This window comes from Taudactylus pleione, unplaced genomic scaffold, assembly GCF_031769625.1.
Source record: "Taudactylus pleione unplaced genomic scaffold, aTauple2 ptg000155l, whole genome shotgun sequence".
Taxonomy (NCBI): Eukaryota; Metazoa; Chordata; class Amphibia; order Anura; family Myobatrachidae; genus Taudactylus; species Taudactylus pleione.
Window position 1 is genome coordinate 8,188,406 of NW_028284557.1, and position 144,179 is coordinate 8,332,584.

At 45.5% G+C, this 144,179-nt stretch overlaps 2 protein-coding genes across 4 annotated transcripts; both read left to right on the top strand.

Moving 5' to 3' along the window:
- The first annotated feature begins 3,009 nt into the window (after window positions 1–3,009).
- WIPF2 (WAS/WASL interacting protein family member 2) lies at window positions 3,010–51,105 on the top strand. Of its 3 annotated transcripts, none has more exons than XM_088474644.1 (9): window positions 3,010–3,029; window positions 10,805–10,838; window positions 15,603–15,736; window positions 16,546–16,678; window positions 17,964–18,089; window positions 29,344–29,961; window positions 35,772–35,987; window positions 48,828–48,929; window positions 49,010–51,105. In XM_088474644.1, the coding sequence occupies exons 3-9, from the start codon at window positions 15,680–15,682 to the stop codon at window positions 49,048–49,050; spliced, it is 1,293 nt and encodes a 430-aa protein (XP_088330770.1). In that variant the 5' UTR covers window positions 3,010–3,029; window positions 10,805–10,838; window positions 15,603–15,679; the 3' UTR covers window positions 49,051–51,105. The 3 variants fall into 3 exon arrangements, with proteins under 3 accessions (XP_088330770.1, XP_088330768.1, XP_088330769.1); XM_088474642.1 differs by lacking the exon at window positions 3,010–3,029 and adding an exon at window positions 3,616–3,715; XM_088474643.1 differs by lacking the exon at window positions 3,010–3,029 and adding an exon at window positions 3,739–4,111.
- Window positions 51,106–101,723: 50,618 nt separating this feature from the next.
- Window positions 101,724–116,498, top strand: CDC6 (cell division cycle 6). Its single transcript, XM_088474737.1, has 12 exons — window positions 101,724–101,972; window positions 105,726–105,899; window positions 105,978–106,241; window positions 109,155–109,354; window positions 109,550–109,719; window positions 110,569–110,675; window positions 110,801–110,940; window positions 113,609–113,709; window positions 114,304–114,368; window positions 115,220–115,422; window positions 115,531–115,671; window positions 116,052–116,498. The coding sequence occupies exons 2-12, from the start codon at window positions 105,728–105,730 to the stop codon at window positions 116,136–116,138; spliced, it is 1,650 nt and encodes a 549-aa protein (XP_088330863.1). The 5' UTR covers window positions 101,724–101,972; window positions 105,726–105,727; the 3' UTR covers window positions 116,139–116,498.
- Window positions 116,499–144,179: the final 27,681 nt, after the last annotated feature.

Genomic DNA, 144,179 nt, shown 5'->3' on the forward strand with positions numbered 1-144,179 from the left:
ACGGGGCGAGCGGTCGATGTTGAGTGACAGCTCGCCCCGTTTGCTGGGCGGGCCGGGGACGTGCCCGGCCAAACGGAGGCGTTCCAGACGGAACGCTTGCCGTTTGGGGGCAGCCCCACTGAAATCATTGCTGATGTCAGTGGGGAACTTCCTGCTCGAATAGAGCAGGAAGCTCCCTGGGGTTTACGAGTGTACAGACCCTACCCTAGGGTCTGGTCGTAAGTCCCGATGATCTTGACCATCACCTATGTCGGTCGTTAGAGCTGTGGGTGTTAATCCACAGCTTAACGATTGACAAGGAGGCGGCCGTTCAGGATGCAAGCGGCCGACCTGATTCAGAGCGACCGCTTGCATCTAACGACCGCCTCTGAATGAGGCCCTGTGTGTGTGTGAGAGAGGATCACACTGAGAGAGGAACAGTGGTGTGTGTGTGAGAGAGAGGCACAGTGTGTGTGTGTGTGTGTGTGAGAAAGGCACAATTATGTCTGAGAGAGGAACAGTGGTGTGTGTGAGAGAGAGAGACACAGTCCGTGGCGTAGCCAGGGAAGATCCAGACGGAGCGATCACTATCCCTGCTGAAACTCTTTAAAACAACGCTGATTTCTTATGCTGATGGAAGCTGGGTACAGTCAGGTGCCATTAAGAGCAGGTATCGAGATGCCTTTCGCGTGGTTTTGGTCCTATGGAGGGTTGTTGCTTCTGCTTGGAGCGTCAGTGTTAGAGCATCTAGATAATATAGATAATCTCTTGTGATTTTATTGAAATGTGAGCAGTTTTTAATCTCTCCCTTAATAAATTTATTGGTAAACAGTATTGCACGACACGAGTCCTGCTCTTTTGGTTACAGGATTCGTGGTAATGGTGAAGTCTGTGAGCAGTGGAGGATTACATCCAGTACAACATACATGAGATAAGCTGACATGTTATTGACTTGATGTGTGCATTTACAGTATGTAACCTAGACATCTGCGCAGTAGAAATCCCTTCTTTTTTTGTTGTACATATTAGCAGAAACTAGCAGGTGTCCGCTCCATTTTGAAGCAGATGTTAAACTGGGATCTCATGTAAAAATCAATGCTGGGGATTGAGTTACTTTAATTTTGTAAAGACTTTTCTTCTGCCATGAACAATGGGCCTGATTCATCATGGATCGCTATAGCGATTACGCATGCAGATGGCCGCTTGTTGCGTACTGCGCATACATATGCATCGCAGTGCGCAAAGTCTCCACTGCGATCCTGCTGCGATTGCAGAGACTACTCAGACCCATCGCAGAGTGAGTGACAGGAAGTGAGCGTTTGGGGGTGTTGAAGGGGAAGGGGGGAGGCCAAACGCAGGCGTGTCAGTACATTTGAACACCGTTGCATGGGCGTGCATAAATTAGCCACTGTGACAGCATATGCAGCTTGTGTACTCACTGCGTGCGATGAGGTTAGCAACTTCTGAGTAGATCAGACATGTTGTAATTGTGCGTGAGGGGCCGATGTTACTCGATGTTCCCGATGTATATGCAGGATTGCAAAGTATTACGGATGTGCGAAAGTGGCAGTGTGTGTGAGGCACAGTGTGCATCAGTTTGTGATAGAGGCACAGTGTCTGTCAGTGTATGTTAGAGGCACAGTGTGTTTCAGGGACTGTGAGAGGCACAGAGGGTACAGATTATCATTAGACTAAAGTGGGCACAGGTTATTATTTCACTAAAGGGGGCATAGATTATTATTAGACTAAAGGGGCAATAATTATATTTATTAAACTAATCATGGCACATATTATTTTACTAATGCTGCCACTGATTATTATTAGACTAAATTGGGCACAGTGTTAAGCTGGGCATCCACTATACAATTTTCTGTCAGATATCTGTCCAATCTGGCTGGTTGGAATGAAAACCTGGTAATGTATGGGAGCAAACTACGGTTGATGACCACACCCCTTCAGCAGAGGATCCGGTCAAAATACAGTTGGGATGCCGACGCTAAAGGTGCCTACACACTAGACGATATTATGCACGATTTGGCCGATTCTGATTCATTGGAATGACAGATCGTGCATAATATGTGCAAATCGTGAGTGTCCACTCATAATAATGATGCCGATGTGCGTACCTGCGGGTCGTCCGTCATATCTTCAGGTCTTACATACAGTAGGTAAGATCTGGCAATCTCGTACACGATCCATGGCATATCGTTCAGTGTTTATGCCTGAGCAATATTTTGTCCCGATCCTACGATGCCGACATCACTTTTTGACACAGATAAGTACTGGTGTTAGGGGGAGGGTTAGGGTCATAGGCGTGCGCAGGTGCCGGCACAGGGGATGCAGCTTCGGCACTTCCCCCTGCACCGGGTCATGGACAACCCCGTCCACACCTCCCAACGGGACATAGTCTACTCACCTGGACGGCCAGGTAAAAAGTGTATGTCCCGAGGGAGGGGGGACGGGGTAGTCCATGACCCGGCAGAGGGGGAAGTGCCGAAGCAGCACCCCCTGTGCCAGCACCTGCGCACGCCTATGGTTAGGCACTAGGGGGAGGGCTAGACACAAAGGGGGAGGGTTAGGTTTAGGGTGCAGGGAGAGGGAGGTTAGATTTAGGCACTGGGGAGGGAGGGTTAGGGAGAGGCTTAGGATACTGACCGACACGTATTACCTACCCTCCAACATGACCCATTCCATCAGGTACAAAATGCTCTGCTGCTAGACCTCCCACCATATTTATGATTGCAGACACCTGTGTTGAACTAGTTAACTAATGAGACAGGTGTTTCAATACAGGTGTTTGCAATAATAAATTATGTGGTAAGTCGATGAGCAAAGCATTTTGTACCGGGTGGAACGGGTCATGTTGGTGGGTCAGGTATCGGAATCCTAAGCTGTGGCGGAATTCTGACCGTCGGGATTCTGAGCGCCGGCATCCGTTACTCATACCCATCAGCAGTCCCCTGACGCTGCATTTCCCTGGTGGGCCCTTTATGCCCCAGTCCAACACTGCAGCCATCTTTACTGATTGGCACATCTGTCTCTATTTGCAGGTATTTGGAGGTATTCACTTGCAACACACAGCTGAAGTACCTAACTCCGGTAATATAATGCTGTATTTTTGGCTCCATTTTGTGGTCACACCAGTTTTCATGCACCCCGCGTGCCACAGGAATTTGGTATAATGTTCTGCCACTGGGTAATCATGTATTTTATATATTTCTTCCTGGAAACTACCCTATATTTCAATACTGAAAAACTGCACTATACATTTATCGTAGTATTAGGTACACTCTGAGGGGTAAATTTACTAAAGTGAGAGTTGAGATGTTGCCCATAGCAACCAATCAGATTCTAGCTATTATCTTCTAGAAGGTGATAGATAAATGTTAAGTAGATCTGATTGGTTGCTATGGGCAACATCTCCACTTCTAAAAACCCTCAGTTTAGTAAATCTACCCCAGAGTCTCTTGTCACCTGTATGGCTTCTTCTTCTTGTCAAAGTATGAGGTTTGACCTTTTCATCATGGTGGTTACAACATACCATTGCGTTGACCTTCCCAGCATGGCCGCACTTTATCCACCGCAAGTAAACGCTGATGACGCAATGACGTACGGAGTTCTACGCCACGCCCCTTGCAGTGACTCCATTTTGTGCTACTGGACGAGGCTGCTGGTTGTATTTCCGGGTTGTCGGCGACCGGGGAGACCGGAAACCGGCGGGAGCTACGGAGAAAGGGTGAGGAGGCAGAGTACGGTTGGGTAGAGGCTCACATCCCGCTATAGCCAGGCTTCCCTAGTGAGACACAGCAAAGCGCTGCCGCACACTTTCCTGGCAGTCTGCCCCGATGTATATACGGTGTGTGACATGCCTCCGTCTCCTAGCAGTGTCCCATAAGTAGATCAGGATAACCTGCTCTTCAGTTGCGGTGGAACTACAGGTCCCATCATTACCTGCCACCATAGGCTTGCTGGTTCTTGTAGTTGTTTGATGGAGCTATCTTGGGAGACGCCCCCATTTGAATTTGACAGAATGTAGCATTATGCAGCGAGCAGTGATTTGCACTCTTGTAGTGAATACTTTTGTGTCTTAGAACAGTTCCCACTGTCTAGCAGTTTTCTGAAATTAACATGGGTAAGTGGCATTTTCTGCTGTTTGTTCTTTTGTACAGTTCTGTGTTACAAAACTTAAAATGTACTTTGTATTTTTATTTGAGTAATTTGTTTAGAACGGATTCTGGGAAAGTTCCCATATTTCCTGTCTGCGCTGCCTCACCTAGCTTTCTGGTAAGGTGTGATAGGGGAGCAAGGGGCCTGGGGGTGTGACTGCAAAGCTCTGCTGCATACCTCCCTGGGAGGCAAGATACAAAACCTTTAAAAATGTAAATTAATTAGAAAGAAGGGGACATAACAGAAGAATTACTGGGGCTAAAGCCTAATGCTACCAAGAGGACAGTCTCATCAGTTTAGTAGGTAACACAATTACACGATCAATGTTTTTGACATCTGGAGAGTGTTAACATGTTCTACAACTTAGGCCCGTATTCAATTAGAAGCGAAAAGCTGAGATCCGCAAAAAAAGTATCGCTGATTGCGACTTATCGCCAGGTGAAAACTTCTCTCCGTATTCAATTCCATCTGCTTTTCGCACATCCCAAAAAAGTGCTTTGACTTTTGGGGTGAAAAAGCACCAAGTGGGGGGGACAAGTTCGCAAACTAGCGAAATAAGGTTCTGGAGTGCACTAAGAAGGTCGTGTGTTTGGGGTTTCAGGTGCTTTTATGATAGTGGAAATTCGCAATTATTAAAATTGCACTTTAGAGACATTAAAATATGCTTTCACCAATTTTCAGGTTCCCCAAATTTGACAGGACTACTTATTTTCTCCAAAAAATACTGCTTTATGCTATTCTTCACCACTTGTGTAAAGACGCGATTCTTCACCACTTGTGCAAAGACGCGAATAAGTGACAATCGTGCTTACTTAAGTACCCCAAACAGTAGTATTAGGGCTAATCGGGCACTACTACATTGATCCCCAATGTTTCTGCATGTTTTTGGGGGGTTCAGGCTGATTTCCCCGATTCTGACACTGCTTTTCACCTGTTCTGACATCGTGTGTCACCGTTTTCGCATTTTTTGGAATTGAGTAGGGCGAACCGCGGGTACGCGCACAATGTTTCGCAGGCTAAAATATGAGATGTAGGCGAAAAGGCAGGCAGGCGAAACTTTATCACATGCGAGAAACGAATTGAATACTTCCCTTAGTGCAAAAGGTAAGTACATAGTTGTCAATATGTAAATATGTCTCCTAGAAAGCATAGTTATTGAGAATATTGTTTTTTTTTTTTTATCAATTACTGCAAAATGTTTCTTAGCAAATTGGTGGTTTATGTAGTTTTGGTGTTCCATATCAATAGTTCAGATACGGAGGCTTTTTTTGTGTGTATGTATCTATGTATACACATTTGTTTCATTACTCTTTTTGGTTGATTCAAAATATTTAGATCCATTGAATTTTATGTGGCTCGACAACAATAATGTCCACTTTCCCTAAAAAACCCCCCAGTAATATATGACTAATATTGCAGATGTCAGTCGCTAAAAAGGAATTAGCATAAAAAAAAGTTATTGATATTACAGATAAATAGTGCATAAAGACATATGCTATATAAATAAGTAATGCCACACATCCACTACCAGACCCAGGGAAGACAGTACGATTACAACATCGTAATCGTACCTTCGTTCCCCATCCCCTGCAGTGCCTACACTGATCGATAAGTCGTTCAGTGTAGGCACCCTCCATCATCCCCGATAATTGATGTCGGAAATGACCAGCGGGAGTGCGCATCGCTGGTCGTTACCAACATTTGCATGCCCGATTTGTGCCCAATTAACGAGCGATTTAATGATGCCGTTATCGTTCAATTGCTCTGTTTAATCGGGTAGTGGATACCCGCCTTAAGCTTCCAATATTAGATAACTCTATCAATATATATGTAGTGTCAGCTCTTGATGCACAAATAAGGGCATATATAACAATAATTTCATGAATGTATGTGTATATTTCAATAATAATTTCTTGAATGTGTGTGTATATTCTCTCCCTCTCCATCAAGTCCCCAGTTGTTTGTTTTTTTTATTTTGTAATCAAATTATGTAAATAATAGCATTTTAAACCTGATTCAATATAGTGGTTTTTGTTTTTTTTTTGCAAAAATGTTAAATGCCAGTTTTGGAGACATTTTTGAAACAACGTTGTTATAGTTTAAAACAAACACAAATACACACACCCTTGGGACTTGCCCGATCACTCTGGCCAGCAATACTGGGGGCGGAGTCATGGGTGCAGGTCACTGATATACAGCCATGGTCAAAAGTTTTGAGACTGACACAAGTATTGGTTTTCACAAAGTTTGCTGCTTCAGTGTTTGTCTGGGGAGTTTCCTGGCCATGGACCGAAAATTTCGATGTTTTGTTCCCCGAGCCACTTAGTTATCACTTTTGGCTTATGGCAAGTTGCTCCATCATGCTGGAAAAGGCATTGTTTGTCACCAAACTGTTCTTGGATGGTTGGGAGAAGTTGCTTTTGGTACCATTCTTTATTTTGGGTCCATGGCCAGGAAACTCCCCAGACCTTAATCCCATTGAGAACTTGTGGTCAATCCTCAAGAGGCGGGTGGACAAACAAAAACCCACAAATTCTGACAAACTCCAAGCATTGATTCGGCAAAAATGGGCGGCCATCAGTCAGTATGTGGCCCAGAAGTTGATTGACAGCATGCCAGAGCGAATTGCAGAGGTCTTGAAAAAGAAGGGTCAACACTGCAAATATTGACTCTTTGCATAAACTTAATGTAATTGTTAATAAAAGCCTTTGACACTTATGAAATGCTTGTAATTTTACTTCAGTATACCATAATAACATCTGACAAAAAGGTCTAAAAACACTGAAGCAGCAAACTTTGTGAAAACCAATACTTGTGTCGTTCTCAAAATATTTGGCCATGGCTGTAAGCATCTGCTGAAAGATTATGTTCTGGCAGCTGCCCAGTGGGCATTTGACTGGTCACATCAGATGTCAGGGAAAGCCCAACCTGGCGTGGTGGCAACTGATGCGACAACGCCAGACAAGCGGTTAATAAAACCCAAATAGAATTTCTGAGTACAATTGTTATATAGTGGAACTGGCTTTAAATCTGAAACAGAGACCACTACCCACGATAGGTGCAGCCTCGGGGCTAGTCGTGGGAAGTAAATGAATATATCTCTCGGGCACTTAGCCTGGGAGCTAAATTCCAGCAAATTTATTGAATTGCCCCCTTAATCTGTCTTTATCCTGTAGAACAAGCTTATTTTTATGAGAAGCAGAACTCCTACCCTATACATTAATGCAGGGCTTGACAAATGTTTCCAAAATCTAGGAGCCAGGATGAAAGTGTAGGAGCCAGACCCCCCCTTCCCCCGGGGCAGCATTACTGAGCACCTACGCCCCAGGCAATCAACCCCCATGGCCACACCACTAACTGGGTACCCCAGGTAAACCCCCCCCAGTAGTGGACCCCTATGTAGTGCCCCCAATAGTAGTCTCCCCTATGCAGTGTCGCCAGCAGTAGTCCCCACTATGCATTGTGCCCTACCATGCATGTAGCGGCCCCCCCTATACAGTGCCCTAGTAGCGCCACCCCCACCCCCCTTTATAGAGGGCCCCAGTAGCGGCCACCCCCCATACAGTGCCCCCAGTAGTGGTCCCCATATACAGTGCCCTCAGTAGTGGTCCCCCTATGTAATGTCCCATATATAGTACCACCAGAAGTGGTCCCCCCCTATGCATTGCCAGTGGTAGTCCACCCAGTAGTAGCCCCCCTATACTGTGCCCCCATCTGTAGTACCCCCTATGCAGTGGCCCCAGTAGTAGTCCCCACTATGCATTGCCCCTAGTAGCGCCCCATCCCCCGTACAGTGCCCAAGTAGCGACCCCCCTGTGCAGTCTCTCTAGTAGCAGTCACACCCCTATTGATTCCTAATAGTCGCTATTTAGTGCTGCAAGTCGCTTAAGAAAGAATTGCTTTCCAGTCCAATTGTGTGGTTCCAAAGCACAAAAAGTTACTTATGTAAACAGGGATAGCTTTAACAATTAGAATAAAAAAAAACCAATGAAAATAGTACGGCCGATACATACGCTTTGCGCTACTGGTCCCAGTATGGAGTGTTTCAATCCTGAACCCTGCGGTCACCGTCACCCAAAGAAATGGAGAAATGACTGCATACTGCACCCAGCTCATAATCCTATATTCGGTACAGATTACAGAAACAACAAAGGCACGTAATAACAGATTCTCATTGATTCTTGCTTCAGGTCACTCTGGTCATTGGTTAGTTCATATGGTGTCATTAGGGGTATGTCTCAGTTCTTCAACAGCTTCTTTGTGTAATTTTCCCGCCGAAGAACCAGTTAAACTGGCTACAGACACTTCATACAAAATGGTAACATGCTAACCAATAACTCCCTATGATCCATAAGTAGCGGACGCATGATGCGATCTCCTTGCCGATAGAACCGGAGATCTGCAAATGAACAGGGATTTAATATCATACCAAACATGACATGTCTACTATGTTCTAAACCTTAGATCTTATTTAAGTACATATTACATCATAATTATTAGTCAATAATATCCTTAATAACACTGGTTAGTAACTATTGTGAATGGGAACCATCTTACAAATGCGTCCGCATATGTGTGTTGAAATAACCACTATTTACAAATGAGCGTCCATGTGTGAGTATTGTGCGTACGCATCTGAGCGTCTGTGTATAGAAATATATATACATTTATGTGTGTGCATCAGTGTAGGTGTGTGTTGTGCATACGCTGTTTAGCGCATCAGATTGTGCGACGTAAAGTAGCGTCGTGGAAATGCATAGTCAGACCATTGACGACCAGATCGTCAGACAATAATTGTGTGTGATCATAACCAATTATTTGGCTTTGACACCCCCCTAGGCAGTGCCCCCTGTAGCGGTCACCCCTCCTATGCAGTGCCCCTAGCACACACAAAAAAAAAAAAAAACACACAACTTACCTGAATCCCTGCTCCTGACGCGACCGCCGCTGTCCGCTCAGAGTCACGGTCCGTTCTTCTCCTGCACTATGGGAGAGACGTCATGAAGTCTCTCCCATCACCTGCTGCGGGGGGAGCCGGAAGGCAGAGCTCATGAGTGAGTTCCAGCTGGCTCACTCTGTGGACGCAGCAGCCAATGAGAGTCTGTTTGACTCTTTGGCCGCTATAACACACACACAGCCGCCTCAGGTGGCTGTATGTTTGTAAACTGTATAATGTGGACCGCGCTCGCGGTCTGTACTACACTAGTGGCGGGTGCAGCAGCGGCAGGGGGTTGCTGCAAATCTGGTTGCTAGGCAGCCAAATCTGGTCGCCATGGCGACCGGGTCCTCTGGTTTTGTCGAGCCCTGCATTAATGTCATGAAATGCTATACATGTAGGGAGTAAAAAATAAATAAAATGGCTCATGGAGGACATAATGGACTGTTTTCTTGGCATTGCATTTCTAGAAAGCTTGTCATGTCTTTACGGCTAAGTACTGGAAAAACTAAGACCTAGGGGCCTATTCATCATCACTTAATGCACATTTTCACCTGCTATTGTAAGAATTAAGTTATCGGGCCATTCATCACGAAGGTAAAGCAGATATCTCCTGCTTACCTTCCTTGTGCGGAATGGCCTGCTGTGCCCATACACTAGTATGGGGACAGAATTCATCAAGCTCCGAAAATATAATATTTTTGGAGCTTGAGTGCTGGAGCATTCGCCATCTTCAGATGGCAATTACTCCTGATACCCGCTCCTTCTCTATAGGAGGGAGTCCCGGGTCACAAAGAGGGATCCTTTCGGATCCATCCACCCCTGTCCGGCACCTTCCGCCCAACATCGGGGCTCTTGTATGCATGCGTGACCTGTAGGTCGTGCATGCGCACTCCTGTCACTGCTCCGGATGGAGCAGTGAAAAGATTCACTACTCCGAAAAGAACCAGTAAAGCCGCTCGCAGGGACAGTGTATTTCCCATCAGCTGTCACAGAATCACAGAATACGCGTTGTTAGAATGTTAATTATCGGGGTCTGAACGTACCCAGATAATTAACATCAATAGGAGAGAGTAAGGGGTTTATTTACTAAAGTGAGAGTTTTTAGAAATGGAGATGTTTCCCCCGCAATTTTTCCCACACCCCCGGGAAACTGCAGACCGTGGGTGGGGACAACACCCGGAATGTTGTTTTAGCGGCCTAGCGGGAACGCTACATTTAGCAGCTACACTGGGCTCCCAAACATCCGACTTATCGCAATTAATCCACCTCGGGAGGCTGCAAGCAGAAATGTGTCTAACCGCGGCTATGTGCCCCCGAACGGAGCAACAATTGAATTAGTTTAGGCACCCTATAAAACAATTTAATTGCCCCCATACACTCACTAATCTTGAGTACTTGTCAAGATAATTGACTGTGTAAAAACAAGAGTTTCAAAGACATTATACAACTGTAACGTGTTTATATGTTTTCTGTTTAGATATTAATGATTAGCATGCTTGTTGTCAACAAAGAAATATAAATTATATGGGATAATGGTTATTACTCACTTGTATAAATGGAACCAACATCAGAGAAATTATCTGGTTCATACATGTTACCTGGCATTATATAGCTTGTGTATGTTATTGGAATGTGCGTAGATCACTTTCATTACTAGTTGTTTCTTGTCCTTTAAGATTACTTTCACTGTTGTTTCTTACATTTGTTCTCTGCTTTCAGGCCATGTTCCAAATCTGATGGCTGTGTGTTTAAGGTGAGGCCTATTATCCACCCCCTTTTTATAGTTTATCACCCTATTTGAATGTAATCTTTTTCCTTCTTGTATATATTATTTACTAAAAGGGAATGCAAAACATTTAAATCAGGGCTGACCTGTATTTCTAGACTATCTTGTAGAATGTATTCGAACTGCATTTATATTACTACATTGTATGTGTACACAACTTTTTGTATTAATAAGTTGAAAATTCAAATAACATTTTGGAAATAAACCTGTATTTATAAAAATACTGTATTCTGTTAAGCATCTATTGTGCGTAATATATATAAACACTTATATATTATGCGCAATAGACCTGCTTAACAGAAATACAGTATTTTTTATAAAGTCAGTTCTATAATCTCTCCCCTACCCTCCCCTCGCCTCTTCTCTTCTCTCTTGCCCATATTCAACTGCTGGAGTCTTCGCCTCCTTCGTTTGTTTTCCAGCGGAAAAGTATCGCGCGCCTGTCCGCTATTCCCCGTATTCAATTTCAAAGTAGGCGAAATCGGGAACCGGCTAAAAATTGGATCGGCAGAAAAATTCTGGAATTATCGGGAAATAATTCTTGGATGCCCCTAAAGATGTCCAGACATGGAGTATGACTATGGGTACCCCCTTTTTTCCATGCAGAAGAAAGTAAGGTTTTTAAATAGCCATGGCAGGTGCATAAAAGCGGCTTTGAAGAAGGTGATGCAGAAGAGCATTTAGAAGTTTTTTGGGGAAAAATAACTATGGCCATCAAATTTGGGGTACTTGAAAATGGGTGCAAGCATATTTTTAAGTCTCAGAAATTACTTTTTTAAAATTCTGCAAAAATGCACCTGCCGCTAATCACGCAATGAAGAAAACACCTGCCGCATATAAAGAAACCCCTCTGGACTCAATTCCTTTAATTTAGAAGTGTGTTCCATATATTTTTTTTTATAAACCCCAAAGTTTAAATTCATTTTTTGGGGTGTCCCTTTTTTTTTTTTTTTTTAACACAGATAGTTTTAAAGGGGCATTCCCAAGGGTACAGGATATATATATTTTTTTTAAGCCTAAACCCCAATTCTGCACTTTTTTTCACCAGCAAAAGGCTGCCGAAAAATTATCCCCGTTTTCTAACATTGACTTTTCGCAACGGCGAAAAGTCAATGTAATTGAATACGGGGATATTGGAAATAGGCGAAAATGACATCATTGGCGATAAATTATCTCAGATAACAGACTTTTAGCCCCAACGTGTATTGGAAAGAGGCGAAGGGTTGTGGGCGCTACCAAAAGTCACTTTATCACAATATTCAAAACCAATTATACATATTCAACAATGAAAACGCTTATGTGTTGCAGTTTAAAAACAGGGTAGTCACCCAAAGAATAAATCATATACTAAAATCAAGAAAACACCGCAAAGTGTATAAATGATAGAAACAAATAAATAAACCTAAAATCTATTCAAGGAACCGTGTGGATACTCATCCATTAAATGTTTTTTTTATTTATTATTATAAATAAAGAACATAAAAACATACTTGTATCACATACATTGATATTGTTCCATTTTTATATCTATATATTATATACAAACTATATGCCAGGGTAGTAAACCACGTGTATGTTGTAAAATCAAGATTTTAGATATATAGAACAGAGAGCACTCACCAGGCTATTTTGTTTGTAGAAATTGTATTCATTCATAGCAGCATTGATAACATCAGGCGTGTGCTATTTCTCTAGTATACAGAACAGACCCGAAATATACACACAGATCCTATGTAGAAATGTTGGTACTCTCCAGACTAAGGGCCGTATTCAATTTGAGGCGTTAAGTCCGGATTCGCGGTAATTTACTGCCGATGATGTCATTATTACCTGTTTTAGTTTTCCTCCGTATCAATTTGAAAAACTTTCCGCCTAGGCGTTAAGTCAATGCAATGTAATAGGCGGTAAAGTATCGCCTATGAATGGCAGGCATTAAAAAGTGCAGAATTGGGGTTTTGGGCTGCAACATTTCGGGAACCCCCGTGCAGCCTTCAGACAGTCCCCCAAAGGTAATCTGTGTAAAAAAAAAAAAGTAATTAAGGGCACCCCAAAAATTGACTTTGAAAAAGGGGGCGAAAAAAATAAAGTTAGGGTACAAACTTAAAAAATAGCGAACTTTGCTCTGGGGGGGTCCCCAAGTATGCCACAAGTGTTTTTTTGATTGCAGGTGTTTGCGTCAGGTGTGTTTTTTACGATTTTTTTAAGTCACTTTAGCAACTTTAAAATATGCTGAACCCCATTTTCAAGTACCCCAAATTTGATGCCCATAGTTGTTTTGCCCCCCAAAAAACATATAAATGGTCTTCTGCATCACCTTATTCAAAGCTACATTTATGCACCTGCTGCGGCTATTAGAAACCCCGACTTACTTCAGTAGTTAAAAATGGGGGTACCCATAGTGATCCCCCATGTCTACACATCTTTAGGGGGGTTCCTAGAATATTTCCCAAAAATTCCTGTTTTTGTTAACATGTAAAAAAAAAAGTAGTAAAAATTTACAAAAAAAATGACATAAGGTCCCCCCCACCCCCCAAAAGCCAAACCAGCCCCAGGCTTGCCAGCCAGTGGTGGTTTCTAAAAATACGGGGACCAAAATGTGTAGGGTTCCACCGTATTTTAGAAACTAACACCAGGCTGCAGGGACTAGTGCTGGTTTTAAATATAGGGGGCAAAAAAGACGTGGGGTACCCCCTATATTTAAGACCAGCACCAGACCCAACCGACTGGGGTGTAATGCCACAGCCCGGAGACCCAATCACCGGGGCTCCAAGTCCAAAGCATTACACCCCAAGTCGATCAGCGCAAGCTGGTGATCTCGGGGGAGTTGGGGACCCCCCAAAAAAGGGTCCCCCTCTCCTGAGCACCACAGGCTTACGCTGAAGCCTGGGGCTCATCCCCATACCCCTGGAGCGGTGGGTATGGGGGTAATAGGGGACCAAATAGTGTAACACTATTGTACTTTACAGTGGAACTACAGGTGCCAGCATGTCTGCCATTTCGCACTTGTGGAAATACAAGTGCCAGCAGACATGCAGCACCTGTACCCCCACTGTAAAATAAATAGTTAAAAAAAGACAAAACACACACACCGTGACAGTATAACTTTATTACACACACCTACCCATTCACACATACTTTCCTATACCAGATGAATCTGTCCCCTTCTCTAGTAGGATATCCGAAAAACATGGCCCTGCAAACAAAAAAATCATACTCATCTATATCCTGGCGCTGGTCTCCGCAGTAATCCACGTACTTGCAAAAAAAAAAAACCACTACACGACCCACGAACGAGCTATGAGTATGTTTGTTGCCACACATACTCATAGCTCCCGAATGCTAGCTGACGGCACATCCACGGAGCTGGCAGTCCTGAGAGCCAATCAGCGGCCGCGCTGACTGTAGAGTGCCTGCTGATTGGCTCCGGCAACTGATAGTTCCCACGTGGGTGGCCGCTGATTGGCTCCAGCAACTGACAGTTCCCACGTGGGCTGACTCGCCCATGTGGGAACTGTCAGTTGCCGGAGCCAATCAGCAGGCGCTCTACAGTCAGCGCGGCCGCTAATTGGCTCTCGGGACTGCCAGCTCCATGCTTGTCCCCTCAGCTGGCATTCGTGAGCTATCTGTATGTGTGGCAACACACATACAGATAGTGGGTCCGTCTGGTCGGCATTCGTTTTTTTTTTTTTTTTTTTTGCCAAGTTCCTGGGGATGTTGCGGAGACCAGCGCCAGGATATAGATGAGTATGTTTTTGTTTTTTTTTAATCTTGCAGGGCCATTCATTAAGGATTCTACTGGAGAAGAGGACAGACCGGCTGGTATAGGTAAGTATGTGTGAGTGGGTAGGGGTATGATATAAAGTTATACTTGTCACGGTGTGTGTGTTTTGTCTTTCTTTAACTATTTATTTTACAGTGGGGGTACAGGTGCCGTATGTCTGCTGGCACTTGTAGTTCCACAAGTGCCGAACGGCAGGCATGCTGGCACCTGTAGTCCCACTGTAAAGTACAATAGTATTACATTATTTGGCCCCCCCATTACCCCCATACCCACCCCTCCAGGGGTATGAGGATGAGCCCCAGGCTTCAGCGTAAGCCTGTGGTGCTCGGGAGAGGGGGGACCCTTTTTTGGGGGTTCCCCGACTCCCCCGAGATCACCGGCTTGCGCTGACTGACTTGGGTGTAATGCTTTGGACCTGGAGCCCCAGTGATTGGGTCTCCGGGCTGTGGCATTACACCCCGGTCGGTTTTGTCTGGTGCTGGTCTTATATACTGTGATATGTATGTGTTTTATTTTTGGTTTGTATTCCAATTAAATGCACTGTTTTTTTGCTTTACCATATTCGTCTGGAGAGTGCCATTATTTCCGCATAGGATCTGTGTATATATTTTGGGCCTGTTCTGTATACTAGAGCTATAGCCCCTCATGAGCACCCCTGCAGATGCATATATTTGAGATGTCAGTGCAGGGCCTCTGCCTTTGTCTGTATTATGTAACCTTTATATTGGATTAAACACGTTTTTGTGGTGGAGTGCAAGTCCTGGAATCTTCTCCTGAAGGAGGGGGTGAGTGTGCATTATTACTATACATATGGACCCTGCACCAGTCGAATGTGAAAATAGTCTGGTTGTGTGCCTGGTCGGACTGTTAGATTGCTGTCAGATATCTGGTCTATTTCCTTGCATATTGGCTTGTTAAACTGTGGCGTATTTGTTGCTTTCATTCTACAGGACTTGAATGGTTGCCAACCATCACAGGCTCTGGCTTCAGGAGTTCTGAAGGAGTAGCTTTAATCATCATCATAAAGATGCCTCCGCCTCCACCTCCCCCACCCCCACCGGGACCTCCTCCGACCTTCTCCCAGGTACGTTTATACTGCACATTAGGAAAAAGGTTGGTGGAAGCAGTTTCGTCTTATCCAAATTTGCATATGACCAAAACTGTTCTGGCTCCGTAATGGACTTAAGTGGATGTTTCAATACCAGAGTAGTGACTAAGGGGCCAATTCACATACCAGCGAAGGGCGCAAGTTGTCCTTGCGTTGCTGGCCACGCAACTTGCACTCCTTGCAAGCCTGGACTTGCAAGATAAATCCACAAGTGTGAAATATAGCTGCACTTGCGCCGGTGAGTAATTCGCGTGTAATTGAATTGACTACCTAAGACTGACATATCTGCTTTTTGTCCCTGGTGTTGTCACTTTCTCCAAGATGCTGTAATTATGGGATAATGTACTAAAGAAATATCCTCTGGCATAGTTACTCAATTCACATTATGTGCATGCAGTGAGACACAATTTATCAAGGGTTGTAGCTGTACTTAGGCCATGTCTCACTATAGTTCTCTATACAACCCACATCTTGTTACCTGCAAGGTAATGAGTTATGCTAACCTGTTTCATGGTAACTGTATTGTGTCAGATGTACACAATCTGTGCATCCCAGTCTGTTGAGCAAGAAAGTTTCCCAGCATTTCCTACTAGATGAAGGATTTGCAGTGCATGCTAGGACTCTACAGCTTGGTGAGCTGCACGTCGCCAATGCCTGCATGTTATGCTTCACATGGGCAGGGTTCAGAGGCAAGTTGATGTTAGTCTGTTTTTTTCCTTCTTGACGGTCACATGATTGTTCCACACACTGCGTTACTCCATGTACTCCCAATTTTCTATTTACAGGCTAATACTGAGCCTCCTAAAATGAACCGAGATGAGCAGAGGGGACGAGGGGCACTTCTCAATGACATCTGTAAGGGAGCAAAGCTGAAGAAGACTGCAGTGATGAATGACAGGAGTGCCCCTGTGTTGGAAAGTATGTGAACTGTCTGTAGCAATTGAGATCCAGGATATTTTCCTGTAATCTAAAGGGCCCCATACACTGTGCGATATGCACCTTGCGATGCAACATATTGGGCGGTGCCCACACACTGAGCGATATGCTGCCCGACCGCCCAATATGCAGGAACCCCCCCCTCTCCCTGCATAGCGCTGCATGGGATCGTACATCGCATCACCAGATCTCTTGTGCAGCATGGCCGATATCATAGCCACACACGGAACAATATAGCAGCGATATCGTTCCAATCCGTCGGAACGGCTGCTATATCGCACCATGTATGGGGGCCTTAAGAGCCATGTAACAATTTCTGTGTCTGGCCCTATACAATTTACTTGAGAGCAGACGCAAGGGTCAACTTATTAAAATGATTGTGACTGGAACCAAAATGAAAAGCACAAACATGGGTAGTGGCGGCAACATCAGCACAAATATTGGGGGTGCACAAGAGCCCACAAAGCAGGTCTCTCTGTCTGGGCGGATGTGTGTAACAATATCACTACATAATTCTCCCCCTGATGCATTTGAACACTAAATTAGGATAGACTGTTAACATTTTGCTCTTACCATCCTATTTCTTGCAATTGACAACTGTTATGCAGCTATGAACTAAAGTAAACAGATGGGGTTATGGGGTTTACTTATTCTAGGAGCATGTCCACACATGGGTTTTCTCTTGCATTCCAAAGAAAACATTAGATGGTGGTCAGGGAAGTAGTATGGCATATATATCCACTCATCTTGGAAATTTACTAATACTGTCCACATGGACAACAGTGATTTAGAGGTGGCTCAGAGGTTACCAAGTAAATTCTCTTGTTTGCAGTAATTTGTGAAATAAAAATGATATTTTGGCATGATCTGCAATGAGGTTTACTCCAGAAAACTAGAGACTGAAAGTTTTATCAGCGATAAAGGCATAGCCTACTATCTCATGCAGAAGTATATACAAAAGATACAGAAATAAAACTGACTCTTAGTCAAACTTGTGGCAATTTATGCAATGTAATAATTGGTCAATAATACACATTAAGTTTGCAAAGAGCGGTCTTGGTGACCCACCATTAATAGTTAGGAAATAATTGTATACCAAGGCATAATTTTATCTACAAAAATACATTTTGTTTCCTTATACATATTTTGAAGTGAAGAGTTCCCTGTAAAATGGCCATTTGTTTTCATCTCTTATAGCCATGCAAGTTCTTTCTCATCAATTAATACAAAGTGTCTCACTCTGTTGCTTAACTATTGTCTTTTGCAGAGTCAAAAGGTGCAGGAGGTGGCCCTAGTTTTGGTCCCACTGGTGGGTCTTCATTACAGCCCAAGGGAGGCCTCTTCCAGGGCCGTGTACCTAAAGTGCGACCAGTGGGGACTAAGGATAGTCCAGGTTTGTAATTCTTTTAATAAATCTGCAGATCTTTTATTCTTGTCATGTTTACTCTTGTCTCAGGTTGTTGCAAATGAATAGGACAGTATATTGCAGAGGTTCTCAAACTCTGGCCTGATTCAGACCCGGTCGCTATCGGCCGTCCTCTCGTTGCTGCCGATGTTTGCTAATCTGCGCATGCATCGCAGTGCGAGTGCGCGAACTACTCTCCCGGCAAAGACAGCCCAGTAAAAACAGGGGAGTGGAGGTGCGAATGCAGGCGTGCTTCAGTGTTTCAACGCCGTTTCAGAGGCTGGCATAATTAACAGGCAGCGTCATTGTACACGTCACCTTCAGTTTTTTTTACACTGAACTGCTTGCAGTGTTAGCGGTAGCCCAGGGTCTACCACAAGCTCTGCGATCACTTCCGATAGTCCTCGATGTACCAATGTTTTTCAGCACTTCCTGGAGATGACGTGGGCTACTAGGCGGCTCACCATACTCTAATGGGCATCTGCATACACAAAGTGATCCCTCGCTGAGACATGGTGGGCGTGCTTATGCCTTGGCGAGCGTTCGCTTCTCGTGGCGTCACTCTGAAAAATTTGCATACACATCTAGCGAGCGTACGCAGATAGCGACCGGGTCTGAATCAGGCCCTCTGTCCACAGGATCCCAAAGAGGTCACGTTTTCCAGGTCACCCAGCAGGTGCACAGGTGTATTCATTACTCACTGACACATTTTAAAAGAGCCACAGGTGGAGCTAATTATTTCACTAGTGATTCTGTGAGGAGACTTGGAAAAGATACACTGTTTGGGGTCCTGAGGACTGAGTTTGAGAACCTGTGGTATATTTGGATAGTCTTCGGTCATTGAATTGAAACTGCAAAATAGCATTAAGAGAGCACTTTGTCATATAAGTAGTTTTTCTCCAGCATGTAAAAAAAAGGAAATGCTGTTTGTTTGTGTGTATGTGTGTGTATATACAACTTTACCTCCACCTATCGTCAGCTTCTCTGTATTGTTCCTCGAGGCTTTGTACTTGGTCACCTTCTCTTCTCTCTCTACACTTCCTACCTTGGAGAACTCTTCAACTCTTTGGGTCTACAATACTGCCTTCATGCTGATGATATACAAATCTACCTCTCCTTCCCTAACCTCATACACTCCACCCACTCTCTCATCTCTTCCTGTTGTCCCAGCACTTTCTTAAATCCAACATGTCAAAGAGTGTCTTCCTCCAATCCAGGAACCATTTTCCTTCCCACCTGTCTCTTATTGTTACCATGTCCCTAAAGTATGTTGCCTGGAGGTCATCCATGGCTCCTCCCTCTTCTATATCCCAATCCTGCTGCTTCACCTATCACCAAATCATATTCATGTCCTTGTCATCTACCACTTGGACTGTTGCAACCTCCTACACTTTGGTCTTCTCTCTCCAAATTCTTCCCTCTTACATTGCAACTAGTCTTCCTATACCGTTGCTTTGATTCAAGCTCTTCTCTCCATTAACTCCTTCACTGACTCCCCTTCCCCTACAAAATCCAGTTTAAGCTCCTTATCCTAACCTTTAAAGCACTTCATTGAACCCTTCATTACTACATCTCTGGCATCTTCTCATGCCACATTCTCTCCCTCTCCCTCCTTCCTTACTGTCACTTAGGGGTCAATCCATTTAGGTGCAATTTGGGTCCTGTGAGCTGTTCTCACAGCGAACTTGCACTGCGAATTGCAATTGCTGGAAATTTCGGGGTTTTTTTATGTGCGTACCTCCTGAGCAGGTAAAAAGGTAGGGAAAATCTTTATTTTATGGTACAAATGTCGGGACATAGTTCAGAACCTTTTGTAGACTCCTCCTAATGAAGGATAATGGACTTCTAAAAGCATAGTTTGGCCAAGACAGACGTGTCTGTTTTTAAGTGAATTTCTCTAAAACGCTCAATAATGGGTAAATGAGGTGTAACAGGTATGTGGAGGTGTACATGATGTGGGACAGGTATGTGGAGGTGTAAATGTTGTGGGACAGGTATGTGGAGGTGTAAATGATGTGGGACAAGTATGTGGAGGTGTAAATGATGTGGGACAGGTAGGTGGAGGTGTAGATGATGTGGGACAGGTAGGTGGAGGTGTAGATGATGGGAGAGGGGTTTAGAACTTGCAGATGAGAGGTAAAAGTGTGTTTAATCTTTTACAAGTTTGTATAAAAAAAATGAAAAACTACTATACAGACATTTTTCAATACTGTATAAATACTGGAGAGACTCATTTTATGACAATTTGTACCATAAATAAAAAGTGCAAAAGTCACGCATTTGGCAACTTTTAAAAACTTCCAATACTTCCCTTATGCCCCTAACAGCATTCTATACGGTCCTGCTATCTCAGTTGTAACTTTAAGGTCCAGGATGGACCAGGTGCACTTTTTTTATGCACTTCTCCCAGGGCACATTTTGTAGTTAAGTTGCGTTCACACCCTCGCAGCAACAACCACATATTGTCGTTTGTAATTGGATCTTGCTTTTTTCAGGTGCGCACACTTGTGCGATGTATGTATGCATCGTGAAACAAACTTGCTTTTGCAAACTCGCTCCTAATTGAATTGAGCTCTTAGAGGTATATTTACTAAAGTGAGAGTTTTGAGAAATGGAGATGTTGCCCATAGCAACCAATCAGATACTACTTAACATTTAACTTTAACTTTCTAGAAGATAATAGCTAGAATCTGGTTGCTATGGGCAACATCTCCACTTCTAAAAGCTCTCACTTTAGTAAATATACCCCTTAGTGTCACCCGCATTGATTTCTCACATGCTACTCTCCTCCTTTGGGCCTCTCTTCCTCCATCCATTCTAGCCTGCATTGTTTCAAATATTCCCTGCACCTGTTCATCAAAGTCTATCAGCTCTTCTTCTCACATTCTCAGTGATCGCAAATACGCACTATAGCGCGTATTTTACCTGATATTTAGGACCGGGGACTCTCTTTTAGAAAAAGGCCGCATCCCCAGAGAATAAAGGGCACTACTGTGTGACGTAACGTGAATAAGGGACGACGTACAGTAAAAAGCTAAAACAGTCGTCCTCACCCGTGGGCCACAGTGCAGGGAGCGCTTCGGGGCAGACCAGCATCTCCGTGAGCGCTGGGTACACCCCCTACAGTGATGAAAAGTGGGCACATCTTAAGGACACACCCCTTTTCTAAATGACTCCACTTTTTCAGATACGTGCCTTCGGCGCGCTGGTGAAGTAGTCCTTTCTGTAAAGCTCACTGCTAACATAAAGACTAGGGGATTGCAGCAGATATCTGGAATATTTGCTGTGGTCCCCTGTATCTTTGTAGTTCTTAATATTTACATACCATTTCCGAAAACAGTTTTTTCTGGGATATCCCACACACATTATTTGATAATAATGTCTTATTCACTATGGATTTTGTGGACAAACCAGTCATATCACCTGTAGGATCATGGAGGCATTAAACATGCATCTAAGGGGCATGTAGGGAGGTCTGATGCTGTTGAGGGTATCCGATGGGCATTCTAGGGATATGTGGGGATTTGTGGTGGGATGTCGGGTGGTCTGAGGAGCATATGGGGAGCTCTAAAGCATAAACTATGATGGGACCCAGAAATGGTCAGATAAGAACCATTATTTTAAGTGCAGTGTCCCTGGGACCCACATATTTTGTCACTCAACGTGGTCACTGCATTCTTAACTCACTCATTACTTGTTCCCAGTTATCCACCTGACTACCTTAGTCTGTAAACTCTCACGAGCAAGGCCCTCCTCCCTTTTATTCTCTCTCTGCACTATCCTTGCCTCCAGTGTACTCCCACTCAATCCGTCTATGTTCCTTTCTATCTGCCCACCCCAGGGCACTGACAGTGATACTGTTTCCTCTTTCATCCTACCTGGGGAGCACTGCGACTGTGGGATTTTGTTGATTTACTATTTCACTGTTTCATTTAACACCTTGTACGATCAGTTCATACTTTTTTATATTGAATGGTTGTTTCAATGTAATTTTCTTGTTCAGGTTCCATAGGACTCCACAGGGAGACCATAGGGTGTAGGTGGGACTTGGGGGACCGGACACCAACAGCAAAGCTTTTCAATCCCAGGATGTTCCGGTCCTTCCTCCTATACCCTGCCCACAGCCTGAGGGCAACTCCATTTTGTTGTTGTCTGTCAGTAGCTGGATCACCATTTTAACAGTGGGGCAGCTATTAAGCAGCCCAAGCTTATTTTTATACTTTAATTTTATTTTCATTTATTTTACTACCGAGCAGCAGCGCAAGACAGTCCTTTGGACGTCTGGACTGCTGCTCCATCACCCCTCCGCGGCGCTGTTACGCCAGCCTCGGCTAGGTACACCCAGCGGGGCTCTGAGGGGGACCTGTCTAGCAAGGCTCCTCAGACCCCAGACTGTAGCCGGGACTCAAGGGGGCAGGTAAGGCGGATCCCCGCTTGCAGGGACCCGCGTCTAATGTGCAGTCTTGCCTCCGGTTTCAGGAGACAGACTGGAGGCGCTGATGTGGACACCGGATTGCCCGGGACTCCACTAGACCACCAGAGCATGACAAGTACTGGTGCAGGGCACAATTATAGCCAGGGGACCCGGTGGTTTATGTCAGCATAGGGGAGAAGACTCTTTCCCTGCAGCCCCTCCACCAGCTCAGGGCGCCATTCCACTGCGGTTTTGCTGCTTCCTCAGCTGCTGCTCCCTCACCCTCTGAGACTCACTGCAGCCATTTTCTGCATTCAGGTTTCCGGGAACGCTGGGTCCAGTCTCCTTGTATAGCTCTCTCATGGGCCAGGTTTGTACATAGTGTTCCCGCTAGGCTGTTTCAGCCTGCGGGTTCTGTCTCCACCCGCGGGTCACAGTGTCCCGCGGGTGGTCAAAACGGCGGCGCAGTGGTCACCGCCGGTTGTACATATCTGAGGCTTGGGGGCTGCACGGCATGTGTCCGTAAGTGCTGGGCACGCCCACAGGTGTGACGAAAAGGGGGCCAGTCGTCTTTTTGGCCACGCCCCTTTTTTGGACGCGTGCACGCCTTCGGCATGCGCAGAAGTGCCCTATCTCTAAGTCCGGCACCCTGCCTGCTGCCAGACCTAGAGTGAACACTAATACAGCGCTATATCCTACCAGCCACTGCAGTCTGTGTAGTTGATTTTAGTGCCCACTGTAGTTATAGTGTATATTCTGCATTTGTATGTGGCTTGTGCTAGCACTGCTGTCTGTTTTCTTTTTTTTACTATTACTGTCAGCTTATACCTTTCCCTTTATTCTACTATAACCCTGGCATACTAAGGTATAAGGGGGTTCATTGTACCTCACATCTCCCCATATTTGTGAGGGCTATCACATAATATATATCGCTGTTGTGTACCATATTACACATACATAACACATACATCTGGGCTCACTGCACTGTGTCAGATTGTGTTTTACAGTATTCTTGCAGCTATGTCTGGCAGAGGCAAGAATAACAAGCAGCCTGCTGCTCCCACTCTGGTGTCTTGTAACTCCTGCTCAGCAGGCTTGGCTTCAGAGGACCTCATTCAGGATGGTCTTTGTGCATCTTGAGCTTACATTTTAGAATGTAAGCTCTTTCGAGCAGGGCCCTCTACTCTCTTGTGCTTCTCCCTACTGTATTTTAATTTGTCTCTCACTCCCCACTAGGGCAACTAACACTTGGCTGCTTATGTGGGTGTAAAGGTTGCTAATATATAGCTATGTTTATTATCCTTGTCCTGCATTGTAATGTAAGTCGCTGGTTTCTTAATTGTTTATTTACTTTGTAAGGCGCTGCGGAACACTTGTGGCGCCATATAAATAATGATGATGATGATAATAATCTTGTTATACTGCTCTGGGCCCATCAGCCCCAGTGTCCTCTCCTCAGGACCCACCCTGGGCTACTTTTTGACAGGTGCTGGCAAAAATTGCGGACCACCTAGCGGTCCCTGTGGTAGCTCCCCCTATGTGATGGCCACAGCAGGTACTCCCTGCAACTCCTTTGCCTCCCCCATCGGTAGACGTACTTTCGACCTCAGTGCAGAATCTGGCAGATACCTCTACAGCCTTTCAACAAAAGCTGCAAAAGGAGAGACCCTTACCTAGTTAATCTACTAAGTGTGCTGTGTTCTTCCCAGTCCACCCAGCTTATCAGATTCTGAATTATCATCTGGGGAGGCAGAAGACGCAGGATTGTCTCTCTCTGACTCCTCCCCCCCCGCCCCCTCGGGTGACGAGGTACCCCCTCTAAATTGAATATACCTGCCCTTGTGTGAGCTATAAAATCTATTCTTCAAATAGAAGAGAAATAACCCGCTCCTAAGGCAAAAGAGTCAGTATTTAAGCGACAAAAGGTAGTTTTACCAGAGTTTCCTCACTCTGATCAACTATCCGAGTGAGGCATGGAATATGCCCAGTACAAGATTTCAGCTGCCTAAGTGTTTAAGTTCCTTTTACCCTCTTCCTGCTACTGATTGCACTAAATGGGGAGTTCCCCAGCAGTGGATTCCCATGTGAAACGTCTGGTCAAGAATGCTACCTTATCTATCCATACTGCAGCCTTCTTGAAGAATACTACGGATAGAAGGATGGATGCTAAAATCTATATACTCTCTTACAGGAGCTATTACTCATCCTGCTAGGGCTGTAGCATGGGTGGCTAAGGCCATTGAGAGTTGGGCAGAGGCCCTAGAAGAGACATTTCCTCTGATGCTACAAGGGAACAGCTGTCCTACATAACTCACATTAGAGATGCAGCCTCCTATTGAAGCAACTCTGAATACGGCTCTCCTAGTTTCCAAGGCATCTGCCACTTCAGTAGTAACCCGCCATTTTGTTTGGCTCCGCTCATGGAAGGCAGATTCAGACTCTAAAAAGGCATTGGAACCTCTGCCTTATTCTGGGGATATCCTGTTTAGCCCAGAATTAGACAAAATTGTGACTACCTTGGCAGCAACAGATGCCTGGGTAAGAGAAGTGGTCTTCCACGGATATGCCCTATCCTTCCTGAGGCGAACCCCCCCCCCCGTCCCCTGCCATTTTGCCCTCCCTGAGCCCGCCTTAGGACCCTTCGTTACGGTTTGACCGGTGTACCGCCCAAGTCAAACTCCCCTGCCATTCAGTCCTTACTGCTCTCAGGAGTAATATGGAAACCCTCCAATCTATTATCCTGGCTATGGAGCCTGGGGACTTTATGGTGTCTCTGGATATTCATGACTCTTGCCTACCTATAGCACCTTCTCATTAACAATATCTCCGGTTTGCTATACTACAGCAACATTATTCAGGCTCTACCTTTTGGCCTTTCAACGGCTACTCGGGTCATTACCAAGATCATCAGACGCCTGGGTAAGAGAAGTGGTCTCCCACGCATATGCCCTCTCCTTCCTGAAGCGACCCCCCCCCCCCACCTCAAGCGGTTCTTTTGCACAGGACTTCCATCAGACCCACACAAGGCCATGCTGCTCCAGAAGGCCATTCAGCCCTTACTGCTCTTAGGAGTAATAATTCCGGTCCCCTCCTCTCAGCGAGGGAAGGGCTATTATTGTACCGTTTTCTTAGTTTCGAAGCCTTGTCAAGGGATCAGACTGCTCCCATACTTAGACGATCTCTTGCTGTTGGCTGATCAGCTGGAAAAAGTCTTCCTTGACACCTTCTCAATGGTGCATCTGGGAGCTCTCATGTTTAGAGAATCTTCCTAACAGCACTCAAAATCTTGGTATTACAACACTTGGTGTGCAGACTACTACACAGTCACCGAGTGTCAATTCACTCTGCAATGCAGACCCTGGTATCCATAGTGTCCACCTTCGACATGGTGGAGTTCGCTCAGTTTCACTCCAGGCCTCTACAACGTCTGATTCTCTCCCAGGTGGAACGGGCTGCCCCATCTGCTCAGATCCCAGACAATGGGCCTCTCCCCGGAGGTTCGCCTGCACCTAGCCTGGTGGCAACAGACGTCCCACTTAGATAAGGGAAGCCCCTTTTTGATCTCTGACTGGGCACGCCTCACCACGGGTGCAAGCCTCCGCGGGTGGAGCGCATTGACCGGCCAGCACTCCTTCCAAGGTCGATGGACTCCAGCTGAGGCGCTCTTACCAATCAACGTCCTGAAACTCCGAGCCTTCTACAGAGCTCTCTCTGACTCAGGGTATTCTTCAGGGCAGGCCAGCACAGGTACAGTCCGAAAACGCCACGGCCTCAGTCACCAAGGAGGTACTCTTAAGTCGGACAGCAATGGCAGACGTTTGCCGCATTTTCACATGGACCGAACGCCATGTCTGTGGTATTCATCCCGGGAATTCTCAATTGCGAAGCGGATTTCCTCAGCCGTCACGACGTGCATGCAGGAGAGTGGTCTCTACATCCAGAAGTCTTTCAACTCCTGGTGGACAAATGGGGGGATCTGACATTTTGATGGCACTTTAGTAAGAGGCACAATCTAGGCAAGTCCTACAAATTTTTATACTGTAGTGCAGCTATGGGTTGAATTTTGGGGCATGTGTCCTCTGGATTGCTCTGGTTGGGCTGCTTCAGGGCATCGCATTATGAACACATTTTTCCTTTCTTGCACTTTTAGCACCTCTATTGTTTGTTTAATGTATATGTATTATTTTCACATCTTTATTTTTCACCTTAGATAAGAGCAGCTACTGCTGCATATAGTATCGAACACCTTTTTACACTTCACCTTTCCTCATTAGAGTAATGCCCTGGGGTAGCTCAGCTGGGCCTATTATGTTAGGGACCTACCCTCAGAGGTCATCTGGGCACGGTGGGTAGGCCCATAACCATGATTATGCCAAAACCTCTAATTATTGCAAAATATATTATATATAATTAGTAATGTTGGAGTTGTGCACATGTAATTCTTCTCTTTGTGTTTGCAACAATAGTCTCCACAGGTAGCACATATATATATATATATATATATATATATATATATAATATGATGATGGCCTCAAGACACAACAACAAACTTCCAGCGTATGGAGCCAGGACAACGCGTCCTTCGTGGATATTACCTGTGAGGTGGGCCTTCCATTTGGCGGGTTCTTCGGACGTTCAAACAGGAAGGGGGCACAGTCCTGTTGGTAGCTCCGGTTTAGCCCAGACGCCATTGGTACTCCGACCTTCAAAGTCTCTCCATAGATGTTCCTCTTCAACTTCCTCTACAACTAGACCTGTTGTCTCAGGGTCCCTGTCTACATCCGGACCAGGCCCGTCTGTCTTTAACGGCTTGGCTCTTGAGACATCCCTCCTAAGGTCTAAGGGATTTTCTAGCTCTCTGGTCCAGACCATGCTTAGTAAACCAGCCTCTGCCAGAATTTATCACCGCATATGGCATACATATTTTCAGTGGTGTGCTCCTAGAAACTATGACCCTCAAGTTTTTAAGATTTCTAGAATACTTTTCTTTTCTTTAGGCTGGACTGGATCTTGGACTCCGTCTAGCATCTCTGAAAGTGCACGTCTCTGCTCTCTCCATCTGGTTCCAGCACAGAATTGCTCCTCTACCGGATATTTACACCTTCCTGCAAGGTGTTCTACGTATACAAGCCCCCATTGTCCTTCCTGAGGCTTCGTGGGATTTGTCAGTGGTTCTCCACTCACTTCAGGAACCTCCATTTGAACCCCTGGAATCGGTAGATGTCAAGTGGCTCACTGCAAAGACTCTGTTTCTTCTTGATATTGCATCTGCCCGTAGGGTATCGGATTTAGGGGAGCTTATATGTTGCTCCCCCTTTTTGATCTTTCATCAGTACAGGGCTGTTCTTAGAGCGCGCCTGGGCTTCCTTGCCAAGGTGGATTCTCGTTTCCACCTTAATGAGGAAATTGTGGTTCCGGCCTTTCAATCGCCAGACCTCTCGTCAGTTGAGGCTTCATTGGATGTGGACCATACTAGTTCCATCAGGAAATCGGACTCCCTCTTCATCCTATATGGATTCCATAAGATGGGATGGCCAGCTAACAGACAGATTCTGGCTAGATGGCTTTGCATTACTATCTCACAGGCTTACAAGGAGACTTTCCTTCCTGTGCCGGCTTCAGTATCTGCTCATTCTACTTGCTCTGTGGGTCCCTCGTGGGCAGCCCGACGTGGCGCCTCTGCTGAACCACCCTGCAGTGCGGCTATGTGGTCTTATGTCCACATCTTTCTTGGGTTCTATGCCTTTGATACATTTGCACCTCGGGATGCTTCCTTCGGGTGCCGGGTTCTCCTATCAGCTCAGGAGCGTCCCTACCCTTGAACTACTACTTTGGGACATCCCCATTGTCTCGCTGTGGAGCCCTATGGACCCTGAAGAAGAAAAGTAGAGTTATAGTAAAACTTACCCTTGTTAACTCTTTCTTCGAAGTCCATAGAATCCACAGGGCACCCGCCCTGACGCACCTGGCTTCTATGGACTTATTCTCTTGGTCACTTGTTTCCTTATCTGTGTGTGTGTGATTCTTCAGTGTGCCAGTCTTCCTTCTCTCCTATCCTGCTCTCCAGCCTTGGGCTTGTTAATAAAACTGAGTTGCCTCAGGCTGTGTGCGGGGTATAGGGGGAAGGACCGGAGCATCCTGGGATTGTACAGCTTTGCTGTTGGTGTCCTATCCTCCAAGCCCCACCTACACCCCATTGTCTCCCTGCGGACCTTATGGACTTTGAAGAGTTAATAAGGGTAAGTTTTACCATAACTCTCCTTTTTTTTTTCTGTACTACACTGTGGGCACTTACTGGCACTATATAAATATTCTACAGTATTATATCTCATGAAATGACAATAGTGTGTGTGTGTGTGTGTGTGTGTGTGGGGATGGAATGTTGTTCTGGAACTTTTCCATAAAGTATACATAGAAAAGTGACACTAGATAGTGAGAGTGGTTTGGTCCTAGATGCTTTGCTATCTAAGGGGTCTATTTACTAAGCCTTGGATGGAGATAAAGTGAACAGAGAAAGTATCAGCCAATCAGCTCCTAACATGTCACAGGCTGTTTGAAAAATGACAGGATCTGGTTAGCTGGTACTTTATCTCCGTTCACTTTATCTCCATCCAACGCTTAGTAAATAGACCCCTAAGTATTCCAGAGACACGCCGTGCATATGAGGCATCAAGCATTGTAAATAAGATAAAAAATGAAAGTCTGTTAACTCACCTTGGGTGAATTTTATTATTTCTGAACAAATTCAGTTTTCTTTTGTGCCCGGTTATTGTTACATTGTTGAACTCTAAAGACCCATGCTGAATTTTGGTGCTTTATTTTCTTCAGAAGGTCCATCTGGTCGCTCTCCCCTTCAGGGTTCCTTAATACGATCAGCTGCTCCCCGTCCCCCAGTATCAGGGGGAAGGCCGCATGATGATTCCGACAGCAACCGCTCCTCTCCTCCTGATATTGGAAGATCACACAGACCATCCCTGCCAGACATCACTCGGCCCCCCAGTGCCACTAGTCCTGGAATGAAGCACAGTTCATCTGCACCTCCTCCACCACCTCCTGGCAGGCACCATGCTGGGGCTGCTCCTCCTCCTTCCCAGAACACCAAACCTTACAATAGGGAAAAACCCCTACCACCAACCCCAGGGCACCGTGCACCTGCTGCTCCTCCAGTAAAACCCCCTCCTTCTCCTGTCAGCATGAGGACCCCTAATTCTCAGGGACAGCCTCCTCCTCCGCCACCTTACAGACAGCCCTTAGCCTCTGTAAATGGACCACCTAGTCCAATCAATGAGCTGGCACCAGAACTACCACAGCGGCACAATTCGCTCCATCGTAAGCAAGCTGGACCAGTTCGAGGGTTGGCTCCCCCGCCACCACCTTCGGCTAATCTTTCTCCGGGTGGTAACAGACCACCACCACCTGCCAGAGATCCCCCTGGTAGAGGAGCAGGTGAGACATTACAAATACTACTTACCTAATTTTTTATTTTACTGGACTTTTCTAAATGTTTGAGGGCAAGTTAACAAGCACAAACCTGAATATATTATGTTTTTTTTCTTCTTCAGGTTCCATAAGGTCCACAGAATCTACCTTGGGGTATGTAGTGGAACGATCCATTGCACCAAACAGCTTTAGCTTTGTCACTCCCAGCATGCATCGGTTCTCCCTATATACCCCGCCCCCAGCCACAGGCATTCAGTTTTTTTGTCTGGTGCGCGGCAAGTATCCAGACGCACCTGTTATAACAGCGGGACTGCCTAGGCAGTCCCAAGCTTTTTTTATTTTATGATTTATTTCGTTTTTTTGAGCTACCAAGTTTAGCAGTACCAGGCGCCGGTAAAGACGCAGGTACTGCGACTCGCACTACCTCCGCCGGGGCCGAAAACACCAGTACCGCTATATGCCCTGAGGTTCTTTGCGGGCCTCAGCATGGCTTAGCTAGGTCTGGCATGGAGATAACAGGTAAGTGCGCGGCAGTCCTAGCATCCGGTGTAGGAGACGGTGCAGCTGCGGGTGAAGGCCTCACTAAGGCGGCCGGGTCATTATTGTCTGTCGCCGGGGACATGTAGTAGATGCACTAGTAACCGTCGTCTACTATGAACCGTCAAAATTGCAGTTTAGGGGAGAAAAGGCGCTCCCCCAGCCGCTCCTCCCCCAAGCCAGACGCAACTTCCAGGACGGAGTTCAGCGTCTGGTTTGCTATATTTGACCACCTCATAGTGAGATGCTCGCAGATCGCGTTTGTGCGTGTACTGCTGTAGCTGTTGGTCTCAGAGGTTGGTCTGTATACCTCTCCCTTGGGCCTGGTATTTAGCACTCTATATCCTGCCATTAACCCTCCGGGGCTGGCTAGTTGATTCAAAGTACCATTTGCAATAGCAATTGTGGGTATTTTTGCATTGTATGTGACTTTAATTGCTAGCTGCTGTATTGTACTGCCTTTTTGTTTCAATCTGTCAGTTGTACCTGTCACTGTGTTTCTCCTCATCCCTCTGAAAGGTGTGGGGGGTTTCATTGATAGGGAATCACATTACATTTACGCTGTACACCTTATACTATTTATACATTTGTCATGTCTAAAGGTGTAGGTGAGAAGGATGATATGCCAGTTCTCAGATCATGTCTTCTTTGGCAGGCCTATCTGAGCAGGATGTTTAACCTGGATGGTTTATGTAGCCTCTGTTGTAAACCGCTACCTGTTCAAGCCAGTACATCTAGAGCTCAAGCACTAGAACCACCTGGGTAGTATCAGTTTTTGTCGCACTTGGTGGACAAAGTCGCAGAAGCGCGAGCTCCGGCTGTGGTATTTCCCCATGCTATGGGGTATTCACAGCAGTTGCATCCTTCTATGTATATGCCCCCATGAATTCCTGTTGGGTTAATTCTACTGCTCACTCTAGTCAGAGTATGCCGCTGTCTATAGCTCCTCAGCAGCCAGATAGACAGGTGGCGGCAAAGCAGGGGCATAAGAGGTTCCTATCAGTTGCCTCATGATGACCTGGACTCCTCTTCAGATTCTTACTGAGTTCTGGGTCTTACTCAGTAGAAGACCATCAGTCTCTGGTGGATTTCCCCTCTCTGGTGAGAGCGGTTAGATCTGTCTTCAGTATCGAGGAAGAGGAGGCCCCACCGACAGCGAAAGTGGTCTTTAGGCGTCAAAAGGTGGCTTAGGACTATTTTCCTCAGTCTGAACAGCTGACGAATCTTATGTCTGAGGCATGGAGTACTCCTGGGAAGCATTTTCATGCTACAAGAAATATAACCTCTTGGTACCCATTTGCACTTGGTGAGTGTAACAAATGGGAAGTTCCCCCCAACGATAGACGCTCATGTCACGAGGTTGATTAGGAGCGCTACGTTACCCTTTCCTGCAGCATCCTCTTTAAAAGAAGTTACAGTTAAGAAACTTGATAATCATTTTTAATCAATGTTTTCATTATCAGGAGCTATTACCAGACCAGCTATGGCTGTAGCCTGGGTAGCGAAAGCTATGGAAGAATGGACAACAGCTCTGGAGGGTACTATACCTGATGCTACCAGAGAACAGCAGTCTTTTCTCTATCAGATGCGAGAAGCAGCTGTGTATATGGGGGAAGCTGTAATTGACGCAGGTATTTTGGCTTCTAGGGTCTCTGCAACTTTGGTTGCAGCCCGAAGATCCCTTTGGCTAAAAACCTGGAAGGTGGATGCAAGATCCAAGAAGGCTCTTGAATCTCTGCCTTTTGCGGGGAAGGTACTGTTTGGACCGGAGCTGGATGACATAATGACTTCTCTGGCAACACCGAAGTCTGCTGAATTGCCATCCGCGACTACCCCTAAATTTAGGCAGTCGGCAGCTCGGTCCTTTCGCCCACAGAGTAGGGCGAAGGGTCAGTCCTCCTCTAGACAGTCATGCCTGCAGGATACGTCAGCCCAAGAAATCTTGGTCAAGCAAACATCCTGCCTCCAAGCCAGATAGTAAGTCCGTCTGATGGGGTGGGCCTCCCCCTGGAGGGTCTCAGGGTTGGAGGCCGACTCTTATAGTTCTCCCAGGCCAGGCATTAGACAATTATGGATGCCTGGGTTCGAGAGCTGGTTTCTTAAAGATATGCCATCACTTTCCTGAGGCACCAGCCTCAGAGGTTTGTGAATACAAACCTTCCTTTAGACCCGATCAGGGTTTCGGCCTACCGGGAGTCTATTGGGGCCTTCCTGAAGTGAGGAGTCATAGTCCCTGTGATGCAACAGGGAAAGTGGTGTTATTCAAATTTATTTTTGATTCAGAAAATTAAATGGGTCACATCGCCATATCCTGAATCTGAAGTCTTTCAACAGGTTCATCCATGTGCCAAAATTCCGTATGGAAACTCTACGGTCAATTATGCTGGCGATGGAGCCTGGGGATTTCATGGTCTCCCTGGATATCCAGGATGCATATCTGCATGTGCTGATTGCTCGATCCCACCAAAGATTTTTGAGATTGGCGGTAGATCAGCAACATTACCAATTTCTGGCCAGAGCTCCTTGGGTATTCACCAAGATAATGGCAGTCATGACGGCTAATCTCAGACGACAAGGAGTCAAGATACTGCCATATTTGGATGACCACCTGATTATGGCACAATCTCAGGAGATGTTACAATGTCATCTCGATGACCATTGTCTGCCTACAAGAGCATGGCTGGATAATAAATTGGAAAAAGTCCTCTTTCTCCAATCCAGCAGATGGTGCACTTGGGGGCGCTGCTTGACTCTGGGACAGAGGATTCTTCTACCAGAAGACAAGATTGTGGCACTACAATCTTGGGTGCGCAGTCTTCTCTGCAAGCAAAGAGTGTCGGTACACTTGGCAATGCAGGTGCTGTGCTCCATGGTATCCACATTCGACATGGTGGCTTATGCCCAATTCCACTCCAGGTCCCTGCAGAATTAGATCCTGGCGCATCGGGATGGACAGTATCATCGGATAAAATCCCAGATGATTTGCTTCTCGCTAGAGGTTCGGCTCTCCCTTGCCTGGTGGCTGGAGACGACTCTGTTAAACAAGGGTCATTCCTTATGAGTACCGGATTGGGTACTTCTCACCACAGACGCAAGTCTTCGAGAATGGGGAGCTGTGACTGGTCCCCACACCTTCCAAGGAAGGTGGTCGATGCAGGAAAGTTGCCTACCAATAAATATATTGGAGCTTCGTGCAGTGCACAGAGCGCTCATACTGGCGCAGAACCTTCTACAGGACAGGCCTGTCCAGGTTCAGTCGACAATGCAACAGCAGTGGCTTATATCAATCATCAAGGAGGCACACAGTCTGGCCATGAGGGAAGTGGCAGAAATTCTGCGGTGGGCAGATTGCCATCTTCCAGCAATCTCTGCAATATTCATCCCAGGTGTTCTCAACTGGGAAGCAGACTTTCTAAGTCGCCAGGAAAATGGGCTATTCAACCGGAGGTCTTTCAAATCCTGGTGGACAAGTGGGGATTACCAGACGTGGACCTCATGACGTCACAATCACAAAGTCCCTTGGTTAGCATACCTGTTTCCTCCAATCTCCGTCCTCCCAAGGGTCGTCAGAAAGTTCAAGCAGGAAGGCGGCAGAATAATACTAATAGCCCCTGCCTGGCCCAGGAGGCATTGGTTTTCTGACCTGAGCTGTTTATCCATAGACAGTCCACTACAGCCCGATCTGCCAGTGCAGGGTCCCTGCCTATATCAGGATTTACCTCGGCTGGCTTTGACGGCATGGCTGTTGAGTCTGCTGTCCTCAAGGCCAAAGGTTTTTTGGTCTCTGTGATTCAGACGATACTGAGGGCAATGAAGCCCGCTTCCGCCCGCATCTATCACAGAATTTGGCATTCATTTTTTCTTTGGTGTGCTCACAGAAAATATGACCCTAAGATTTTCAAGGTTGCAAGAATACTAGCTTTTCTTCAGGCAGGATTAGACTAAGGTCTTCGCCTGGCTACCTTGAGAGTTCAGATTTCTGCTTTATCAGTTTTGTTTCAATGCAGAATTGCCCCTCTGCCAGATTTTAGAACATTCTTGCAAGGAGTTCTCTGACTACAACCTACATTTGTGGCTCTGTGGGATTTGACTTCGGTTCTCATGGCATTGTAGGCGGCTCCCTTTGAACCTTTGGATACAGTGAACTTTAGATGGTTGACAGCGAAGGTACTTCTCCTCCTCGCTATTGCCTCGGCTAGTAGAGTTTCTGACTTGGCAGCCCTGTCATGTCGCTCTCCATTTTGATTTTCCATCAAAATAGAGCTGTCCTCTGTACTAAGGTGGGTTACCTACCAAAGGTGGTTTCCCGTTTCCATATGAATGAGGAGATTGTACTGTAGTTCCGGTCTTTCAGTCTTCAGACCTGTCTATAGGTGAAGCTTCCTTGGATGTGGTTCGAGCCCTTTTTTATTTACGTGGGTCGTACAAGCTCCTTCAGGAAATCAGATTCGCTCTTTGTGTTATATGGGTTTGACACACAAGGCTGGCCAGCAAACAAACAGACTTTGGCTCGCTGGCTGCGTATGACTATTTCTCAGGTCTATATACAGGCTGGTCTCCCTGTCCCAAACAAGGTGACGGCGCATTCTACTCGGTCTGTGCGACCATCGTGGGCGGTTAGACATGGTGCCTCGGCTGAACTACTATACAAGGCAGCCACTTGGTCTTTCCTCAATACTTTTATCAAATTCTATGCATATGATACTTTTGCCTCCCAGGATACTTCCTTTGGGCGGTGGATTCTCCTTTCTGCGCAGGAGCGTCCCTACCCTTAAGGGATCTGCTTTAGGATGTCCACAAGTTAGATTCTATGGACCCTGAAGAAGAAAATCACAGTTATGGTATAACATACCTTAGATAACTCCTTTTCTTCGAGCTCCATAGTGTCCACAGAGCACCCTCTCTGACGCACCTGGCCTCAGTTGGGATCTGTTCTTTTGCTTTTTTTCATATTACTGATTCCCTCTTCGTATGTGGAGTGTCTTGTGTGCGATGTACTTCCTTCTCCACTCTCCGTCTCTTGCCGTTAGGGTTGTTAAAAAACTGAATGCCTGTGGCTGGGGGCGTGTTATATAGGGAGGAGGACCGATGCATGCTGGGAACGACAAAGCTAGAGCTTTTTGGTGCAGTGGATCGTTCCACTACTTACACCAAGCTAGATTCTGTAGACCCTATGGACCTCGAAGAAAAGGAGTTATCTAAGGTATGTTATACCATAATTCTGATTTTTTTTTTTTTTTTTTTGTAAAGACTTGTTAAACATAATTTCCATCTTGCAGCTCCTCCACCGCCACCTCCCATAGTGCGTAATGGGGGCCGCGATGCACCACCCCCACCACCTCCTCCCTACAGAGTTCCTGGTGGAAGTGAAACTACACAGAACAGAGCCAAGCCACCACCTCCTCCCTCTCGAACTCCCTCTGGACCTCCTCCACCTCCTCCCCCCATCAGAAATGGACACCGTGAGTCTATATCGGTGGGAAGATCATTTGCAGGTAGGAATAATGTGCACATTATAAATATGCTTGACTGCAGCATACTTGGCTCAGTGTGTTTTGTTCCCACACACTGTACGATCTTAATTAAGTTTGTATGTACTCCCCTTGTTAACCTAAATTTTCTCCCACGCAGGGTTTAACCCAAATGTTGATTATGCTGTGACTACAGGCACGGCGCCGTGACTTCTTTGAAAAAAAGCATATTATTGGGGAATCCCCCTGGTAATATTCCACATTTTTGTTTCTTCTGGTATTCCTTTGAGTGAGCTGTACCAATACAGTAAATTCACACTCACAACAGAGAAATAGGGAGGGTGAACCAGATCAAACAGGTACTAAATCTGCCTAGCATCAGATAATACTCCACACACTCCTCACACAGCAATAGGACAGGGGAAAACCACAACTAACATTCTCAATCTTAAAGGGTAAACAGCTTCAACACAATAAAGAGGCAAAACAGAAAAACACCTTTTGGTTTAGGGGTCTATTTACTAAGCCTTGGATGGAGATATCAAAAGAGTGGCTTCAGGACAACTCTGTGAATGTCCTTGAGTGGCCCAGCCAGAGCCCAGACTTGAATCCAATTGAACATCTCTGGAGAGATCTGAAAATGGCTGTGCCCCGACGCTTCCCATCCAACTTGATGGAGCTTGAGAGGTGCTGCAAAGAGGAATGGGTGAAACTGCCCAAAGATAGGTGTGCCAAGCTTGTGGCAGCATATTCAAAAAGACTTGAGGCTGTAATTGCTGCCAAAGGTGCACCAACAAAGTATTGAGCAAAGGTTGTGAATACTTATGTACAGGTGGTGTTTTTTTTTTAAATTTGCAAAAAAAAAAATTTTCACGTTGTCATTATGGGGTATTGTGTGTAGAATTTTGAGGACAAAAGTGATTTTATTGCATTTCGGAATAAGGCTGTGACATAACAAATGTGGAAAAAGTGAAGCTTTGCGAATACTTTCCGGATGCACTGTAAAGTGAACGGAGATAAAGTTCCAGCAAATCCGCTCCTAACTGCTATGTCACAGACTGTGTTTGAATAATGACTGTCAGGAGCTGGTTGGTTGGCAGTTTATCTCTGTCCACTTTATCTCCAACCAAGGCTAATGGGGGGGTATCCACTTAGCGATATACAAACGAGAGCACGATTGCGACATTGCAATTGTGCTGTCGTTTGTATAGCTAGTGATGTGCCTAGACTGAACGTTCACTCGTTCAGTCCTGGCACATCCCTCATCAGATCGTCAGATTGACCTGCATGTACGGGCGATGTCGGAAGCGGCCCGCGGGCACACGCATCGCGGGTCACTTCCGTCCAAAACATGCCCGATGCATGCGCGATTTGCAAGCGATTGCACGATAACGACATTGTTATCGTGCAATCGCTTGTTTAAATCGCTAAGTGGATACCCCCCATTAGTAAATAGATCCCTTTATCGTCTTCATGTTTATTTCAATTCAAAACATTTAGTCCTACTGAGATGAGTGGAAGCAGGAAAGGTTTAGTCTGGCTCTCTTTTGATGATATAAAAAATCCTAATGTTAGAAAGCATTCAAACATAGTTGATTAAGGTTTCTAATACATAGCAGTGTTTCACAGTATTACTATGATAAGCAGGATTCAGTTGTTTTTTTCACTAAAACATTAATGCAAAAAAAACTGGTTTAATCGTCTGTCTGCATAAATTGGCCCTTGTTTGTTCATGTATGTGGTGGTACAATTACTTTGTAAGCTTAATTAGGACATGTCTCGTAAAATAAGTGAGTGTCATTCATATAGGTGTTCATAAAGTTGTAAGATGAATAAAAATCTCTTGTTACTTTTACTTGGTAGATGATTCATTTTAGTGTATTTCTTGATGCGTTCAAATAGTGGCACCCAGCAGTAAGCCATTCTTGTATGTCCATACATATGTGTCCAACACCTTCAATATGCCTCTTTTTTAGTTCACATATGCATCGGGAGTTTGAGGCATAGAATGCTAGTTTTGATATGTCTGCGTTTACTTCATGTCTTAACTGATGTTGGGATCAGCACTTTTCTAAATAAATAGATATCTATCTATCTCTGCACAGTGGAGCTCCCCCACCCTTTCCTCTTTTTATCTAGTTGCCTGTTGTGTAGTAGTGACCAGAAGAGGGAGCTGCAGGAATTGTGGAGCTAGACAGAAAACCTACTAGATTTTGATGATTCTTTTTCTGCTTCACGGTCCATAGGGTATCCACAGGATACCTTGGGGTATAGGTGATGGCAGACATCGGGCACCACAGAGTTAAAGTTTTCAGCCTCCCAGGATGCACTGGGGTCCCTCTCCTATACCCCGCCCCCGAGCCAAGGCAAATCAGTTTCGTAGGTGCCCAGCTCGGAGTCGGATCACCATTTGCAGAGGGGGGCTGTAATGGCCCCTGAAGTTCTTTTCAAGGCAGCTTTGGCTGCACAAGATGAGCCGCACAGCATAGACAGTCATTATAGACGTCTATGCTTTAGCTCCTTCACCCTGCCGGACCAGAACGCCGGTACTGATCCGGGGATGCTGGTGGGTCTCCGGGTCCCAGCTAACGGGGACCCAGAAATACCCGGACTGTGACCGGATGCAAGGGGATTTTGTTGCCGCCGATTCACAGTCAATGTTGTCCTCAGGCAGGGGACTGGCTGCGCGTGGGGCCAGGTACTGATCCTGCGCCTTCCACTAGACCACCAGGGACAGCGGGCTGCAGCGGTGAAGATACGCTCCAGCGTCCCAGGGATTAATAGCATGCCAGGGGAGTGCGCCTTCCCTGTCTAAATAGCCGGCGCCTTCCCCACTGCAGTGCCTCTCCATTGCGGTCTAGCTGCCTGTGTGAGCGCTCCTCCCCCGGACCCGCCTCCTCCCAGCTACTCGGCGGCCATTTTTAAGGGAAGGTGGACACCAGCTGAATGTGCGCTTCCAATAAACATCTTGGAACTTCGGGCAGTATTCAAAGCTCTCCAGCAGGCAAGGCATGTTCTCAGGTACGGTCGGACAACGCCACCACGGTGGCTTACATAAACCACCAAGGAAGAACCCGAAGTCAGGCGGCACTGACACAGGTGTCCCGCATTCTGGCTTGGGCGGAAGGCAATCTCCCTGCCATCTCGGCAGTGTTCATACCAGGAGTACTCAACTGGGAAGCAGACTTTCTCAGCCGTCAAGACATGCATCCAGGGAATGTTCTCTTCACCAGGAGGTGTTTCAACTACTGGTGAACAAGGTTAAGAACAAGAGACGCGGGGGCTCTTCTGGTAGACGCTCTGTCGGTGCGGTGGACCATCCAGTTTGCGTACCTCTTCCCTCCGTTCTCCCTTCTTCCTCGAGTACTACGAAAATTCAAGCAAGAAGTCGGCACGCTCCTGCTGATAGCTCCAGTGTTGCCCAGACGTCACTGGTACTCAGATCTTCGGAGTCTCTCCATAGACACTCCGATGCTGTTGCCTCAACGTCCGGACCTGTTGTCTAAAGGTCCTTGTCATTACCCGGACCTGTGTAGTCTGTCTTTGACGGCGTGGCTGTTGAGACTGGTCTCTTAAGGTCCAGGGGTTTTTTCCAGTTCTGTAGTTAACACCATGCTCAGAGCTCGGAAGCCGGCTTCTGCAAGAATTTACCACAGGGTGTGGCATACTTTCTTTGAATGGTGTCACCCTAGAGGCTATGATCCTCAGGTGTTTAGGTTATCCAGGGTTTTGGCTTTCCTACAGGCGGGATTAGATCACGGTCTTCGCCTTGCTTCCCTGAAGGTGCAGGTTTTTGCCCTCTCAGTGTGGTTTCAGGGTAGGATTGCTACTCTTCCTGATGTCTGCACCTTTATGCAAGGTGTACTTTGCATTCAGCCTCCCTTTGATCCACCAGTGGCTCCTTGGGATTTGGCTGTGGTACTGATGGCTATCCAAGGATCGCCATTTAAACCACTGGGCTCAGTGGATTTAAAATGGCTTACAGCTAAGACACTTTCTGTTTCTTCTGGCCATTGCTTCGGCCAGAAGGGTGTCAGATTTGGGGTCTCTCTCATGTCGCCCTCCCTTTCTGATTTTTCATAGGGAAAGGGCAGGGCTTCGCACTTGCCCTGGTATCCTACCTAAGGTGGTATCTAGTTTCCGCATTAATGAGGAAATTATAGTACCGACCTTTAATTCCAGACCTCTCAGCTGGTGAGGCCTCCTTGGATGTGGTACAGGCTCTATGGATTTATGTTGACCGTACCAATTCATTTCGGAAGTCGGACTCCTTGTTTGTCCTCTATGGTTTCCGGAAGAAGGGTTAAATATGAGATATGGTAAGAACTTACCCTTGTTATCTCTATTTCTACGAAGTCCATAGGGTTCCACAGGACTCCTGCTCTGTCACCGTTTTTTCCGTCACCTTCTGTTGAGAATGTGATTCTTGTGTGTTCCAGACTTTCTTCTCTCTCTTCTCCTCCTCCAGCCTGTGGCTTGTTGCGTAACTGATTTGCCTTGGCTCGGGGGCAGGGTATAGGAGAGGGACCCCAGTGCATCCTGGGAGGCTGAAAACATTAACTCTGTGGTGCCCGATGTCTGCCGTCATCGCCTATACCCCAAGGTATCCTGTGGAACCCTATGGACTTCGTAGAAATAGAGATAACAAGGGTAAGTTCTTACCATATCTCATATTATTTCTTCTTCAGGGTCCATAGGGTGTAGGTGGGACTTGTAGGAACGTATATCAACAGCAAAGCTTTTCAATCCCAGGATGCGCCGGACCTTCCCCCTTCACCCCGCCCACAGCCTGAGGGCAACTCAGTTTCGTTGGTGTCCGACAGGAGATGGATTACCGTTTTAACAGGGGGCTGCTATTAAACAGCCCAAGCTTATTTTTATAATTTAATTTTAGTTTTATTTATTCTACTAATGAGTAGCAGCACAAGACAGTCCTTTTGGACGTCTGCACCCCACTGCGGTGCTGCGACACCAGCCCTTGGCTAGGTACTCTCGGCGGGGCACTGAGGGGGACATAGCTACCGAGGCTCCCCGGACCCCAGACTGCAGCCGGGACTCAAGGGGACAGGTAAGGTGGATTCCCGCTCACGGGGACCCGCGTGTATGTGCAGTCTTACCTCCGGTCTCATGAGACTGACCGGAGGTACTGATGTGAACATTGGTTTGTCTGGAACTTCACTAGACCACCAGGGCATTACAAGCACTGGTGCAGGGCATAAGTAAGGCCAGGGAACCCGGTGGTTAAAGTCTGTATAGGGGAGAAGGCGCTCTCCACTGCGGTCTTGCTGCTCCTCCCTCACCCTACACCCCCTCTGAGACTCACGGCAGCCATTTTCTGCATTTAGGTCTCTGGGAACGCTCGGTCCAGTCTCCCTGTATAACTCTCTCAAGGGCCAGGTTATACAGCGCTATAGTCTACCAGCCACTGCAGTCTGTGTAGTTGATTTTAGTGCCCACTGTCTGCATTGTATGCGACTTATGCTAGTACTGCTGTCTGTTTTCTTTTTCATATGACTGTCAAGCTTATACCTTTCCCTTTATTTTACTATAACCCTGGCATACTAAAGGTATAGGGGGTTCATTGTAACTCACATCTCCCTATATTTGTGAGGGCTATCACATACTATATATCGCTGTTGCGCACTACACTGTGCCATATTGCACATACAGCTGGGTTGCTCACTGCACTGTGCCAGATTGTGTGTTACATTATTCTTGCAGTTATATCTGGCAAAGGCAAGACTGACAAGCAGCCTGCTCCTCCCACTTTGGTGTCTTGTAAGTCCTACTCAGCAGGTTTGACTTCAGGGGACCTCATTCAGGATGGACTTTTTGTATCGTGTTATACTGCCCCGGGCCCATCAGCCCCGGTGTCCTCTCCTAAGGACCCACCCTGGGCTACTTTTTCTCAGGTGCTGGCAAAACTGCGGACCATCTAACGGTCCCTGTGGTAGCTCCCCTATGGGATGGCCACAGCAGGGTACTCCCTGCAAATCCTTTGTCTTCCATGGGTAGACATACTTTCGACCTCAGTGCAGAGTCTGGCAGATACCTCCTACAGATTTCAGCAAATGCTGCAAAAAGAGAGACCCTTACTTCGTAAACCTAAGCGTGCTGTGTTCTTCCCAGTCCACCCAGCTATCAGATTCTGATTTATCATCTGGGGAGGCAGAAGATGCAAACCTCTCACTCGGACTCCCCTCTGAGAGACTAGGAACCCCTTCTAAATTTTATATACCTGCACTTGTAAGAGCTGTAAAATCTATTCTTCAAATAGAAGACAGAACCTGCTCCTAAGGCAAAACAGCCATCCTTTAAACAACAAAATGTAATTTTACCATAATTTCCTAACCCAGTAAAATATTTCAGCTGTCTAAGCGTTTAAGTTCCTTTTACGGTCTTCCCGCTACTGATTTTACTAAATGGGAAGTTGCCCCAGTAGTGGATTTCCACGTGACACGTCTGGTCAAAAATGCTACCTTGCCTATCCATACTGCAACCTCCTTGAAGAAGACTACGGATTGAAGGATGGAAGCTGTCTAAAATCTATATACTCGCTTACTCGTCCTGCTAGGGCTACGGCCTAGGTGGCTAAGGCCATTGAGAGTTGAGCAGAGGCCCTAGAAGAGACATTTCCTTTGAGGGAACAGCTGTCCTACATACTGTATCTCACATTAGAGATGCAGCCTCCTATTTGGGTGAAGCAGCTATGGATACAGCTCTCCGAGCCTCCAAGGCATCTGCCACTTCTGTAGTAGCTCGCCGTATTGTTTGGCTCCGCTCATAGAAGGCAGATGCGGACTCTAAAAAGGCTTTGGAGTCTCTGCCTTATTCAGGGGCTATCCTGTTTGGCCGAGAATTAGACAAAATTGTGACTACCTTGGCAGCTTTCAAGACTGTGTTCCTGCCCTTTGCATATAATGCGAAGCCTAGGACATCATCCTTTCGTCCTCAAGGGAAAGCTAAAGGTCATTCCTTTTCAAGGCATCAAGCATCAACTAAGGCTTCCAAGCCTAGGGCCAAACAGATCTGGGCTACTACACATCCACCTACCAAATCTGAGGAAAAGCCTTCAGCCCGATTGGGTGGGAGACAGACTCCTTCAATTCGCCCAGTTCTCACATCCGAACCACAACAGACGCCTGGGTAAGAGAAGTGGTCTCCAACAGATGTGCCCTATCCTTCCTGAGGCAACCCCCCCCTCCTTCAGCATTTCTTTTGAACAAGCCCTCCATCGGACCCACACAAGGCCAAAAGGCCATTCAATCCTTACTGCTTTCAGGACGATTAATTCCGGTCCCCTCCGCACAGTGAGGGAAGGGCTTATTCTACCCTTCAGAGATTCATCGGCCTATCTTCAACCTCAAGTTGCTCAGATCCCAGATGATGAGCCTCTTCCCGGAGGTTCGACTGTCCCTAGCCTGGTGGCTACAGACGTCCCACTTGAACAAGGGATGCTCCTTTTGGATCCCGGTCTGGGTACACCTAAACACGGACGCAGGCCATCGAGAGAGGGGCGCGGTGACCGGCCAGCACTACTTCCAGGGCTGCTGGACTCCTGCCGAGGCAGTCTTAAAAATCTTCATCCTAGAACTCCGAGCCATCTATAGAGCTCTCCCTCTGGCTCAGGATAGCATTCAGAGCGGGCCAGAACAAGTACAGTGGCCTACCTCAATCACCAAGGAGGCACTCTAAGTCGGGCAGCAATGGCAAGTGTCCCGCATTCTCACATGGACACGCCATCTCCGCAGTGTTCATCCCAGGAATTCTCAATTGGGAAGCGGATTTCCTCAGCCGTCACGACGTGCATGCAGGAGAGTGGTCTCTACATCCAGAAGTCTTTCAGCTTCTGGAGAAAAAATGTGGTCCACCAAATGTGGATCTCATGGCTTCAAGACACGACCACAAACTTCCAGTGTATTGAGCCAGGACAAGGGACCCCAACGCTGCCTTTGTGGACGCATTATCTGTGAGGTGGACCTTTCAGTTGGCGTACCTCTTCCCTCCAATATCCCATCTTCCTTGAGTTCTTCGGAAGTTCAAACAGGAAGGGGGTACGGTCCTGTTGCTAGCTCCGGCTTGACCCAGATGCCATTGGTGCTCCGACCTTCAAAGTCTTTCCATAGACTTTCCTTTTCAAATTACTCTATGACCAAACCTGTTGTCTCAGGGTCCCTGTTTACATCCGGACCTGGCCCGCCTGTCCTTAACGGCCTGGCTCTTGAGACATCCCTCCTAAGGTCTAGCTTTGTGGTCAAGACCATGATCAGAGCTCATAAACCGGCCTCTGCCAGGATTTATCACCAGGTAAGGCATACATATTTCCAGTGGTGTGCCCCTAGAAATTGACCCTCAAGTTTTCAAGTCTTTTAGAATACTTTCCTTTCTTCAGGCTGGATTGGATCTTGGACTCCGCCTAGCATCTTTGAAAGTGCACGTCTCTGCTCTCTCCATCTGGTTCCAGCACAGAATTGCTCCTCCACCGGATCTTCAAACCTTCCTGCAGGGTGTTCTACGTATACAACCTCCCTTTGTGCCACCTGTGATTTGTCAGTGGTTCTCCACACATTTCAGGAACCTCCATTCGAACCCTTTGTCCCTCCTGTGGCTCACTGCAAAGACTGTCTCTTCAACTTCCTTTATGAGTAGACCTGTTGTCTCAGGGTCCATGTCTACATCCGGACGTAGCCCGTTTGTCTTTAACTGCTTAACTCTTGAGACATCCCTCCTAACGGCTAAGGGATTTTCCAACTCTGTGGTCCAGACCATGTTCAGAGCACTATCATTAAGCTGATGTGAGCGACCACCATACTTTCTATTTGCAGTTCTGAGAGGCATGAAGGGAGCCAGCATTGGGAGGATGTGCTGGTCCGTATAGTGCCATTTGGAGGTTTCTGGGGTACCTCCTAGGTGAGTCAGCTCTCAGCTTATACATGTTCTGTTATGCAGTATATTAATTGTAATTATATGACCCAGAGTACTATTTGGTAGCAATAATTAATTTGGGGTGATCGTTTTGGGCGTGGGGCCCCCGGAGTTGCTCTGGCTGGGCCTTTTTCAGGGCATCACCACTTAATTTACATAGATACTTTTTCATTGCCTTTCTATTTGTTTGTAATTTTAATTCTTTCATATTATATTAACACCTATTGATTATATTGACACATCTATACTTTACACTTCACTATCACCTTTCTTCCATTTTTCGTGTGATGCCCTGGGAATGGTCCTTGGCTGGATTCTTTTGGGCTGCCCTGCGCCTAGGACGTGAACCCCTTAATGTTAGGGACGCCGGTATAGAGGAGCTTTGATGCTGGCCCCGCGCTTAATCATATAATTGCAAATGTATGCAACTAATACCTCTGAACTTCTATTATGTAGGATTCAAGTATTTTTGCTAATATTCCTGCAGTGTGCTGGAGGGAATATCCCCTTTTTCTCTGTGTGGTTCAGTTAAACCTCGCCCTTTACAAGCACCTGGGCAATATCATTAAGCTGATGTGAGCGACCACCATACTTTCTATGTGCATGTTCAGAGCACGTAAACTGGCCTCAGCCAGAATATGGCATACATATTTCCGATGCTATGCTCTAAAAACTTGAGGGCCGTAGTTTCTCAAAGTTTCTAGAATACTTTGCCTTTCTTCAGGTTGGATTGGATCTGGGCCTCCGCCTAGCATCGCTTAAAGTGCAGGTCTCTGCTTTGTCCATCTGGTTCCAGCGCAGAATTGCTGTTCTACTGGTGTTCCCGTATACAACCTCCCTTTGTCCCTCCTGTGGCTCCATGGGATTTGTCAGTGGTGCTCCACGCACTTCAGGAACTTCCATTTGAACCGTTGGAATCAGTGGATGTCAAGAGACTCACTGCGAAACCTTTGTTCTGGCCATAGCATCTGCCCGTATGGTATCGGACTTAGGGGCTTTCAAGTCGCTCCCCCTTTTTAATCTTTCATCAGGACAGGGCTGTTCTTAGAATGCGCCCGGACTTCCTTCCCAAAGTGGTTTCTCGTTTCCACATTAATGAGGAAATTGTGGTTCCGGCCTTTCAATCACCAGACCTCTCTGCAGATGAGGCCTCTTTGGATGTGGTCCGTGCTCTAAAGATGTACGTGGACCGCTAGTTCCATCAGGTAATCAGACTCCCTCTTCATTTTATATGGATTCCATAAGAAGGGATGGCCAGCTAACAAGCAGACTCTGGCCAGATGGATTCGCCTGACTATCTCACAGGCTTATGCGCAGACTTGCCTTCCTGTGCCAGCTACAGTATATGCTGCTCTGTGGGTCCCTCGTGGGCAGCCCGGTGCGGCGCCTCTACTGAACAACTATGCAAGGCGGCTATGTTGTCTTCTGTCCACACCTTTCTTAGGTCCTATGCCTTTGATACATTTGCCTCTCAGGATGCTTCCTTCAGGCGCCGAGTTCACCTATCAGCTCAGGAGCGTCCCCGCCCTTGAACAACTGCTTTGGGACATCCCCATTGTCTCGCTGTTGAGCCCTATGGACCCTGAAGAAGAAAAGGAGTTATGGTAAAACTTACCCATGTTAACCTATTTCTTCGAAGTCCATACGGTCCACAGGGCACCCGCCCTGATGCTCCTGGCTTTTATGGATTTCTTCTCTTGGTCACTTGTTTCCTTATCTGTGTGTGTGATTCTTCAGTGTACCAGTCTTCCTTCTCCTATCCTGCTCCTTCCTTGGGCTTGTTAACAAAACTGAGTTGTGGGCGGAGCATCCTGGGATTGAAAAGCTTTGCTGTTGGTGTCCGGTCCTCCAAGTAACACCTAAACCCCATTGTCTCCCTGTGTACCCAATGGACTTCGAAAAAAGAGAATTAACAAGGGTAAATGTTACCATAACTCTCCTTTTTTGTAGAACCTTTCTCCCAATGAGATGTAATGCACTTTGTTATTGCAAAAGGTGATGCAGCCATCTTGGGGGCTCTTTGTTTGTTTTAAATAATCTTTAATACCAGCCCCTGACCCATTGGGGCTCATATTCTAAATGTCCTAACCTACAGACATGACAACTAGGGTCCTTTTTTATCAGAAGCCAGTTTACATAGCAGTACATTTTTGGACTTTGTGGGACAAAATTAGAGCACCCAGAAGAAATCCACGTAAACACAGGGAGAACATACAAACTCCAAACATAAAAGTCCTTGGATTACTGATAAATCACATTTACTGGTTTATTATCATTTGTGGACTCTTTTGGGGCAATTTATTTATTTTAGGTGCTTCGATAATTAATGGGCGTCCAACATAGCAATTCAATTGTCTTGGTCGCCCATTAATTATCGTGCTTGTTGCTTCCCAATTAGACAGGGTTTAGCTGGTGCCCAAACCACGGACTTTTCGCACATTTTTACTCTCCTCCTCATTACTGGCTGCACTATTGAATCGCCCCCTTTGAGCTTGAATCTTTAGATGAGCATATCAGCAGTACTAGAGCACTGGATGAGTATAGATGCAGTGATGCAAAGTTAGCTCAGATTGTGCAATAATTTGTACCTGAGAGGCTTGAGTTTATTTTAGTCTTCCCACTAATTTATTTTAATATATTTTATGTTGAAGTACATTAAGAGTTCCAGGGAAAAGGAATTAAACGACGTTTGTTTTTACCAGATTGATGATTTTATGTTTGTTTGTGGCAATGCAACAGACATTATTCCCAGCAGTTGTAGGACAGCACCATCTTCTCAGTTGGTCCTGGAGGACTTGAGACTGAGAAGTATATTTTTAGAAGTGGAGATGTTGCCCATAGCAACCAATCAGATTCTACTTAACATATATCTAGAACCTTCTAGAAGATAAGTTAGAATCTGATGGCTTACTATGGCCAACATCTCCACTTCTGAAAATCCGCACTTTAGTAAATATACCCCATAGACTCCTTATTTGCTCTGTTATGTGCCGTAGTTGTCAGCTATATTATATGTTCTCTGACATATTCCTTTATTTAACTTTGAGGCCATTGGCTCCATTGCTAGCTGTTATATGATGTGGCGATTTCCTATCCATCAGTGTGCACCTCTGAATTGTGCGTGCTACAGCACTCTGAATTATACCATTGCATTAGCTCCTACAGTGTTTTTAATCACACAGGAATGAAGGAGCCACTGACTATTATGGCCCCCTTTACCTAATTTCTAAAATACAGTACATTAATAGCCTAGCCCAGAGGTTCCCAAATGCGGTCCTCAAGGCTCCCCAACAGTCCAGGTTTTGGAGATATCCATGGTTGAGGACAGGTGACTTAATTAGTACCTCAGTCAATTTTATTTAACCACCTGTGCTCAATGGATCTCTCTAAAACCTTAACTGTTGGGGAGCCTTGAGGACAGTGTTTGGGAACCTCTGGCCTAGCCAATGTCGTTAGTTTGTCTGGTCAGATAAAATTTTCCTGAGGGTTCTTCTTACAGTCCTAGCTTGTTTTTAGGGTAGTGCCCCAACATCCCCCACAAGATCAATGTAATCTGTTCTCTGCATGGCCTCTTGACAGTCTGCACCTTTTACTAAATAAAACCTAAATTCTGCTCAGGGTTTATCTTAGCCGCATCTATTTCCACAGTTCTTCCAGTTATGCATGTTTGTTACAGATGCTAGTGGGGTGAGTATCTTCTACTCTGCGAGGGATACCACACATGCATTTTGTTATTGGAATTAAGAAGCTCCATTAGTAAATTAAAGTCCTACACCCTTTTCCATTGCACCCAAGACCCAATTGGCCCTACTTCCCCATACAATATGTAATACACATTTACTCATTTAACCACTCTCACAAATATTTCTGAATGCATATTGTATATTATTTACATTACTATATAAATATTTCTTGTGATTTTTTTTTTTTGTATTGCAGAGGACTTTGAATCAAAATATTCCTTCCATTCGGTGGATGAGTTTCCTGCTCCAGAGGACTACAGACCATTCCAAAAAACCTACCCCAGCAAATTACTCAAAGGTGAAACTTGTCAAAGTGCAAGATGAATGCAGTACATTACATAGTATATTTCTACTGATCAATATCATTTTGTCTTTCAGGGACCCGTGGTGCTCCTCCATTGCCTCCTATTCCAAGGTGAGAAGTTGCCACTGGTCTCTGCTGCCTGGACTCTTCACCCAAGCCCATCTCCACTTCTCCCTTCCTCTTTCCTACAGAGTGGGGCTGCACCCGCATGAAAACATTTGTGAACAAAAAGGAGCTGGGAGTTCCCCGCTACCTGTCTATGCATTCCGTATTCTCACCTCCAACACAGCCCTTGCTGCACCTTGCATGGGAGTGGGTATTGTACGGCTTCAACTCCTGTGTCTAGTCCGGAAACTCATGACCCCCCCCCCTCTTCCATTCTACCTGTGTCAGACTTAATGCCATGAGAAACTGAATAGTTTTAATACCTTGGAAGTGGGTTTTGGGGGAAAGAAATTTTGACAACATAGGTACTGTACAGAAGAACAATAGTTATACTATAGGAATATACTACAACAGCAAGTAAGGATGCCTAGGATGGTGAGCAATGACTAGGTACCATCCTCTACACAATGCACTTTCTTTACACAAGGCCTGGCAGAACTATCCACAGGCCTCTCTAATGGGGGGGGCTCAGGATAACTGATATCGGACTCCGGATGTTAGTCTAAAATGGATGAATCTGAGCAGCTGGGAGAGTGTTGTATTGAGCCCGTATTGTAGCGTTCAGCAACACTAACATTTGCGCATCAAGAAGACTGAAGAAGATACAAGGAGAGGGAGAATGGTGCTGGTATTGCCAGATTCTATAGAGTCTGAATTGTAACATGTTTTAGTGATGGTTGGTTGTGTAATAAGGTGATGGGAAAGATCTTTTTAGGTGGTTATGCACGTCACTGTCTATGCATATGATGAGAAGAGGGTTCTTCATAAGTGGTGGTATCTTTTTAAGGTCACTGGAATTTTTGAACCTCTCTTCCTTGTTTTTGTTTACGGTTTGTTATACCCCACCCCCAAATAATTTCCGTTCCCCTTTTTTGTTTTTTTAAATATCCAATCATGGCCATGTCTTCCTACCATTATCACTACATTTTTAATCTCTTCTCACTATATTCAGTAATATGACTGTAAGATTACCCCCTTGCCAGAAAATCGGTATCAGGAGTGCTCTCTGGCAACTGGCTTCCTTTCGGGATATCTGTAGGATAACTAAGGCAACACTGACATTTATAATGGATAATGTTTTGGGTATTGGACTTATCAATGTGTACAAAACACAGCACATTTGGAACCAGTGTAATACTCTACATTGTTATCCAGTGCAATGTAAACTGATAAGTACTGTCATGTTCTGTTGCAGCATGTTCTTTTCTGTGCATATACAATACAACACTATAGGCTGCAGCATGTTATATGACTGCCGATTTACCTAGTGCTACTTCAATTTGTGGGGATTCATTTGCCTTATATTTATAGAGATAACGTCTAGTGCCCTTGATTGCCGAAAATAGGCTAGGCTTTGGGGATTATCTACACAAGTACTCTAAAGCAATAATTCTAATCTGTTTTAACCCCTCTTCACATCCAAGAGGTAATGCAGGTATTACTCTGTATAAACTACCATTGTTTACTCCACCTATGCACATATAGGGAAGCATGGAAGTGCATTTAAAAAGAAAAAAAACAAATTTGTCTCCAGGGACGTTTTTTTTTTTTTTCAGAAATTTTATCTAAAACTTGCAATAGTTTCCCATGAATAAGATTCCATTTTGTTGGAGTCTGACCTGTGCTTAGAAGTGTAGTCCTTCCCATTACAAACCTGACCACACACAATTATCAATGTAATTTTTTTTTTAAGTATAGTTAAAAAGATTCCTAAAGAGCCAGACCTGTAAACTGCAGTCAAGGTATGAACTGCCCCCCCTCCTTCCTTTAAACACTACTACATCCTTTTTTCGATTCTAATGGAAGCAAAGCTTTGTTATGCAGGGTATCAATTGGTATGTTTATTCCCCTGCTGTGACACCTAAAGTGGACATACATCCCCCATGATGCACTGCTCTGTAGAGAGCAGATACTGGGCCCCCAAAGCAGTTGCTTCTTTATTGGTCAAGAAAAGGGTAAACATTGAGCAAATTTGGTACTTTTATTTTCTAATGTATATTTTACTCTGAAGTAATCTAAACTTATAGATACTGATGTCTATTTTGTATGTTGTAAAATAGGACTCTGAAAAACTGGTTGAAAAATACTAAAATATAAATATATCTATATATAAAATGTATAATTTGTCTAGTGAAATAAGTCACATTGGTGTTGGTGTAATACATATGTAGTGGAAAGTGACAGAAGCAATGAACATATTCACTACTGGTCAGTGTAGTCAATGGAAATGGGCAGTAAGTAGTGTGAAGCCTCGGGATGGAAGCGGCACTGCAGCCAATAGTCTTCTATACAAATTTTTCTTATCTGTATCAGCACTGGTTATAAGGTAATGTTTTATAATTTACTACCGTACACTGATGGGTTGTATAGGCTAAATTCTATAGCTGATGCACTATCTACTTCTAGCAGTGGAACAGATGTGGAGAAAATGTATCCATTTGTAAAGTAAAATACCTATTCCTTATTTCATGTAGGCTTTTTAGATTCACTTGAATACCGGTCTGAAGGTTTTTTTTTTTTTTTTTTTTTTTTTTTATTACTGGCGAGCCAGAGAGGCATTACTATCAGGATGTTAAAATAAATCTCCATCCATCGGAACACCATTGAATGATTTCCATTCGATGGTGGTAAACATCGGTCCACTACCATCAAATGGTCAAACACTACCATAGAAACAAAATCATCAATGGTTGGTAACCATCAGATCCGATGTCCATCCCTACACTGAATCTGGACTCCGGCCACCACTCCTTCACAATGAAGTGCTCCCACTCCAGCATGATGTTCCCACTTAGCCACATGCCCCCAGTAACAGGAAGGAGGCACTTCCCGTGGAAGTCAGCGCTTCAACAGGAAACAGATTTTCTTCAGGGTCCACAGGGAGACAATGGGGTGAAGGTGAGGCTCTGAGGGGGACCTAGCTAGCAAGTCTCCCCAGACTGCAGCCAGGACTCAAGGGGACAGGTATGGTGGATCCCCGCTGGCGGGGACCCGTGTCTAATGCGCAGTCTTGCCCCAGTCTCAGGAGACAGACCGGAGGCGCTGATGTGGACATCTGTTTGCCTGGGACTCCACTAGACCACCAGGGCATTACAAGCACTGGCGCAGGGCCCAATTTATAGCCAGGGGACCCGGTGGTTAATGTCTGCATAGGGTAGAAGGTGCTTTCCCTGCAGCCCCTTCCCCCAGGTCAGAATGCCATTCCACTGCGGTCTTGCTGCTTCCTGAGCTGCTCCTCCCTCACCTTCTGCCCTCTTTGAGATGGCAGCTATTTTCTGCATTCTGGTCTCCGGGAATGCTGGGTCCAGTCTCCTTGTATACCTCTCCCAAGGGCCAGGTGTATGCAGCGCTATATCCTACCAACCACTGTGGTCTGTGTAGTTGATATTGGTGTTCACTGTAGTTATTTGTAGATTCTGCATTTGTATGTCACTTGTGCTAGCACTACTGTCTGTTTTTCTTTTTTTCTTCAGGGTCCATAGGGCTCCACAATGAGACATTTTGATGTACGTGGGACCTGGAGGACCGAACACAAACAGCAAAGCTTTTCAATTCCAGGATGCTCCGGTCCCTCCCCCTATACACCGCCCACAGCCTGAGGGCACTTCAGTTTCGTCGGGGTCCATAGGGTCCACAGAAATTACCTTGGGGTATGTGGTTGGAGTGATCCAGGCACCAAACAGTTAAGAAGCCCTTAGCTCCCAGGATGCACTAGGTCCTCCATATATACCCCGTCCCTGGCTACAGGCAGTTAGTTTTCTGTTTGGTGCGCAGGGGTTAGTACAAGCAGTCCCAAAAAAGTGTTTTTTAAATTTGAGTAAGCAGCACTAGGTGTCCATATGGACGCCCATGCTGCTGCTCCGTCTTCCCCCGCCGGCGCTGCATCACCAGTGAGGGAACTGGTGATTTCGGCGGCCGTCAGAAATGAGCCAAGGGCTGCATCGAGGACGCAGCGGCGTTTGTGCCTTCGGCGGTGGAGACCCGCCAGGGAATGCTGTAGTGAGGAGCCAGGTAAACTGCCACACTTGACCACCGGGACATGAGGGATCCTGACAGCCAGGGGTAAAGTAAATGGCAGTGGCCATGTCCGTGTGCCTGATGGGTCTATACAGGAGAGGTGAGGTACGCTCCCCTGGTCCAGACGCTGGTCCAGATGATAGGTTTCCTGCGTCTAGGTTGCTCTGCCCAGCTTCCCTGTCAGCCAGAGACCACTCAGGTGCTCTTGGTGGGTGTGTTCTCAGGAGGTTGGGTTTGTCTCCCTGTATGCCTCTCCCTAAGTGATCAGGATATACAGAGCTCCATATCCTACTTGGCCTGAGGCTGTTGTAGTTGACTAAAAGAGCTTACTGCACATTCAATATAAATTATATATATATATATTCCATAGACAAAAAACCTTACGGTTTCACATGTCCCATTAAGGCTGCTTAGACATGATCTGAAAATTCACAAAACCTATTGAATTTCTGCCACTCAAACTCCAAAAAGCAATGAAATTACGATCATTAAGGCTGACTCCTTAATGGACGTGTTCCTTGCGTAATACAGATATGGTATGCCATGACACCGTAACTGCAGATTCAGCATACTCACAGTGAGATTGCTGTCATTCACAAAATGGTAGAGCTGCTAATTCACAGAATTGTGTGCTCATTGGAATACACACATGCAGTCTATGCAACTGAGGTCTGAACAGTTGCGTGGCACACATCCCACTCAGTGCCCAAAATCTTCCCATTTGTTCACAACAATCCCACTGGGTTCCAACATCCTTGTCGCTCCATACATCATCTCATTCATTATACACATTCAGCAACCCTAATTGCTAAAACTATCGTACTCTCTATGCATGTACACTAGCTTCGACCTCCATGCCGCTATAACTTCCCCAATCTCTACAGCTGTGTGTTCTCCCAGCTCTGCTAGTTTGCATGCCCTCATCCACACCAATATGTCTTTCTCCATGTGCACCGTCCTGGCTTCCTAAATACGTGCCACGGTTTCCTTCCATATGCACCATTGCTTTGCCCCCAGCCATGTCACTCTGTCTTCCCTTATCTCTGCCACACTTTATTCCTCCATCTGCACCACTCTGTCCCCCCAACTGTGCCACACTGTCTTTCCCATGCCACTGTCTTCCCACCCATTTGCACAATTTGTCTTCCCCAATCCCTTCTGTTGTGTGTTATCCCATTTTACTAGTCTGTATTCCTCATCCACACCAATCTGGCTTTACCCATCTGCGCTGCACGAACGCAGCAGTGAGATCAATCTACGCATCGATGTTAAAAATTTTATGTGTAAAATAAAAAAAAGGTGTCCCCCCAACACAACCAGCACCAGTTATAACAGCCTGTCTTGGTTGTGTTTAAATACAGGGGAAAAATTACGTAGGGGTCCCCTGTAATTAAGCACAAACAGCTGGGCTAGTCAGAACCAGCCCGGTTGCCAAAATACGGGGGACCAAATGATGTAGGGGTCCCCCGTATTCAGCGCAACCGGCACTGGGCTCCGAGCTGGTTCTGGAAATACAGGGGGAAAAGAATGCATAGGTCCCCCCGTATTTACGAGAACCAGCACCGGACCCTTTCTAGCGGGGGGGGGGGGTGATGCCACAGCCAGGGGAGCCCTTTAGCCCAGGCTGGGGACCCCCCCCCCCAAAAAAAAAAAACTGTCCCCCTCTCCAGGGCACCCCAGGCTGATAGCCCGGGGCTATCTTCAGCACCCCTGGGTGGTGGGTGCCAGGTTGATTATGTAAAGTGTGCAAGTAAAGTTTGAATATTGGCTTTTGCTGTGTAACTACAGTTCCCAGCAAGCCTCCCCCACATGCTGGTACTTGGAGAACCACAAGTATCAGCATGTGGGGCATTACAGGCCTGCTGGTAACTGTAGTTTCACAGCAAAAGCAATTTTAAAAAAACACACAACACACCGTAGAAAAGTCACATTTTATTAAATCATGCATGGACACACTAACCTATGTATCCCTGTCCCTAATCTGTCCAATGGAGCACCTGTAAATATGGAGGTAAAAAAAAGCATGCTCCACCCCCCAAAGCCAACAACCAGCACCGGACTTTGAAGACCTAGTGCTGGTAGTGCTAAATACATGGGACAAATGATGTAGGGGTCCCCCGTATTAAGCACAACCAGCATCGGGCATTTGAGAACCAGTCCTGGGGACAAATGACTTAGGAGTCCCCTGTATTCAGTGCAACCAGCACTGGGCTCTGAGCCCACCCTGGTTCTGGAAATACAGGGGGGAAAATGCTTAGGGTCCCCCTGTATTTACCAGAACCAGCACCGGACTCTATCTAGCGGGGGGCTGATGCCACAGCCAGGGAAGCCCTTTCACCGGGCCCCCTGGCTAAAGCATCAACCCTGGCCGCTAGTCAGCCCAGGCCGGGGATCCCTGGGGACCCCTCACCAATAAAGGGGTCCCCCTCTCCTCAGAACCCCTGGGCGGTGGCTGTTGGAAAGATTATGTAAAGTGTGGTGCATATGAAAATCTAAATATTGTCTTTTGCAGTAGTACTACAGGTCCCAGCTGGCATCCCCACAAACTGGTACTTGGAGAACCACAAATACCAGCAGGCGTGGCATTAAGTGCCTATAGCACCCCTGCAAAAGAAAAATTAAAATAAAATTTTTTTAAAATATATTTTGCCGTACCTTCACCTGGGGGGTGGCAGCCTTTAAGCTCTTTTTCATGGTTGCCGCTCCCCCCAGGACTTCTACGGCTTCTTCACCTGGAGGGCGATAGCCACCGCCCATCCAGGGCTTCTACGGTGTCTTCACCTGGAAGACATCGTCCATTAAGCTCTTTTTCCCGGCCGCTGCCAATCCAGGGCTTCCGCGCGTCTTCTTCCTTCAGCTGGTCTCTCCAGCTCCCCAGCTGACGACCGAGTGTACAGCATCTCACACTGGCTGTAAGCCAGCCGAGGTGGGTGGGGCAATGACGTCGCAAACCGTGATTGGCACGTGGAGGCCATCTTTGAGTTTCAAAAATGGCGCTAAGGCGCCATTTTTGAAAAGGGCACGCTCTGTTCTTACCATTGAGGTCAGCCACTGAACGCTCCGAACCAGGATTTCTGAAATGAAATGCCGGGGCGGAGCTGTTATTGGGGTAGTAGTGTTCTCTAAGAGCACTACTAATGTCCGTGGGTCTGGGTATTTTGCGTTTCTTTTTTTTGTCAAGAACCTGGATTGCTTTGAAGAGGACAGATCCACGCATAGGAGGAGATGAGTATGGAATTTTTATTACAGGTACTCCATTTGGATTGTCTACTGGAGAAGAGGACAGAGTGGGTACAGGGATACATAGGTGAGTATGTGAGATAGTGTGTGTGCGCGCATGTATGTTCTAATAAAATTTAACTTTTCTACAGTGTGTTTTTATTAATACTGATTTTGCTGTGGAAATACAGGAACCAGCAGGCTGGTAATGCCCAGCATGCTGGTACTTGTAGTTCTCCAAGTACCAGCATGCGGGGGAGGCTTGCTGGGAATGTAGTTCCACAGCAAAAGACAATATTTGAATACTTTCATATGCACCACACTATACATAATTAACCCGGTACCCACTGCCCAGGGGTGCTGGGGTTAGCCCCAGGCTATCAGCCTAGGGTGCCCTGGAGGGGGGGGTCCCCCGGCCTGTGCTGCATAGTGGTATGGGGTGATGCTTCGGCTGGGGGGCCGAGTGAAAGGGCTCCCCTGGCTGTGGCATCACCCCCCACTAGAAAGGGTCCAGTGCTGGTTCTGGTAAATACAGTGGGACCCTATGCATTTTTTTCCCCCTGTATTTCCAGGACCGGCTCAGAGCCCAGTGCTGGTTGTCCCCCGTCTTCTGGCAACCAGGACTGGTTCTGAAAAGCCTTTTCCTGGTTGTGCTTCATATGGGGGACCCCTACGTCGTTTGTCCCCAGTGCTTAGCACAACCAATACTGGGTCTCCAAAGCCCGGTGCTGGTTGTTTTTTGGGGAGGTGGGGCCACGCCATATTTTTTCACAGGTTTTTTTTTTTTTTTTAAAACACAGGCGGCCAAGTCCCGGTTGTGCTTAAATACAGGGGATAAACGACATAGGAGTCCCCCCCTATTTAAGCACAACCAGCACTGGGCTAGTTAGAACCAACCCCTGGTTGCTAAAATACGGGGTCTTAGGACACCTCCCTGCATGCTGGTACTTGGAAAACCACAAGTACCAGCAAGCGGGGAATTTTGGTGCCACTGGTACCTATAGTGCACCTGTAAAAGAAATATTTAAATGAAGTTTCTTTTTTAATAAAATGTATTTAATCTGCACCTTCACCTGGGGGGCGGCGGCCTTTAAGCTTTTTTTTTTTTTCATGGCCGCTGCCACTCCATGACTTCGGTGTCTTCGCCTGGCAGGTGCCAACCCACCAGGGCTTTGGCATTTTGCCTGGCAGGTGCCAAACCACCAGTGCTTCGGCGTCTTTGCCAGGTGGGCGCCAACCTGCCAGGGCTTCAGCATTTTTGTCTGGCGGGCGCCAACCTGCCAGGGCTTCAGCATCTTCACCTAGTGGGCGATAGCCTGTCAGCTCTTTTTTGTGGCCACCGCCCATTAGGACTTCCGGTGTCTTCCAGGGCTTCGGCATCTCCGCCCGGTGCATGCCAACCCGCCAGGGCTTCGGTGTCTTCACCTGGCAGGCGCCAACCCACCTGGGCTTCGGCATCTTCGGCAGTGGCGCCCATTTCAATCATGGCTCGTGGCCATCTTTGAATAAAAAATGGTGCTGGGTGCCATTTTTGAAATGGGTGCTGCTGCCGTACTCGGCAGAATGGCTGGCAGGGACTGGATCCTCTCGGTTCTAGGCCCGCCACCAACACCCGCACCACCGCCGGTTCCTCTGCTGCAGCTGGGTCCTGCCGACACCCGTGCCGCCGCCGCTGATGTCCACACCGCCACTGCGACCATTGTTGTGTTCCAGCGCTGCTATTGCCCGCAAATGACGGCCATCTTTGTGCACCCAAGTAAAGCCACATTGATTACACCTGCTGAAGGCTCCTACTGCGGCTGCGTAACAAGTTGAAAAGTCCTATCTGTATAATAGCCCATTCATGACGTAATAGTTTAAAAACTGTAACTTTCTAATTTACCTGAACCCCAAAAGCAAGTACCCTGGGACAATAGCTACCTAATAAAACAAACCCCAAGTCTAAATTCGCCCCCTACCCTGAGTTATGCCTTCCCAAAAAACCCCCATAGAAAACAGCAGTACAGTGGTCCTAATTGAGAATGTCAGAAAAATGCGACAGTTGGAACTTGAGATTACTCCCAAACCCTCAATTTTTATGTTTTTGCCCTGAAATTTGGCATGCAGCACCAAGCGACAGTTCTACCCGGCCGTGCCAAATTTCAGCTCGGTACCTCCTATAGCTTTTGAGGTGTAGCCCCTTAAACACCATTCCCTCACCTCCAGAATTCTCTATGGGAGAATTGCAGTTTTTTACACGCAGCCTTAATATAAGGGCACGACTGTGCCCTTATAATTTATATTGTATATCATTTGCATTGCATGTGACTTGTGGAATCTGCTGTGTATTATACTGCCTTTTTGTTCTTGAATAACTGTCGGTTATATATCACTGCTGTTTCTCCACATAAGCCCTCTGCTACAGGTGTATGGGTTATTTTGGGAGTGAAACATTGTATAAGTACTTTGCATAGCATTAGTGTTATTATGTCCAAAGAAACTGAGAAGCAGGTGGCTGAAGCCCCTGTGCTGGTGTCATGTATGGTCTGTAAAGCGGGGTTATATCCTCGTAATTTCATACAAGATGGATTATGTGCTCACTGTTTTAAGGAGTCACTACATCAGTCAGACCTACCATCTCCTGGGCAGGAACCCCCTTGGGTTTCCTTTTCCCAGATCATGGCGCAGCTTGTTGACCGGTTGGCGGCCCCTAGGCTAGCTCCGACTATAGGGTACCTTCAGCAGCTACAACCTACTATGTTTATGCCCCCTATGCATCCATTGCATATTTATGCCCACTCAGGTCACAGTATGGCTTCGTTCTCTGATGTCTTTCAGCAACCACTGCAAGCAGCTAAACTAGTACAGCCTAAAACCAGAAAGCGGTCAGCCTCATCCTGTCATTCTGTTCAGCCTGCTGACTCTGGTGCATCTTCTGATGAGCGTGGGGATATACAGGACTCCTCTCAGGAATCTCTCTCAGGAGAGGAGGACCATTTTCCAACAGCGGACGTCCCCTCCTTCATTAGGGCGGTCAAAGCTGTGCTACACATAGATAATGAGGAGCCAGTGCAGAGAGAGGCTCCAGTATTTAAGTGCCAGAAAGTTGTGAAAGCTGAATTTCCCAAATCTGAGCACACCTCAGAACTTATGGGGGAAGCATGGAGTTCTCCTGACAGGAGATTCCATATTACAAAGAAGGTTGCGGCTTTATACCCCCTCCCACCAGACGACTGCACCAAATGGGAAGCTCTGCCTGCAGTAGACGCGCATGTGGCACATCTGGTCAGGAGCGCCACACTGCCCATACCCACTGCATCCTCTCTTAGGGGTTCCACAGATAGGCGACTTGAAGCCTGTCTCAAGGCAGTCTTTTCACTATCAGGAGCTGTTACTCGCCCAGCCATGGCCTGGGTGTCTAAAGTCATTGAAGAATGGATGAAGGCACTGGAAGATATTCTTCCAGAGGCTTCCAGAGAACATCTGACGATTATCTCCTATGTTAAGGAGGCAGCGTTGGATGCGGGTATCCATTCTGGATCCTCTAAGGCATTAGCTGTCTCAGTTGTGGCTCGCAGAGCCCTTTGGTTAAGGGACTGGAAAGCAGACGCAGGGTCCAAGAAAGCCCTGGAATCCCTGCTGTTTATAGGAGGCATTCTGTTTGGTACTGAACTGGATAAGTTTGTTGCTACGGTGGCAGCCTCTAAAATGACTGCCCTACCCTCAGCGTTGACCCCTAGACTTAGGCAGTCGTCCTTTCAGCCACAAGGAAAAGCAAAAGGTCAGTCTTCCTCTAGATCCAGTTCTCACAAGAAACTGTAATCTAAGAAACCCTGGCCAAACAGACGTCCGGCTTCCAAGTCCGAGGATAAACCTGCGGCGTGATGGGGCAGGCCTCCCCCTGGGGGATCCCATGGTAGGAGGCCGACTTCTTCAGTTTTCGGACACCTGGCATCTCACAACAACAGACGCCTGGGTTCAGGAGGTGGTCTCTGAAGGGTACACCCTTACATTCTGAAGAAGTCCCCCGCAAAGGTTTTTTTGCACAACTCCTGCAGCGGTGTCTGCAAAATCTTTGGCCCTCCAGCAGGGGTCGCTCATTCTGGATTTCAGACTGGGTACTCCTCACTACCGATGACAGCCTCCGTGGATGGAACACACATTCCAGGGACAGTGGACGACCAGGGAAAGTTTCCTGTCCATAAATGTCCTGGAACTACGTGCAGTATTCAGAGCGCTAGTTCAGGCACAGGAGGTACTAAAGGGCAGGCTTGTCCAGGTACAGTCCGACAACACCACCGCAGTTGCCTACCTCAATCATCAGGGAGGCACAGAGTCAGGCTGCCATGGCAGAAGTGTCAAACATTCTGGTCTGGGCAGAATGTCATCTTCCAGCGATCTCTGCAGTATTTATACCAGGAGTCCTCAATTGGGAAGGGACTTCCTAAGTCGACAGGATATACATGCTGGAGAGTGGGCTCTTCATCCACAGTTATTTCAGAGCCTAGTGGACAGATGGGGTCTTCTAGAGGTAGATCTCATGGCCACAACCACAGGGTTCCCAGGTACGGGTCCAGAACCAGGGATCCTGCAGCTGAGTTTGTGGACGCTCTAGCAGTGAAGTGGAACGTCAGACTGGCGTATCTGTTTCCTCCATTTTCCCTTCTTCCAAGGGTCATCAGGCTGGACCTATTAATACAGGGTCCCTGCCTGTATCCGGACCTTACTCGTCTGTCTTTGACGGTGTGGCTCTTGAAACTTCCGTTCTGAGGGCCAAAGGTTTTTCCACTTCTGCAATTCAGACAATGCTTACGGCACGGAAACCTTCCTCTGCCTGCATTTATTACAGAATTTGGCGTGAACATAGAAAATATGATCCTGAAGTGTTTAGGGTCTCTCAAATGCTGTCTTTTTTCAGGCTGGATTAGACCGGGCTCTTCATCTGGCCACCCTGAGGGTTCAGGCATCTGCACTGGCAGTTTGGTTTCAGCGAAGGATTGCCCCGTTGCCTGATATTAGGACTTTTTTTTAGGCTGTTCTGGGGGTTCAGCCTCCCTTTATTCCTCCGGTAGCTCCGTGGGATTTGTTGTTGGTTCTCAGGGCTCTACAGGCTCCCCCATTTGAACCTCAGAAATCGGTAGACCTGAAGTGGTTGACAGAAAAGACCGTTTTCCTTCTTGCTATCGCCTCTGCCTATAGGGTCTCTGATTTGGCAGCCCTTTCTTTTCGCTCTCCATTTTTGATTTTTCATCAGGATAGACCTGTTCTTCGTACTAGGATGGGTTACCTTCCTAAGGTTGTGTCCCGGTTTCATGTAAATGAAGAAATTGTGGTTCCAGCCTTCTGGCCTCTCGGCAGGTGAAGCTTCTCTGGATGTTGTACGCGTTGTACGAATCCACATCGATCTCACCAACTTCAATAGGAAATCAGATTCTCTTTTTGTGTTGTATGGCTGTCATAAGCGAGGCTGGCCCGCTAACAAAGAAACTCTGGCTAGATGGCTTCGTATGACAATTTCTCAAGCTTACACACAAGCTGATCTCTCTGTTCCAAACACAGTGACAGCACATTCTACTCGATCTGTGGGACCATCGTGGGCGTTTCATCGTGGTGCCTCTGCTGAACAATTATGCAAGGCAGCCACGTGGTCTTCCATCCACACCTTTATCAAATTTTACGCATTTAATACATTTGCCTCAGGATGCTTCCTTTGGGCGTAGGATTATCCTTTCTGCTGAAACACAGAAGCGTCCACACCCTTAAGGGAACTGCTTTGGGACATCCCCAAGGTAATTTCTTTGGACCCTATGGACTCCAAAGAAGAAATTAAGAGTTATGTTCTAACATACCTTTTGTTAACTTTTTCTTCGAGGTCCACAGGACACCCACCCTAACGCATCTGTGTTATTGGGTAATCTTTTCTTTTGCATTTTTTGTGATTCTGTCTTAAGAGTTTCTAAAGTACAATTGTCCTCATCTTTTTTCCTTCACCTGCTTTGGGCTTGGTAACAAACTGCCTGCCTGTAGCCAGGGGCGAGCAGCACCATACTGTCCTCCGGAAGTCTGTGCTGCCGCCCCATCACCACTCCGCGGCGCTGTGATACCAATCCTGTGCTAGGTACTCCCGGCGGGACTCCGAGGGAGACTAGCTAGCAGGCTCCCCGGACACCAGACTGCAGCCCGGAATCCAGGGCACAGGTAAGGTGAAACCCCATTTGCTGGGACACGCGTCTTAGTGCAGTCTTGCCTCCAGTCTCAGGAGACAGACCGGAGGCGCCGATATGGATACTGGCTCGCCCACAACTCCACCAGACCACTGGGGCATAACAATTCTGGTGCAGAGGCATATTATGAAGACCAGGGGACATGGTGGTAACATCAGCCAGGGGATAAGGTGCTCTCCCTGCAGCCCCTCCCCCAGCACAGGGTGCCTTTCCACTGCGGTCTTGGTATTCCCTGAGTTGCTCCTCTCTCACCCTCCGCCCCTTCAGAGACGCGCGGCAGCCATTTTAGGCAAACAGGTCTCCGGGAAATGCTAGGTGCAGTCTCTCTGCATACCTCTCCCACGGGCCAGGTTATATAGCGCTATATCCTACCGGCCACTATGGTCTGAGTAGTTGATTTTAGTGCCCATTGCAGAAATTAAAAAAAAAATTTTCTGCGTTTGTATGTGACTTGTGCTAGCGCTAATCTCTGTTTTCTATAATGCCAGTTTATACTTGTCCCTTCTTTCTACTATACCCTAACATACTAAGGTATCGGAGGTTCATTGTACCTCACATTTGCTATTTAAGTGTGAGGACTATCACATAATATATAGCGGGGTTGCACTCTGCATTGTGCCATATTACACATACTGCAAAGTGTTCATTGCACTGTATCATACTGTGTATTCTATTGTGACATGGTCTGGCAGAGGAAAGATAAGCAGCCATGATGCTGCTCCTCCTACTCTGATATCTTGTATGTCCTACTCTGCGGGCTTAGCCGCCGAGGACCTCATTCAGGATGGTCTCTGTAGTAATTGTTACACAGCCTCAGGTTCATCAGCCCCGGAGTCTCTCTTTCAGGACCCACCCTGGGCTGCCTTTTTACAAATGCTGGCAGTCCCCGTGGTAGATTCTAACCACTCCCCCATGAGATGGCCACAGCAGGTACTCCCTGCAAAACCTTTGCCTCCCCCATGGGTAGACGTACTTTCTACCTCTATGCAGAGTCTGGCGGATACCTATCCTGCCTTTCAACAAATTCTGCAAAAGGAGTGACCCTTACCTAGTTAACCTACTAAGTGTGCTGTTTTCTTCCCAGTCCACCCAGCTATCAGATTCTGAAGTATCATCTGGGGAGGCAGAAGTGGCAGACCTCTCTCACTCTGACTCCCCCTCAAGAGACGGGGAACCCCCCTCTAAATTGAATATACAGTCAGGTCCATAAATATTGGGACATTGACAGAATTTTCATATTTTGTCCTCTATTCACCACCACAATGGCTTTGAAATTAAACAAACAAGATGTGATTTAACTGCAGACTTTCAGATTTAATTTAAGGGCAATTACATCCAAATCAGGTGAACGGTGTAGGAATTACAACGGTTTCTATATGTGCCTCCCACTTTTTAAGGGGCCAAAAGTAATGGGACAAACTAAAGAATCCTAAATCTAACTTTCACTTTTTAATACTTTGTTGCAAATCCTTTGCAGGCAATTACAGCCTGAAGTCTGGAATGCATAGACATCACCAGACGCTGGGTTTCATCCCTGGTGATGCTCTGCCAGGCCTCTACTGCAAATGTCTTCAGTTCCTGCTTGTTCTTGGGGCATTTTCCCTTCAGTTTTGTCTTTATCAAGTGAAATGCATGCTCAATCGGATTCAGGTCAGGGGATTGACTTGGCCATTGCATAACATTCCACTTTTTAGCCTTAAAAAAACTCTTTGGTTGCTTTTGCAGTATGCTTCGGGTCATTGTCCATCTGCACTGTGAAGCGCTGTCCAATGAGTTCTGAAGCATTTGACTGAATATGAGCATATAATATTACCCGAAACACTTCAGAATTCATTCTGCTGCTTTTGTCAGCAGTCACATCATCAATAAATACAAGGGAACCAGTTCCATTGGCAGCCATACATGCCCATGCCATGACACTATCACCACCATGCTTCACTGATGAGGTGGTATGTTTTGGATCATGAGCAGTTCCGTTCCTTCTCTTCCCATCACTCTGGTACAAGTTGATCTTTGTCTCATCTGTCAATAGGATGTTGTTCCAGAACTGTAATGGCTTTTTTAGATGTTGTTTGGCAAACTCTAATCTGGTCTTCCTGTTTTTGTGGCTCACCAATGGTTTGCATCTTGTGGTGAACCCTCTATATTCACTCTTGTGAAGTCTTCTCTTGATTGTTGACTTTGGCACACATACACCTACCTCCTGGAGAGTGTTCTTGATTTGGCCAACTGTTGTGAAGGGGTTTTTCTTCACCAGTGAAATAATTCTTTTGTCATCCACCACAGTTGTTTTCCGTGGTCTTCCGGGTCTTTTGGTGTTGCTGAGCTCTCCAGTGAGTTCTTTCTTTTTAAGAATGTTCCAAACAGTTGATTTGGCCACACCTAATGTTTTTGCAATCTCTTTGATGGGTTTGTTTTAATTTTTCAGCCTAATGATTGCTTGCTTCACTGATAGTGACAGCTCTTTGGATCTCATATTGAGAGTTGAGAGCAACTGATTCTGAATGCAAATGTCACACCTAGAATTAACTCCAGACCTTTTACCTGCTTAATTGATAATGAAATAACGAGGGAATAGCCCACACCTGTCCATGAAATAGCTTTTGAGTTGATAGTCCCATTACTTTTGGCCCCTTAAAAAGTGGGAGGCACATATTGAAACTGTTGAAATTCCTACACCGTTCACCCGATTTGGATGTAATTACCCTCAAATTAAATCTGAAAGTCTGCAGTTAAAGCACATCTTGTTTGTTTCATTTCAAAACCATTGTGGTGGTGAATAGAGGCCAAAATCTGAAAATTCTGTCAATGTCCCAATATTTATGGACCTGACTGTACCTGCATTTGTGAGAGCTGTAAAATCTATTCTTCAAATAGAAGAGACAGAGAACCTCATTCAGAGGCGGTCGCAAGAAGCGATCGCTCTCTCTGAATGAGGGCGGGCACTTCTTGTTTTTTGGTGCGGCCTCCTGGTCGCAAGCTAAGCTGTGGGTTACCACCCACTTCTTAGCTAGTGACGGGGCTTGCGACCAGACCCTAAGGTTGGGACTGGGCACTCGCAAGCCCTAGGGAGCTTTCTGCTCTGATGGAGCAGGAAGCTCCCCACTGACATCACTGATGATGTCAGTGCGGCCGCCCACAAAATGGTAGGCGTTCATTAAGGAATGCCTCCATTTTGGAAACCACCCCCCCGGGCCCGCCTACAAAAAAGGGGCGAGCTGTCGATCAACATTGACAGCCGCCCCTCTTGTAGCGAGCTCTGGAGTGAGAGTTTCTCTCTCACTCTGGGGCTTGCGCACGTGCAGTGCGGCCGCTGCACATGCGCAGGGCTACCCATCGACCCAGTTGCGAGCACATTGGTGCTGGTGGCAACAGATGTTCCACTTGAACAAGGGATGCCCCTTTTGGATCCTGGATTGGGTACCCCTAACCACGAACGCAAGCCTCTGCGGGTGGGGTGTGGTGACCGGCCAGCACTCCAGCCGAGGCGGTCTTGCCAGGCAACGTACTAGAACTCCGAGCCGTCTACAGAGCTCTCTCACTCTGGCTCAGGATATATTTTTCAGAGCAAGCCAGTACAAGTACAGTCTGACAACGCCATGGCAGTGGCCTACCTCAATCACCAAGGAGGCACTCTAAGTCGGGCAGCAATGGCAGAAGTGTCCCGCATTCTCATATGGACCGAACGCCATCTCCGCAGTGTTAATCCCAGGAATACTCAAGTGATCTCTACATCCAGAAGTCTTTCAGCTCCTGTGGATAACTGGGGTTTACCAGATGTGGATATTATGGCCTCGAGACACAACCACAAACTTCCAGTATATAGAGTCAGAACAAAGGACCCCGACACAGCCTTCGTGGATGCATTTTCCATGAAGTGGACTTTCCATTTGGTGTATGTCTTCCCTCCAATATCCCTGCTTCTTCAAGTTCTTCGAAAGTTCAAGCAGGAAAGGGGCACAGTCCTGTTGATAGCTCTGGCTTGGCCCAGACGCCATTGGTATTCCGATCTTCAAAGTCTCCCCACAGACGTTCCTCTTCAACTTCCTTTACAAGTAGACCCTGTTATCTCAGGGTCCATGTCGACATCCGGACCTAGCCCATTTTTAACGGCTTGGCTCTTGAGACATCCCTCCTAATGGCTAAGGGATTTTCCAACTCTGTGGTCCAGACCATGCTCAAAGCACGTAAACTGGCCTCAGCCAGAATTTACCACAGAATGTGGCATACATATTTCCGATGCTGTGCTCCTGAGAAACTATGACCCTCAAGTTTTTAAAGTTTCTAAAATACTTTTTCAGGCTGGATTGGATTTAGACCTCCGCCTAGCATCGCTGAAAGTGCAGGTCTCTGCTTTGTCCATCTGGTTCCAGCGCAGAATTGCTCTTCTACCGGATGTTCACACCTTCCTGCAAGGTGTTCATGTATACAACCTCTCTTTTGTCCCTTCTGTTGCTCCATCGGATTTGTCAGTGGTGCTCCACACACTTCAGGAACCTCCATTTGAACCCTTTGAATCAGTGGATGTCAAGTGACTCACTGCAAAACCTCTGTTCTGGCCATAACATCTGCCTGTAGGGTATCAGATTTAGGGGCGCTTTCAAGTCGCACCCCCTTTTTAATCTTTCATCAGGACAGGGCCGTTCTTAGAACGCGCCCGGGCTTCCTTCCCAAAGTGGTCTCATTTCCACATCCACATTCTTGGCAGATGAGGCCTCTTTGGATGTGGTCCGTGCTCTAAAGATATACGCGGACCGCACTAGTTCCATCAGGAAATCAGACTCCCTCTTCATTTTATATGGATTACATAAGAAGGGATGGCCAGCTAACAAACAGACTCTGGCCAGTTGGATTTGCATGACTATCTCACAGACTTACACGCAGACTGGGAAAATATAAGCAGCGTTATAGTGGTGTAAATTAATCGCAGATACATAGAAGTAAAATACCTTATTTATTTTTAAAAAAAAATATATATAAAATATATTAATCAACCTATAATCACAAGCATCCTATACAAAAACTTATTTGTAAACATAGTGTACATAAGAATTACATCAACCAGTGTGTATAACAATCTGTGTGCAAATACAGTGCATCCAGAAAGTATTCACATCGCTTTACTTTTTCCACATTTTGTTATTTAACAGCCTTATTCCAAAATGGAATACATTTTTGTCCTCAAAATTCTACACACAATAATAATGACAATATTTAAAAAGTTTATTTGAGATTTGTGCAAATTTAATAAAAATAAAAACACTAAGAAATCACATGTACATAAGTATTCACGGCCTTTGCCATGAAGCTCAAAATTGAGCTCAGGTGCATCCTGTTTCCACTGATCATCCTTGAGATGTTCCTACAGCTTAATTGGAGTCCAACTGTGGTAAATTCAGTTGATTGGACATGATTTTGAAAGGCATACACCTGTCTATATAAGGTCCCACACTTGACAGTGCATGTCAGAGCACAAACCAAGCATGAAGTCCAAGGAATTGTCTGTAGACCTCCGAGACAGGATTGTCTTGAGGCACAAATCTGGGGAAGGGTACAAATTGCTGCTGCTTTGAAGGTCCCAATGAGCACAGTGGTCTCCATCATCCTTAAATGGAAGTACTGAACCACCAGGACTCTTCCTAGAGTTGGCTGTCTGTCTAAACTGAGCGATCGGGCCAAGGGCCCTAGTCAGGGAGGTGACCAAGAACCCAATGGTCACACTGTCAAAGCTAGAGCATTCCTCTGTGGAGAGAGGAGAACCTTACAGAAGGACTACCATCTCTGCAGCAATCCACCAATCAGGCCTGTATGGTAGAGTGGCCAGATGGAAGCCACTCCTTAGTAAAAAGCACATGGCAGCCTGCCGGGAGTTTGCCAAAATGCACCTTAAGGATTCTCAGACCATGATGAGACAAAGATTGAACTCTTTGGTGGGAATGCCAGGCGTTCTGTTTGAAGGAAACCAGGCACCGCTCATCACCAGGCCAATACCATCCCTTCAGTGAAGCATGGTGTTGTCAGCATCATACCGTGGGGATGTTTTTCAGCGACTAGTCAGGATAGAGGGAAAGATGAATGCAGCAATGTACAGAGACATCCTGGATGAATACCTGCTCCAGAGCAGTCTTGACCTCAGACTGGGTCGACGGTTCATCTTTCAGCAGGACAACGACCCTAAGCACACAAGTTATCAAAGGAGTGGCTTCAGGATAACTCTGTGAATGTCCTTGAGTCGCCCAGTCAGAGCCCAGACTTGAATCCAATTGAACATCTCTGGAGAGATCTGAAAATGGCTGTGCACCGATGCTTCCCATCCAACCTGATGGAGCTTGAGAGGTGCTGCAATGAAGAATGGGCGAAACTGCCCAAAAATAGGTGTGCCAAGCTTGTGGCATCATATTGAAAAAGACTTGAGGCTGTAATTGCTGCCAAAGGTGCATCTACAAGGTATTGAGTAAAGGTTGTGAATACTTATGTACATGTGGTTTTCTTTTTTTTTTGTATTAACTTTGCAAAAATCGCAAAACAACTTTTTACACGTTGTCATTATGGGGTATTGTGTGTAGAATTTAGAGGACAAAAATTTATTTATTCCATTTTGGAAGGCTGTAACATAACAAAATGTGGAAAAAGTGAAGCGTTGTGAATACTTTCCGAATGTACTGTATATAAAAAAATCTATTCATAGTTTGCTCTGGTCTAAGCTTAATCATTGAGCTATGTAAGAAAAATCCAGAAAGCAGTGTGCTCCAATACAGTTACTCACCACCGGTATCCAACCACTGTGGTATATTAAAGGGGCAAATGGAGCTGGCTTGCGGCCTGCCAGATGACGCTCCTATGCTATTGTATCCCCTGATACCTCCGGCGTACACTCTTGCTGGTCTCCAGATATTGAGCTATATAATAATGAGGGGGTAGTTTTGGATCGTTAAGCACATACTACCCATTTTTTTTTGTACCAGAAAGTTTCTGTGTGCATGTAATTGTTTATAGGAGTACTGTGTTTTCTCATGTCTCCTGTTCTCTGAATCTGTCTTTGTTCTGTCTGACTTAAATTCTGTACAGATATCCCAGAGTGCTCACAGTTGCAGGGGTTCAGTTTATACTCCTTTCTGCAAAGCCCCACTTATTGTGGTGAGGTCACATCCACTGCACTGCCCATTATTGCACACTATAGCTTGTGTGTGGGGACTATCCTGGATTGCTATACCATGTCTTCCAAGGGCAAGGCACCAGGGATGGAGGTGCTTCAGTTTTGCGTAGCTGCAGGACTTGTACCACTGTACTTTCTCCTCAGGCTCCGGTGTTTCGGAGAAAGAGGGTCAGTCGGCTTCCAACCAGGAACCGGCTTGAGATATCATTCTCTCAGGTAATGCTACATTTGTTTATTAGATTGGCAACCCCCAGGCCAGCTCTCCCTACTAGTATCCTTACAGCTGCCCCCAGTTGTACCATCTCAGGGTACCTAGCAGCCGGCTGGATTCAGTCCTTCTCAGTCAATGTAAGTGTCTGCATCTTTCCAACAGATGCTGGACAAGTACTATCTAGCGCAGACCCTCCAGGTGAGACAGTTCTACACCCCTGTCTGGTTATAATTTGGACTCTGAAGTTTCCTCAGTCCACAAAATGTCAAAATGCTTCAGATGACTAGACTTTTTCTATCCCGGAGGCCTCCCTACCTCATATATAGCAGCCCTGATTAAGGCGGTTAAGCTGTCCTCCATAATCAAGGATGATGAGCAGACCCCTAAGGCTAGCGTTCCAGTGTTCAAGCGTCAGAAGGAGGTTTCATCAGAATTTCCTTCTGCGCAGCTAGAGAACCTTCTAGTGGAGGCGTGGCACTTCCAGGTTTCTAAGTGCATTGTCTCCTTTTATGCACTGCCTAATGGGAGTCTCCTCCTCTGGTGGATGTTCACATTGCCCGTCTAGTCAAGAACACTACCCTTCATATTCCTAATATGGCATCCATTAAGGATCCGACCGGAAGTTAGAATCTTCCCTCAAGGGGATTTATTCTCATGCAGGTGCCGCTTGGGTGGCTAAAGCCATTGGGTTGGGCAGACCACCTTCAAGAGGGTCTCAACTCAGGTACCCATAGGAACAAGCTATTGTCATTAGTGGAGAAAATTAGAGAAGTGGGCTCTTATCTTGGAGAGGCAGCAATGAACACTGGTATCCTAACCTCCAAGGTGTCAGCATCCTCTGTCTGCTAGACGAGCCCTCTGACTTTGTTCCTGGCACGCTGACTCGGACACCAAGAAGGCCTTGGAGGCTCTTCCGTATTCAGGGGACATTCTCTTTGGTCTGATTTGGACAAGATCGTGGCCACGGGGGTGCCATCAAAGATGCACTTCGTCCCTTCTACGGCAGTTCCTAGGTTGCGGATATATAATTTTTGCTCCTTTGTCAACAGGGAAAAACCATGGGCCAGCCTTTCTTGAGGTTCAAGGGTTCTAAGCACCGAACTAAACAGCCCTGATCTACCGGACGCCCTGCCACCAAGCCTACTGACAAGTCTGACACTTGACGGGGCGGACCTCCATCCGGGGGGTCTTAGCGTGGGAGTGGGAGTCCGTCTACTGCTGTTCTCTGAAATCTGAATGGTGACAACATTGGACCCCTGGGTGCGAGGTGTTTTCTCCCTGGGCTACGCCCTAACCTTACAGGAGCAGCCTCTGAATCAATTTTTTTCCACAGGCTCTCCAGTGGATCCAGGCAAAGCAGAAGCACTACATGAGTCAATTCACTCCCTGCTGGCCTCCAAAGTAATTGTTCCAGTTCCCCGGTCTCAGAAAGGCAAGGGCTATTATGCCAACCTCTTCTTGGTTCAGAAGTGGAACTGTTCCAGCCAATCAGACCCTCAACAAGTTCTTTTTCCGCATGGAGTCTCTACATTCCATCATTCGGGGCTGGGGGATTTCATTGTTTTCTTGGACAAAAAGGATGCCTATTTGCATGTTCCTATCCGGCTCTATCACCAGAGAGTTTCTTCAGGTTTGCGGTCCGGGAGGAACATTTTTAATTTCAGACATTGCCATTTGGTCTTTCCATGGCTCCTTGTGTTTTCACGAAAGTCATGGCAGCTCATTTGTTATGCAGGGATATCAGGATTCCACTTTATCTAGACAACCTTCTGATCCTTGACCGGTCACCAGATGTCCTCAGGGAACAAGGTGAGTCGCATTCTCATCTGGACAGAGCGCCATCTTCCAGATCTGTCGGCAGGCTTCATCCCCAGAGTCCAGAATTGGGAAGTGGACTTTCTCAGTCAGGATGTTCACTAAGGCAAACTTTGGTTTGTGTGAACCTGTATCCCACACTAAAGACTGCCCCTGAGAGAGTCACCAAACTACATAGTCCCTGGGTGTCTCTCCATGCCAGTCACACATCTGAGGGGGCCGCAGGCAAAGAGAAGGTAAGATTTGTTACACAGTTTAAAAAATGAGTTCTGGTAAGAACTTACCTTTAACTGTTTCTTCAAAGTCCATAGGGTCCACAGGGAGACCTTGGGGTGTAGGTTGGATCTGGATCCTGAGCACCATGCAGTTAAAGCTTTTGCTCCCAGGATGCACTGGTCCATCCTTCCAATACCCAAGCCAGAGGCACCTCAGTTGGTAAGTAGCCAAGGCCGGAGGAGGATAAGAGAGAAGGAAGACTGGTACACACAAGAATCACACACTCACAGAGAAGGAGACTGGAAACTGGTGATCAGAAATATAGTCCATATGAAGCCAGGTGCGTCAGGGTCGGTGCCCTGTGGACCCTATGGAGTTCAAAGAAAGAGTGAACAAACGTAAGTTCTTACCATAACTCATTTTCTTCAGGGTCCATAGGCTCCACAGGAGAGACCTTGGGGATGTCCTAAAGCAGTACTTTTAAGGGTGGGGACGCTCCTGCCCTGAGAGGAGAATCCGTCGCCCAAAGGAAGCATCCTGAGAGGCTAAGGTATCAAATGCATAGAACCTTAGAAAGGTCTGAATGGAAGTCCACATGGCCGCCTTTATAGTTGAACTGCCGAGGCGCTACGGCAAGCCGCCCACGAGGGGCCCACAGACCGAGTAGAATGAGCAGTAACAAGCCAGAACAGGCAGACCTGTGTGTAAGCCTCTGAGATAGTCATACGAAGCCATCTGGCCAATGTTTGTTTATTGGCTGGCCATCCCTTTTTGTGAAATCCATAGATCACAAACAAGGAGTCCGATTTCCAAAGAGAAATGGCTACGGTCCACAGAAATTCTGAGAGAGCGGACCACATCCAATGAGGCCTCACCAGCCAAGAGGTCTGGAGACTGAAAGGCCGCTACTATAATTTCCTGTTTATATGGAAATGAGAAACCACCTTAGGAAGAAACTCAGGGCGAGTGCGAAGCACAGCCCTGTCCTGGTGAAAAATCAGAAAAGGGGGATGACAGAGTGCCCCCAATTCTGACACCCTCCTGGTAGATGCAATAGCCAGAAGAAAAAGGGTCTTCGCTGTGAACCACTTCAGTTCTACAGAATCCAGGGGTTCAAATGGAGGACCCTGGAGGGCAAGAACTACTGACAAATCCCACAAAGCCACTGGAGGGACAAAGGGAGGTTGAATCCAGAGGACACCCTGGAGGAAGGTGTGGACATTCGGTAGTAGAGCAAGTCTACACTGGAACCAAATGGATAGAGCAGAGACTTGCACTGTCAGTGAAGCAAGACTAAGTCCAAGGTCCAATCCAGCTTGAAAGCAGGCCAGACCATTGGAAATATGTATGCCACACTCTGTGGTAGATCCGAGCAGAGGATGGCTTACACGCTTTGAGCATAGTGCTGACTACAGAGCTAGAGAATCCTTTTGACCTCAGGAGGCATGTCTCAAGAGCCATGCCATCAAAGACAGAATACCCAGGTCCGGGAAAAGGCAAGGACCTTGAGACTACAGGTGCGGACATTGAGAAAGAAGGAACGGAGTGTCGATGGAGAGACTCTGAAGATCTGAGTACCTGTGACGTCTGGGCCAAGCTGGAGTCACCAGCAGGACAGTGCCTCAGTCTTGTTTGAACTTCCAAAGAACTCAAGGAAGGGGGACTGGAGGGAATAGGTACGCAAATTGGTAGGGCCACTTCAATGGTGCATCTACCAAGGTTGCCTCGGCATCTCATGTTCTGGACCCGTACACTAGCAGTTTGTGATTGTGTCAAGAGGCCATGCGGTCCACCTCTGAGAGGCCCCATCTGTGCACTAGGAGTTTTAAACACCTCTTGGAGAAGCGACCATTGCCCAGGATGCACGTCGTGACGGCTGAGGAAGTCTGCTTCCCAATTGAGAACTCCCGGAAGGAACACAGCAGAGATGGCCGGGAGGTTACCCTCGGCCCATGTCAATGCGTGACACTTCTGTCATTGCTGCCCAACTTTGAGTGCCTCCTTGATGGTCGATGTAAGCCACTTTTGTGGCACTGTCGGACTGAACCTGTACAGGTTTTCCGTGAAGTATGTGCTGAGCCAGATTGAGGGCCCTGTAGATAGCTCAAAGTTCCAATATGCTGATTGGCAGGGTTGAGTCGACCGATGTCCAACAGTCCTGAAAGGAGCGTGGACTGGTTACTGCGCCCCAACCCGGGAGACTGGCATTCGATGTTAGGATTACCTAGTCCGGGAACCAAAAGGGGTGACCCTTGGATAGATGAGATGTCTGTAGCCACCAAGATAGAGACAGATGCACCTTTGGAGCGAGCACCATCGTCTGAGCTTTGATCTGATGGTGAGCATATTTCGCCATGTCGAAGGCGGACACCATGGATCCCAGAACCTGCGTTGCTGAGGAGATCGGCACTCGGTGACTGTGGAGACATCTGCACACTCTAAGTTAAAATGTGGAGATCTTGGGCCTGATTCAGAGCCGCTCGTAAGCGGCCTCTCGTTCGCTATGATTGATGTTCGCACAACTGCGCATGTGTATGGGTCGTAATGCGCAAAGCAGTCATTGTGGTCAGAAATCGAGCGCTCGCAAAACAGCAAGGGGCTGCTAATTTGATTGACAGAATGTACCATTTGTGGGTGGTAACAGGGGAAGGTGCTTGAAAACGGGGGAGTGGAGATCCGAACGCAGGCGTGCCTAACGGTAAAAAGAGCGTTTAATGGGAGTGCATAATTAGTAAAGGAGTGTCATCGACCACGTCACTTGGTTGTCTTTTAGCCTGAACTGCTCGCAGTGATTGCAGTAGGAAAAACCTACCACAAGCACTGCGAACAGTTCAGATGCCTTTCGATGTACCCGATTAATCTAATAAAAATCGGAGATGACGTGTGATGCGAACGGCAAAGGGGCGTCTTTACAAATTAGCGAGCGCATTTTTCGCTCGCTCGCTCAGACATAGAGGCGTCAACAAACCGCAATGAGCGAGCGCACAATTTAAATATCCGGCCCCTTTTTTTGAACGACCGTCCGCATATAGCGTCCGGGTCTGAATCAGGCCCCTTGACCAATGTCCGAAAGATTCTCTGATCCTGAGAATCCAGGTGGGCTCCCAGATGAATCATTCTTTGTGAGGGATTCAGGGAGGATTTTTTTCAGTTGATTAACCATCTGTGCTTGTGCAGGAAAGCAATGGTTAACTACAGACGGCGCTAAAGCACTTCTGGGGATCCTGCTAGGAGCAGGAGGTCATCCAGATATCGAAACAGTTGGACACCCTGACCACGCAGGTGGGCCGCCCTGATAGCCATAAGTTTGGTAAACACCCATGGAGCTGTGGAAAGTCCAAAGGACAGAGCATGAAATTGGAAGTGTTGCCATAGTATAGCAAACCGTAGATATCGCTGATGGGAGGTGCTATAGGTACCTGTAGGTACGCGTCCTGAATATCCAGAGATACTATAAAGTCCCCAGGCTCCATGGTTAGGATGATGGAGCGTAGGGTTACCATCCTGAACTTTGGCCTCCTTAGGAAATTGTTCAAGGATCTGAGGTTGAGGATAAGCCGATGAGACCCATTCGGCTTCTGAACCAGAAAAAGTAGAATAATAATAACCAGTCCCTCACTGAGCTAGTGGGACTGGCACAATTACCCCTGCTTGTAGCAAGGACTGTAAGGCTTTCTGGATTTTTAAGGCCTTGTTCGGGTCTGAATGAGCACCTGTGTAGAAAAACTGATGGGGAGACAGTCTGCGAAATGAGAGGGCGTACCCATTTGAGACCACTTCTCTTACCCAAGTGTCTGTGGTGTTTTGACACCAGTACTGGGCAAACTTAAGAAGTTGGCCTCCCACTCTGGGATATCCCAGTGGGAGGCCCGACCCGTAAGGCTGAGGGTTTATCCTCAGGCTTTGAAGCAGGGTGTCTGGTGGTCCAGGACCACTTGGTCCTGGGTTTGGCGGCTCTAGTGGAAGCAGACTGCCTAGGAAAGACTGGCCTTTAGGCTTTCCTAAGCCTAGTACAAGTAGTTACAATCTCGTCAGGGTCTGAGCCAAACAAGATATCCCCATTGTATGGTAACCCTTCTAGGCCTTTCTAGGAATCCACATCAGCCTTCCATGAGCGTAGCCACAGGGTAAGGCGGGCAGACACAGCCGCGGCCGAGACTCTGGAGGTTAGAGACTGGCATCTAATGTCGCTTTTCCAAAATAGGAAGCTGCATCTCGAATGTGAGCAACAAAAGACATCTGATCCCAAGCATCGGTTGGAAAAGAGTCTTCAAGTGCATCAGCCCAGCACTCTATAGCTTTAGCCACCCGTGCAATAGCCATAGTTGGATGGGCAACAGTCCCTGATAAAGAGTATATTGATTTCAGGCAAGCTTCTACATTCCTATCCGTAGGATCCTTCAAGGAAGTAACTGCAGGAATAGGCAACGTAGCGCTTTTAATTAAATGCGTAACATGCGAATCCACCGCAGGGGGTGTTTCCCATTTTGCACAATGATCCACAGGAAAAGAGTAACATGAGGTCAGTATGAAACCTCTTACCAGCCATGATTTCAGCTAGATGATCCGATAGAGGGAATTCTGCTGAAGCTACTTTCTGTCATGTAAACAGAGGGTGCTTGATTTTAGGGGCTCGCTCGTCATCTTCTATTAATAAGATGTATCTGACGGCTCGCACCAAGACTGGAATATTAATTTATAACCGACTCTCATCCTCCTCCGGACGGGAGTCAGGGTTAGAGAGATCAGCATCTGTGCATGGACTGTGATAACACAGGATGTGTAAAGGATTTACTGGGTAGAGGTTTCCCACTGTGCAACATGGTTTGAAAGACACTAGATGCAGGAGTCAGACTCTGTACTGAGTTAAAGAGTACGTCTACCCATGGAGGTAGCTGTATCGCCTGAACCTGATGTGACAACCCCAAAGGGGACATTACGTCCTGCTGTGATCTGCTAAGCGGTCCGTAACTGTGGCCAGTGTATAGCAGTATGGGGGCAGATGCCTGTTAATACTCCTGCCATAGCTGCAGAGTAAATGGCACACAATATGGCACTGAGTATAATGCAACCACCGTGTATGTAGGATACTAGTAGGAAGCAATATACTGGTCCTGTCTTATGCCTGGGTCTGCAGGAGCACACAGCCCAAATATGGCACAGTGCAACAAATGTATGTGACAAAACCTCACAAATACTTAGTTCTATAAATGTGAGGCACGGAAAACCCCCGCATACACCTGTATGTGAATGTAATAGTCCGAGAAAGAATACTGGTCCTGACTGATGCTTGGATAAGCTGCAGGAACCTACTGCCTAAGTATGCGACACACTGGTCCTGTCTGACACTTTGGTAAGTTGCAGGAGCCCTTTTGACTAAATATGGCACCGTGCAGCACACAACAGTATGTGTCAGACCTCACAAATATTATCTTTTATATATGTTGAGTTAAAAGATCCACCTTAACTACACCTGTATTAGGGTAGAATTAGAGGAAAGGTATAGATATATGCTGACAGTAATCAAACAAAGACACAGACAGGCAGTGCTAGCATAAGTCACATACAATGTAGAAAATATACTGCAATGTGACACTACAATCAACTGCCCAGATTCAGTGTCTGGGAAGGCTATAGCGCTGTGTACACTGACCCAAAGGAGAGGAACGCAGGGGGACTGGATGAAATGCTGGCTAGGATATCTGCAGTTCAATATTACAAGAAAATGGCTGCCGGAGACCTCAGAGGGGGGGTGGCTGTAGGAGGGAGCAGCTCAGCAAAGCCAGACCACAATGGAAAGGCGCGTTGAGCTGAGGGGAGGAGCCGCTACAACAGGGAAGGCTGACTCCCCTGGCTGAATATTAACCCCTGGGACGCTGGCTTCCCACGACAATATGGTCCCTGGTGGTCTAGTGGAAGCGCAGGGTATGGGGGCCTGTGTCCACCTCAGCACCTCCGGTATGCCCCCTGAGACCGGAGGCAATGACTGCTAATACGCGGGTCACCGCTTGCCTCTGTCCCTTTACTTCCAGGCACATTCTGAGAAGTCCACGGGGCCCGGCTAGCACGGACCCCGGGGTCCCGCCAAAATCCCCAGATCATTACTGGCGTTGAGGCGCCAGCGGGTGATGTAGCGGCAGCACAGACGTCCAATGGACAGTTGCTGAGCCCTCTGAAGATAGTTCAGAAACTACGAAATCATAAAATAAAATAGCTTCAGGGGCTGCTAATCAGCCCCTCTGAGGTAACAGTGACCCGATTCCAGCCGGGCACCAACTCAAACTGAGGTGCCTTTGGCTCGAGGCGGGGTATAGAAAGGATGGGCCATCATGGGAACAAAAGCTTTAACTGTGTGGTGCCCGGGATCCAGATCCAACCTACACCCCAAGGTCTCTCTGTGGAGCCTATGGACCCTGAAGAAGAAATCTTGTTGCCATTATATACTGCTTCCCAGCACACTGCTTTATTATTACTCACAATATACTGTAGAGACGGCTGTCTTGCACCTCCATGGGCTGCTGAGCACCACACTGCTTCAATCCTTGGGGTTTACATTGGACCACTGAAAGGGTTGTAGAAGCAGCAACATGCTGCTGCCTTTAAAGGAGGGAGGGGCTTTGCTGGGTTCCAGGACGCCGCTGCACACGCACAGTGGTGACGTCATTAGGCCAGCCACAAGTAGTTTCCAGGGAACAGGTGGCCGTAGTCAATAGGACGCCACTGCACGCGCAGCAGGTGATGTCATCAGATATGTGACTGAAGTGAGTAGACAAGGCTGCGCGTGTAGCTGTACAGTGGTGATTTCATTAGTCCGGGCCACGGACGCCAGGATTCACAGATGTCCTGAATTAGCCACAGCAGCTGCAGTCTGTGTAGAACTCACAGCAGACACTGGGGGATGGAAGCTGGCAAACTGAGCAGTAAAACTGGGATCATTACTATTTTGTATTTAACCTGGTGTTCTGGGCTTATATATATGCTAATAAAGCTTATGTGTAGTGAATACACAAGTCTGGAGAGTGCCTTAATATCCACAACCCGTGGAGTTACTTTTGGTTATTATTGGATTACCCATATGATAGTGGGAACCCTAAGGATCACCCCAGTATTCATTGTAACAGCATACAAGTTCAGGGAAGAATTACATGAATATTTGAGTAGGGCCAATAGAGATGGCATCATTTGTAGGGAGGAGTTGGATTTTTTGTATGTAAAACATCCAAGGATTCCAATTCGGTATCATATTCCCAAAATACACAAAAACAAAGAATGCCTCCCTAGACTTCCTATTGTTTCAGGGGTCGGCTCACTTACTGCTAATTTGTCTCATTACATAGACTTAAAATTACAACCATTTGTCAGTAAACAAAAATCTTATTTAAAGGATTCAAACAGCCTTTTACAAGAGATAGAACTTTTTAATTGGTCCCCCCTCATATCACTAGGTTACCATTGATGTACAATCTTTGTACACCTCAATTGCCCATAATAAGGGTATAGAGGCAGTAGATGATATTCTAGAAAGATTGTAACATTAAAGAAGATGAGTTTTTTTGCTAAATAGCATTCTATGGAATCCTATTTAAACCTCTATGGTATCCTGCCTAAAACCCCTATACCTTAGATGACGCTATTTAGCATTATGAATAGTCGCACATAGAAATAAACACTTTCAGACCTTGAGTGTGGTTCCAAAGCACAAAAGATATTAACAAAGAAAAAGGTACTTAGCACTGTGATCTAAACAATGAGTGCAAATGTTACAATCATTATGGTACAGTCGATACATACGCCAGCGCACTGGTCCCAGTTACAGTCATCAATCCAGAAGCCTGCGGTCATCCAAGAAGAATGGCTCCTAACTGGGACCAGGACACAGGCTCTATACACGATCAGATCATGATAACAGCAATGTAGACAGACAAACATAATTCCATTGGTTCTTGCTTGTATCTGGAAATAGACAGGGTATCAGTACAGTACCAAACATGAAATGTCTACGATGTTCTATACCATTAATATCAAATATATACATTTTACATCATAATTAATAACTTTAATATAAACCATAATGTGCAGGAATCTTTTATGAGTGCGTGTGTATTTAGGATTATATGTAAGTATGTGTTGTGCGTCTGAGCACAGCGTAAAAGGTGTGCTGTGTGTGTGTTTATATCTGCAATAGCAACTGTGTATATATGTGCACGCATTATGGGTACACATGCAATTGTCTATGTGCATGCATGTATTGATCATGAATTAATAGAGAGAGATATTTATATATATATATATATATATATATATATATATATATATTACTTGGCATATTTTGATATTACTTGTCTGGACTACAAAATGACAGGCAATGAGTTTACACAGGTGGCAAAATGATGCTTGATGAAATCACAAATGTAAAAGCAAGTTTGTTTAAGAATCAGACTTAAAGACAATTGTTTATTTAGAATACAATTAATTTCTTCTTAACCACATCAACATTAGATACCAGGCCTACAATGGCTAACGATAGCTTAAACGTCTAACAATAGTTCCTGAATCCACTCCTCCTGAGTATATCAGTGTCAGTATTATACTTCAATTTTCATAGGCATACTGTTCTGTATGCATAGCAAATGCTCACCATATCTTTGTGTATTCTTTAATTATTCATCACAGACAAATCAACAAAACCTGTCTTGTCATCACTGAATATTTAATGTAAGGACTTTTAGTTGTAGCTAAAATGGCATTTTGCGATCAGTTGCAAAATGGCGTCTTGTTTGCCATTGGCAAGATGGCGTCTTGCAGATTCCGATTCTAACAGATTCTGTCTTAGCCAATTATCCGGCTTCGACAGTCCACCCTTTGATAGCCAATCAACCTATGTTGAATCTGTTTAGCCATGCATGAGAATATACTGTTTAATGATATTATGGTATGACACAGGTTAGTCATTTGAACCATTTAGATAATGCGTCTCAAGGAGGGTATAACAACCCTTATACGCCATCTGCGGATCCTTAAGGGATCATTGGCAGGATGTGGGAATTCATCTAACCTATAAAGGAAGTTTTGAGGGGGAATTGGGACAGTATTACCTAGGATGTTTTAAAATAACATTATCGATACATATATTCATGCACAACCAAACAAAATCTGGATCACATTATCATAGTGTACATTCTAATTCAGGGTTGTAATACAGCTCTTCCTTAATCTTGGTATCCATATCTCCATCGCTTACCACCACCATCTCGATTTCTCGGTTCGCACGGTTTCCTGCACTTCAACACTTTGGGAACACATCTGACACATAAGCCAATTACTAAGACGACACTGATTATGAGGATCAAAAGTTTACCCACTGCAGCAACCAATTTTTGGACCCACTCTCCTAGACCGGAGAACCAATGAAGCATTATGGTTCTTTCGGAATTCCCACTTTAACTGCAGAATTTCGGCCATCTTCCGGTCTATCTCCTCCTTGGGATCACTGTTGTTCATAATGTGTATGAAGATTTGGAGATGGTGTGTTTTTATGGATACCAAGCATTTCACCATGTGTAAGGGTCATAATTTCTGGAAGTATCCTTCCCAAATAACATAATCCTTCTGAACTCGGGGAGAGCCACTTCACACTGTCTCCGAGTTCCAGGTTTTACAAATCTCTTAACAATTACTGTACTAAGATTGGTTAGACACTCCCCTGATTGGCATAGCACTCCTCCTCTCGACTCCACTCCATCAATACTGCCATTAGCTCCCATCTCCTCTATCGGTCCCCCGTCACAGAAACCAGAAATCCCCGAACAAACCAGGATGATGGAAACTCTGGAAGAGAATACAAAAATTAACACAGCAGACCAGTCCATTGCCGTAGTAAGGATCTACAAATTTCTTAGCTCAGATATCTCACTGCAACCTTTTAACCCTCCCGGAACAAGCTCACGATCGACAGGTCCACATTATCTGCCTCGTCTGCGCCTTGTATCTCCACCGGTTGGTTGACCTTCCTGCAGTGAGTGGAATGGACCCAGGTATCTCTCTCGGCCACCTTCAAAGATGTGGTACTCGTCAACAACACCTGATACGGACCTTCCCACCGATCAGACAACCTTGCTTTGCCAAGTGAGTCAGACAGTGTGCTGCCTAAGCCAAGCTTGGGTAGTATGCCTTGGGTGCCACCGGTTTACCTTGTCCATCTCTTCAAAGTCCAGAGGAATCCTGTCCACATCCCTTCGATCTCCAGACTGCCTTTTCCTGAATGGAACACAAATTTTGCATCTCAATTAATTTCTGCATATCAATCGTTTGAAAAACCATCATTTGTTCACTAGGTACATTCATTTTCAACCTTGCTGCCCATTTGGCAGCTTCATCTGCTCTATTATTCCTAGTGACACTGGATCGTCCTCACATGTGTGAGCTTTACATTTAATGACGGCCACTGCCTTTGGCATTTGAATCGCTGTCAATAATCCTTTTATATGGGCTACTGGTGTGCCCGCTATCATAAAATTTCTTAAACGCCATAGAGCTCCGAAATCGTGTACCACCCCGAACGCATAACTGGAGTCTGTGTAAATGTTAGCAGATTTGTCTGCCGCCAATTCACACGCTCTTCTTAGTGCTACTAACTTCACCACTTGGGCTGAGTGAGAAGGACCAAGAGGTTCTGCCTCTATGATGTCTTTGTCATTTACAAGAGCATAACCTGTAAATAACTCTCCTGTGTCGGTTTGTCTATTACAACTCCTGTCCGTGTAAAATGTAAAATCTGCATTTTCTAAGGGTGTATCACGTATGTCAGGCCTAGCTGTAAAAGTTTGATTCAAATAATCCATACAATGATGTTCATCAGTACCCCTGCAAAACTCACCTTCTGCCAGAGACTCACCCTCCACCCTTTGTGCATTCCGATGCACATATGGTAAGTACGTCGCTGGATTTAATGTATTAGACCGCTTAATGGTGATGATTGCAGGTGCTATCAGAGCCAGTTCCCATTTTGTGAACCTAGCTGAGAAGACATGTCTGGTTTGGGCTGAATTCAACAAGCCAGATACTGCATGGGGTGTATAGACAAGTGTATCATGCCCTAACACTACGTCCTCGCTCTTGTTTACCAACAGAGCGGTGGCAGCAACACTTCTTAAACACGTTGGGAGTGATCTTGCCACAGTGTCCAATTGTGCACTGTAGTATGCTACTGGTCTGCTAGCGTCACCATGTTTCTGAATGAGGACACCTGCTGCACAACCATCAGCTTCCATACAATACAATTCAAAGGGTTTTTCATAGTCAGGTATTCCCAATGCAGGTGCTCTTGTCAGACTATCCTTAAGATTAAGGAAAGCCTGCTCTGATTCCTCTGTGTGTATGACACGATCGGGTTTTAAGGAAGAGACCAAATCCTGTAAAGGCAAGGCCAAAATAGAAAAACATGGGATCCACATTTTGCAGTATCCACACATTCCCAAGAAGGTACGAATTTGCTTTTGGTTCTGCAGCAGGGTCATGGTCTGTATGGCTTGGATTCTATCATTTGTCAGGTGTGGTAGGCCCTGGGATAGGCAGTGTCCTAAGTATTTAACCTTAGCCTGGCATGGCTGTAATTTGTCCTTAGCAACCTTGTGTCCTGTTTGCGAGAGATGAAGCAACAAAAGTTTAGTATCATTTAAACATGACAAACTAATCAGAACACAACAATAAATCATCCACATATTGTATTACAACAAATCCATTGGCAGGTTGAAAAGATTGCAAATACTCGTGTAAGGCCTGTGAGAAGATACTGGGGCTGTCTATGAAACCCTGAGGCAGGCGTGTCCATGTGTATTGTACCCCCTTGTATGTAAAAGCAAAGAGATACTGACAGTCAGGATTTAAGGGGACAGATAAGAAAGCTGAACAGAGGTCAGTGACACTAAAATGAGTGGCAGTTGTTGGGATCTGCATAAGGATGACAGCTGGATTTGGTACTACGGGAAATTGGTTCTCAACCACCTTATTAATTCCTCTAAGGTCTTGCACTAGCCTGTAACCCCTCTCCCCAGCCTTCTTTACTGGAAAAATTGGACTATTAGCTACACTTGCTGTACGTACTAAAATCCCCTGCTGCAATAACCGTTTAATTATGGCATAAACCCCTAATTCTACTTTTGGTTTTAACGGATACTGGGGAATTTTTGGAGCTTGCCTACCGCTTTTTAGATGTACCATTACGGGAGCTATGTTTGCCATTAATCCAGTGTCCTGTCCATCTCTAGTCCAAAGGGAACTCTGTATCTATGCTAACATCTGTTCTACCTGTGCTGGAGTATTATCTGTAATAGTAGAGTGAAACATTAGCCTTTGTGGAGTGTCCAGTATATCCCTCACCTCGTGCGCAACTCTCTCTGGGATATCCAGGAATATACCATCAGGGGTACAATAAATTACACATCCTGTTTTACACAACAAATCCCTTCCCAATAAGTTAGTGGGGGTCACTGCAGCCAGGAGAATAGAATGCCTGGTGTGCAGTGGTCCAACAGTAACCTCGGCAGATTCTGTTAAAGGATAATGCTGCACTTTACCCGTTACACCCATTGCTGGTACTGTCTTGTTGGTTACCTGTACATTGGATGGACAAGTTAACACTGACCTGGTTGCCCCTGTGTCTACAAGAAAATAATGTTTAGTACCAGCTACATCAACTGTCATTACAGGTTCTTCCCTAGTACTCCAAGTTAACCTGACTGGCTGCAGACTACAGGTATGACCTGACCCCTAGAGCTGACTGTCCTCTTCTAAAACAGCATTCACGGCCACGATGTGAGCAGGTGATAGCTGTGACTGTCCTGTTTGGTGTGGGTGCCCCTCCTGTTGGTATCTAGGGATTCCCTGGCTTACTTTACAAAACCTACTTATATGGTCCTCCTGATTACATCTAAAACACTTCCTTATGTGACGCGTGTTGAAAGGTTGTTGTTGTGTAGGGGGAGATGTATGAAAAGATTGACGTTGGGTATGAGGATATGAGTTTGAAGGTTGTGTGGGGTGTGTGTATTTTGGCCGTGTGTGATAAGAACGTTGCGGTGGTATTTGCATTACTTCCAGAGCTTGGATACTATCGGCCATTAGTTTCTCGCTCTGCATTTCTCTCTTCTTCAGGATGTTTTTGTCATGCTCAATTGCAGCTTCCCTGAGTGCGTCCACAGTAATTCCCCTCCACCCAGGAAGTGAGGTCTGAACCCTGCTCTTACGGACATCTTTAAGACTGTCCATAAGCACTGTGACTGTCATTTCCCTGTAATGGGTATTATCTTTAATATCTTTTATGCCTGTATATTGGGTAATAGTCTGCAGAGCTCGGTTAAAATAGTCTGCTGCAGACTCACTCTCCTTCTGTTTAATGGTAAAAATTTTACTCCAATGAACTACTACAGGGAAAAATATGGCGAATTGATCTACAATATGAGTTATATTATTTTGATTGCCTTCATCAGTTTAGGGGACATCTCCATCCAATACACAGGCCGTGATAAACTTTTTCACGTCGGTAATCCTTGTTGGTTGGCTCATGAGCATTACCCAAATCCTTTACAAATTTTTGGCAATTTGCTAAATCCTTCCTATGGTCTGAGAAATCTACCATTATGGAATGTAACTTTTCCCTCGTCCATGGACAATGCATTGCTACATCCCTTGTGGTCACTATACCCTGTGCGTCCGGATTCCCATGGGGAACAGTTATTGTCCGCACGGGGTGGATGCCTAATGCACTACTAGCCGTGGCTTTATTACCTGATTGAGGGTTCAGCCTCTTGCTACAACGTATGGGATTCTCTGTAACTGTAGCTGCGGGAGTTAATATTTCCTGTACTATCAATGGTGAGGCTACCTCCCTTGCTGGTGCTGGTGGGGCCATTACCTGTGCATGTGATGGTGGTACATGTAACATTTGAGCAACATGGGAAAGAGCGGACATTACAACAGGTTCATCATCTTCAGTATAAACATGTTCCTTATGGTTACTTAGAAGAGGGTACAAGTTACTTTTTGTGATTGACTGTACCTACACCACTATCCGCATAGGGCGGCAGTGGTGCATGTGTGCTAACAGTACCTTTGGCAACGCTACTTTGCAGTGCGTGCTCGTTCCCTGGCGTCACGTGCACAACGCTGTTTAGCATTGTGCATGTGCTCCCTTGCGCCGTGCTCGCGCCGCTAATTTGTGTCGCGTGCACTCCGCTTTGCCATGTGTTCCCCTCATGCTGCCACAACTTCAAACAATCATTAAACTTTACCCTTTTGTTTAGAGACCTCACCAAGCAAATACTGTCTCTAACATTGTTCAAAACTTCCACATCAAAACTACCTATCTTGGGAAAAGGCTTTCTACATTTCTTGGTCTTTTTGACCCATATGTTACAATACACCGTAGCATATGCACCATACTTTTTAAACATAACATACCTTGCCGACCCTTGCGGCCCTTCCATCCGCAGCACTTCATCGACCGTTACTAGAGATTGCTTAGCACCCATATTAGAACAAATGCTTAGCAATTTCCGGATAATGTCAACCGGTGAACGATTTTCAGAGAGCTACGTTCATGCACTCCCTCCCGCTATGCACAGCAAACCCGTCTGACGTTACAGTCGCTTGCACAACGAGGAGCAGGATAACCACCTTATGTACATTATCCTACTTGGGCTGTATTACCAAGCTTCAACCGCTCGCTTCTGCAAGCTATACACCGGTTCCCCCGCTTAGGGATCGTTTGTATAGCCAAAAAGTGAGGAAAGAAAACAACTTGCTTTGTGAGTTATTTCTTTTTCCTCGTGGTAAATCAACCCAAGCTTTACTACACCTCTTCCTACTTTGAGTTTACTCCCACGGGTAGCATTTAGAAGTTCCAATAACTCCTAACCTTACCAGCAGTTTCACTCCCACGACGACCCACCTCACAATCACAGTTTACACAAAACTATGCGGTTTGATCGCTCTGCCCAAGGACCCTAAATGATCAATGGACCTTGTGATTAATGGGTGTTCGGACTGAGTACTCCTTGTTTCTCAATAACCACAATGTACCTGCTCTGTACACTGGCCCAATAGTTTGCTCGGCCTCATCAGGCACCTACTGAGTTTACACTTTGAGGTTTGACCAGACAGTAGCCTTAGCTTATTTGGGCTTTACCAGACAGTAGCCCCAACGCACATACACACTTCAATCACATACCCTACTTCTGTGCAGAAAAATAAAATCTTTTCCCCAAATATAGCAGTACAATTCAGAGTTTTGAACAGGTAATCACACTTACAAAACACAATGACCTTTTAAACATGTGGCAGAAATACAGAAAACATGCAGACGCTAATGTGCGACTTACCCCCTAACACACTATTTTAACACCGACTGAAAACACACTTTTCCTTCTGCGTCCCTGGTTCTAATCAGCGCTTCTTGATCTTGCACTGTGATGGTATCGCTCTCTCAGCAACCAAGTGGTAGCAGGTTTTCGAAGGCAAAGCGTTCTTTCCCGCTTATGGTGCCTTTCCACCCTTTTGATGAGATCGCTTACCGTGTGAGTGGCAGCGTGATTTCACTCTGAGCCCCCAACTATGGAATCCTATTTAAACCTCTATGGAATCCTGCCTAAAACCTCTATTTAGTGTTATGAATAGTCGCACATAGAAATAAACACTTTCAGACCTTGAGTGTGGTTCCAATGCAGAAAAGATATTATTAAAAAAGAAAAAGGTACTAAGCACTGTGATCTAAACAATGAGTGCAAATGTTACAATCATTATGGTACAGTCGATACATACGCCAGCGCACCGGTCCCAGTTACAGTCATTAATCCAGAAGCCTGCGGTCATCCAAGAAGAAGAATGGCTCCTAACTGGGACCAGGACACAGGCTATATACCCCAACAGATCATGATAACAGCAATGTAGACAGACAAACATAATTCCATTGGTTCTTGCTCTTGGTCTTTGTAGTACACTGTAGTTCATAGGACAGTTCACTAGGGGTATTGTCCCACTTTTCCAGATTGCATTGTCTTTCTTTAATTGATTTAAATTAACCAAAGTGGAATGTTATGCAATGGCCAAGTCAATCCCCTGACCTGAATCCAATTGAGCATGCATTTCACTTGATGAAGACAAAACTGAAGGGAAAATGCCCCAAGAACAAGCAGGAACTGAAGACATTTGCAGTAGAGGCCTGGCAGAGCATCACCAGGGATGAAACCCAGCGTCTGGTGATGTCTATGCATTCCAGACTTCAGGCTGTAATTGCCTGCAAAGGATTTGCAACAAAGTATTAAAAAGTGAAAGTTAGATTTAGGATTGTTTAGTTTGTCCCATTACTTTTGGCCCCTTAAAAAGTGGGAGGCACATATAGAAACCATTGTAATTCCTACACCGTTCACCTGGATTGGATGTAATTACCCTCAAATTAAATCTGAAAGTCTGCAGTTAAAGCACATCTTGCTTGTTTCATTGCAAAGCCATTGTGGTGGTGAATAGAGGCCAAAATATGAAAATTCTGTCAATGTCCCAATATTTATGCACCTGACTGTACGTAACATCAAAAATAATGTTAAGAACCACAGTTTGTCTAGACATTTTTCGGATGTACATAAATCAGAAACAAAAGGACTTACTTTCACAATTTTAGACCATATAGTTGATGATTCAAGAGGGGTAATAGAGAATTAACACTGTCCAAAAGAGAGACTTATTGGATATATACGTTGAATACCCTTTCTCCGAATGGCTTAAACGAAGGGATCGATATAGTCTCTTTTCTTTGAACTTATTGATATCTATGAGGTATATGTAAATTAATTCAGCGAAATAGGCAATGAAATGTAAATCATATATAATGTTATGGAGGTTTATCAAATGTGAAACTGGAACATTTTTTTGGGTAATCAATAAATTAAACGGATTATTTTGGGTATAAGGGCATCATGAGGAATTATTAATAATGGAATGTATTAGTGATAATTAGGATAAAAATTGTAATAGTAAGATTATTTTTGTCTAATTGATATAATAATAAATAAAAATAATATTAAAAATAACAATGTATATTGTTATAATAATTGGTATAATGGGCACAAGGAGTATTGAACACAAGTTATGTATTTCAATATAGATAGGTTAATATTTAGATACATTAATAGTAGTTACAGTCACATTAATTAGATTGAGGTAGGTCTCACCTATATACTAATGAATTGCATATAATTGCTTATTATTATTTAGCTATGTCAATTATTTATGTTCTGTATGTAATCACTTATTGGAGTAATTTAGATACATTAATATTAGATATAGTCACATTATTCAACTAGATTGAGGTAGGTTAACCTATATACTAATGATTTGCATATAAATGGTTTATTATATAGTTATGTTAATTATTCAATTCCTTTATTCAATCACTTATTGGAGTAATTTAATGTAATAATTATGTTATTGATATATATAGGTCTCTTATTAATTAGTTAAGGGGATTGGTAGTATAAATATTGTGGTATAAATTATTAAAGATGGTGGTTGTCACTATGGTAATTGTAAATAAAAGTGATATTATAGCATAAAATAAATTTTAAATGTTGCTCACTTTTATAGAAGTATGAATAACATGTAATATTAAGGATGATTATATCATCCTACAAGGTCAGCAGATACTATTATATGATAAAAGGTTTATGTGTTTAAATAGGATTGTTAGGATGGCGTCTGTCGCCATGGTTACTGTATACAAAACCGAATATATGATTGAATATAAAATGGCGCCAGTTGCGAGAGTCTTAAAGTTGGCGGGGACGCCGATCACTATAAGCCGGGTAGCGGTATTTGGATAAGCCTTGCGGTCACATGATGGATAATAACATTTAGTTTATGATGGTCACCATGGAGATGAAAGCCGGACATAGAGCACGGATGGATCACATGGGCTTTACTAACCAATTACATAAGAACTACAGAAACGTGGGGGAAGCCGGGATTGATCTTTTAATTACTATATTACACTGATTTGAATGCAATGGGATTTTAAATAGATAAGCGTTTGTTTAGTAGGACTATTTTGTCATATAGTGATAGCACTTGAGTTTATTAGAACTACATATAAAAGAGTGTATTTCTTATTTATTTATACTCCAATGAGATATGAGAGGAGGTGATGTCACAGTTTTAAGGGTTTAAAAGGCAGGATTATTGAGTTGGATTCATTGTGGCAGTAGGACAGAGAGAGAAGTTAAAAAATAAATAGTGGACTGATTTACTAAAGGAATGTTCCAGTTATTTTCTGGGTTGAAAATGTTTATGATTTATTTTATATGCAGCCTCATTGTGTTGTTTAATCTAAGATGATTATCACATGTGAAGTTATATTATTGTGGCATTGCATTGTGTATATTTGCAGAAGATATTAATTAAGTAAATTATGGAGATCTTAGTACCTAATTAAGTATATCAATTATGTAAATAGCGGAGGTCATTTATGTAAAGTTTAAAAACGATGGTAATTATGGATGGATTAAATTTAATAGAGTGAAAGTATTGGAAATAATTATATAGGGAAAATTGAGATATATAATTGAGAACTTCATTTTTAAATATTTACAGGTTTTGTATAATCTAAAGTCGATGATTAAAAGATCAGACTTATTTCAATATATACAAAATTGTGAGGTATGTAATTTAAATAAAAAATTGGTAAATGTTTACTTTTGCATATAATGATTATGACGATAAGTTACAATAATGTGACCTAGTGGAATCTATATTTTAATAGGTTATATATCAATTGATTCTAAGAAGCATCTAGACCACTGTCATGCCATGTCTTTAAGTAAGCATATTTATTCTGAGGTACGTTATCTGTTATGAAAGCATTGGTTTATCATTTTGTATTTGTATCCGATTTTTGTACCAGAAACACCTAGTATGTATGTATTTTTAGATTTACCCCTGATGAAGTCTTGGTATAAGACAAAACGCGTAGGGTTTATGCGAATGGTGGACATTGCACTGTAAACATTTCCCTGATTTGGAAGGTGTAGAGAAATCTATTTTATTTGTATAAACGGATGTTGACATATCAATATATTCATGTAAGATCATTTGTCCATCTGAAATTGTGAATTTTTTATAAAAATTTATTTTAATGTTCATGAATTATTAATATTGGCCTTTGGGCCTTTTTTGGGTGTTTTTCTGGTATGAGGGTATCTTTATAGAACCTCAAGGAGGACGATAAACAAGTTTCACCGTATGAATTTTCTGATCGGTTCCGAAAAACAAGCACGGATATTGACATTTACGTCCGTAAAACGGAAAAAATTGGAACCTATAAGCCCTGAAGGGACCGTTATATACAGTATAAAGAATAAAAAGGACTGTTTTTTATAATCAATTTGTTTGAAGCACCCCGAAAGTAATTGTGTTGTATATATATTTGATTGGTCCTGCTAACAGGGGACTTACTGAAGGGAGCAGCTGTATATAGCGCAGGTTAGTTTTGGGTGTGTATATATATATATATATATATATATATATATATATATATATAGCAACTGTTTCTACGCATGCTACTAAAGCTTATGTGTTGTGAATACACAAGTCTGGAGAGTGCCTTAATATCTACAACCCGTGGAGTTACTTTTGGTTATTATTGGGTTACCCATATGATAGTGGGAATCCTAAGGATCACCCCAGTGTTCATTGTAACAGCATACAAGGTGTGAGTGCCAGACCACAGACAATCTATATGTATATATGTGTGTGTGTATATATATATATATATATATATATATATAAAACGTGTGCATATTTACTGCACTGTTTTCTCTGAAAGTTAGGCCTAACAATACAGGGGTGTGTGTGTGTGCACAACATTTTATTTTACCTTTGGTTTATTTGCAAAGAATTTGGTCTTTTAGGGGCCAGGGGTTTTTTTTGCATTTCAACAAATGGGTGAATAGGAGTCTTCATTAACCTCTTTTCTTTCTATTCATTCATGGATACACTTTTTCTATGAGAATTTAGGTAGCTATCTGTTTGGATTACACTTGTCTTTCTTTCTCAGTATGGATAAGCCAGACAGGGTTTCTAAAAAAACAATTCACTGTTTATACTTGTACAAAATGTGAGAAAAAATTGGCAAAAAGTACAGACCCAGGGTCGCTCTGTGCTGGTTGTTCACAGTGGGATTCAGAACCGGGATGTTCACCTGAACAGTCAGTGATGCCTGATTGGGTTAGGTCTATGACGAACGCCATAGGTGAATTACGTCACTTTCAGGAAAATTCTGATACCCTGTGCTCAAGCTCCTCCTTTAGCTGATTTCTCGGTAGACCCTAGATGGGCCCAGGGTATGGAACGATGTCTCACAGATGACACCTTCTGCAGGGGCCACAGCCGTTAAAAGGCGTTCACATTCCTCAGTAGATTTTCCTGGAGAATAAGCTTCAGCTACTACTTCACAGGAAGGGGAATAGGATTATCACTGGGAGGACACCTCAAACTGGGAGGGTGACATCCAGTCAGATTCAGGAGTTTCTATGTTGATAGATGCGGTCAGGGAAACTGCACTAGTCTCTGACAAACCTGCCTCCTGTAACTGCAGTTTCTTTCTTTAAAAGTAAGAAGAAACATGTTTCGGTTTTCCCAGAATTTTCACATTTTGAGGAAATATTAAAAGAAGCCTGGTTAAAACCTGATTCAAAGTTTCGTATTACGAAAAAGTGTCTTTATAATTTTACGGAAGAGGATACCAAACAATGGGAAATCCTGCCCATATTGGATGCTCCTATTGCTAGGTTGGTCAGGAATACGGTTATTCTCGTAACTCAGTCTGTAACTCTTAAAGATCCTATGGATAGAAAGATTGAGGCTGTTCTAAAATCTGTATTCACCTTGTCAGGAGTATCGCTGTGGCCAATTTTGGCCAGCAACTGGGTGATAAAGGCTATCAGTCCCTGGATGAATCAGATGATTACTGGTTTTCGATCAGGGGATGAATCTGAAACAAACTCCTTAGCTGATTAGATTTCGGGAAGCTCTAACCTATATAGGTGATGCTTTATTAGATACTATTTAGGTAGTCTCATATTTTAGCCTTAGTTGTTTCTGCCTGGTGTTCGCTATGGCTATTAAACATGGAAGGCAGACATAGAATCTAAACATGCTTTAGAGGCATTGCCTTTTCAATTAAGTTCTTGGATTGGTCCACAATTAACCAAAATTATTTCTCAGGTTACAGGAAGAAAAAGTTCTTACCTTCCTGTAACTACACCTAAAACAAAAAACTCCTAGGTTTTGTTCATTTCGGAATGAAGGAAGAGGAAGCTTTCAGGCTTTCCGAGGTGCACCTAGGGGTCTCCCAAGGGAGACCTTTTAGGGGACGGGGTGGCTCAAACACCAGTCAGCCTGCTGCTAAGCCAGCATGTAGATCCACATGACTGTCTCGGGACTGGGACCCATCCTCTGGAGGGAGGTCGCTTACTCAAGTTCCGGGAAATTTGTTCTTTCCAATCTGGATTTTTGGGTAAGTCAAATAGTCATCAGGGGTTATATTTTGGATTTGGAGGATCCTGTTCCAAAAATTATTTTCCTCTCCTCTCCCTGTGGATTGTTGCAGAAAGGCGGCTTTCATGCAGGCAATTTCTGCGCTTTCCGACTCCGGAAAAATTATTCCAGTACTACAGGAAGGCCTGGGGTTCTACTCCAGTCTTTTCTTAGTAGAAACTGCCCCCAGAGTATTTACAAAGGTTATGGCACACATAATATCCCTACTCAAGAGAGGGGGGATAAATGTGTTGGCTTATCTGGACAATTTGTTGCTAAGGGCATCCTCGATAGCTCTATTGCAACAACATATTCAGATTACATTAGGCATGCTCCAGTGATTCGGCTGGATCATCAACTATCCCAAATCAAATTTATTTCCATCTCAGAAGAGCTTTATTTAGGTCTTCTCTTCAACACTGTGTCAAAGAGTGTTTCTCCCGCAGGCAAAGATTCAGGATCTGCTATCCCGAATAAGGACCATTTTACAGATTTCTCATATCTCTGTTCTAAGGGCTATGCAGATAATGGGGAAAATGGTAGCTTCATTTGAAGCTGTTCCTTTTGCCAGATATTACGCCCGACCTCTACAGAACCAATTGCTTCATCAATGGGTAAATCCAGACCCTCGATTAAACAGTCAGATGTTCAGATTATCACTGCAGACCCGGCAGTCTCTGAAGTGGTGGCTGCAGGATACAAATCTGAACAAGGGTACTGGAATATTGTCACCACAGATGCCAGCCGGCAGTGGTTCTGGACAGACACAGGATTTTTGGTCTGTCCAGGAAGTCACTCTTTCCATCAATATACTGGAACTGAGTGCTATTCGATATACATTAATTCAGGCTCAATGCTATCTAAAGAATTTACATGTATGAATCCAATCAGACAATGCCACAGCAGTTGCTTACATAAATAAGCATGGTGGCACACGCAGCTGGCAAGCAATGAGGGAGGTTTCTTACATCCTGTATTGGGCAGCAATTGTGTTCTAGCTATTTCAGCAGTTTACATTCCAAGGGTGGACGTCTGGGAGGCGGACTTCTTAAGTCTCCAGTGTGCACCCAGGGAAATGGGAATTACACCAGTAAGTGTTTGCAGAAATAGTTGCCAGATGAGAATCTCCAGACATAGATCTAATGCCTTCTTGTCTCAACAATAAACTACCAAGGTACGGATCTCTGTCCCGGGATCCTCAGGTAGATCTGGTGGATGCCATGACAGCATCTTGGGTGTTCCAGCTTTCGACCTCTGGTAATGTTACCAAGGTTAATTCAGCGGATTCAACTGGTGGCACAGTAATGTTGCCCCTGCGTCCAGATCTGTTGCTTCAGAGTCCATGCCGTAACCCAAATTTATACTGCTTGGCTTTGATGAAGGCATGGTTCTTGAATCCAATAATTTGAGGGCCAAAAGGCTTTCAGGGTCTGATCTGAAAACCATGATACAGGTTTGCAAACCAGTTATTCCCAGATTTATCATCAGATATGGAAGATATATATTTCTTGGTGTGAACACAAGTTGAAACCGGAAAGGTTCCGAATGTCTCACCTCGTCTTTTCTGCAAGAGGGGTTGGTGAAGGGTCTGATATTGTCCTCTCTTAAGGGACAAATTTCGGCATTATCGATCTTGTTTAAAAGGAAACTGGCCACCACTCCAGAACTAGACTTTCTTGCAGGGGGTTCTATGCATACAGCCTCCTTATGTCCCATTAGTTCCTCCTTTGGGACCTGAATTTAGTTTTGGAGGCACTCGAAAAGGCACCATTCGAACCTTTGGAGTCTGTAGAATGGCGATATCTCACTCTGAAGTTTGTTTTCCTTTTGGCCATTGCCTCGGCCAGAAGGGTATTTGAACTAGCGGCTTTTTTTCCGTAAAGCTCCGCTTATTATTTTTCATGAGGATAGGGGTAGTATTACACACTAAACCTTCCTTTCTGCCAAAGGTGGTATCTGCTTTCCACATTAACCAAGATATTGTCCTTCCGGCTTTTTGCCAGTATTCAGTGGCAAATGATGCTTCTTCTTTAGCACTTTTGGATGTGGTTCGTGCGTTACGCATTTACTTGGGGCATACTGCGTTTTTGAGGAGTACGGATTTCCCTGTTGATGTTGAGTGATGCACCAAAAAGAGGCATATTTGTCCTCAACTGTGGCGGTTCCGGTCTCAATTTTGGCTCACTCGAAGCGTGCTGTCCGAGCCTCTTGGGCAGTACAGCATGGTGCCTTGGTTGAGCAGCTCTGCAAAGCAGCTACCTGGTCATCCGTACACCCTTTCACAAAATTTTACCACTTCCATGCAATCAGCGCAAGGGATACCGCTTCCATACAATCGACGCTTCCATACAATGGGCGGAAACATTCTTAACAGTCAGATCCGACACTCCCCCCCTTAATTGGCTTGCTTTGGTATCACTTGTATGTAATGCATTGCCCAGGTGGATGATAAAGGAAATACGATTTTTACTTACCGTAAAATCTCTTCTATGGAGTCCATCTGGGGGATGCCAAGGTTCCTCCCTTGTTTGGTTTTCATACTGGACACCTGTTCTCTGGTTTCTCAGTTCTTTCCGTGGCTCTCCTCCGGCTTTGTTAAACATTAGGCTGAGCTTAGTGGAAAGGGAGGGGCTATATAGGGAGTGGGAGCCAGTTTTCAATTAGCTTGTCTCCGACTCCACCCTTCACTATACATAACCCAGATGGACTCCAAGGAAGAGACTTTACTGTAAGTAAAAATCTTCTTTTTTTTTTATACAGCATATCTAAAGTTGTTTTGATTCTCCTCCATTCAATGTAATGTGACCTATAGTTTGAAGAAAAAAAAATTAGTCTTGCTACTTACTGGAGGATGAAAATGGCTTCATTATTTAGGCTCCTGGATGTGTGCAATGAGAAGGTGAAAAAACTGACAACTCGATTGGTTGTTTTCAAAGAATTGTTTTGGTACCAGATTGTAGCCTTAGGCCGGGTACACATCAGGCTATATCTCTTTACGAAGTAGCTTGGAACAATATATAGTCTATATCGCTCAGTGTGTACCCTCAAGGGCGTGTACATGTGCGTTGTCAGTGACAACGTCCCATCTGATGTGCTGCATGTGACGTCATTCAAGTGATTGCTGGATGGAAAGGTACACAGCTCAGTTGTACACTGGATCGTGCAGTTTGCATGGCTGCCCGATATATTCTTCCACCGGGCGGCAGGTTGGTTGGGATACATGTCATTCTGATGTGTACTCGGCCTTAAGAGTCTCTTTTTAAATGGTTGTATTCATATATGTAGTGTTGCACTCTATCCATACATTTAAAAAGTCAATCAATATGCATAAAACAAAATATGTACGTAACCTAGATAAAGTGAGTGTTGTAATCTATGAACAATCATGTAGAAAATAACATATAAGGCGGTATCATAAAGGCATTTAAACACTAGCGGGTTTCCTGCTGCATTAGTGGTGGAGTAGACCACCCATAGGCGAGCTAGATTGTGCAACATTTTTCCTGGATCCCAAGATTTGCCAAATCTAAAGGTGCCTATCCATTAAGCGACCTGAAAGTTGGAAAGTCTAGCGTTCAGACCATCAGGTCGCCGAGATGCGTTGCCCGCACTGAACAGCGTTCAGTGAAGGAGCCCGACCTCCTATCTCTGTACATGCCGAACCTAATGTCAGATTGACGGGCATGTTCAAGAGATAGTCGGGGACAGCAAGGACCCAGCGTGCACTCGCATCGCTGGTCCTTGCCGGCTATCCATTACCCGACTTTGTGAACAATGCGTCCAAAACCTCCTGGTTTTGGACAGATTGTTCACAAAGTCGGGTAATGGATAGGCCCCTTGAGGGTGATTTTAGATGGACACTTTGGCCCTGATTCAGAGGCGCTCGCTATTGGCCCTGATTCAGAGGCGTTCGCTATTTGCGAGCACTCGCTCTGAATCAGGGCGGGTTGGCTCGCTAAGCTGTTGGTGACCACCCACAGCTTTAGCGGGCGGCCTGGCGATGGTCGCAATTATCGCGACCATTGGGCTTGCGACGAGACCCTTGTGGTAGGGTCTCGTCCACCGCAAGCCCCAGTGAACTTCCTGCTCTAATAGAGCAGGAAGTTCACTACTGACATCACTGGTGATGTCAGTAGGGCCTCCGTTTGTCCAGCCACCCCCCCCTGCACACCTACAAAACGGGACGAGCTGTCAATCACAATTGCCATCCTCCAGGTCTTGTAGTGAGTCCCGCAGCGAGTGAAAATTCACTCGCTACAGGGCTCGCGCGTGCACACTGCCCGGCTATCGACCCGCTTGCGAGCACTATGTGCTCGCGAGCGGGTCTGAATCAGGCCCTTTGAGCGCTAACACTCATGCAGCTAGAAAAGCTTTAGGGTAGATTTATGTGGGTTAAATAATTAATTTCTACATAGGCATATAAGTTGTAACACATATAACCTGTGCTAGACCCCATTGAGATTTGAAAAGAGATTGTAGTTGTAGTCTAAGCATAGAGTGGTCAGATTCACCTTTTGAGGTCAAACAAGACATAAATTGAGGGGCCCTAGCTTGTACCTATCACTATCAGAGATGTATAATGAGCCATTCATAGATTATATGTGTTGGAAGTAGACAGTGAGCCACATTCCAGTGGGGTGACTATTGTAAGCTGTGTAGAGACTCTAAGAATTATGGGTTACACTATACAAAGGGGCTTTGGAATAGTTTATCTCCAGACATTAGGGCACATCATTACTGTATTTCTTTGTCTGAGTATATTTTAGTTCTTACAGAGCATGTGCAAGTGATAAGTATGGTTCATGCTATGTTGTACCAATCAGTGCTTGATACCTAGTTTGTAACTAATATGGGCTTAATATCCGTAAAGCCAACACCCATAGTAGGGTGTATAAATCAAGAGCTAGACAAAGGTTCTTTGGCTCGTGCATGGACCTGAGACTGCAGTACATGGTGCCTGCAATGTATATTGAACTGCCTGGGCGTTGTGAAACGAGGGCTCCCCAGATGAAGATGAAGTACATCTTATATTGAAGATGATGAATTACCAGTGTCATCTGAATACATAGACAAAAGTTGAGTATACTGTATATTTTGTATGTTAATTGTTTGTTTGTTACTTGTAAATAAAGTGTGTTCATTTGTACTTACTCAAATGGTCACGTGTGTACTATTCATTTCGATCAGAACGAAACCCACCGTTATGCAATTTACTAAGCATTGGTTTATCAAAGCTGCCAATAGTCTCTGACCTTGAACGATAGTTTTAAAACGAGAATGGTAATTAATGCTAAAATAGTTGTTTAGAATGAATTCCTATTGCCATTGTAAAACCATCAGTTAAAGCCGCAACATAGTAAATATGCCCTCTAGTGTTCAAGGCTCAAATTGTTCGTAAGGTTGGACAATGATACATTTAAAAATCAATTTTGGTGGTTTGATCTATTGGGGAAAGGTGGGTGCAACAGGGCTGAGAGCATGACGAGGTGGGCGTTAATCTTGCACAGTGCCAACTACCTATTATGGATGGATATCGGAAGCCTGCATTGACTGGTTGCCGGGCTTCTGACATCAAATGCCGGTACTAGCCATTGCATTGCAACCATTTGATGTAACCATTGTTTTGCTGAGGTCATGCACAGAAGCATTCAGAGCTTCACTCCTGTGCACATTAGCTGAGCTGCAGCCGTGTAGAAGCTGTTAACCATTGAAAAGCTGCATCTGCTGGCTGGCAACCATTGAATACCTACAATTCCATGAGATAAGTACTGCCATCAAATTGGGAATATAAATGGTTGCTAACCATCAGCTTCCAATCTCTATCCCTACTGCTCATTTCCCATCTTTCCACTTGTTAGAGACTTTCTTAGCAAGTTGAAATTCTCTGAGTCTCCCCAGTTGTTAATCTCTTAACAGCAAACATTAAAATTATATAGGAATGTGTGCAGCACTGCAGTAACTGTGATCTTCCTGTGGGGGTGGGGGATGTACTAAGCTATGAAAAGTGATAAAGTACCAACAAATCAACTCCTGTCACTTTACAGGCTGTTTTTGAAAAAAAAACATAAGCTGAATGGTTGGTCCATTCTCTTGAACGTTGTCACTTTTCAAGGCTACAGTGTGAATCAATATTCAAAAATGTGCATACCATGATAGGCTGCCATCAATGCGCAGTTGTAGGAATGGTATGTAGCCATTGTAAAGCTGGCCATCTACTATACAATTTTCTGTCAGATATCTGTCCAATCTGGCTGGTTGGAATAAAAACCTGGTAATGTATGACAGAAAATTGTATAGTGGATGCCCAGCTTAAGGTGGTCGGATAATGCGCAAAGGTATTCTGTAGTGTCACTCCTCCCTGGGGCACAGCAAAATGGACATTAACAGCAATCGGAAACAAGTGTGTGATGGTTGTGTGGGAAAAAAAAATTCCACCACTTTGGGAACATTGTCAACCATCGGTTTGTGATTGAAAACCCTTGCAAGTCAGACAATGAGGTGAATGCTCATCATGTCTTACAGGAGCGATTATATGCAGCTGTTGGCATGTCTTCAGCGGCACTGGATGAGCGCTGGTAAGCAAAGTGCCAGTGTGATACTACCCGAAGAATTAATTTTATAATGTTGCTGGTGCCAAAAACTTTTCATCAGACGTTGACACTTTTCTTGTAGAATAAAAATATGGATGTAAATGCAGCCTACATGAGACATAATCATCCCAATAGAGGTATTCAATTAGATAGGAAAAGTCGGAACATTTTCGCCTGTCCGACTTTTCGCCTCATTCGCCTGGCGAAATCATTCAATGCACGTCCCCACTTTTCGCCTAATTCAATTGCAGAACAGGCGAAAAGTACTGAAAGAAATGTGGAAATAAGTCTGTACCCCAGAAAAAGATGCACTAACATAGGAAATCAATATAGATGTGTACTAATAGCCCTAATAAAACTATTTTGTGTACTTAAGTTGTGTAAATTGCTTGCTATTAGCGTCTTTGTAAAAGTGGTGAATAGCCGTAAGTAGTATTTTTTGGTGAAAATAAGTAGTCCTGTCAAATTTGGGGTACTTGAAAATGGGTGATAGCATATTTTTATACCTCTAAAGCGAACTTTTTTTAAAAAATGTGAAAAATCCACCTGCAATCCCAAAAACACCTAACCCATCCTTGCAGCCCCCCCAAGAAGCCTATTTTGCTAGTTTTTATGCTTGTCGCCCAAATTTTTACCCCAAAAATTACATGTCTGTTAGGTTTTTTTTTTTGCAGATTTGTCTTTTTGGGGGGCTGTCCCAAAGGTTCTGAGTCATTTCCCCACATTTGCGCCCTTTTTCACCTGCTATTGATCTGAGAATCTTTTTTTGGAGAATTCAATGCATTGAGTTTCCGCTTAGGCGAAATTGTCCAGGAATTGAATTTGGTAACATTTTTTAGGCTAAATTTTCCCAAGAAAATAGGCGAAAAAGGTTTTTCGCCTCTAACTGAATATGGCTCCAAGTGTTTACGTGTAGGGTGGCACAAGTGATTGAATATGGCCCCAAGTGTTTACATGTAGGGTGGCACAGATAATTGAATATGGCCCCAAGTGTTTACGTGTAGGGTGGCACAGATGATTGAATATGGCCCCAAGTGTTTACGTGTAGGGTGGCACAGATGATTGAATATGGCCCCAAGTGTTTACGTGTAGGGTGGCACAAAAGCGCACAGCATTTGGATTGTCTACAGAACACAGGTACACATGGGCTACATTATTAAAATATATTGTTTTCTAATCACTGGGTGGGATAGCTACATATTAGACCTTGCCAGGTGTCTGCTGTGTAGTATTCAACAAGACTCAACTTGATCCAAATGATGATGTGGTGTTGCCACAATGGAGGAAGAGGGGCCGTCCGGGGCTACGCAACATCTCACACTATTTACCTTTCCTCAGTCAGAAGACTCAGAATCTATTACAGTGTGTGACGCTACTATAGGCGGGAAAGGAAGTAGTGGTCTTCTCCTCCTTCTTCTTACACATATGTAGCTCACACAGTCGTGGAAGTTCTTCCTCTTTCCCGCCTACAGGAGGGTCACATATATCCACATTTGGAAAGCTCATAGCCGAGGCCGCCCCGCCCCGCCCGATTACACGTGACATAACACTAAAGATCGTCTCTCATAAGGAAGTGGGAGGATGACGTCGTTAAAGTTGCCCAAAAAGAGTAACTCCCGCCAGCTCGCGGTTAGCCAATCAGAGCGAGACTGTGTTAGAGCCACATCCAATCGGGTTGTTTGGCGCGACATTCTGAGCGCGCGCTGGAACCAGCTGCTGGTGCTTGGGTTGGCGCGCAGACCGTCATTCTGTCTCTCTCGGTACTGTGCAGCAGCTGCCGGCAGCGTAGGAGGTAACAAACACATCGGCGACCCGCTACCTCAAGGGACCCAGCTCTGTACACATCGCAGCCCGCACGGTGAGAAGGTATGTAGTCAGCCTCTCTTTGTATAGAGTTGTCCAAATTTGAAACCAGTGCTTATTAAATAGCTGGTAGGTTTGTAAAGTGGCTCATCTGGTGCTTCTATGCGCAGTCATCTGTTTGGCTTTCCTGTTCTGGTCACACTTCAGGTATTTGCACTCCTAGATAGCAATCAGCTGGGTTTGTCCTGGCCGCATGTGTGCTGTACTGGGGGTTACAGAGCACTAATCAGCAGTTGATGGCACAGTAGGGTCTCGCCAGATCGTCACTCAGTATGCCAGCGTGCAGAGTAATGGGTCACGTATAGGCAGTCAGTGCAATAATATATTTATAAAAATACGTTTATAGGGGTGTGCAGTTGCCTGCATAGCTGCTCTGGGTCACCTGTCCCTGTTGGCTAGTTTTACAGGCTGCATGTTAGGAAACATTTTCTTTTTACTAAAACCTAGTTAACACTGTCATTGATCCCACAGGAAATAGTTGGAGAATTCTGTTAATGCCATTTCTAGAGTATAGCTGGATCTACCGAATCCGGTCATCAGGCACTAACAGTCCATGTTTTCCAGATATCCCAGGTTTAGGGACTCCCAGGGGTACTCAAGGTTAGAGACCCCCCCCTTCCCTGGGAGGGTTAGGCTAGCGGGAAAGGGGGGGGGGGGGGTTAGGCACCACTAATACCCTTTTCAGACATACGACCTGGGAAATTTCCTACTCACACCTGGGAATTTCTCCTACTCACACCTGGGAATTTCTCCTGTGCAAAATCCCAGGTATTTTCGTGAGATCCCCCCCCCCCCCTTTCACACTACAGCGTCTACCTGGGAATTTCTCAGGTAGACCCCTTTCAGACATAAGCAGGGTTTTTCATTGTTTTACAGTTTTATTAAAGTGGACGGTAAGGTGTAGAGGGACAGGTCACTGACAATATCTGCTCCTACTCCCTCTCTCTCCCCAGCCCCTCCCGTATGCAGCATGTGTGAAAGAGCAGAGCAGTCTCCCTGTAGTTTTCCAGCGCAGCTCCGTGCAACAGTGAGAATACAGGGAGGCTGTAATCTCTCCCTCCACGTCTGCCGGTTACAGCTGGAAAATTCCCCCGCTGGGGCTGAGCGCTGGTAATTAGAGGGATAGGGGGCTGATTATATGGGCCGCTGGTGCTGCCTACTCAGTGGCTCAGTCAGAGCCAGGGCCAATCAGAAGCTGCCTGGGAGTAAAATCCGCAGGTTGCACCATTCACACTAGAGCAGGGTAGTCTTCCTGGGACTTAAGTCCCAGGAAGTACCCTGGTCGATTGCAGGGCTGGCTACCCGGCAATGTGTTCCCAGGTAGGTACCTTTCACACATATATGAGACTCGGGAATTTTGGCCGAGGCAGACCAAAATCCCGGGAATCTCAGTATGTCTGAAAGGGGTATAAGGGAGGGTTAGGGTACTTGATCTTCATCTTCTGGCATCTGGATTTCATCCGCCAAGCTGACATCTAGCAGTATTACATACCCATTCTGCCGGAGGGGATGGAGGGCTTTGTTCGGATGCGTTTTAGCAATCTGGACCTACTTCCCATTAAAGTGTGGGGACTTTTTTAACCATTGCCATTTGAAGATGGCACAGGTTCCTGTAGTCAAACTCTGAAAGCTGTCAGTTTTTATAGGAGCTTTGAGTGAGGGACCCCATACAGGGGAGGCAATCGGGAAGCCGACTGGCTAAATACCGGCAGCCGGCTTCCCGACTGTCTTATCCCGGCAAGGGTGAAATTCCGGGCGTCTAGATGTAGACGCCCACATTTCCCCGACGCCGGCATCACGATCGTAGTGATGCCGGGCGCTGCGAGCGGACAGCCGCGGGGGGGAGGGTTAGGTTTAGGACTCCCGGGGGGGACTGAGGGTTAGGGTTAGGCTAGGGGGAGGGTTAGGGTTAGGCACCCCCGGGGGGGGACTTAGGGTTAGGCACCCCCTTGGGGACTTAGGTTTAGGCAGCGGGGAAGGGGGTGGTTATGGTTAGGCACTTGGGGGGGAAGTTAGGGTTAGGCACCACTAAGGAGGGTTAGGGGGGTTAGTGGATACTTACCTATCCACGATCGGGATTTCCAGCGCTGTCGGGCTTCCGCTACGTCGAACTCTGCTTCTGTCGGGCTGCCGCTGACGGGAATCGAACCGCCGGCCATGCGGCTGACGGTATTTCATACCAATTCCCCATACAGATGTGTGGGGACTGAATAGCATTGGGGATGCAAGGTAAGCTGGAGAGATCAGGGATAACTCTTCTATTACCTATTATGTAATAGAGTGCATAGGAAATAACAGGTTCCACTGCGTGATGACTGTTTTCTGTTAGTGAGACAGCTTCATTATGTTGACATGGTTTTGAGAAGTGTTACTTGGACATTTATTATATGGAGATCTATATTACTTAATTTCCACCCAAAAAATCTGAATATAGTCTTTGCGGAAAACAATATTCTTTGCACGAAAGGTGCCTACATACTAGGCGATTTATTACACGATCCTCACACATCGGAGCTAGAGACAATGTAAAATATGTCCTAATCGTGAGTGTCCACTCACGATCACGCTGCTGATGCGTTTACCCGCTGGTCGTACATCGCATCTTCAGATCTTGCCTGCTGCAGGCAAGATCTGACAATCTCAGTCACGATGTACTGGAATAGTTAGGATGCACGATAGATCGTGGGTTAACTTGGAAAGTTTTTAACACCAAATCATGCCCACGAACTGACGGGGAGCTGCTGGGGAGAGTTTAAGGGGAAATCGGACACGATATCGCATCGTGACCACATCGCCTAGTGTGTAGACCCCTTAAGGTAAGCGGTTTGGTTCTGATCTTCCCGCCAAATTTGGCTCTTGAGGCAAAACCTGTTTCATGGACATCTATGCTGAGATATCCATGAAAGATGATGTTTTGCCTTGGTCTGAGATCCGAACTTGGTGGGAAGATCCAAGCCAAAACGGCTCAATTTGGAAATGCTGTTTAAAAAAAATCTTTGAGAATAGTTTAGTTTCATTGGTGCACCAAGGTTATCATTTAAGTCTGAAATTGTATTCTGGTTTGTGAGTTGATGGATGATGTAGGAGGGGTAAAGCCTAGCAGGCAGGTTTCATCTCCATGCTGATTAAACTTGTTAACCTGTATGCTGCTTGGCTGTCTCATTCATTAGGCTATAACTACTCCCTGTTGATGACTTAATCTGGAGATCATTAATGGGAATGCTGTGCTCATTAATGTAGAATGTGCTTCAGAGTGAGACTAGCTGCTGAATATCTCATCCATAGGTCCCCCAGCCTGTTTGTGGGAAAAAAAAACCCTGATACTGAGCACACTTACAGCACTGGTTGTACGTTTCTAGTTGCTTGTTTTTCAGTTCCAGTAAATGTTTAGGACAAAGAATTTGGTGGATTTTAAATTGGTAGTTGACTTTTAGATGTCATATTGTCCTCTCTCAAGACTGATTTATTTGCTGTGCTGGTTACACAAGACACCATTTATCCAGATGGCACCACTGTCCTATTCCTCGCCAACAGCTCTGAATGATGAGACTGTATATCCCAGAAAGAAGCTCAATACGAGCTGGTAACAGATACAGGCCATTCATACTTTATATGGAACAGGGGTTCAGGAATCCTATACAGTGGAATTTTTTATGCATTTTGTTGAATTTGATAATAGATGTTTTCATACAGAATAAAGCTAACGCAGAGTATGGTGTTGGAAAGAAAAAATAATATATTATTTTTCCTTTTTAGCTATGCCGAGCACCAGGTCCCATTCTCAAAGCTCCATTCAATTCCCCAAGACAAAGACTGCTAAACTACAAACCAAAGCAGGGCTGCGCGTTCGGGCAAAATCAGACATTGGAGCTCCTGTGACATTGTCGCCGGTTTCAAAGGAGTTACCCCTCAGTCCCCGGAAAAGACTTGGTAAGTACCAAGCATTCTATCAATAATGTAAGCTTGTTACTTTTCAGGCCAGCATTTCACTGTCTTCGTTTTTTCCAGGTGATGATAATCTGTGTAATATCCCTCAGTCTATTCGATGTTCTCCACCTAAACAAAGCCGTAATGAGAATGCTCCACAGAGTCCAGCCAAGGGAAGGCGCCTTATTTTTGATCAGAACCAGGCAGCTTTAACACCTCCCTTAAAAAAGGGGCAGGAAACTGTCATATCGCCTCAGAAAAGAGGTCAAGAAACCCCTTCCAGTTCATTCCACCGTCCGCTATCTGAGAGAGCGAGTGTGTGTACCCGACTGTTCAAGCAAGAAGGTGAGCCCTTGAATATATTGAAATACTGGGTATTGTCTGCATTTCATATATTGAATGTGGTTCTCGTATATGTTGTGATACTGGAGATAATGTGCGGTTTATTGACATGAAAACTATAGGCCTATGTGTAACAAATGCTAGTATTTCTCAATTGATTTACAAGGTTGTTCAATAAGTAAGGTAACAAGACCTCACGTGTAATGTTCTCTATTTCATTCTAATTTCCCACAAGGCCAGAGCAGGAAGACCACTGCTTCCCCTGACGGCCATTAGTTTGCACCTCATATCAGCCATACTGTCCCAACATCAATTATAAGATGGTGGGGCTGGTGGAAACCTGGTCAAACATTGAGGTGCATAGTGTGATCAGATTTCTACATCTAAAGGGATGAGCAACTGAAATTCATTATCCTTTATTGCGCCTACTTCCAGTACAATGCAGGACAAGGTGTGTGTGTGTGTGTGTGTATAAATATATATATATATATATATATATATATATATATATATATATATATATATTTGTGTGTATACACACACACACACACACACACACATATATATATATATATACACACACTAATATATATATATATATATGTATTAGTGTGTGTGTATACACACTGTATATATACAATATATATATTTTAGTGTATGTATGTATATATATATATATGTGTGTGTGTATATATATGTGTGTATATATATGTGTGTGTTCACTCTAGGTGCAGGGTGCTGATCAGTGAAAAGGGCATATTTTAATTTTGAAGGGCAAAATTTTAGACGTGATGTATCACTACAGATTTTGTAGCTGTACCGATAAGTCACGTCTAAAGTTTTGCCCTTCAAAATTAAAATATGCCCTCCTTAGTGATCAGCACCCTGCACCTAGAGTGAACAAAAAATATATATATATATATTTATTTTTTTTATTATTATTATTTTGCAGCATTATCAATCATAAAACTCAAATAAGCAACCAAGTGACAGGTGCCCTATTGGGGAGTGAGGAGGGTAGACAGGGAGCTAGGAACATGTAGCAGCGGGTTAGGCTGACAGCTGGAAGGCTTCGATGAAGTAGTGGCTCTTGGGAGCCAGTTTGAAGATTTGTGGAGAGTCCCAGGGGTAGGGAGCAGCACGGGCAAAATCTTGGAGCCGAGAATGGAAGTAACCAGTTTGCAGGAGAGGCGGCGTGCATTTGTTGATCGGAGAGGACAGTCGGGAGTGTAAAGAAACGTCATGGTGACTGTTTTGGGGACCACAAGGGTGTGTTCCAGTGATCGCAAATATGTGGTGTAGTGCGTATCTTACCCACAAATGAGGACTCACTTGTGCAGAATGGGTTGGTCCCCTGGGATGCACTCCGCTGCGGCCAATCCCCAGGCTCCTGATTACATGATTGATGTCTTCCCTGACCTGGCGGCAGGGAGGACTATATAAAAAGGAGATGGAGCCAGCCCTTTGGCACCTTCCTTGATACAACGGTATCAGGTGAAGACTGCCCCAGTACCTGCTCTGGCCTGCTGCGTCAAGGCTGCCCCCTGTATTCAGGAGGCAGACCAGGCAAGACACTGCTCGTGTAGCTGCACTCCGTGGCCTGTACTAGGACATACATGTAAGTCTAAAGCAGTGAGCGCCGTGGGTAGGGGTTACATAGGTGCGGTGGGGGTAAGTTTAGTGTGATGGTTGGTTTGGTGCGGTTATTAATGCGGTGGCGGTGCTGATAATACAAACATGGTGGGGTCAAGGGGTGCCACAAAGGCTAACACTCTGCATCAATCAATGTGGCTGGCAGGGTTCCTGAGGGTAGTCTACAGGACTGTCATTTTAGTCTTTCACCAGCAGCTTACCCACTCTACACCCAGCCAATGACTGCACGTAACCCTCTCCTTGTCCCCCAGTACTATTCCAACATCTATCTACACTTAACCCCCCCTTGCTACCCCAACTGCCACATGCCTTTACTCCCTCCCTGCCCAACTTCTCCCTGCCCTTAATTCCCTCTATCCCAACTGTTACCCGTCCCCAGCACTGTCCCATCTGCTGTCTGCACTTAATCCCCTCTACCCCACCTACCTGCCCCCAGCACTTGGCAAGCTGCCACCCGACCCTAGCACTGTTCCAACTGCTGCCTGCTCTCACCTCTTTCTCTGCCCCAGCCCTGCACCTGTTGGCTATGTGAGATCAAGGCAGATCATGTAATTATAAGAATTATCTGTACTGTAATATGAGTTTGGCTTCCCATCGTGTATGTGTAGGGCATGTGGGGTGGTTTCATGCCTTATGGGGGGGAGCTCAAAAGCATAATATGTGATGGGACCCAGAATCAGTGGAATAGGACCACAATCTTTATAGTTGGGGGTCCCTGGGACCCACAATTTTTGTTTTTCACTGAGCGCAATCACTGGTGTTGCTTATTTCCTCACCAAAGGAGATACTGTGAATGCTCTCTGCTATTGTGACACATCCTCCATACAGCCCCGACCTGCCATATAGTGTTTTTCCATCTCTTTGGACCATTGAAGCACCTGGGTGGAAGGCGATTTGCGACAGTGAAGTTCAGAAAGCTTCAAGCGCTTGATACTGATTTCTATGCCGGGATAGATGCCTTGGCGCACCATTGGAACAAATGCTTAGACAAGTTTGTGGAAAAATCTATACCACGGCCATACTATTGACTATATAATTGTGTGTGAAAAAAAAAATATATATATATATATCTCACACACACACTGTTGAATAGTTACGCAATGAGGGCTTACTTTATATTTTGACCCACCATCGTAGATATGCTTTATTCACTTTACAAGTGGTTGAGACAAAGGGGTATTCTATATCAAGCCTATTAAAAAAAAGTTGCCCATTCTGTCTAATTTATCTAGTACATTCTATAAACTTATTTTTTTTGCACAGGCTCCTGTTATCAGCAAGCCAAGAGCGCCTTGAACACTGCTGTGCCAGAACGTCTGCTGGCACGTGAGAAGGAGACTGACTCTATCCTTTCATTCCTGAAGACCCATGTGTCTTGCAAGAAGCCAGGAAGCCTCTATATATCTGGGGCTCCAGGAACAGGCAAAACTGCCTGCTTACACAAGTTGCTACAGAAGAACAAGGTATGAGCCACTTATGTCTATTTCCATTTAGAATGTGCTCTGAATATAAGGAGATGCTATATATGGCACATTCTATTAAAGTATTGTAACTAACAATGTTTGGCCTACTAATAAATCATTGGAAAATGGTGAATTGTGAGGCTTGCACTGGTAATTTTGTGCTGCATGTGGTCTGACACACTATTTCTGTTTCAGGAGATTCTGCAGGGCTGCAAGACTGTTTATATTAACTGCATGTCCCTGCGCAGCTCACAGGCTATCTTCCCAGCTATAGCAGAAGAAATATCGGAGCCTGGGAAGCCATTTGGTGGAAAAGATATACTCAGGAGTCTACAGAAGCAAGTTACCTCAAAGGGATCTACCATGTATGTGTTTAAACGTGTGATTTTGTTTTTTTTTTAAATGTTGCATTAGAAATCTCAGATGTTACTGTCCCAATTACACACAGGCAGCAGGCTTCTAATCTAAGCCAATACTAGTAATGCTCACTAGGGGCATCACCAGTTTAAGGCTGGTTCACAAAATAGCTACTGCACTGATGACGTACGGGTATATTTTAGTCGTCCATCTGCAGATGTTTTAGAGGAATATATCATTTGAACACCATGCATGTAAATATATACTTTAACAGTGGGGCAGATTCAATTAGTTGTTGTACTTACCGAAGAGGTTTAGTGCACAGAACTTTTAAATTTCTTGCTGCGAATGTGCTGTAGCCCATAGGTCCCAGGTTAAGTGCCAGGAGCTATGCAATTACCTCCCCGGAAGCATGAGGTAATGCAGATTTTTGTTTGCAACTTACAAGGAAGAGTAAATTGCCAAGGACAGTAATTGAATAGCTCTGGGCATTTAAACCGGTAACTAAAACCCAGCAGTAAGTCCTGTGGCTAATTGACCCCCTCCGCACTGTGTGCTTGTTGCTTGCAGTGGATGCTCTGTGTGTGCTGAACACATAATTAAGAGTAATGGAACTTCTGTTACTGAGCCACTGCCTCATACATTCATCATGTAGGGCTTCAGTGATCCGGACAGCTCTGCAGTAAGCACTACAGGGAGCCGTTCCAGGCACCCTGAAAGACACATGCAGTGGTTGTGATGGTGCTGTGCAACGGCACAGGACGCAAACCCGGAGTTACTTCCCTATTTTATGGGATTTAAGCGCTGCATTTATTGCTTCACCACAATGGCTGACTTGAATTATATTCCTTTTGCAGCCTCCTGGTGTTAGATGAGATGGATCAGCTAGACAGCAGGGGTCAGGACGTCCTATACACAGTTTTTGAGTGGCCCTGGCTCCCAAACTCCAGGGTTGTACTTATTGGTAAGTACTGGGAGTTTCTAAAGCTGTTCCTATTTTTAAACTCTATAATTCAATGCTTCCATACATTTCATCAAGTCTGTAATCTCTGTACCCATGACCTTTTACAATGTTTTATCCCTACTTAGGAATAGCAAATGCTCTGGATTTGACAGATCGTATTCTGCCCAGGTTGCAAGCTCGGCCTCACTGTAGACCCCAATTGCTGAACTTCTCTCCATACACAAAGGACCAAATTGCCACCATCCTTCAAGACAGGCTGACGCAGGTAAGTGCTTTGGTGCATAAATGGGTAATGGTACCCAAATGCCCCCCCATTAGATCATGTTCTGAGTTTTTACCTCCCATCACTTTAATTCTAAACTGCTTTTATGCATCGGAACTGTACTCCCAGTTGTGTCAAAGGGAATATGCATTCCAAACACACTTTCAATATTTTAACTGAATATAAAGCCTTAATTTCATTTAAGAAACTTGCTTGGGTATTTCACTTCTTGGAATGTGATGTTTGGAGTCTAGTCATGCAATCTAGGTCTCAACCCTCACGTTTTCACAAAAGCCCTTTTTGAGGATTCTGTCTGGTAGTAGGTAGGATATTTCCTGACCCATCAACATAGATTTACTCCCCTGTGCATGCTTAAAGAAATCCTCAAAACATGACCTGTTGGTGGAACTTGAGGACTGGAGTTGAGAGCCACTGGTCTAGACAACATGTCCATTTTGACTACCTTTTTTATATATTCAGTTATACATTATAAAATCCTAAACAGTGGTGCAGGGCACTTACTGTTCACTTGTGCAGCACCTTAGATCAGAGGTTCCCAAACTCCTCCATTATAGTCATGTTTTAAGGATATACATGGCACAGGTGACTTAGTTAAATCAAATTGACTGAGATACTATCTGGAGTCAACATAGATATCCTTAAAACTTGGACTGTAATGGTGACATTTGGGAACCTCTGCCTAAGAAGATTTTTTTCCACACCAAAACATTTGAACATGATTGTTGCTAGCCAGGGCTGGTTGGTTTAAACCACATGGTTTTTTTTTTTTGGTTTTTTTATTATGAGGGGGGAGTCCTGGTGGTCCACATTCTTACTTGTGGCCTTCATTTGAGTGATCTTGAACCAATACGGTAAATTTGCACACAACAGTGAAATGAGTGTTGGTGAGTCAGATCAGAGGTACTAAATGTGCCTAGCATCAGTTAAGACTTCACAAACTCCTCCCCCTAACAATCCTATAGGACAGGAGAGAACTGCAACGAACATTCTCAATCTTAGGGTTCGATCCAATTAGGTGCGAATTGCAAGTAGCGATTTTGTTTAAACTCACACACAAGCGCGCTCCAGAGAATTTTCCAATCCAATTAAAAATGTCTATTCGCAGCGGAGGGGTGCGAATTGACTGCAAAATGAGATTTGCGAGAAATGCATGAATGTGGGGGGACCACTCTGGAACCCCCAAAATGGATAATTTCGTTAGCAGGACTGTATAGACGGCTGTTTGTGACTATTAGGAAGTTACTGTAGGTTTCGAAATGGTGTCAAATGACTGATTTGCTTTTTTTTTTTTTTTAAAATGCAAGAAAATAATAAACTATTTTCGTTTAATCTCAAACGAATTAAACGAAAAATGCAAAGAAAAGTAGGAAAGGGTGATTTTGGGGGTGATTTTGGGGTACTTTGAGGGCACCTTGAAAAAATAGAAAAATGATAAACAATTTTCAACTATATTGTAATTAAACTTGGGGTGCCTAAACTAACGAAAAAGTTGATTTTGGGGTAATTTGAGGGCTTTTTTTTTTTTTTTTTACCTAAAAAAAAATGACGTAATTATTGGATTAAATAAGCTAATTAGAATCTTCCAATTGCCTAATGGTCATTAGGGGGGGGTGTCCAAGGGGTTCAGCAGTGTCCCCACATTTTAACCTTAATATAAAGATTTTCCTTTCCATCTCTCACCCTCAGGGAGGTGCGAGTGGATAGTTGAGAATTCAGTCTGATCAGTGCGAGTTGCTAATTAATTTGCAAAATGAATTCGCTATATGAATTCTAAGTGAAAATTGCACCTCGCAATTCGCACTTAATAGGATTGACCCCATAAAGGGTTAACAACTCCTAAATATTAGAGGCAAAACTGAGAAACTCCTCATGGTTTTATCTCCATGTTTATTTCAGTCAGTCTTCAGTACTACTGATGAGTGGAATGAAGAGTCTTAGGGGTCTATTTACTAAGCCTTGGATGGAGTCTTTTTTTTCAAACACAACCCGTGACATGGCAGTTAGGAGCTGATTGGATGGTACTTTATCTCCATCCAAGGCTTAGTAAATGGACCCCTTAATCCAGAGCTTCCCAAACAGTCCATGTTTTGGAGATATCCATGGTTGAGCACAGGTGACTTAATTAGTACCTCAGTCAATTTGATTTAACCACCTGTGCTCATCCATGGATATCACTAAAACCTGAACTGTTAGGGTGCCTTGAGGACCGCGTTTGGGAACCTTTGCCTTAAGGCCCCCATACATCAGCAATCGATTGTGGCAATTCTGCAATCAATTGAAAAAGGGATCAATTTTTATACACAATCGATTGAAAAGAGATTTTTATACAGAATCGATTGCAAATTGCACTATTGCTGCAATCGCTGATGTATGGGGGCCTTTAGAAAGCATTAAAACATGGTTGATCAAGATGAGAATTGATACTTGTGACTACTGTCCATTCACCGCTAATTGTACCCAAAGCTAGTCAATGCTGCATGCAGATGTGTTGTGTAATTAATTTTTTGCTAAGGTTAGGTGACCACCAATGGCTGTGCATGCACAGCCTTTGTGTAAATCATTGAATAATTGTATAGTTCCAGAGCTTATTGGGTGATGCTGGTGTGAGTTGTGTAGCACAATGAAAGTGACTCTTGCGTTTTTTGTGTAGGCTTCTGGTGACCAAGTTCTGGATAATGCTGCCATTCAGTTTTGTGCCAGAAAGGTGTCTGCGGTTTCTGGTGATGCCCGGAAAGCTTTGGATATCTGCAGGTGATTTGTTTATTTTTTTTTTTTTAAAGTTAACTAGCACTGGTTTCTGTGTTTTAATATTTGTATTCTTCATATAGTTCCACAATGGGTCCACAGTACCTTACAAAGTATATAAGCAAAAACAATGCAAACAAAACGGTAAAAGTACAAAATAATACAGTACTACACATTCCATATGCAGTATTAATAATAACCACAAAAGCAATGCTGGTTGAACCCCCAATAGTTTGGTGCCATTTTTGGCAGTAGAGAGGAGATGATGGTTATAAGGAGGGAAAAGCACATGGAGGGTATTGGCTTACAGTCTGACATGGAGGGCATTATCCACCTGTCACTCCACTACATTAACATTGCTGGACTAATTAGGTAGTGTAAATATCATGTTGAGGACTGATGTGTATGTTTCATCTATAATTATTTGACCTTGTTATACAGCAAACATAACTTTGTTTACTACAGAAGTCTCAATCCTTGTGTTTTTTTTTTGTTTAAAGAGTTTTACAGGAAATGTGTTAAAACTGAAATATCCAGTGATTTGGTAGGAACTTAAGAAGTTTAAGTGTTTATATCAAACAAGTATTTCCCATTTTGCAGGCGAGCTGTAGAAATAGTGGAGTCGGATGTAAGGAGCCAGACTGTCCTGAAGCCACTGTCTCAATGTAAGTAGATGGTTATCTGCAGTCCCTTCCCTTGCTACTAATGACAGTTACTTGACAGGATGTCATAGCTGCATGTATCCGGCCTACTTCCTCATCTTGTGTTTTTGTAGGATACTTTATATTAAATGGTCTCCAGCTGTGGTGAGGTTTCTTTAATTGCCATACCCCCTATCCTGTTTAATAGACATACTTGCATGGATGATCTACCATTTACAAAGTACTCTACTAGACTTCTTCCCAGCATAGTCTGAACACTGAGACTGCCCTGTGCAGATATTTTTCCAAGGGCTCTGGTGGCTCCTATTATGAGCCAGTCTTGATTGGCATACCACATGGTTTTTAGCTGTTTGCTGTTATCATGGGAAGTGCTGCTGGCTTTGAGATGCAAATATTTCTAACTGGAGGCAACCATTTTGTTTATCAGATTACAGCCTACACTACAGTATAAACCAGACTTGGCATCGCTGATGCCACCTTTTTATATACTAGACCAATGTTTGTACTTCAAGGATGTCACTGGTTCATAAGCAGCATTGTTAAAATTAGTTGAAAGTCTATTCACTATTCTGTAGGGGAACGTTTGCAGGATGATCATACTTGCACGACTTCCATAAATAACAGTTCAAAACCTATAATGTAGGGCTTTTTATTTATATAGTTATATATTTGTAGTTTCATTTGCAAGGGTGTACTTTTTATACATTATTGGTCAGTACTCAATAACACCTTTATCCAAAACAGAGCAGAAAGGTTACATCTATATTTTTAGAATTGTTTTTTTTTCTTTTTCTTCTAATATGCAGCTGGATAATACTTCCAAATGTCTTAATGCGTTTTACATTTTTCCATAGGTGTGTCTCCAGTTAAGGAATTGGTTTCTAATCCTGTTCCTAAGAAGGTCAGTCTGCCACACATCTCCCGTGTCCTATCTGATGTGTATGGAGACAAAATGACTGGCGGTGAAGAAAGTTTTCCCCTGCAGCAAAAACTTGTTGTTTGTGCCCTTCTATTGCTCACTCAGCAAAAGAAGATGAAGGAAGTGACTCTGGGAAAGGTAAATGACTGCAGTAAATACTATACTTGCAGAGCAGTGATTAGAACTAGTTTGTCAATACCATATTTAAAATACAAAATGTGAACTGATAAAACACTGTTTTTGCAGCTTCACGAGGCTTACAGCAAAGTGTGCCGCAAGCAGCAGATGGAACCAGTGGGCCAGTCAGAGTGCCTGTCCCTCTGCCAACTTCTGGAGACTAGAGGGGTTTTAGGACTCAAGAGATCTAAGGAAGCTCGCCTCACAAAGGTAGATGAATCGTCAATATTCTGAGTTTTTAGACTTTAGAACAGGAGTATACAACATGCAGCCCTCCAGCTGTTGTGTTAACTACACATCCCAACGTGTCGTGCCATAGTTTTGCTACTAGACATGCTAAGTCTTTGGCAGCTGCAGTGTTGCAAGTTGAAAATCCCTGCTTTAGAGTCGCAAGGATAACGTGACCAGTCACCTTATTTTGCTGTCAGTATGTCACTCCATTGCCCTAAAATGGCGGTTGCATGCAGTGGAAGCCTTTGTCTTCTTCCAGAGTGTATTTCAGCTTCTACTATATCCCAGAGTGCTCAGTCTGCACAGTTTTTATTGTAGATTGACCTAATTGGTTAAAATATTTCAATTTTTATTTGCAGGTGTCATTGAAGATAGAGGAGCGTGACATAGAATATGCCTTCAAGGATAAAGTATTAATTGGGAATGTTTTACATGCAGGGATTTAAATTTAGAGACTACTTTTTTTTTTTTTTTTTTTTTGTATATAGGTTTTATTATCAGTGACTTTGACAGGAGGATTTCCCACCCTTGGAGGATGCTCAGAATATATTTTAATGACCTTTTATGACAATCACATGTGTGAAGTGCTCTTTTGGCACCTTGATTGTTTTAAAGAAACTGCCATAATGTGTTCTTTACTTGTGTGTATAAAATGTGCAAAATTTAATTATCTGTTTGCTGTGATGCGCAGCAAATGTTAATGTTAGTATCTTTGAGGTACGATCTGGTTTTTATGGACGCAGAGTCTGCAATTTACTCTAGATTGTTCTGCGTTCTTGTTTTGCTTTTTAATAAACATGAAAAATCAAGTTTGTATCTATTTCCTGTCACTCCTTTAAACTATAAACTTTTTGGTGTAAAAAATTCAGACTGTCTGCAGTGTAACTGAAGATTTTTGTAGAACCTTCCAATCTTCTACCAAGAAACCTGTTTTTTATTGCTGTTGCTTGTAAGGAGTAGGTCTTCCAGATAATTGGGGGCTTAAAGTGCATTTGCTCCCTTGGAAATGATGCCACATGAACACAAGTCATGGAGTGGCCCAGTAATACAGTATCACTGTTTCATAGGGAACTGATCAGCTAAATTGTAACAACTGTTAAGGTGCCTACACACTAGACCAGGGGTCTTCAACCTTTAAGACTGTGTGGGCCACATTAAAAAAATTCAATGAAGCCCAAAGGCCACTAAGCTATAGTGCGATATTTAGACTACTTTTTAGAGGATTCTAAGACCTTATCTAGACTCAAAAGAACCCCACCATGAAAACTTCAAAAGATAATTTAATATTAATGACCGAAACATGGTCTGTTTACTTTTTTTTTTTCTCATACAAAAAGTACAAATTGGTCCACTTTTCCATTAAAACTACGGAAGAATCACTTGATTTATGCGTTTTACACGTAGACGCCATGGCAAAGTAAGATGAATCCAAGCAATGATCTCACTGTTCACGACTGAGTGACTGTGGATGAGATACACTTCTATATATAGCAGACTGTAGAACAAATAACTAATAAAGACTCGCTGTTGTATACACTCCAGAATGTGTGCTTGTAAGACGGGTTGATTCTGAGAAGTGCCCGCTGGAGATTGCTGAACTTAAGGTTGTATCTGGCTTCCGTGATCCGTGCACCCCAGTGGGAGAACCGTGATGTGTGACTGCGCTGCACTATCTCACACTGGAGCTTTCTGGATGGCTGTGCTCTGCACTGATGGAGACCCATGTGCTGCTGACACGGAGGACACATTAGAGCTTCTCCCCGCCTCCTTCCTGGCAGCGCATCCCCCTCACTTCCTGGCAGCAAAAACTTTGGTTAACCCCTTCAGCGCCAGTGTCCCTACCACCAATCTCCCCACCCAACCCCTTCAGTGCCAGTATACTCCCCTCCCCCAAACATGTGGGCCACGAGGAACTAGCTCCACGGGTTAAAGACCCCTGCACTAGACAATATTTTGCCTGATTACGACGTATCGGAACGACAGTGTAAAATATCCAAATCTTGAGTGTCTACCAACGATGCGTGTCCCTGTGGGCCGTACATCGCATCTTCAGATTGGACATTTAAGCACCATATTGTGTCCTGGAGTGCCCGGGAGAGTTCAAGGGAAGTCGTTCACAATATCGCAAAGCGAGCACATCATCTACTGAGTACCCACCTTAAGGCTCACAAAATGGCTACCTTCACTACTCACATGAATGGGCTATGTAAAGTGTACTTTACACACAGGTTTTTCTATTTCAGGGTCCATAGGGTATCCACAGGATACCTTGGGGGTGTAGGCTGATGACGTCAGATATCAAACGCCAGTTGGTTTTCAGACTCCCAGGATACACTGGGGTCCCTCTCCTATACCCTGCCCCCGAGCCAAGGCAAATCCGTTTCGTAGGTGCCCGGCTCTGTCGGATCATCATTTAACAGAGGGGCTGTAATGGCCCATGAAGTTCTTCAAGGCTGCTGTGGTTGCACAAGATGAGCTGCACAGCACACAGTCATTACTGACGTCTAGGCTGTCGCTCCTCCACCCCACTGGACCAGAACGCTGGTACTGATCCGGAGATGCTGGTGGGTGCCTGGGGTCACAGCTAGTGGTGACCCTGAATTACCACTGTGGCCGGATTCAAGGGGGCAAGTAAGCGGGCGGAGTCCCGCGGAGGGTACCTGCAGATAACATTCCTAGGTCTCCATTCAGAGGGCTCCCTGGGGACAGGCTGCACATGGTGCTAGGTATTAACCTGCGCTACTACTAGACCACCAAGGACAGTGGGCTGCAGCAGAGCAGTTAAGCTCCAGCGTTCAGGGGTTAATTGCATGCCAGGGGAGCGTGCCTTCCCTGTCTCATAGCCGGCGCATCCCCTGCTGCACAGTGCCTCTCCATAGCAGTCTGACGGGCTGTGTCAGCGCTCCTCCCCCGGGCCCGCCTCTTCTCCTCGGTGGCCATTTTCAAGGAAGTGTGCAAACGCTGCTGGATACAGGTGGCATCGCGGTCTGGGTCCCCCCGCTTACCTCTCCTCTGATTTAAGGTCAGAGTATGCAGCACTGTTTCCTACCAGGCTCTGTGTAGTTGATCATAGTGCTGGTAGTGCAGGGATTTATTTCTGCATTGTATGTGACTTAATGCTAGCGCTGTCTGCCTGTACTTTCACTTCTGACTGTCAGTCATTTTACTATCCCTGTTCTTCCTCTGCTAAATCCTGTGCGGGGTTGCAGGGTGTTCATTGCCTCACAGTAAGAGCATTTATCTGTGAGGGGAGTCACATACACTCGTCATGTCTTGAGAGTGAACGTGATTTTCCTCTTCAGCTAAAGTGTACCACATGTAATGTACCATTAGCGGAGGGTGATGGAAACACTGAGGGTTTATGTAGGGCATGTTATCTTATCACGCCCGATTTCTGTCACTGCGCCTGTGCAGGAACCGCCCTGGGCTTGTTTTGCTAAGGCACTTACAACCCTTGTGGGCCAGCTAGCGATGCTCGCTGCGTTCCCCCTGATGGGGTTATCACAGCAGTCTGTAGTGTAATCACTCATGCAGGGGTTCCCCAGGCAGTTGATGGTACCCGCTGGGCTGATAGCTTGGAGGTGTCTCTGGACACTACCCACTACCTGTTCAGGTGATGAGTCAATCTCAGAGAGACAGCCACGTACATTGAGGCAGCCTTGGATATAGGTCTCCTCACTTCCAGAATCTCCTTTGCAGCAGTGGCGGCTCGCTGCACCCTATGGTTGCACTCTTGGAAAGCGGACGCGGATCCCAATAAGGGTTTGTAGTGCTTGCCTTTTAATGGACAGTGTTTGGCCCTGATCTGGACAAAATTGTGGCTACTCTGGCAGCAGCCAAGTCTGGGTTTCTGCCATCGGCTACAGTCCCATCAGGGTCGGGTTCTTCGTCCTTTCGGCCCTATAGGGCCCAGGGTAAGTCCAAAGTATAGTCCTTTCCGAGACAGTCAGGGGCCAAGAAATCTGCCAAGCCAAAGAAGTAGGCTTTGAGTACAAGACGTCCTACTCCCAAGTCGGACGATAAGACGGGACGGGCCTCTCTTTGGGGGACCCCAAAGTGGGAGGCCGGCTTCAGTTTGCCCAGTGCTGGTGTCTAACCACCACGGACACTTGGGTAAGAGAAGTGGTCTCGTCTCTCGGGGGTACGCCCTCTCATTCCGGCAGTTTTTCACCACGGGCCTTCAGTCAGATCAAGACAAGGCTCTGGAATTCCGGAAGGGGTTACTCTATGCTCCAGGCTGCAGTTATAGTGCCGGTTCCGTTGTCCCAGAGGGGATCGGGTATTACTCCAATCTTTCTAGTACAAAAACGAATGGGTCTTACTGGCCCATCCTCAAGCTCAAATCCCTCAACAAATCCTTGAGGGTTCCTCTGTTCCAGCTGGAGACCCTGCGTTCCATCATTTTAGCAATTGAGCCTGGGGATTTTATGGTGTCGCTAGATATTCGGGACGCTTATCTGCATATCCCCATTGTCTCATCACTAACGTTTCCTCAGGTTTGCAGTGGTCGACCAACAATTCCAGTTTCAGGCACTGCCGTTTGGTCTAGCCGCGGCGCCTCGAGTGTTTACCAAAGTCATGGCAATTATAGCAGCCCACCTGCGGATGCAGGGGGTCCACTTGTTGCCCTATCTGGACGACCTCCTGTTGTTGGCACTGAAGTTATCTGTAGAGACCCTGCCAACTGCAACTAACAGTCTGTGTTGCAGACTCAAGGCTGGCTGATAAAGTGGAAGAAGTCCTCCCTGGTTCCCTCACAGAGGATGCTCCATCTCTGAGCCCTGTTGGACTCCCAACATCAGAGGATCTTTGTGACGGAGGAAGAGATCTCTGCATTACAGGCAAAAGTACGCAGCTGCCTGCAGAGTCGCCGGGTGTCTATTCACTCAGCGATGAGGTTACTGGGATCCATGGTGTCGATGTTCGACATGGAGTACGCCCAGTTTCACTCCAGACCTCTGCAGAAGTTGATCCTCTCCAGATGGAATGGGTTGCCCCATCGGATAAAGACAGACAATGGTGATTTCCCCGGAGGTACGTCTGTGTCTGGCCTGGTGGCTGCAGACTGCTCACCTGAACAGGGGGTGCCCCTTTTGGATTGCGGACTGGGTCCTTCTGACAACGGATGCCAGTCTCCGAGGCTGGGGAGCAGTGACGGGTCCGCACTTCCAGTGAAGGTGGACGCCAGCAGAATCTGCGCTTCCGATAAACATCTTGGAACTTCGGGCAGTATTCAAAGCTCTCCAGCAAGCAAGACATGTCCTGCACGGAAAACCTGTGCAGGTGCAGTCGGACAACGCCACCACAGTGGCTTGCATAAACCACCAAGGAGGGACCTGCAGTCAGGCGGCCCCGACAGAGGTGTCCCGCATTCTAGCTTGGGCGGAAGGCTATCTCCCTGCCATATTGGCAGTGTTCATACCAGGAGTCCTCAACTGGGAGGCAGACTTTCTCAGCCATCAAGACGTGCATCCAGGAGAATGGTCTCTTCACCAGGAGGTGTTTCAGCTACTGGTCAACAAGTGGGGCCTTCCAGAGATAGACCTCATGGCCTCCCGACACAACGAGCTACCTGTATATGGGTCAAGAACAAGAGAGGTAGACGCGCTGTTGGTCAGGTGGACCTTCCAGTTTGCGTACCACTTCCCTCCGTTCTCCCTTCTTCCTCGAGTGATTCACAAATTCAAGCAAGAAGGCGGCATGCTTCTGCTGATTGCTCCAGCGTGGCCCAGATTGCACTGGTACTCAGATCTTTGGAGTCTCTCCTTTGACACTCCGATGCTGTTGCCTCTACGTCTGGACCTGTTGTCTCAAGGTTCTTGCCATTACCAGAACCTGGGTCTGTCTTTGACGGCGAGGCTGTTGAGACTGCCCTCTTAAGGTCCTGTGGTTTTTCCAGCTCTGTAGTTAACACTATGCTCAGAGCACGGAAGCTGGCTTCTGCAAGAATTTACCACCGATTGTGGCATAGTTTCTTCAAATGGTGTCGCCCTAGAGGCTATGGTCGTCAGGTCTTTAGGATATCCAGGGTTTTGGCTTTCCTACAGGTGGGCTTAGATCACGGTCTTTGCCTTGCTTCCCTGAAGGTGCAGGTTTCTCTCCTTCCAGCACAGGAGCATCCCTGCTTTGGGACATCCCCAAGATATCCTGTGGATACCCTATGGACCCTGGAGTAGAAAATGAGATATGGTAAGAACTTACCCTTGTTATCGCTATTTCTACGAAGTCCATAGGGTTCCACAGGACTCCCGCCCTGTCGCACCTGTACTGCAGATGGGCTTTGATCTGGTCACCGATTTTTCAGTCTCCTTCTGGTGAGAATGTGATTCTTGTGCGTTCCAGACTTTCTTCTTCTGTTACGTAACAAGCAATAGGCCGGATGAGAAGATTTGCCTTGGCTCGCGGGCGGGGTATAGGAGAGGGCGCCCAGTGCATCCTGGGAGGCCGAGAACTTTAACTCTGTGGGGCCCGATGTCTGACGTTATCCGCCTATACCCCAAGGTATAACAAGGGTAAGTTCTTACCATATAATTTTTTTTTTTTTTTAAACTAAGGGCTGTATTCAGTTCGAAGGGAAAAAGCAGTGTTCTCATGGTTTTGTGCGAAATGTCACCTGAAAATGTATCTCCGTATTCAATTCCAGTGTGTTTTCGCCTATGCGAAATGTCAATGCACTGAAATAGGTGATAATTTATCTCCACAGACTAGCAGGAGAAAAGTGCAGAATCTAAATTTTGGGGTGCATATTTTGGGAAACCGCTCAGAACCCTTAGTACACACCCCCAAAAGGCAATTCATCCAAAAGAAATAAAAATTCCAGGAACACCCCAAAAAATGCATTAGAAATTTGGGGCAAAAATGAAAAGTAGGGGGACAACTTCAAAACTAGTGAAATAAGCTTCCGGGGATGCTCTAAGAATGGACCAAGTGTTTGGTGATTGCAGGTGCTTGTATGATGCAGGAATTTCTTTTTTCTAACACTTCACTTTAGAGACATTAAGATATGCAAGTACCCATTTTTAAGCACCCCAAATTTGATGGAACTAATTTGCTCCAAAAAAACCCACTGCTTTATGCCATTCTTCAATATTTTTACCTAGACTCAAATAGCAAGCAATTACCACCACTTAAGTACCGTAACTAGTTCAATTAGGGCTAATGCTAAACTACCATAATGATTTTCTGAAGTCAGACCATCTTTTTCAGGGGTACAGAGTGATTCCCCCAATTCAACCTGCACTTTTTGCCTGTTTCACATTCGCCGGGTTCCGTTCTTGCCTGGTTGGCAATTGAATCACATCCAAAACACGCGAAAAGTCAGGCAGGCAAAGCTAATTGAATACGGCCCTAAGTTTCATGTCTCTGGACATATTGGTCATGTCTTCCATGGCAGTCGTTACATTGTGTAATTTCCTTTCTAGGTTAGGTAGACATTCTAGATAAAATGACCCTAAAGTATGTAATGCTGCTCCCTCTTTTCCTGTCTCTAGTGCAGGTAGGCAGCTTGTTTTCCATGATTTATGTAGTCTTGCTGTCTGGGTCCCTGAGAGAGACTATACGTGTAGGCAATCCTGGTTGCGAAATTCGGTATGTAGTTATGAGACTGGCGGACGCTTGGCCGCCGGTCTCCATACAGTGTAATCTCATCCTTTGTTGCAAAGGATTCTTTCATCCAAGCTATAAACTCTTAACTGCTCTGCAGGTCGATCTTTCCTTTGAGAACTGCATGCTGTTATACAAGACACTGCTGAGATTTAGTCGTCCTGGGAGTTAAAGGTCTGTCACAAGCTACACACACTTTATTGCGAAGTATGGTTATGGAAGACAGATGATGCCAGTTTGTATGAAATGTTTAAGGGATTTTAGAAGACTTTTCTAATAGGACTCTGATTCAAAGTTAGCCAGACCCTCTGGTTATGGGGAGAGGAGACTCCAAACAGATGTTCAGGAGAAGGTTAACTGACAATAACTTTTATAAAATGTCATTTATGCAAAGGAGGACAATTCCTGTCTAATCCTTTTTTTCTGCAAGGACTATGGCAGCAGTGGCGGAGCACATAGAATTTGACAGCAGATCAGAACCACTTGGCCCATCTAGTCTGACCCTTTTCATGTATCCTTTAGGCAATTTCAAACCTATTTGCTCCTTACGTCTCTTAAGGATATTCTTATGCCTATCCCAAGCGTGTTTAATTTGTTCCACCGCTTTAGCTTCAACCACATCTGATGGGAGGCTATTCCACTTATCCACTACCCTTTCTGTGAAGTAATTTTTCCTCAAATTTTCTCTAAGCCTACCTCACTCCAGTTTCAGTGCATGTCCTCGTGTTCTTGTACATCTCTTCCTTTGAAGAATGCTTCCCTCCTGTACCTTAAGACCCTTCATGTATTTGAAAGTTTCTATCATGTCCCCCCTTCCCCTTCTCTGTTCCAAACTATACATATTTAGATCTTTTAGTCTTTCTGGATAAGTTCTATGCTGTAGGCCATGCACCATTTTAGTTGCCCTTCTTTGTACAGTCTCTAATGTGTCTATATCCTTCTGGAGATGTGGCCTCCAGAACTGAACACTGTATTCTAGATGAGGCTGTACCAATGATTTATACGGTGGCATTATCACTTATATTTCCCCGCTACTGATTCTTCTCCCTATGCAACCAAACATGTGACTTGCCTTCCTCAATGCTTTGGTGCATTGCTTGCCTGCCTTTAAGTCATTTGAAATGGTGACTCCTAAATCCCTTTCCTCTTCTGTATATCCATGGGTAGTATAGACATAGTAAAGAAAAAAAAATGGCTTAGCTATATTTCATTTAGAGGGGGGACCCTTCTATGTGGAGACCAATTAAAACGCTAAAAATAAAAAAAATAAAAAGCTCAGGAGTAAAGGTTTAAGTAGTTTCAGCCTCCATCTCAAATTTAAAGATTTAAGAAGCTTTACGATAGACAATTTAACAGCCAAAATATTCATTCTACTTGTAGACAACCCTTTCAAATGTTTCAAGATTAAAGTGTGATGGCCAAATGAGAGGCCCCACAATGACTCTTTAAAGTCTCTTCCCTCTAACAGCAGAAGGGGGCAGAATTGCACACTTGTTTTTTTTTATTGATGTTTATATAGTACCAGCCTATTCTGTTGCACTTTACAGTTGTGAACAAAACTAATAGAGCGAAGAGGGCCTTGTTCACAAGTTCAGTTTATAGGAATTTGATACAGAATTGCTATATAATGCAAATGGTCAAACCAGATTGCAAATGTTCTTGGTGGGCTACATGATTCAGTCTCACAACAGAGGTGACATCAGTGGGTTGTGTAAGTAGAAAGAGAGTATACGTAAAGTTAATGTGAACTGTATAAAAGGGAGCTATTTGTGTTGGATAGTTTGTGTGTAGTTCTGGAATTTGACAAGCCTTCCTGAATAGGCGAGTTTTCAGGGGATGTTTGAAGGCTAGAAGAAGGTCTTGCGTGTATGAGGGCATTCCACAGTGCAGTTTAAACAAAAGTCCTGCAGCCATGAAAGGGAGCAGGTAATGCGCTTGGATGAGGTGTCTAACTGGGAGGTAATTGTAGATAATACAGCTTTTCCATTTGAATGCCGGGTCGCACCTGGGATTATGTTTTCATGCGCTCATTCTGGATGCGCCCCGGGCGAGACCTGATACAGACAGGGGTGCCGACCTGGCATGAATTCTGCCATTGGCCTCATGATGAGCCGGCGCTTGGAGATGATCTCTCCAAGCGCCGGCTCTTCCTATGCAGAGAATGGGACCCGGGTCACCTGTTACACTGCATGAAGAGCAGGGTTGAACCCTTCTCAGGACCAGGGTTGAAATGCCGGGTCGATCTGCCTTATTTCAACCCGGCATTTCACACTGCACAGTAACTTGGCTTGCTGCGCATTCATATGCATTAACCTGGGTCATTGCTGCTAGTGTAAAAGGGTTATTATTGAAGAGATTTATGGTGGTGTATTGTTGATTGTGGCCTTGTGCAGAGGTTCCCAATCATGGTCCTCAAGGCTCCCCAACAGTTCAGGTTTTAGAGAGATCCATGGTTGAGCACAGGTGATTTAATTAATACCTCAGTCAATTTGATTTAACCACCTGTGATTAACCATGGATATCTCTAAAACCTGAACTGTTGAGGACCGCGTTTGGGAACCTCTAGTAAAAGTATCTTATATTGGATTTGACAACATACAGGCAGCCAATGTAAGGACAGAGGATAGAGTGGAGCAGCAGAACATTTAAACAAGGAAATTCAGCCTAGACCAGTGGTTCTCAAACTTGGCCCTTAGGACCCCACACAGTTCACGTTTTCCATGTCACCTAGAAGATGCACAGGTGTTTTCATTACTCACTGACCAATTTTGAAAGATACACAGGATGAGCTAATTATTCCACTTCTGATTCTGTGAGGAGACCTGGAAAACCTGCACTGTTTGGGGTCCTGAGGACCGAGTTTGAGAACCTGTGGCCTAGACACTGCATTCCAAATATATTGTATTGGTGAAAGGCGGGTTATGGGAAGACCAATAAGGAGGCTTTTGCGGGATATTACGAGTGTGTGAATTAATTTTTGCAGTGTCTTGTATGAGATATATGAATTCTAGAAATATCTTAGATGTGTGTAACAGGATTTTATGGCTCTTCCAGGGGTTTCCAACCACGGTCCTCAAGGCACACTAACTGTCCAGGGTTTAAGGATAGCCATACTTGAGCACAAAAGACTTAATTAGTCCCTCAGTTATTTTGATTTAACCATCTGCTTAAGCATGGATATCACTAAAACCAGGACTGTTAGTGTGCCTAGAGGACTGAGGTTGGGAATCACTGCTCTATTCTATAACAGATCAAAGGGCTTTTAGATATAGTAAGAAATGGATACATAAGTGTTCCATCAGCACCCAGAGGGAATTGGGTTCTGGACTATAGATAGACAGTAAAAAGGTTGACAATGTTTCTAGATAGACACCAGAAGTTGGACAGTCAGTAGGTTGACGTGAAAATGGTAGACACAAAAATGGTTGACACATTTTTTTCTGTTATTTAGGGTTAGGCATAAAACCCGACTGTTAGGGTTAGGCACTAGGAGGGTTAGTGTTAGACACTAGAAGTGACGATTATCGTCAGGCACTTACCCTGACGGTTAGGCACCAAGGGGAGGGTTAGGGTAAATATTAGGGCTAAAAAAAAAAAATCGTGTCGACCATTTTCAGGTTTTCAGGTTGACCTTTTGACCCTGTCAACCTTTCATGTCTACCTTTAGTGTTTCGACCTTTTGTCCCAGTCGACCTATTGACTGTCTAACATCTGGTGTCTATCTAGACACTATCGACCTTTTTACTGTCTATCTGTTAATCTACAACCGAGGGAAATCTTTGTACGGTCCAAGACACTTTTAACCTCGGCAAAATTAGGAAACGCACTATGCAATATACTAGCCCGTTTTGCGATCAGCAATGGATTAAAATGTCTATTGTACAGTGTGCCCCTACAAATTCATTGTTTTAATTGTGTGGTCACATTTTCCCATCTGCTGTAGCAGATAATGCAGTGCAATAACCTTAATCCTGCAGCAATATACAGTCCGGTGCATAAATATTGGGACATTGACAGAATTTTCATATTTTGGCCTCTATTCACCACCACAATGGCTTTGAAATTAAACAAACAAGATGTGCTTTAACTGCAGACTTTCAGATTTAATTTGAGGGTAATTACATCCAAATCAGGTGAACGGTGTAGGAATTACAACGGTTTCTATATGTGCCTCCCACTTTTTAAGGGGCCAAAAGTAATGGGACTATCAACTCAAAAGCTAGTTCATGGACAGGTGTGGGCTATTCCCTTGTTATTTCATTATCAATTAAGCAGGTAAAAGGTCTGGAGTTGATTCTAGGTGTGACATTTGCATTTGGAATCAGTTGCTGTCGATTCTCAATATGAGCTGTCACTATCGGTGAAGCAAGCCATCATTAGGCTGAAAAATCAAAACAAACCCATCAGAGAGCTAGCAAAAACATTAGGTGTGGCCAAATCAACTGTTTATAACATTCTTAAAAAGAGAACGCACCAGAGAGCTGAGCAAACACCAAAAGACTCGGAAGACCACGGAAAACAACTGTGGTGGATGACAGAAGAATTATTTCCCTGGTGAAGAAAAACCCCTTCACAACAGTTGGCCAAATCAAGAACACTCTCCAGGAGGTAGGTGTATGTGTGTCAAAGTCAACAATCAAGAGAAGACTTCACAAGAGTGAATATAGAGGGTTCACCACAAGATGTAAACCATTGGTGAGCCTCAAAAACAGGAAGACCAGATTAGAGTTTGCCAAACAACATCTAAAAAAGCCATTACAGTTCTGGAACAACATCCTATGGACAGATGAGACAAAGATCAACTTGTACCAGAGTGATGGGAAGAGAAGAGTATGGCGAAGGAAAGGAACTGCTCATGATCCAAAACATACCACCTCATCGGTGAAGCGTGGTGGTAGTGTCATGGCGTGGGCATGTATGACTGCCAATGGAACTGGTTCCCTTGTATTTATTGATGATGTGACTGCTGACAAAAGCAGCAGAATGATTTCTGAAGTGTTTCGGGCAATATTATATGCTCATATTCAGTCAAATACTTGAGAACTCATTGGACTGCGCTTCGCAGTGCAGATGGACAATGACCTGAAGCATACTGCAAAAGCAACCAAAGAGTTTTTTAAGGCTAAAAAGTGGAATGTTATGCAATGGCCAAGTCAATCCCCTGACCTGAATCCGATTGAGCATGCATTTCACTTGTTGAAGACAAAACTGAAGGAAAAATGCCCCAAGAACAAGCAGGAACTGAAGACATTTGCAGTAGAGGCCTGGCAGAGCATCACCAGGGATGAAACCTAGCGTCTGGTGATGTCTATGCGTTCCAGACTTCAGGCTGTAATTGCCTGCAAAGGATTTGCAACAAAGTATTAAAAAGTGAAAGTTAGATTTAGGATTGTTTAGTTTGTCCCATTACTTTTGGCCCCTTAAAAAGTGGGAGGCACATATAGAAACCGTTGTAATTCCTATACCGTTCACCTGATTTGGATATAATTACCCTCAAATTAAATCTGAAAGTCTGCAGTTAAAGCACATCTTGTTTGTTTCATTTCAAAGCCATTGTGGTGGTGAATAGAGGCCAAAATATGAAAATTCTGTCAATGTCCCAATATTTATGCACCTGACTAGCATGTTATCGTACGCAGATCGTGTAGTTTTGCACTCTGTATATTGTTACATCGGACTATTGCAAGATTGACAGGGTGTTCAAGTGTTTTCTCAGCTTTAAAAGATTTGTACTGCTAAAGACAATGAATCTGAGCAATATCCATAGTTCCTTCAGATTAGTAAGGTGCTACATGTTGTTCCATGTCAGATTTATGTCTCCAGGGTTCAGTCTTTAAACCAAACATAGAAAAACTAGGGTGAATGAACATTTCCAGGTTTAAATCCATAATCTTAAATTTTAGTGCATACAATCTTTTATTAGTAAAACACAGTCAATAGATATAATCTAAGTCATTATTCATTTACTGGACCTGTCAGTTCATTTGCTAGCATTGTGTGTTTATTCACTGGTAATTTCTACACCTCTTGTGTATTTTGGTTGTAAAATTCTAACTATTTCATGATTTTTTAAACCACAAAATGTATTCTAAAAGTATACATAGTAGTAATAATGGCACGTCTCCAAGTAGCTTTTATGTTGTATCTTCTACATACACTAAAACAGGTGGGGAACCTTATTTGCCTGCCCGGTGCAGGCCATGCCCCTCTGTGTGATGTCACATGGGGTGAGGTCACAATCGCCGATGATTACAGCAATGCCTGGAGCATTCTCCGGGGAGCTGTCAGGGCAGCCGTGTGACTGTCTGAAGCGTCCTAAGGATACTCTAGGCGGCGATGCTGCATAGATTCTGGCTGCAGGGTGCCATTCTAGACACCCTGCTAGCCAGATGAGGCTAGCAGAAAAAAAGCTCAGAGGAACAGACCAAATGATTCAGCAGGCCTTATACAGCCCCCAATATGAGAATTCCCTTAACTGTTCATTCACTGGACGATTCACCCTACATTTAATGGCATGGATTGCTCAGAGATAAATGAGGATCAGTCTGTAATCCGGGCCTGATTCAGGGATGTAAGCTATTGCAATCGCATCTGTGATTTCGCATGGAACGCAGCTGCGCAAATATGCTAATGTTTCCAAGCTTACCTGAGCATAGGGACGCCCACTGCTGGCGTCTCATAGCAGTCTGGTGTCCCGCACAAGCGTAAACATCGGTAACGTCGATGCAGATCGGGCAGCATATGTGGCAAGTCTAACCTATCTCAAACACTGCATCTCTCATAGCACGAAGTGAGCTCTCGTGCTGCGAAGGATATCGTAGTGGCCAATTTATGCACGGCCATGAAACATTATGCGTTTGCCTAGCCACCCCCCAGTTACTTTGCGAGGGAATCCTCAATCTGCATAAATATCGGCATTGCCTACATCTCTGAATCGGGCCCTCAATACAGCCTTGCAGGCAATGGTGTACATCTAAAACTATTCCACCCAAAGCAGCCATTTTGCACTTTATTTTCTTTCTGTGGAAGATTTCAGTATCTTCAAGATCTTGCCTTATGCACACTCAAGGTACAAGTATCAGCACAGAGTACCTAATTGGCTACCAAACTGGCAGTGAAGAGGGTCCGCCGCCTCTATTTCTCCCTATGTGGCTCCGTAGGTATAGTGCCTTGTGCTCTGAGGGTTGCCCCATTTCAACCTAAAGAGGACATTTTTTATTCAGATTTTGACCTTGACGTTGTTGTTCCTGACTGCAGTCTCTTCTGCCAGAAGGGTTGGAGAGTTACAAACACTATGGGCCTGATTGAGTCAGACGCAATGACAACCGTATCTACACAGTTGCGTCTGTGGCTTTATGCAAATGCCGCTACAGCCCATACCTGGTGTACATCCGTGCGTCCCAATGTGCAAGGGCTGAGACGCCCTCTTTCAGCATTTGTAGATGCTGGAATACCTCTTGGTGCGTCTTTGGTCTGACCATCAAAATTTGCACCAGATTATCTGTCTGAATATGGGCAACGATGAAAATGATTCTGCGTCTATGAATGCAACCACTATCGGCAAAATTTCTACATCAGGGTCCATAGGGTATCCACAGGATACCTTGGGGTATAGGCGATGGACAGTGTTCATCAGGCACCACATAGTGTTCTCCCAGGATGCACTGGGGTCCCTCCTTTACCCCAAGGCACCTTCAGTTTCGTAGGTGCATGGCCAGAGTCGGGTCACTGCATGGAGGGGCTGTTACCAGCCCCAGAAGATCTTCAGAGCAGACAGTCCAACGGACGTCCGTGCTGCCGCTCTGACACCCCGCCGACGCTGGTACTGATCTGGGGATCTTGGTGGGCTTCTGGGGTTTCCGCTAGCTAGCCTTCGGCGTTTACTGCTTCTGGGTCCTGGACTTCATCCTTTCGGCCACAGGGTAAGCCTATGGGTCAGCCCTTTCCTAGGCAGACAGTCCTCAAAAAGATTGTCAAGCCCTGGAAGCAGGCCCTAGGGTACAAGATGTCCGGCTGCCAAGTCCGAGGATAAGTCCTCAACCTGATGGGACGGGCCTCCCCTTAGGGAATCCCAGAGTGGGAGGCCGACTTCTTCAGTTCGCCCAGTGCTGGTGTCAGACCACCACAGACACATGGGCAAGAGAAGTGGTCTCTCAGGGGTGCGTCTCTTCTTACATAGAAGGCCTCCCCATCAGTTTTTCTGCACATGCCCTCTATCAGACTATGATAAGGCCATACAAATCCAGAAAGCAATACAATCCTTGCTTATAGCAGGAGTCATGGTACCTGTCCTGTTCCCTCAGGGAGGAATGGGTTATTACTCCAATCTCTTTCTGGTTCAGATACCAAATGGAGTTTTCCGGCCTATCCTTAATCTCTAGTCCCTGAACAATTTTCTCAGGGTACCTCTGTTCTGGATGGGAAACATACGCTCGATTATACTGGCTATGGAACCTGGGAATTTTATGGTGTCGCTGGATAGTCAGGATGCATACCTGTATATTCCAATTGCTTCCTTTCACCAGCCTTTTCTCAGGTTTGCTTTACAGCAGCAACATTTCCAGTTTCGGGCTCTGCCGGTTTGGCCTCTCTACTGCACCTCGAGTGTTTCCCAAAGTTATGGCTGTCCTGGCGGCCCAACTGTGGACGAAGGGTGTCCGTCGGTTGCCTTACCTGGACGACCTCTTGCTGTTGGCTGGGTCTCCAGAAGTACTTCACCACTGTCTGCAGCTGCCTATATCTGTGCTTCAGACATGCTCTATCTGGGAGCTCTGTTGGATTCACAGCAGCAGAGGATCTTTCTGACTGAAGAGATCTCCACTTTGCAGACACAAGTATGCTGATGCCTATACAGTCGCCGAGTGTCAATTCACTCAGCTCTGCAGATGCTGGGTTCCATGGTATCGACATTCCACATGGTGGAATATGCCCAGTTTAATTCCAGGCCTCTTAAGAAATTGATCTTTTCCAGGTGCAACGGATTATCCCATTGGATAAAAGCACAATTGATGGTGCTCTCTCCTGGCTACAGACATATCACCTCTCCAAAGGGCGCCCCTTTTGGATTCCAGACTGGGTCCTCCTGAGGTGGACGCCAGTCTCCGGGGTTGGGGCGCAGTGACAGGTCCACACTCTTTCGGGGTCGGTGGATAGCATGCCCTACTAATCAACATACTGGAAATTTAGGCGGTCTTCAGGGCCCTCTAGCAAGCCAGACATACTTCATGGAAAGCAAGTGCAGGTTCGGTCAGGCTACGCCATGATGATGGCTTACATCAACCGTCAAGGAGGAACTCGAAGTCAGGCAGTAATGAGGTGTCATGCATTTCTGACATGGGTGGAAGGCAATATCCCAGCCATATTGGCAGTGTTCATACCAGGAGTACTCAACTGGGAAGCGGACTTCCTCAGCCGTCAAGACATGCATCCAGGGGAATGGTCTCTTCACCAAGAGGTGTTTCAGCTCCTAGTGGACAAGTGGAGCTTTCCAGTGGTAAACCTTATGGCCTCCCGACACAATCATAAGCTACCTGTGTAGGGGTCCAGAACTAGAGATGCAGAGGCTCTCCTGGTAGATGCTCTGTCAGTGCAGTGGACCATCCAATTTGCATACCTGTTTCCTCCATTCTTCCTCGAGTACTTCAAAAGTTCAAGCAAGAAGGAGGCACGATCCTGCTGGTGGCTCCAGTGTGGCCCAGACGTCTTTAGAGCCTCTCTGTCGACACTCTGTTGCGGTAGCCTCAATGTCCAACCCTGTTGTCTCAGGGTCCTTGCCTTTACCCGGACCTGGGTCTGTCTGTCTTTGACGGCGTGGCTCTTGAGACATCCCTTCTGAGGTCCAAAGGTTTTTCCAGCTCTGTGGTTAACATGCTCAGAGTGTTCATGAAGAGGCTTCTGCCAGGACTTACCACTGGGTGTGACATTCCTGCTTTTAATGGGGTCGCCCTAAAGGGTACGATTCCCAGGTGTTTTGGATATCCAGAGTTCTGGCTCTCCTGTAGGCGGGTTCAGATCATGGTCTCCGCCTTGCCTCACTGAAGGTGCATGTCTCTGCCCTATCGATGTGGTACCAGTGTAGGATTGCTGCTCTTCCTAACCACACATTTATGCAAGGTGTCTTTTGAATTCAGCCTCCCTTTGTCCCTCCACTGGCTCCTTGTGATTTGGCTGTGGTCCTGAGGGCTCTCCAGGGCCCTCCATTTGAACCCCTTGGCTCAGTGGATTCCATTTTGCTTTCGCCAGAAGGGTGTCAGATTTGGGGGCTCTCTCCTGTCGCCCTCCGTTTCTGATTATTCACCAGGAAAGGGCAGTGCTTCGATCTCACCCTGGGTTCCTTCCTAGGGTGGCGTCTAGTTTCCACCACCCTAGGAGGAAATTATAGTGACGGGCTTTGAACTCTCCAGACCATTCGGCAGGTGAGGCCTCCTTGGATGTGGTACGTGCTCTCAGGATTTATGTGGACCGTACCAGTTCCCTTTTAGACGTCAGACTCCTTGTTTGTACTCTATGGTTTTCACAAGAAGGGATGACCAGCTAATAAACAAACTTTGGCTAGGTGAATTCGTATGACGATATCTGAGGCTTATGCTCATGAGGGCCTTCCAGTACCGCCCTCTGTTACTGCTCATTCTACTAAGTCTGTGGGTCTTTCATGGGCAGCCCACCATGGCGCCTCGGCTGTTCAGCTTTGTAAGGCGGCCACGTGGTCTTCTGTCCATTCCTTTCTGCGGTATTATGCCTTTGATACCTTTGTCTCTCAGGATGCTTCCTTCGGGCGGCAAATTCTCCTTTCTGCACAGGAGTCCTTAAAGGGACTGCTTTGGGACATCCCCAAGGTATCCTGTGGATCCCCTATGGACCCTGATGTAGAAAAGTAGAGAGATGGTAAGAACTTACCTTTATCTTTCTACGAAGTCCATAGGGTTCAACAGGACTCCCACCCTGTCGCACCTGTGCTTCAGATGGGCTTTGCTCTGGTCACCAGTTTTCCATCTCCTTTCTTGTGAGAATGTGATTCTTGAGTGTTCCAGACTTTCTTCTCTCTCTTTTTTTTCCTCCTCCTCCGGCCTGTGGCTTGTTACGTAACTGAAGGTGCCTTGGCCTGGGGACGGGGTATAGGAGAGGGACCCAGTGCATCCTGGGAGAAGTTTTTAACTATGTGGTGCCCGATGAACACCGTCCATTGCCTATACCCCAAGGTATTCTGTGAAACTCTATGGACTTCGTAGAAAGCGAGATAACAAAGGTAAGTTCTTACCATATCTCTACTTTTTCATAAGGCACAACATCGGCGTACGTTTGCCCAATGCCTAGAAATGCCCTATACATTTCTGCTACTGTGCATCTAACTTTGAACTGCCACTCTGTACAAACAAAATCTGGTTGCATGCATATACGAAACCATTTCTTTACTGCAGCTGACATCGCCGGTAAGTACAACTTTATCTGTCCCTATAGTGCAAGGAACACTATGTACAAAAGTAAAGTGGTTCTAAAACGGGATATGTATTTGTTATCAGTTTATATATCTGTAGTGATGCATTTTTGTTTTATTTAGGTAAGTCTCGTAAAGAAAATCTATATCAAATTATACCCCTTTCAGACATAACATCCGGGAAATACACAGGTACTTCCCGGGTCTATCAACCAAGGTGCATACACGTAGCTATCAGCCTGATCATCCTGCACCCTCCCTGGTGTGCTGGATGATCAATATCGATCATCCAGCACACCACCTACTCACCGACGACTAGGTCCCTATAGTAACTTGCTCGATATCAACACTTTTACCTGGTAATTTGCTAAATAACCCGGGATTTTTCCCTGTGTGAAAGGGTCATCCCGGGAACTAAATTCCCGGGGTCTCCGACCCTGTTTTTTTGCAGGGTCGGAGACCTGGGAATTTAGTCCCAGGATGACCCTTTCACACTGGAAAAAATCCCGTGTTATTTAGCAAATTACCAGGTAAAAGTGAATTACCCGGTAATTTAATTTTCAGTGTGAAAGGGGTATCAGACAGAAGATGGCAAAAAACCTGGCATGCAAATGGTGGGTAAAAGCTATGTTTTTTGCCATTTACTGTCTGAAAGTGGTATAAGAGTTTTTTACTTTAACTTATTAGTGAGTGTTCTAGTCACATTAAATATCAGGCAACTATTTAAAGGTTAAAGCATCTTCATTTGCAATACGTGCAGCACTTTGTTATTTGTGTATCACAATGTAAAGTTTTAAGTCACGTCATCTGTGTTTAGGTTCCTGACTGAGTCAGTGGCATCGCATGGGAATAATATTTATTGCTGATTTTGCTGTGCGTGATTAGTTTTATTGATTTTTAGGACAATATTTGTTTGTGTTTTTTTTTTTTTCTTTCATTCTGTGCATATGAATTGATGATTTACAAATACCTTTACACTAATGGCCATTTATGATGTAAAAAAAAAAAAGAGCATTAGCTTTTCTATGTACAGTTTTGCACAGTGTGTGTGAATGTCAGAGCTGTGGAATATACAAAGGCAAAATAAAGATCACGTTTAGGCTTCTGGCTACTCAAAAATGTGGACAAAACACTTAATTTTAACTTTTCATTTATCCATCATGTGACCCTAAAATAACCAGTGACAGTCAGCAGGGAACACATTTATTCTCAAGTGTCACACCTCCTATAGGTAGTTTTTCTACTTCAGGGTCCATAGGGGGTCCACAGGGTTGACCTTGGGGTATAGCTGGATCTGGATCCACGGGCACCACGCAGTTAAAGTTTTGCTGCTCCCAGGATGCACTTGGGTCCGTCGTCCTCTATACCCCGAGCCACAGCACCTCAGTTTTGGTGCCCGGCCGGAGTCGGGTCACCCTGGGCAGTGGGGCTGCATAAGCAGCCCCATAGCTTTATTTTTTATTATTTTTAAAGAAGATTTTATTTATTTATTTTTACTATCTTCAGAGCGGCAGCATCACTGTCCATCTGGACGTCCACGCTGCCGCTCCAACAGCCCCGCTGTACTAGCGTGGCTCCGGGACCTCTCACTGACTGCTGCCGGATTTTACGGGGCCAGGTAAGCCGCGGGCAGTGCTTTGCGCTGCGCGCGGGGAGATGAAATGCAGTCTTTAGCCGCCGGTCTCTGGGGACAGACCGGCGGCGCTAGTAGTGGCGGCGGGCTCCCCCTGCTAAGGAATATCCTGCGTGACCGCTGGACCACAAGGGAATAATTGCTGGAAGGGACCAGCGTCCCTGGGGTTAATCACTAGCCAGGGGAGGCAGCCTTCCCTGGTTTAGAGGCTCCTTCCCTCAGCCCAGCGCGCCTTCTCTCATGCGTGCTGGCGTCACTGGGCTGTTATCTCTCGGCCACTCCTCCTCAGAGCTCTCCGGCGGCCATCTTCTCAGTGGCAGCAACGCAGAACTCCCAGGCGGTATCAAGTGGACCGGTCCCCCTGCTAAGGACAGTGTTCGCAGCGCTATAGCCCTCCCAGACACTGAACCTGGGAGGTTGATTGTAGCGAAAGGTGCAGTGAGTATAACTTCCTGCATGGTATGTGACTTTTGCTAGTGCTGCTGTCTGTGCTTATTTATTCTTACTGTCAGCTTATACCTATCCCTTTCCTTCTCCTATGGCCCGCAGTTGCGTGGGGGAGGGGTGTTCTCTCTGTGTACCTCACTTATATAGATCTACGTATTTGTGAGGTCCGTCACATACAGTGGTGTGCTACACAGTACCATATTGTGGGCTGTTTGTGTTGCATACGTGGGAATGCGTGGGTGTTTTATGCCTCACCTCTTTTCGGTGATACACTTTTATTGCAAAAGTTATTGTGTCATGTCGGATGAGGAGAATGAGCGCTCCGTGGCTCCTGTGTTGTTTTCCTGCCGGCGCTGTTCGGCAGGGGTTGATGGGGTGGATTTGTCTCAGGACGGTCTGTGCTGGCGGTGCCAGCTGGTACCTGGTCCCTCTAAACCCCTGGTGGCGCAGGATCCTCCTTGGGCGATGTTTACACAAGTGCTGGCGTCAATCACGGACCGGCTTGCGGTCCCTTCTAGGGCGTTGCCCCAGCCTACCAGCCCCTGTTCCCCGGGGGTTACGCATCTGGTGCAGTCTGCTCCCGGGTCTCAGACTGTGGGTCCTTATGCGGGATTGCCTGTATACGTGCAGTCTCCCACGGTGACGCAGCAGTCAATGGTACCCTTTCATTGGTATCCTCAGACGGTACCCCCTCCCTGGGTGGATGTCCTCTCCAGGTCTGTTCAGAGCCTGGCGGCCTCGTCATCAGCTTTTCAGTCAATGTTGCACAGTGATTTGCCCCCAAAGGCGTCCAAGCGACCCGTTCCAGCTTCACTGGCGGCGCAGTTCACGGACACGGACTTGTCTTCGGATGACGGAGAGATCCATGAGGACTCTGACTCGGATGCCGGGGCCCAGGAGGTGGAGGCTAAGTCCTCCATTAATGTGCCGGCATTGGTTAGGGCGGTGCGGGCCATCATTAATATATAGAGGAGGATGCGCCGGCTCCCAGGTCGAAGTACCCTAATTTTAAAAAGGCCAAAGTAGCTTCGACTGTTTTTCCCCTGTCCGACCAGTTGACGGATCATATGGCGGGGGCCTGGCAGTTGCCCAGCAAAAGATTCCAACTGCAGAAACGGTTGGCTTCCAACTATCCTTTTCCTGAGGCTCATTGCAGGAAATGGGAAACTTCGCCTGCGTTGGATTCCCATTTCACCCGCTCAATTAAAAGCGCTACTTTGCCTTTGCCGTCTATCTCCTCCCTGAAAGATCCCACGGACAGGAAAGCGGAGACTTGTTTAAAGTCTATCTACTCTCTCTGGGGCTGTGGTCCGTCCGTCCATGCCCATCTCTTGGGTGGCTAAGGCCATCGAGAGCTGGGCCTACGCTTTGGAGGATACCTTTCTGGATATCCAGAGAGCGTTGATAGGAGAAATGAGGGATGCGACTTCCTACATTGGGGAAGCATCGTTGGATGCAAGCTTGCTGACCTCTAGGGTGTCGGCTGCAGCTGTGTCGGTGCGTCGGTCCTTGTGGCTGCGGTCTTGGAGAGCTGACGCAGACTCCAAAAAGGGCCTGGAGGCCTTACCTTTTAATGGAGAGTTGCTTTTTGGTCCAGACTTGGTCAAAATAGTGGATACTCTGGCTAAGTCTAAATCAGCCTTCCTCCCTTCGGCTTCTGCACCTACCAAAGTACGGAGCTCTGCCTTTCGGGTTCAGGGCAAGGCAAAAGGTCAGTCCTTCCCGAGGCAGTCGGCGACCAAGGCCGCTTCTAAGCCCAAGAAGCAGGCCTGGAGTGCCAGACGCCCTTCTTCCAAGCAGGAAGATAAACCTTCTGCCTGATGGGACGGGCCTCCCTCTGGGGGACCCCAGAGTGGGAGGCTGACTTGTTGAATTTGCTCAGTGCTGGCACAATACCACCACGGATGCCTGTGTTCGAGAAGTGGTCTCCCAGGGGTATGTCCTGTCTTTTCGGCACAGACCGCCCCACCAATTTTTCTGCACGAGTCCTTCTCAGGACAAGACCAAGGCTTTACAGATTCAGGAGGCTATAGAGTCCTTGCTGAAAGCAGGGGTCATTGTTCCCGTTCCTCAATCACAACGAGGGACGGGGTACTATTCTACTCTGTTTCTGGTGCAGAAACCCAATGGTTCACATCGCCCTATCCTCAATTTGAAGTCTCTGAACAAATTCCTCAGAGTTTCCAAATTCAGGATGGAAACGATATGTTCCATTGTTCTGGCGATGGAACCTGGGGATTACATGGTGTCCCTGGATATCCAGGACGCCTACCTCCATGTTCCGATAGCACCTTCGCACCAGCGGTATCTGAGGTTCGCTATCCTTCAGCATCATTATCAGTTCCGGGCGCTACCCTTTGGCCTCTCCTCGGCACCAAGGGTATTCACAAAGGTTATGGCAGTCATGGCCGCACATCTTCGGAACCAGAATGTACGGCTGCTGCCGTATCTGGATGACCTCCTGTTGCTGGCGAGCTCCCCGGAGGTACTGCTTCAACATCTCCACCTGACGATCGCTTGCCTGCAAGCGCACGGGTGGTTGATAAATTGGAGAAAGTCCTCCCTGATTCCATCACAGCGGATGGTTCATTTGGGAGCCCTGCTGGATTCTCGTCAGCAAAGGATCTTCCTGACTCCGGAGAACATCTCCTCCCTACAGCTGTCGATACGCAGTTGCCTGAGCAGTTGCCGCCTGTCTGTCCATTCGGCTATGAGAGTTCTGGGGTCCATGGTGTCGACATTCAACATGGTGGAATTTGCCCAGTTCCATTCCCGGCCCCTGCAGAGGCTGATTCTATCGGAATGGAATGGGTTACCTCACCGGATCCGCTCTCAGATACTGGTGTTGTCCCCGGAGGTTCGGCAGTCTTGAGCTGTCTGAAGTCACCAAGTCAATCTGGTCGAGGGGCGTCCCTTTTGGATCCCGGACTGGGTCCTGCTCACGACGGGTGCCAGTCTCCGGGGTTGGGGGGCAGTGACCGGCTCATTGTCGCTTCAGGGTTGTTGGTCTGCGGAAGAAGCTCTTCTCCCCATCAACATCCTGGAACTGCGGGCAGTATACAGGGCCCTGCAGTCGTCCGGCCCCGCTCTTCACGGAAGGGCGGTTAAGGTGCAGTCCGACAACGCCACCATGGTGGCATATATCAACCACCAAGGAGGAACTCGCAGTCGGGCAGCGATGTCGGAGGTGTCTCGCATCCTTGCTTGTCCGGAGTGCCACATTCCATCGATCTTGGCGGTCTTCATCCCCGGAGTCCTCAATTGGGAGGCGGACTTCCTCAGCTGTCACGACGTGCATCCCGGGGAATGGTCGCTTCACCCAGAGGTGTTTCAGCTACTCGTGGACAGATGGGGGCTGCCGGAGCTGGACTTGATGGCCTCCCGTCACAATCACAAGTTTACGGGTCAAGGACAAGAGACGCAGGCGCATGTCTGGTAGACGCGCTGTCGGTGAAATGGACGTTTCACCTGGCGTATCTGTTTCCTCCGATATTCCTACTTCCTCGGGTCCTGCGGAAATTCAAGCAGGATGACGGCACACTCGTGCTGGTGGCCCAGACGTCCTTGGTACTCCGATCTGAGGAGCCTCTCCATCGAGGTTCCGTACCTTCTTCCTCAGCGTCGGGACCTGTTGTCTCACGGGCCCTGCCTTTACCCGGATCTGGGTCGGGTGTCTTTGACGGCGTGGCTCTTGAGACAGCAGTCTTGAGGTCTCGGGGTTTCTCCAGTTCGGTTATTGGTACAATGCTCAGGGCACGTAAGCCTGCTTCTGCACGGATTTACCACAGGGTGTGGCGCACTTACTTTCAGTGGTGTGAGTCCAGAAGCTATGATCCTCAGGTGTTCCGAGTTTCTAGAATATTGGAATTTCTTCAATCAGGTTTGGACCTCTGCTTACGCCTTGCCTCTCTGAAGGTTCATGTGTCCGCTTTGTCCGTGTGGTTCCAACGACGGATTGCTACAATACCAGATGTTCACACCTTTTTCCAGGGTGTTCTCAGGATCCAGCCTCCCTTCGTGCCTCCTGTGGCTCCTTGGAACTTGGCGGTGGTACTAGGGTCCTGCCGGGTCCTCCTTTTGAGCCTCTTGAGTCAGTGGAACTCAAGTGGCTGACGTTTAAGACCGTTTTTCTCCTGGCAATTGCTTCTGCCAGGAGGGAGTCAGAATTGGGGGCGCTTTCCTGTCGCCCTCCTTTTCTGATTTTTCACCAGGACAGAGCGGTGCTCCGCACTCGTCCTGAGTTTTTGCCTAAAGTGGTCTCAAAGTTCCACATCAATCAGGAACTTGTTGTGCCAGCTTTTCAGTCACCTGATCTTTCAGCTGGTGAGGCTTCCTTAGATGTAGTCCGGGCGCTTAGAATCTATGTGGACCGGACTGCTTCGGTTAGGAAGTCTGATTCATTGTTTGTCCTCTTTGGTTTTCACAGGAGGGGTTGGCCTGCCAACAAACAAACGTTAGCCCGTTGGCTTTGTTCCGTTATTTGTGAGGCTTATGCACAGGAGGGTTTACCTGTGCCAGCCTCTGTTAAGGCTCATTCCACTCGTTCTGTGGGTCCCTCTTGGGCTGCTAGACGTGGCGCCTCTGCTGTTCAGCTGTGTAAGGCGGCAACTTGGTCTTCAATTCAGAAGTTTTTGAGGTTTTATGCGCTTGACACCTTCGCCTCTCAGGATGCATCCTTTGGGCGCCGGGTTCTCCTTTCTGCACAGGAGCGTCCCTGCCCTTAGTTGAACTGCTTTGGGACATCCCCCAAGGTCAACCCTGTGGACCCTGAAGTAGAAAACAAGAGATATGGTAAGAACTTACCTTTGTTATCTCTGTTTCTATGAAGTTCATAGGGTCCACAGGGCGCCCGCCCTGACGCACCTGGCTTCAAATGGGCTATGTGGCTGGTCACCGGTTTTCCGTCTCCCATTTCTGTGAGTATGGTTTCTTGTGTGTTCCAGTCTTCCTTCTCTCTGTTTAGTCTCCTCCTCCGGCCTTGGCTGCTTACCAACTGAGGTGTTGTGGCTCGGGGGTGGGGTATAGAGGAGGACCGACCCAAGTGCATCCTGGGAGCATCAAAGCTTTAACTGCGTGGTGCCCGTGAATCCAGATCCAGCTATACCCCAAGGTCAACCCTGTGGACCCTATGGACATCGTAGAAACAGAGATAACAAAGGTAAGTTCTTACCATATCTCTTGTTTTATCTGTAGATTGGTTTATTTATGCATTTTAATATATTTTGTAGAAATAAAGAGCAGAGATTGTTGAAATGATACATTGAGCAAATGCATTTTGGTTGTTGCTGTTATCTTTTTTGTGGCCTACTATACTGTTTTTATATACAGTGACAAGCAACTTTTTCATACAGCTGTAGTACCTCTAAGTAACCAGGAGGTGGCAATAAAGTTTTGGTTTTGAGATAATGCCTTTATTTTCCTTGGTGTAGTAAGGAGAAGGATTCTCTGCTCTTAATCTAAATCCACAATTCTATTTTGCTTTTTCTCCTTGCTAGCCCTAAGGGAATGAGCAATCCAGCTGTTGCAGGAGACTGCTCCGAAATGCACAGCCTCAGACTGCTTTTTTAAGATGACCATTACAGGCATCTTATAAGGTTGTACTTCATTGTGGTGTGCAATATTTTATGTGTATTTATATCTTCATTCTGCTACTGTGTACAACTTTGATTGGAGTAACTGTTTTCCTCTTCATTCTCAAAATGTTGGTGGTAGCTCCTCTGTTGAATATGCAAAAGTGAATGCATAAAGAATATATATTAAGTTCACTGCCATTGTGCTGAAATATTTTCTCTTCTGGTCTGCAGAATAACCTCCATGTGTGACATGCGTTGTCTCTCTATCAGAGGTAGGCAAGCTCTCCAGCTATTGTTGAACTATTCCCAGTATTTGCCAGCACAAGGTGCTGCAACTCTTAGCTCAGCAACAGCTGGAGAACCACAGCTCACCTATTACTCTACATCAGGCATGTTAAACTCAAAATACCAACCAGGCCAAATATTCAAGATCTACGAGTGTGTGAGCCGCAGCAAAAAAAAAAAAGTCTTATATGCAATTTTGAAATGTTTATTATTAATAAAAACCAATGCAGTGCCCCTTATGCAATTCTACCCTGTATTACAGCCCATTTGCAATACCCCCTGAATTTGTGTCCATTATGCAATGCCCCTTATGTAGTGCCCTAGTAGTGCCCCAGTAATACCCCTTATGTTGTGCCCTTAGTAGTGCCCCTTATGCAGAGCCCCCAGTAATGCCCCTTATGTTGTACCCTTAGTAGTGCCCCTTATGCAGAGCCCCCAGTAATGCCCCTTATGTTGTGCCCCCAGTAATGCCCCTTATGTTGTGCCCCCAGTAATGCCCCTTATGTTGTGCCCCCAGTAATGCCCCTTATGTTGTGCCCCCAGTAATGCCCCTTATGCAGAGCCCCCAATAATGCCCCTTATGCTGTGCCCCCTCCCAGTATAGAACACCCCCCACTCACCTGTCTGTGCAGTACTTGCCTTTCTTCATGACAGCAGCTGGGCACCGCTCCAGTCCACGCCGTCCCGCGTAGACGCTGCCGCAGACTGGATCTAATTAGATCCAGAGCTGCAGGCTCCGCTATTCGCGGGTGACGTCATGACGTCACCCGCGCACTGCACCACTGGGAACACTGGCCTCTGAAGCGATCAGAATTTCTGATCGCTTCAGAGACCACTGTAGCCAGCCTATACTGCCCAATCGGAGTTGTGCTCCGATCGTGGCAAGGGTATGGGCCACACTCTCGGGCCATAGAAATTGTTTATTCGGGCCGCATGTTTGACATGCCTGCTCTACATAGCATCTTTAATGTGATTATAAGGCATTGTTCTGTGCCTCTATCTCTGTTTTTTTTTTTTTTTTTTATTACTGGTAAGTTGCCCCCACACTGGACGACTCGCAAAAGATGCAATGTCGTCAACGATTTCCCTTGGACTCCCTGGGCAAGTCACCGGCACTCCTGGACAGACGATATCTTGCTAAACTGCGCAATGTGCCTAAACGACCTATCATGCATCCCTAATGATTTCCAGTGCATCATTAAGGAGATTGCCAGATTTTACCTGCAGTAGGTAAGATCTGAAGATAAGACAAACGACCTGCAGGACCGCACATCGGATCATTATCCTTCCTGGAAGCTGCATGATTTGCACATTTTTAAAGTATGTATTGTTCCGATGTGCTAATCGTGCCTAAAATCGTCCAGTGTGTGGGCATCTTAAGTGTTTGTCATTATTCATTGTGTGATATTAGCTAATAAAACCTAGCAGTTTTTTTTGTTTTGGTTTTATTTCCCAATTTATTTTCTTAATGGACCTTTGTTTACTGCAGAGATGAAGCAAGTATATTGCAGGA

Bases quoted from the DNA above. Each gene is read 5' to 3' on its own strand.
- WIPF2 (XM_088474644.1), top strand. From the start codon at position 15,680: ATGCCTCCGCCTCCACCTCCCCCACCCCCACCGGGACCTCCTCCGACC. The intron at 16,679-17,963 runs GTATGTGAACTG...TGTCTTTTGCAG, and splicing joins GAGTGCCCCTGTGTTGGAAA to AGTCAAAAGGTGCAGGAGGT. The intron at 29,962-35,771 runs GTGAGACATTAC...TCCATCTTGCAG, and splicing joins TCCCCCTGGTAGAGGAGCAG to CTCCTCCACCGCCACCTCCC.
- CDC6 (XM_088474737.1), top strand. From the start codon at position 105,728: ATGCCGAGCACCAGGTCCCATTCTCAAAGCTCCATTCAATTCCCCAAG. The intron at 105,900-105,977 runs GTAAGTACCAAG...CGTTTTTTCCAG, and splicing joins CAGTCCCCGGAAAAGACTTG to GTGATGATAATCTGTGTAAT. The intron at 110,941-113,608 runs GTAAGTGCTTTG...TTTTTTGTGTAG, and splicing joins TTCAAGACAGGCTGACGCAG to GCTTCTGGTGACCAAGTTCT.